Source organism: Lynx rufus, unplaced genomic scaffold (assembly GCF_022079265.1).
Source record: "Lynx rufus isolate CCGP_SWC_20201006 ecotype Redwood Valley unplaced genomic scaffold, mLynRuf1.p SCAF_1, whole genome shotgun sequence".
Classification (NCBI taxonomy): domain Eukaryota; kingdom Metazoa; phylum Chordata; class Mammalia; order Carnivora; family Felidae; genus Lynx; species Lynx rufus.
This window is the reverse complement of record NW_025814823.1, coordinates 106,319,593-106,463,771: the sequence shown is the minus strand read 5'-3', so window position 1 is coordinate 106,463,771 and position 144,179 is coordinate 106,319,593. Positions and strand designations below refer to the sequence as shown.

Genomic DNA, 144,179 nt, shown 5'->3' with positions numbered 1-144,179 from the left:
ACTACTACAGTGTGTAAACTGTGTACCTTTAGGAATGATTAAAGTTTGGAATTGTAGTGGCGCCTGGGTGGCTCAGTCAGTTGAGCATCTGACTCTTGATTTCGGCTCAGGTCATGATCCCACGGTCGTGGGATTGAGCTCCGCCTCAGGCTCTTTGCTGAGCAAGGAGCCTGCTTGAGATTTTATTCTCTCTCTCTGCCTCTCTCACCTGTTCTCTCAAAAAAAAAAAAAAAAAAAGTTTGGAATTGTAAATATGATGTGTTCAAAATTGTAGGAGTCTATTACAGTCACAAGATAGGCATGAATGATGTGCTTGGGAGAGAGTCCAAAGGGGTACAGGGTATCATTATTTCACTGAGAAGTGTTTCCAAGCAAATGTGATTACCACAGTAACAGTAAGGCCTTGCTCGAGGACTGACTCCCTGAAAACAGATTTCAGCGATGTGATTCCCCTGGGGTTACAAGGCTCCCTACACCACAGAGCTGTGGGCATTGGAATCTGAGACCAAATCTCAATTTCACTAAACTCAATTACGTGAAATGGGACAAATCATTAACATTTTCAAACAGCAGTTTCTTAATAAAGCAACCAAACAGCATTTCCCTCAGAGGGCTACGTCAAGGATCCAATGAGCTGCATGTAATCAATCAAAAAATGCATAGATTCCACTCTGAAACACAGAGTGTCATGAACACACATATTTACAGGTAACCTCCACGGGGGGGGGGGGGGGGGATATACGATGCTTCGGGCAGTAATCCAAAGTGTTAAATGTTAACTTTTTTGAACGTGACACACACACAACCCCACTGAACCAATGGAGTAGAGGCAAACCACACCCTCAAGATCCAGCTGTTTCCTCTCAGTGCCCTGACACTGGTCACCTCCCAGAGATCTGTCAGGCCTGCTTCTCCACTGTTTCTCATCATTATCATTTTCCTGCTCCTCCTACATGCTCCCACGGTAAAGGTTTCGTTATCAAACATCACCACCTTCAAACCAGCAAGCCCAAGGGGGTACAGCTTCTTTTCAGCAAGCCCAAGGGGATACAGCTTCTTTTCCCTCTTCTTTCCAAACCCTGCCTTCTCTCCCTTCCCACCACAAACCCTGGGGTCTCTTCTAGCTAAAAATGTCCATGCCCCCTGTTAAAAACAGTAACAGTAGCAACAAACCTCCAAGAAAGCGAAAGCTGGAGTCAAATCCCCTCCCAATTAACCATCTCAGGAAAGGTCAAAATAACCTTCCCAGGGAAGCCCTTATCTTCTGCCCACACAAAGCTGCCAGAGCCTTCCCTCGTATGTACGGAGGCAAAATGGCGTCACTGGCATCCTCCCTAAAATGTCCATTTCTTCCTCCCTTCTGTTTGGGCTCTGCTTTCCCTGGTGACAAGCTGGAAAATAAAGTGGTGGTTATATGGTATCAAATTTACAGGTATTCCCAGGGTTGAACGTTTCAATTAGTTAAAAATTGGGAAACACCTTTCGAAAAATTAAAAACTGTAAGTTATAAAAATGACCTAAATTCCCACCGTATAATCCTTTCATTTACATTTCTTCTTCTGTGTTTCAAAATTCCTCAGACTTCAAGCATTCTGACAAAGCAGAAGACACATAAACCATGCTTGAAACATGAGCAGTCTGCAGCTACCTGAGCTGTCAACGGACACTCGGTCATTTTGACAGTGTTTCAGAGAAGACACGCAAAGGTCCAACACTGGCAACGGCAGTCTCAAAGATCAGTCCCCACAGAATTGCTTAACCAACCAGGGTGCAGACAGTATGGCACAAGCGACCACTGTGTTTTACAAGGTCAGTAGCAGTAGCAGTCAGAACAAGCATGAAAGCAAAGTCACAACCCTATGTAAATTGAGAATAAATTCTAGAATATACAGTATGTGAGCCAGGGCCCTCGAGGCTCTAAGGTCTATGTTCAGGAAGAAAAAATAACAAGTTACATTATTTAAGCAGTGGACTACATTTGGCCAAATTTATGCTCTCTATCCCTGCTTCTGGGAGAAGGGGCCTGCCATGCCCAGTAGCAGCACCTCAATGATGGGCCATCTTGAGCCTTCCTAAGCGACAGGCATCGATAACAAAGAGCAATGAACACCAGCAAAACAAATGATATTACAAGCTCAAGTTTGTGGCCGGTTTCTATTCAGCGTGATGCTTTCATTAAGCACAAAAAGAAAAGATGAATGCTATAGGCAGCTAAAAGAAGGCCCTTCCCAGCTCTGCCAGCTCCACCATCACCTTGGAGTCTTGGACAATTTCCCATCTATTCTGCTCTTTTGCAAAGTGAGAGTTAGGGTATCAGGTAAGGAACAAGAACTGGGTCTTATCCATGTTTGCTTTCATTGTGCCAGGCACTTAACGCCGCCACTCAAATGTTGGTGTCATGAACTCTATGGTCTCATTTAGCTACAAAATGTCCATGTCTTTAGATTCCTAAAACCTAAAGGTTCCTAAAACCAGCTAGGTTCCAAAACCATGTAATAAAGCGTTCATGAAAAGAAATAGCTTCCCCTTCACTTCTCTAAGTATACTCAGACATAAATACACAAAAACAGGCTTCAGAATAGGTTTATGGATATATATGAGGTGTGTGTCCTTCCACGTTATTTTTAGGCTAAGGGAGGCACCCAGCGGAACAAGTCAAAGTATGATGAGTACTAAAATGAGATAATATAAAAGAAAAATATTTTTTACAACTTTGAAATATATTAAGTATTATATAACAGTGGCTTAGGAATTCTTGGACTATTTAGTGAAGTATAAATAACATTTTTAAAGATGGAACAGAGTACTGCTATTATTATAATTTTTATTTTAAACATCACCAAAAAAATTGTTATCTTCTGTACCAAGCAAAATACTTCAAAAGCCACAAGTGACCTAAATTATATAACGCCTTTTGAGAATGTATAGGATGTTTCTGGTATACACATGTTTAATTAAAAAGAGTTGGCATACCTGGGCATTGAATTTTTCAAAATAAAAAATCTTATCTTGGGCAGGGGGGTGGGGGGAAGACTTACAGATGTGGGGTGGGCAGTCCTTGATTCAGCTTAACATCTTATCAGGGAACTGCCCACCCTCCCTCCCAACCACTACAGGAAATGCATCACAAAGAAGTCTGCATCCTCAGGATAGCTCCATATCTCCTCAGTTAGTGTTTGGATTCTGGCCTTTATTAATGGATTTGTCAAAGGGGCATCCAACTTCTTGGGTATTTTGGCAGCAATTATCTAAATACACTGACAAAGAAGGTTGCAAAGAGGTGTCAGCCACGAAAACTCTTGAAGACATAAAAATGGGGGTGTAGTAAACACCTACAAACCACAATTCCCAGCATGGACACCAGGGCAAATTCTGGGGGATCAGAGATATCCCTTTAGGATCTCCAGGAAGAGACAATGGAATCTCACTGCCTTTGTCCTCTGAACCTAAGAAATCTATCCAAGTAAAAAGTACCTGCTTTGGAAGCTTCTGGCATGGGTGCTGGTGTGACAGGAAACAAGACCAATTCTGCAGCCGAATACAGCTGGAAAAAACGAATCTAGAGAATAATCTTAAGAATATGACATTTGAATATTAAAATGCCTTCTAAGCCTGAATCCCACATTTCAGTTTGGTCTTCGGAAGAAATAGCTTATCAGTTTCTCAACTAAAGAAAAAAAATGTGGACAGTGTAGTATTTAAAATATACCTTACGTTCTTTCTTTTCAAAAATATAAATCCTCCAGTTAATCTTCTGAGAGTAAAAAGGACAGGAGACAAACCCGCACGGTATTACGGCACAGCTTCAAAAAAAAAAAAAAATTTAAGCTATAAAATAATCCTCAGGTGCATCAACTTTCTCAAGCCAGAAAATCGTGGTCTAGGAAAAGTTGGGTAATTAACAAGGTATTACAGTCCTAGAGTCAAATAACTTTTTCAACGTAGGCGACGCATATATAATCAACAGATTCAAGTAGCCAGATACCAGGAAAAGGCTACGCAAATGGTTATTTCACTTAAGGTTAGGGGAAGCTTAAGCTCCAGAAACTGAAAGCTGGGGAGAGGGGGGGAAAGGTCTAACTCCTGAAGTTTGTGTTTCCGCAAGTGGTAAACACAACTCCGGGTAACCCTAAGGCCAATACTCCGCATCAACTCTTTACCCCATTCGGCATGAGCCCAAAATAAAATCACAGCTAGTACCGCGCAGCCCTTAGGTTACGCAGGCGGCTGGACTCGCTCCAGGCACACAAAGCTGATGCGGGAGATCGAGGACCACACACGTGGGGGCGTTCGCTCGCGCCGCGACCCGCTGGGAGGCCCCCGCCCCCGCCTCGGGGGCGGACAGCTGCTGACCGTCACCTTCCTACTGGCCCATTCTCTGGGCCGTCCCCGAGGACTGCGATCGCCCCACCGCCCTTCCAAGCCGGCGAGGCGCGCAGGGCCCGGCGCCAGGGCGGCGCAGGGCACCTGAGGAGCGCGGCGGGGGCGGAGACAGAGACGCACGGGGACCAGGAGCAGCGGCTGGGCGCGCGGCCCTCCGGCGGGACCCACCTGGATCTGCAGCGGCACGAGGCGCACCTTGCAGCGCTCGCTCACCGCGAAGCCCTTGGGCAGGTCCACGTACTGGCCCCACTCTTCCGCGAAGAGCTGCACTACGAATTTGCGGTGCATGTCGATCTGGTCGCCGTACAGGCTGAGGAACTTCTGGATGAGCAGCTCGTAGCCCGCGCCGTGCGGCACGGACGAGGGCCGCGCGAAGACCGAGAAGCAGAAGAGCACGGGGACCGTGCCCGACGGCGCCCCCGCGCCGCCGCTGTTGGGGAGCGCCGGGACAGCCAGCTCCGCCGCCGCCATGTTCCCCCGAGCGTCTGCCAGCTCCGAGGCCAGCGAGGCGCAGACAGGGCCGGCCGCCGGGGCCCCGCCTCCCCGCGCCGCCCGCTTGCTCTGGAAGGCGAAGGGGCGGGCCCTCGCGGCCGCGGCTCGCGCGCCCTCCTCCGCCCCTCAGGGGGCGGACCGCGACTGAGGGCTGGGCGGTGGGGCCTGGGTGAAGGCGCTAGCTAGCGCCTGCGCCCGCTGCCGGGACCGCCCCCTCCAACCCGGACTTGTCTCGGCTGCCCGGCTGCCCCGCTGCGGGTCTAGTGCACGGAGGAGGTTTGTGGCCCCCCCACTGCCCTCGCGCTCCGCCCACCTTCCAATGAGCGCAGTTCGCGGGGAGTTTACGTGGGACCCAGGGCTGCCCGGCTGAATCTGCTGGGACGCGTTACCTGTTGGCCTTGTGCAGAGGGTTGCAGTCATTCCTCCTCGAGAATGGCAGCAGTAATCGCAAAACCTGTAGGTCTGGCTGATAGCCTAAGAAGAACCGCAGAATGTAATGTTTCCAGAGGGCCACCCGAGGCTCAGAATTTCATATTTTTTCAGTCTCATGGAATACAGTATCTCTAGCAATGAATCTGAGATCTTGGCTTCCCTTTATCTCAACTCAATTTCAGGAAGAACTTGGATTGGGGATGGCACTTGGATGGGAGTAAAAATCGAGACTTTATATTCAAACTGAGCGTTTGTTTTTCAGTACAGTGGAGCACCTGCAAATAAAATAATCCTCTGCCTCATGAACACTGTCAAGCACTGTATACAATGAACTGGAATTAGAGAAGCATATACTATGAACTAAGTTTCCTTAACACCAGGTCCTGGGAAAATAGGATCAAGAGTCTAAACATTTTTTAGATAGTAGGGGTTTCCTCTTCTTAGAAGGTAATAACTTTTTTTTTTAATTTTTTAATGTTTATTTTTGAGAGAGCACGCACGCAGCAGGGGAGGGACAGAGAGAGAGGGAGACACAGAAACTGAAGCAGGCTTCAGCTCTGAGCTGTCAGCACAGCACAGAGCCCCACAACGGGATCAAACTCACAAACCATGAGATCATGACCTGAGTGGAAGTTGGGTGCTTAACTGACTGAGCCACCCAGGCGCCCCTGAAGGTAGTAACTTTTAAGTCAGGGTTTCTCAACTGGAACTGTTGATATTTGGAAGGCATACTACTTTTTCATGGGGGAGAGTTGGTGGGAAGGGGGGCTGTGGGGAAGCAGTATCTCCTGTATTTGTAGGATGTTTAGCAGCATCCCTGGCCTCTACCGAGTAGATGCCGGTACTCCTGGCTCCTTCCGGGTATTCATAATCAAAAGTGTTTCTAGATTTTGCCAAATATCCCCCAGGGGGCAGATTTGCTCCCAGTAGCTTTGCTACTGCTTTCAAATAATGCTAAGACCATCATTTGGCCTTTATTGCTTACTTATACAGAAACCACTAAAAATAATGTGTTTTCTGGTTTCTCTTCAAACTTTGGGAGATTCCATTAAAAACTCTTATTATCTGAACCTGTCAAACCCAAAATAATGTTTTGGCAGCTATTACTCCACTGAAAGGTCTTCCATATGCAGATGTGAAAATCTATCCTAATAAGAGTGACAGTTGCAAAGCTCCACTGATGCCCTAGGAAAAGATAAGGAAAAGATAATTTGCAATTAAAAGCTAAATGAGAAAGCCAGAGGCCTATTTGGTAGCATTGAAAGAGGCTCTTAATTCCTGCTGTAGGAAGGCAGGGAATGCTCAGGACGAAGAGTAGGAGTTAATATTAAACGTAGCAGAGCTCTAATTAAACAGTACATATTTTTAAACTCTTATTAAACTCTAATTAAACTCTTATTAAACAGTACATATTTTCTATGCCAAAGCCAGAGCCCTTGTTGGAAACTGGACCATGACACATGGTATCGGGTTGATGATGCCCAAAATCAGGAGTCCTCAGATTCCTTAATGACACATTCCTCCATTTATTTTTTATTTTTTATTTTTTTTTTGAAGACAGTGCAGAGGCTTTTTCTTAACAAGATGTGAACTCCCACCAGGATTTCCCTCCCATCTTTTCTCCTGGTACTTAGGCCCATAACATAGCCTTAAGTAACAGCAAAACTAGGCCACAGATATACTGGGCCTAATAAGGAAGGAAAGGGACCATATCCCAAAGCAGTAAGAGAATCCGAAGGAAGAGCTGAGAGATTCTGTGTAACACTGGATTACGAGGACATGTGATCAAAGATGTAGACAAAAATGTTATCAGTTAAGAAACACTCTACCAGCATATAAGTTTTAACACCATGGTAAAGCTTTGGAGAGATAGACTGAACACAGTGCATATACAGTAGCTCCTACATGAGCCATACATGTACCTTTTCAACCCAAAGCTATGTTAACTGTTTTTCCCTCTGTCATAATACAGAGACAAACTGGCAGAACATTACATTTGTCCACTATATTGTATCATCCTGTTAATTGGACAAGATGAACAAAAAGTAACTATTTGTGGAAGTCCTTGGTAAGACACAAGAACTCCAGAAGAGAGAGAACCTCTGAGAAGTTTTAGGGGCCCACAACAAGGAGATATGGGATGGTGACATGAAAATGTTTATATGGGAAGGAGCACCAAGTGTGACAATTTTCATGTTGCATGGTAATGCTCACTCAAGAGGATCCACTATAGAAGAGACACTATACCAGCAAGTGGATAGCCAGAATACAAAAAGGACTCTTTTTTTTAATGTTTTTATTTATTTTTGAGACAGAGAGAGACAGAGTATGAGCAGGGGAGGGACAGAGAAACAGGGAGACACAGAATCCGAAGCAGTCTCCAGGCTCTGAGCTGTCAACACAGAGCCCAACACAGGGCTTGAACTAACAAACCCTGAGATCATGACCTGAGCTGAAGTCAGACACTTAACCTAGTAACCACCCAGCAGCCCCAAAAAGGACTCTTTCTAATGAGTGATGAAAAGATGACCCAGTTGGGGTGCCTGGGTGGCTCAGTTGGTTAAGCCTCAACCCTTAATTTTGTCTCAGGTCATAATCTCATGGTTTATGAGATTGAGCCACTGGTCAGGCTCTGCACTGACAGTGTGGAGTCTGCTTAGGATTTTCTCTCTCCCTCTCTGCCTCTCTCTCTGTCAAAATAAATAAATAAACATTAAGAAAAAAAGACAACCCAATTAAAGTGGGAGGAAAGACTTGAACAAGCACTTGATAGAAATAGATGAACAATTGGGGTTCCTTGGGTGACTGAATCAGTTAAGCATCTGACTTCAGCTCAGGTCATGATCTTATGGTTCGTGGGTTCAAGCCCCACATTGGTCTTTGTGCTGACAGCTCAGAGCCTGGAGCCTGCTTCAAATTCTTTGTCTCCCTCTCTCTCTGTTCCTCCCTCATTCATTCTCTCTCTCTCTCTCTCTCTCTGTTTCTCTCTCTGTCTCAAAAATAAATAAACATTAAAAAAAAGAAAGAAATAGATGAACAAATATCCAACAAGGACATGAGAAAGTGCTTAATGTCACTAGTTGTCAGGAAAATCCAAATTTAATCAACATAAAAATAGTACCTAACATACACTAAAATAGATAAAATTAAAAAGACAATAAGGACAATACAGAACTAGAATTTTTATACATTGCAGTAGGTATGTAAAATGGCAAAACCCATTTTGGAAAAATTGATATTGTAGCTATTTACATAGTTAAACATACATCTATTCTTCATCCACAAAATCTCAATCCAAAGTATTTATGCAAGAGACATGAAAACCTATGTCCACAAACACTTATACACAAATATTTATGGAAGCTCCACTTATGATACCCAGAAACCAGAAATAACCCAAATTCCAGTGAGGTTTGATAAACTGTTGGTGATACATTCCCACAGTAGAATACCACAAGAAATAAAAAAGAATGAATATCTGATACACAGAACAACATAAGTCAATCTGAAAAAACAACCACAAAAGCAAACACAGACTGTGTCTGAAGCCAGACACAAAAGAGTATATATTGTGTGTGATTCCATTCAAATGAAGTTCCAAAAACAATAAAACTAATCTCTGGTTTCCAGAGATTAGAAATCAGAACAATGGTAGCCTATGGAGAGATTGCAAGGATTGGAAGGGGGTCACAAGATTTTCTGTGTTGGTGGAAATATTCTATTTTTTGCTTGTATAATTAGGATCTGCATGCCCATTTTACCATATGTAAACTTTTACCTTATAATAATTTAAAATAAAAAGTACAACCCAATGTCTTATTTCTCTGATCCTAATTTCTGCCATTCACTCTCATTCCAGCCCCTGACCCATTGTCATTCCACATCCTTTGTGCTTGCCATTCTTTCTGCCTGAGAACTCTTCTTCTCCCAGGTAGCCACATTCTATCTGGGTTTTAAATGAATCTCTATTCATTCCTGCTGCCTCACTGAATTTAGGTCTATGTTTAAATATGTACCTCAAATCAAGGAGGTCCGCCCTTTCTTTCTGACATAAGATAGATCACTTACTGTGATTACAGTAAATAAGTAAGTAAGCACCCATTTCCTGCTTCACTTCTCTTATTCTTAGCACTTATCCCCAGTTGTATGTATTGTGAGAGCAGAAACTTGTTTCTATTGTTCCGTGCTGTATGGCAAGCCCTAGAACACCACCTGTCACACAGTAGGCTCTCCACAAGTATGATGAAGGGTTGTTACAATGAATGTATCTTTAAGCTCACTGTACTGAGAAATCAGAGGGATGCTCAATCAAAGATATTAGTATTTGGGTGAATGCTTTGTCTACATTGTAAATTAATCCTGGTACAGCTATTAGTAGAGGATCACCGGATTTCTTAGAAGGCTCCAAACAAGATTATCTGACCCCACTGGTATTTTCTGAAAACCTTGTGATAAGGAAAGCAAAGAATGTCAAGTATCAGACAGCTTTTACACCCTTCTCCACGGAAGATTCTGACAATTTTCTGCAACGGAAAGGACAAGTGTCAAGATGTCATTTCATATATAGAGGCAATGTGGTACAATCAAATGACATGAAGAGCTACCAGGTAAATTTAAAAACCAGAGGAGAAACCTTAAGATCATCCACTAGAGATATCTAGCAGAAAATTATGGCCAGGATTTATTATTTCATTGTAACATCATCAAAGATCTTAAGTTGATTGCTGGCACATCCAGCTATGACTATCTCTCATAATGTTATTCAAACTCATATTAATATAAAATTGAATTGCTTGCATTTTCTATCTAGTCAATCAATGAGTATTATATACTTAGGATTCTGTAGTGAACAAGAAAGATAACATTCTACAGAGCTCCTTGCTGTTATGGAGCTGACAGTCTACTGGGTAAACACATAAACAAACAAATGAACTAAATAACCCTAGTTAGCAAAAACAAAGAAACTGCATTAAATGCAATAAAACCTGGTCCTTATCCCTTATATTCTCCTAGAACTGCCCTTGTCAAAATCACCAAGATACTTTCTGTCCCTTGGCAGTGGTAGGATGCAGGGTATTTTTTTTTAATTTTTTTTAATGTTTTATTTATTTTTGAGACAGAGAGAAACAGAGCATGATTAGGAGAGGGGCAGAGAGAGAAGGAGACACAGAATCTGAAGCAGGCTCCAGGCTCTAAGCTGTCAGCACAGAGCCCGACGCGGGGCTCGAACTCACGAACTGCGAGATCGTGACCTGAGCCGAAGTCGGATGCTCAACCGACTGAGCCACCCAGGTGCCCCGGACGCAGGGTATTTTAAATAAATAGTCTGTGATCTGCTTTTTTAGAAGGCAACATTTAAGCTGTTTTCTGAGTGGTAGGAAAAAGTTTTCCAGAGGGAAGAACAAGTACAAGGGCTCTTAACGTGTGACAAGCCTGCTATGTTTGAGGAATGGTGTGGTTGGAACACAGTCAACCTTATGAGATAAGGTATATGATGAATGGCTATAACCACATAAGGAATATGGATGTTTAAAAAAAATTTTATGTCTATTTATTTATTTTGACAGACAGCAAACACGAGCTGGGGAGGGGCAGAGAGAGAGAAGCAGAGAGAGAATCTGAAGGAGGGTCCATGTACTGTCGGCGTGGAGCCCAACGTGGGGCTCGATGTCACAAATCACAAGATCATAACCTGAGCTGAAATCAAGAGTCTTCAGCTTACCTGACTCAGCCACTCAGGCACCCCAAGAATTTGGTTTCATTTGAGTAAAATGTTTTAATCAGGGAAATGACATGAAATGATTTATGATTAAAACAAACAAAACAAAATACCTCATCTTAGTAGTATGTGGGAACTTGAATGTGAGTGTCAAAAGTAGAAGCAAGGAGCCCCGTTTGGTTGGCAACTACAGTCATCCAGGCAAGAGGTGAGGGCTGTGACCAAGGCAGTTCCAGTGGAACATAGGGGATAAGACCTGGTTTTACTGAGTTCAAAGAGAAAATTGGTAATGAGAAACGAGTGGACCAATTCATTAGATTGAGAGTTTCACGAGTTTAGAAGAATTTCTTCAAAGACAGGAAATGCCAGGAACATTAGATTAGCATTATACAGTGGTGAGAATTAACCAGGAGAAAAGGGAACATTAATAATACAGTAGAAGAGAGGATAACTAAAGGAGCACAGTCCTTGAAAAGGAAAGAATCCAGAGCACAGAAAGGGGTTGGGGGGGCGGTGTTCATGCTTCTTATAGGAACAGAGGTCCTTGTTCTATTGAGAATGAAAGGCAGAGAAATTGGGTAAACATCCAGGTAAAGTAATAACTTTGGAATAAGAAAATAAGTGAGTCTATTTTCTTTTTCATTATATATAATTTTACTTACTATTTATTCATCAATATCTATTATCCTTATTTCTTGGTATAATTTAGATATATATTATTACATTAAAGGCAGTCATAATTTTGGCCTGGTATTCCTAACTCTGTCTTTTCTTAGTCTCTTTTCAAAGAACATACTTTGGGAGTCACATATCTATTTTAAAACATTCATTGCCCCATGAACATCTTTGAAGGATAGAAAGGTGTTTATAATTCATTGTCTTTTGTATTTCAGAACCACCATGTATCTCATAAGGAAGCCTCTGTCTCATGTGGAATCTGGTTCATTTCTCAACAAAGGGACTCCTGGACTGGAAAGGAAAAAGCCAAATTGTAAACTTGTTCTGCTCAAACTGTTCTTGTCAAGATCATCAATGATCTCTTTCTTGCCAGTCTTGTGACTATGTCTATGGCTGAGGACCATGTCTGCATTCTGAACTTACTACACTTTTCAAGCATATGCGACACAGCTCTCATCACTCTGCTTTTTGAAATCTTTTTAGGTTGTAACTGCCATTACTTTACATTCTCCTGCTTTTCCTTTTTACTCACTGCTTTCAGCAGGCTTTTTTGGTTTTTTTAACTTGTGGTTCTCTCATTATCTGACTTCTAAATGTCAGCACACAGTAGACATCAGTCTTGAGTCCTTTTCTTCTCTCTGCACACTTTCCTTAATTGATATGATCTGGTCCCTAATTGCCATCTCTATGTTACAACAATCAAAGTTTTATCTACGGTGTTGACTCCTCCCTGAAGTTCACACTCCTATGTCACACTGCCTCCTTGACCCCTCCACCTTGTGTCTCCAGCTCTTCTCACACTGTGATCAAAACGGAACTCTTCATTCCCATCCTCTATACATCTTTCTTCAAAGGCCTCCCTCATCTTAGAAAGTGCAGTCATGTCCCAGTGATCAAGCTAGAAACCTGTGAGTCCTTCTGGACTTATCCCCTCCAGCACCAACTTTTGCCAGCAAAGCCCACTGCCTCTACCAACCAATTTTGCACAAGCTGCCACCACCCTAGTGGAAGCACATCAGCTCTCTCCTGGATGGTTGCCAGGGGTTTCTCTGGTTAAGCTCTTGCCCCTTAGGCCATGCTTCACGCTGCAAAGTGAACTGTTAACAAAGTAAATGAGAACATCTCACTTCTCTGCTCACAACCCCTCATTAGCTTCCAACTAGATTTAAAATGAAAGGAAATCCATTTCCTTTGCCTGGTTTGCTAGGCCTTACAGAGTCCGATGTATCCCATACATCTCCTTCTCTGCTCTCAGCTCCTGTCTTCCTTTCCTTAAACTCCATGGCTCCAGCCACATGAAACTTTCTAGAATTTTGTGGCTTCAAAGCCTTGCACTTATTCTGCCTGTATGATTGTTTCACAAGATTTTCCCATGCTGGGCTCCTTCTCATCCTTCAAATCAGCCTACAGTAGATTACCTCAATCCTATCCTTTCACTCTTATCATGTTATTGTCTTTATTTTTTCCTCAACATTTGCTATTCCATATTCTTTTACATAAGTTTATTTATTGAAGTGTAGACACTGTATGAAAGCACAAACCCCACCCCTTTCTTACATCAAAGCATTCCTAGAGGCGCCTGGGTGGCTCAGTTAGTTAAGCGTCTGACTCTTGACTTCGGCTCAGACTTCGGCTCAGTTCATCATTTCATGGTTATGAGTTAGAGCCCCGCATTCGGCTCTCTGGACTGACAGCACTGAACTTGCTTGGGGTTCTCTGTCTTCCCCGCTCTCTGCCCCTCCCCAGCTTGTTCTCTCTCTCTCTCAAAAAAAAAAAATAAGTTGGGGCGCCTGGGTGGCGCAGTCGGTTAAGCGTCCGACTTCAGCCAGGTCACGATCTCGCGGTCCGTGAGTTCGAGCCCCGCGTCGGGCTCTGGGCTGATGGCTCAGAGCCTGGAGCCTGTTTCCGACTCTGTGACTCCCTCTCTCTCTGCCCCTCCCCCGTTCATGCTCTGTCTCTCTCTGTCCCAAAAATAAATAAAAGTTGAAAAAAAAATTAAAAAAAAAAAGTAAACATTTAAAAAAAAGAGAAGTATTCCCAGGAGCACAGTGCCTGTTGAATAATACAAACTCAACGAATACATGAACAAATCAATGAATAACTAAATGTAATTGATTTACCTTTTTCCGTATTCTTTTTATTCTCTGGTTGAGTAATTTGAAGTTATATCCTACCCTCTCCCTGAAGATGTTCCAGTGAATTTATGATTTATGTCTTTGTGTGCTCCAAAGTCCTTAAACCTAAATTATTGACAGCCCGCATTTATCTGTCAAGATTCTATCAATTACAAATACAGTTGTTTTCTCTTATCTGTGGTTTCATTTTCTGCCGTTTCAGTTACCAGCAATCAAGCACCTTCCAGAAGCAAATGACTCTTCTTCTCATGTATCCTCAGAAGGTTAATAGCTAATTATTCACCTTACTTCAACTTATCAGGTAGGCACTTTATCATCTCACATCATAAGAAGAAGTCTGACTGCAGTACAATATGATATTTTGAGAGAGAAGGAGAGAGACCACATTTACATAACTTCTCTCATATTGTTACAATTGTTCTATTTGATTATTAGTTATTGCTAATCTCTGTGTCACACCTGTGCCTAATTTAGAAGTTAAACTTCCTCATAGGTATGTACACATAGGAGTAAAACATAGTATATATTGGGTCGGTAATGCCCATGGTTTCAAGCACCAATGGGGGTCTTGGAATGCATTTGTCACAGATAAAGAGGGACTACTGTCCTTTTATTTTCAAGAAACAGAATGTCTGAAAACTGTTACATGTCGAATGTAACTAGAAGTCCCAAAGAAGGTGGTGGCGGCAGCTCAGTGAGGTCATCATTTAAAGCAGATCTCTCTCTAATTCTCTTACTCTTCCTTTCATGGTCTCATGACTGGGGCTACGTACAGTTCCAAGCATCGCACAACTATATTCAATGGCTCAAAGCAAGGGCACCACAAGGGCACTCTCCTTCCCTTGCAATTATTAAAGAAAAAAAATATTTTCCAGAACCCCTGAGCAAACTTCTCCTGACATATCATTGGTCAGAAGCGGGTCACATGCCCACCCTTGGACTTGAAGTAGGTATTGTGCTCTTAAGGAAGAAGGAGGGAATAGCTTCTAGTGGATGAAAAGAACAAGGGGTGTGAACTATTATGAGATTAGCCAAATTCGGCCTTTCATCTCTGGCCTTGCTTCATGAAGGCAGCAGGTTGCAATTGGCTCAGTTTACACTTCATTACACAGCTCATAATCTTGGGATGCTTTTCAACACAAGCATTGCCGTGGAAGCAGACAAGGAGCTTCAGGCTTTTTCCACTTGGGTGATGCATGTCTGGCTTTTCTACATGGCCTCTGTGGCCACTTTATATTGTCGATTCTATCACCTCCATTAAAATTTAAAATCTGGCTGGGCGCCTGGGTGGCTTAGTCGGTTAAGCATCTGACTGTTGAATTTGGCTCAGGTCATGATCTCACGGGTTTGTGGGTTCAAGGCCGGCGTCAGGCTCCATGCTGACAGTGCAGGACCTGCTTAGGGTTCTCCCTCTCTCCCTCTGGGCTTTCTGCTGTCAGGGCAGAGCCCCCGCTTTGGATCCTTTGTCCCCCCCACCCCTTTCACTCCCCCTCTCTCTTTACTGCTCACCTGCTCGCACCCTCTCTCTCTCTCAAAAATAAATAAATGTTAAAAAAATTTTTTAATCTGGCTATGATGAAGTTAAGTGATTTCTCATAACCTCCTTTCTGGAGCTAAAACTTGGCAAAAATAGGATTTCTATAATTATTATTGCTTTAATGCCAGAATCTACTTTCACTGGCAGGATTTTTCCCCACTTTAAGTTTATTGAAAAGTTGGACTATTCTATTGCTTTTCTTTTCAGGAATAACCTCTCCAGTCCTAATATGCTACCCCCAGACGTTGTGCCACCAGACTTTCATGCTTTAGAGAGTAAGGCAAAGAATATTTGGGGCTAACCCGAAAAACATGGTGGGATCTTTGGCGTACAATTTTTTGTACTTTTCCTCAGACGCACCTAAATCAATTGTCTATGTAAACTTTCATTGTTCCTGAGTGAATCTGTGCCTTGGTCTTATCTTTTCTGGTTGCCAGTTATTGAATATGTACTGCTCACAAGGTCTAAGACTAAGCATTTTACATGTGGTTCTTTAATTCGCACAATAATCCAATGAGAAAATGCGTCTTCACTGTCCACCCTCCTCCCCGCTTCTCAGTTTACAAAGGAGACTAAGGGCCAGAGAGGTGGAGCTGCTGCTTGGGATCTGTAACTTGTAACTACAGAGTAGGGACCCAGTAGGAGGTCAGTTTATCGGACTCCAAAGGTTCTCAGTCACTTTAGTGGACCACCTGCTCTTGTATGAGTTTCTTATTCTTTGGGAGGCAAAGTTTTAGCTCTAGATACTGCTCAGGGCCACTGTTTAAGGCCTTAACAACTGTGTCACATCCCCTTCAACGTGATTTTACTGCATGGACCATGAGTAAGACATTATCTTAAGTAAGCAGAAGGAGAAGGCTGTGGAATGTGGCCATTGCTTCCCTCTAAGGCTCTCGAGTCCTTTTCCCTTGTTGCTTCTGATTAAAATGTTTTCTGGTGGAAGGTGGGATGCCACATAGCAGGTTCTTTTTACTTGCCTCTTCAGAATAAGCTTCTGTCTGGAAATCCCTTCAGTAGTCAAGTAAACACAAACACACTACTTGAAAATCTATAGTTACTAGTCTTTGAGCTGTCTAATCCTCAGTACTTCAGCATGTGCAGTTCTGGCTATTTTCTCGGAATGCTAATAGCAAACGTTTTATAACGCTTAGCATGTTAGAAGCACAAGTCTCAGTATTTGTAGTAGTTTCCTGTGGCTGCTGTAACAAATGACCACAAACGAGGTTACTTAAAACAACACGAGTTTAGGGGCGCCTGGGTGGCTCGCTTGGTTAATTGTCCAACTCTTGGTTTCGGCTCAGGTCATGATCTCACAGTTCATGAGTTTGCGCGCAGCCTGCTTGGGATTCTGTCTTTCTCTCTCTACCCCGCCCCTGCTCCCTCTCTCTGTCTCTCTCTCAAAAATAAATAAACTCAAAAAAATAAAAGATAAAAACAAAAACACAATGTATTTTCTCACAATTCAAGAGGCCAGAAATCTGAGGTCAGTGTCAGTATCACTGGGCTGAAATTAAGATGTCAACAGGCCCATGCTGCCTCTGGAGACAATAGAGAAGAGTGTGTTCCTTGCTTCTTCCAGCTTTTGGTGGCTGTTGGCATTCCTTGGCTTATGGTCACATCACTTCAATCCCTGCCTGCATCAACTTAGCAACTTCTTGTGGTCAGATTTCCCTCTGCCTTCTTCTTATATGGACACATGTAATTTCATTTAGGGTACCTCTAGATAATCTCCCCATCTCTACATCTTCCTTGACTTAATGACATTTGCAAAGACCGTCTTTAGCATAGAAGGAAACACAGACGGGTTCCAGGAATTAGGACCAGATAACTTTGGGAGCCATGATTCAGTCTACTACAAATTTTATACATGTAACTCACCTAATCAACATAGACATTGAGGGAAGTATTATGATTATCCCCATTTCCTGGTGAAAGTGAAGCACAGAGAGGTCATTCAGCTTACCCAAGATCAAACAGCCATTAAGGGGCAGTGTGTGGACTTGAACACAGGTTTGTGACCTGAAAAAACTAGCTGCCATCGTAATTCCATGAAAAGAATAATTCCTATAGAAGAACCCCCCTGGGCTGAGTGTGCCAAGATTGAAGTCAAATGTACAGAGGTTTCTCCTTTAAAGGCAGTACTCCTGGGTTATGGAATTTCCTCACTTTCTCCTCTTTGGCAGGATTCCTTGCTCCACTGTGTACCTTATCATCTTATACATACACAATCACTCTAAGTGCAGGGCTTTTAGAGTAATGTGAGAAAAGTATGCTGTATAAACTGTAGGCAGGGGAGGTATCTACTAAATGAATGGACTTTTAACCAATCCATCAAAGGAACACCACGTTTGAGTTGGCAGTAAGCGAAAAGCAAGCTTGATACTCCTCTTATTTTTTGAATTTTTAAGACAGATCCTTCTAGAACAGCTTGCTAGACTCCTATATCCCCTAAATCCCAGCTTAGTTAAAGATCTTCTATAACCCCTGTATTTCAGGAAAGGCTTTTCTAGACTGAAAATCCTTTGGCATCAAACTTATGTAATTCCAGCAGACAATTCTGTAACCTGTGGACTACAGAGCATTGAAGGCTCTGTCCTTGGAAATCTCAGACCTATCCATCTCTGCCTCTGGCTCAGGTCAGGCTGTTTTAATCAAGCAGCCCACTTCCGTATATGTTCTGGAGTCTCATCCAGAAAGCTCTGTATTTACATCCTTTCCCAAGTCTCTATTCTTTGGAGTATCCTTTCAACCAGTTAACTTTTTATTTTTCTTTTCCATACAGAGTTTCACCAAAACACAATTTTTCATATCACTAGACTCTTAAGTTCAGGTCACTTGGCCTGAAGTTTAATTCCTTTCATGTGAATCTCATTCTCCTCTGACCAAACTAGCACAACAGCTCACATGCCCTTCAGTTTATGGCCTTAAGCTATCCTGTCAGTGCTGGGACACCACAGGTATGACTATTCTACAAAATACTGGAAAGATGTATTCAACGCATAACACCATATCAAATAATGAAAATGTTTTTAAAAAATATTGTATGTTGGGAGGTGAAGTAAGATAGTCCCTTATACATTTCTGGTGAGCAGGTAAATTAACATAATCGTTTTAAAATGCAACTTGCCATCATCTATCAAGAACCTTGAAAATATTATCTTTGATCTATGAATTCTACTGTGTAAGTCAGTATAGGTTGAAGTGCTATATGTGAGAGATTCAAGCATGTAAACTGGTTTAAAGACAATAGACGCTTATTTTTCACTCACGTGATAGCTCCAGTTGAGTGACTTTCTTCAATACAGTGATTCGGAGATCAAGGTCCTTCCTTCCAAGGCATCACCATACCCTAGTTCTTCATCATCTGCATCTGGCATACCTAAGAGAAGGGAGAACATGGTATTCACTTCAAGTTTTAATGCAGAAGTGACAGCTATCACTTCCCCTCACATCCCCTGGTGAAAACCCACAAGACAACCCACTGCAGGAGAGACAACAACACAGTCTAGCCTGCATGCTCAGAAACAAAAGGAATTAATATTCTGTTGCTTAGCTAACAGTCTTGGCCACATCAAGCTTTCCTAAGAAGCAAGCCTGAGTATCATACCAGAAGCATAGTGTAGTGGGAAGATTGCCCTAATACTGAGCATATACAAGCATCATGGACAGATAGGTGAGCTTAAGTTTGAATGCTGGCTCTGGCCTTCATAAACTGGGGCCCTCATGTAATTTAAAACTTGTTTATTTTACACTTTGGAGTATTCATTTTCATGGGGATTTGGTAAAGATTAAATGGGATACTGTATTCAAAGCACTTACAAAAGTACTTGTTACGCCATAATCATTTAACAAATGGTGACTATTATAACTGCTATTCTAAAGTTATATATGAACATATCTGACAGAGATTCTTGTTGAACGAAAATAATCTAACTGTATCAGTAAGTTAATCAGGGCACATACATTGAAGCAGGAGATATGTGTAAGGAATATGAATTTAATTAGGTTAAACTACTCAGCTATATTAAAATCCAAAATGCAATAAAATTTTAACCCATGTTACCTATCATTTTTCATGTTTTGTTTTGACTTTTTATTTTTTTTGAATTTTTAGTGACTTTTACTGTTTTTTTTCTTGCTTTTGCTGCTTCTTATGTTAAAACTTATTTAAAGTAATAAAATACCATAGATGTATTTGAAATCCCTTTAAATTTCTCCTGATACCCCTGTCTCCCTCTAAGAGAAAATTTTTTCTTGAGTTGATGTATGTCCTTCTTGATCAAATTTAACTCTGACCATGCATATATGTTCACATAAAAATATATGATAATTTGGAATGTTTAATATTACATAAATGTAATATTAAATTTGATTTATAAATTTATAATATATAAACAATTAATTATATTTGATTTATTTTTTCATACAATATTATGTGTCCAATATATTTCCACATTTAGTCTATAGATCTAGTTCACTTAAAATTCTAGTCTTTCATTGGATGTGCATAATACAATCCATTCATTCATTCACCGTAGATAAATAAAGATTTCCAATTTTGTGCTATTCCTAAAAATATTGCAATGAACATTCTTATATATGCTTCCTGTGAATGTGTCACAGATTTCAACTTATAATTTAGTTTTTTGCTATTTGCGATAATCTTTTACTTATTCATTTGTATGGATCTCTCTCTCTCTCTCTATATATATATACATATATATATATATATTCTCAAAACTACACACATTTTACTGTATAAGTACCCCGAATGCCATTGCCTAATTGTGTGTCTTGATATATTGCTTGACAAACTTAAAACTCAAACTAAGATTTGGTAACTCTGGTGGGAAGTTGTATTTATTTTCAAGTTGTTTTTATTGTGAATAATATATGTGCTTCACTAAAGAGATTTCTGGGGACAAATGTATATTCCACACAGATCAAAGATAGACAAGCCGTTGAACCTCTTGCAGTTCACCTTCCCTGTAGCTAAAGACAACAGAATCTAAAAATGTTGCCAACTGTCAAGGATTTTCATACTGCTCATCCAGGCTGAGATATCTGCTAATTTAGATAATGGCTACAGCCCATCAGCTAATAGTATTTACAACAAAAACATATGGCCAGTACTTGGAAGGCCAGTTATTAGCTAATGTGAGTCATTTCCAGATGAATTAGAGATAATTTATATTGTCAGTATGAATTCTTTTTGAGTAGTATGGCATTTACCAGGGTTGACCATAAGAATAGACATTGATGGCTACTTACGTGTTAACCCTTGAAGGACTCTGAAAAAGACTACCCGCCCATCACAGATTAGGGATACAGACTGAAAAAAAAGCACTAAAGCTTGAGGGAGGAGGCAGCAGTGGGGGAGGGGAGGGGACGGCGGGGCAGTGGAGACATAAGAAAAAGAAACAATCAGAAAAGAGTAGGAGGATAGAGACTGAGCAAGTTAAAGTCTGTGTTAGTCAGAATCAGTGCTATGTCATGCTGCAGTAACAAATTGTTCCTAATAACAATGGCTTAACCCATTAATTTTTTTTTCTGCTTACATACATACTCCTCAAGAAGTAGAAGTTTCTATAATCATCAGAATTTCCTCCACAAAATTGATATACAGCAAAATTGATCTTCTGATCATACCTGAGTGTCTATAGCAGATCCCATGGCTACCTATAACTTCCACAGGAGCTCATATACCTTCCATGGTAGCCTGGAAGTAAATGAACTGGAAACATTTGGTAAACAGCATAGTGACTACCAAAGATCACCATTTTGGTTATCAACTGTTGGTTCAGTTGGTTCACTCTCTATTCCCAAAAAGAGAATACATCTACCCCTACTCCTAGAAAGACAACCCCGAATCCCACCCAACAGAGCATGATATTACCAAACCCCAAGTTCAGCTGCTTGTCACTTGAAAGACCAATACTCAAGAGACAGTTTTGATTGGAAAGGAATTTGAGGTTTATTCAAGAAGCCAGCCACCTGAGGAGAAGGTAGACTCTCGTCCAAGAGCCAACTCTGAGGTTTCTGTCTGGTCCAGGGGTTTTGAAAAGGGCTTAGGGTAGTTAATCAGGAAAGGGAGTGCAGTGGTCTGCAACATTTCTTGATTGCATGCCAACTCGATGGTGCCAGCTAACAACGTTATCTCAGTGCCCCCGGGGGTTGTACAAGCAGGTTCTGTTCTTGTTCCATCATGTGCAGGAATATTCTGTTCATTCTGCAAAGGAGGGCAAGGTCTATAGACACACAAAGGGAAGTTAGTAAAATCATCTCTGTGACCTGAAAAAAGAAAAACATTTTGTTAAAAAAAAATGCTAGGTTAATCAAAAAGCTGAGGTGGCTTCAAGCAGACTTGCTGGCCTCTGTGGCCTGGGAAAGTTTTGGTCCTACACTCCTCAAGGCAAGTGGCCTGCTTGCTGTGGATCAAGGGACTTGTGTCAGAAAGTAAAGAGTGTGTTAGCTTGAAGCAAGTTAACTCTTAGATTAGTTACAGTGCTATTACAATGGCATTATGCTCATTATTTTAGAATTTCGCATTATATTCTTTCATATCTACCTCAAGTTTGGATGCAGCTACTGTTGAAATGGAGAACTATCAACTAAAAAGACAAGTTAACACCTTCCAACACACACACACACACACACACACACACACTCACACACCCCATACATTAGTGTAACAGAAACAGGTAATCATGCTAAGGCTGGAAGCATTACAAGTCCAGTACAAAAAGTAGAGAACTGCTGAATACCACTAGTTTAGTGTGGTTTCTGTGAATCTTACCAATGAGCAGGATTAGGAGGCTGTCTGGCATCTTTCATCCAAAGCAAGGTTTACGGCGGTACCTGGAAAAGACAGAGACAACGAGCTTCCACTAGTCAGTACTTTGCCAAATTAATGTAATGAAATAAAATTTTCCGTTGCATGTCCAAAGATGGGTAGGCACCAGGATAGGACACAGTTTACTTTTATCCCAGGCTTGTTTGTCAGCTTCTAGATGCGCGAAATTAAACTCCCTGGTGGGCTGACTAAATTTAAACCCCAGGACTCCTCTGGCAAATGCATTTCGCTTTTATTTCCACCTCACTTTCTTCCCGCCCATGCAGTCTGCAGCCCCTGAGCTCATTTAGACTGGAGTCTAATATCCGTGCTTCTGGCATCTGGTTTGTTTGGTCCCAACTGAGTCTTTCCCTTCAGAAGATAGATCTATAAAAAGAAAACGGATATTTTTAATAAGCGTGGAAAACTTTCTGGTTACAAATGTTTTCATGATGAGACCACTGGCTGAAAAATAAAATTTGAAATGAGACAGTTTGGGGGTATTTTTTAATGTGTAGATAACACTTCAAGAAGGATAACACCCTGGGGTAATAACCTGGGAGGAAGTACAGAATGCTAAACACCAAAGGGAATAAGCAATTGAAAAAAAAAAAAAAAAAGCCTGGGGAACTCTTAAACAGAAGTCAGGCAAGGAAGCTGACCCTTCCTGTCAAACAATGAACTGAATGCTAGAAGCATGGGTATCATCTGGGAGGTGGTGAAAAGGGCATAATCTCAGGTCCTGAACCTTACAGTGTCAGAGTCTGCATCTTCACTATATCATTTGTTGATTCAAATGCGCGCTAATGTTGGCACTCAGCAAGATTTTAATTGTTAAAAGTTGTTGTAAAATAGTAAGGTATCATTGCTCCTGTATTCTTGCATTCAGAAATCAGAACCTAACACAGTTACCAAACCTAGCACAACCTAACTAGCTGGTTATCAGTAACTGTTTATTATTAAAATTAAATCACCACTTTTGTACTGAAGCCATTTCTTTTGCTGTATAGACTATCACTGCTGAGATAAAGTTTATGGCAAAGCAATAAATGTAAAATTTGAAAAAACAGCTTGAAAGGGAGGAATGCCTTATCATTTATGTATTTACATATTCCTGTGCCTACACACATGCAAAAGTCATGTATGGAAATGTATAAAATGTGATATGAATTAAAAATGTAATGTTTGTCATGTGTCTTTATATAATAAAGGATACCTAGATACAGAGAACTTAAATGTATCCAGTGTCATGAAACTTTTTTTTAATCTTTTTTTAAATGTTTATTTATTTACTTTTTTTTTTACTTTTTTTTTAACGTTTATTTATTTATTTTTGAGACAGACAGAGACAGAGCATGAATGGGGGAGGGCAGAGAGAGAGGGAGACACAGAATCAGAAGCAGGCTCCAGGCTCTGAGCTGTCAGCCCAGAGCCCAACGCAGGGCTCGAACTCACCGACCGCGAAATCGTGACCTGAGCTGAAGTCAGACGCTCAACCGACTGAGCCACCCAGGCGCCCCTATTTATTTACTTTTAAGAGAGAGAGCACACGTGGGGGGAAGGACAGAGAGAGAGAGAGAGAGACAGACAGACAGACAGACAGAATCTGAAGCAGGCTCCAGGCTCTGAACTGTCAGCGCAGAGCCCAATGCAAGTCTCGAACTCACAAACTGCAAAATCATGACCTGAGTTGAAGGATGACGCTTAACTGACTAAGCCACACAGGTGTCCCCAATGTCATCCAACTTTTAAGTGGCAGAATATGGAATAGAATCTAGTTCTCCTGACCATAATATTACATTGTATCTAATAACTTTGATGCTTAAACCATTTATTAACTACAGTAGTATCTCATGATGAGTTTCAAACAAGAATCAAATTATAGCTTGAATGTTATAGACATTATGTTCATGTTTTTCTAGAATTTTAAATAAATGAAATGCTCATCTTAGAGGTAAAAATACTTCTCGTTATTTATAATCAGATTTTTTTAAAATTTTTTTTTCAACGTTTTTTATTTATTTTTGGGACAGAGCGAGACAGAGCATGAACGGGGGAGGGGCAGAGAGAGAGGGAGACACAGAATCGGAAACAGGCTCCAGGCCCTGGGCCATCAGCCCAGAGCCCGACGCGGGGCTCGAACCCACGGACCGTGAGATCGTGACCTGGCTGAAGTCGGACGCTTAACCGACTGCGCCACCCAGGCGCCCCTATAATCAGATTTTTAAAAAATTTTTTAAATCTTTTTATTTATTTTTGAGAGACAGCGTGTTAGCAGAGGAGGGGCAGAGAGAGAGGGAGACACAGAATCCAAAGCAGGCTCCAGGCTCCGAGCTGTCAGCACAGAGACTGACATGGGGCTCGAACCCACGAACCACGAGATCATGACCCTAGCCGAAGTCAGATGCTCAATTGACTGAGCCACCCAGGCACCCCTATAATCAGATTTTTATGTTTATGCTATTGTATTATTATGGACTTTTCTACTTTCTAAATAAGATAGGGTAAATTTAATTTAAACCTTAAGGTTTTAACTCAGAAATTTTAATTTCACTAAAGGGTATCACAAAATTTTAAATATGAAAGTGTTTCCAACACTTGATTCATTTTAATCTGTTCAATTTTTATAATGTAAACCATAAAATATATGAATAATAAAGACTAATGGGTATTTTCTGTGTGTCATGCACTTAGACCAATAAAACTTCCTTGTCTTCAAAATACTGATATATATTAGTTTCAATTTTTATTATATATAAACAATACCTTATTAATATCTATACTTTATTTATTTTTTTTAATTTTTTTTAACCTTTATTTATTTTTGAGACAGAGAGAGACAGAGCATGAACAGGGGAGGGGCAGAGAGAGAGGGAGACACAGAATCGGAAACAGGCTCCAGGCTCTGAGCCGTCAGCCCAGAGCCCGACACGGGGCTCGAACTCACGGACCGTGAGATGATGACCTGAGCTGAAGTCGGATGCTTAACCGACTGAGCCACCCAGGCTCCCCTATATCTATACTTTAAAAATAAGGAATGTAATGGGGCGCCTGGGTGGCGCAGTCGGCTAAGCGTCCGACTTCAGCCAGGTCACGATCTCGCGGTCTGGGAGTTCGAGCCCCGTGTCGGGCTCTGGGCTGATGGCTCAGAGCCTGGAGCCTGTTTCTGATTCTGTGTCTCCCTCTCTCTCTGCCCCTCCCCTGTTCATGCTCTGTCTCTCTCTGTCCCAAAAATAAATAAACGTTGAAAAAAAATTAAAAAAAAAAGGAATGTAGAAATCAAAACACTTGTGTTACAATAAAATAATCCAAAATTGCATGTACACCATGATTGTAATATAAAAATATTCATACGTATAAAGAATGAAATGCAAAAGTAAGTTTATTTGCTAATACAGACTTATAGATTTGTGCTCCTCTAGACATTTACATAATATTGTATATTATTTTCAATAAAATTTGAGTGCTCTGTGTGTGTTTTCAAATGAGAAAACAAGTGTTTCCTCCTACTGTGCTTAAATTTTTATCTTCTTAGTGATCAACTTAGGGAAACAGAACTTAATTTCAATTGAATTAGAGACATTAGTCTTATTCATATGTTTTGGTTCTGTTTAAATTTTTACAGATCACAAGTTCATATTCTCTTATCTTCTAAAAATGTCATAGTTTTCTTACTTTCACATTTAAATTTACGATTAATTTGTAATTGATTTTTGTTTGCGGCAGGATGTTGAAACAAGTTTCATTACTTTTCCACGTGGATATCCAATTTTCACAACATGGTATTTTGAAATCAGTGTCATTACCCCACCGATCTCCAGTACTATTTTTCCACAAGTCAAGTGTTCATATGCACAAGGCCATGTTTCGGGCTTCCCTGTTCTGTTCCTTTTTTAATTTTTCTACCTTTGTGATACCATGATAATACCTTAATTATTTTAGCTGTATAGTAAATCTTTCATTACACATTTTATTTACTTCATAGAAGAATATTCAAATTAACAACATCTTTTTTATCGTTGTAATATGTATTTGAGAGAGAGAGAGAGTGTGCGTGTGTGTGTGTGTGTGTGTGTGTGTGTGTCTGTGCACGAGTCAGGGTGAAGGACAGAGAGAGAGAGAAAATCCCAACCACAACCCTGAGATCATGACCTGAGTCGAAATTAAGAGTAGTTTGCTCGGGGTGCCTGGACAGCTCACTTAATCTTCTCACTTAGGCTCAGGTCATGATCTTGCGGTTTGGGAATTCGAGTCCCGCATCGTGCTCTGTGCTGACAGCTTAGAACCTGGAGCCTGCTTCAGATTCTGTCTCCCTTTCTCTCTGCCCCTCCCCTGCTCATTCTCTCTCTCTCTCTCTCTCAAAAATAAACATTAAAAAAAAAAAGAGTGGGTTGCTCAACTGACTGAGCCCATAGAAAGTCTAACATGTATGTAACTAAAGTCTCAGGAGAGAAAAAGAGAGACAAAGAATGAGACAGAAGGAATATGTGAAGTGATAACAATTAAGAATTTCCTGAAACTGATTAAAGACTTCAATTCATAGATTCAAGAACACTAAATTCTGATCAAAATAAAAATTTACAGGCAAATAAGTGGGAAAATGGTTAAAGAGGACACAAAAATAGAAAAAGGAACAAGAAAGAAATCACATAAAAAGCATGTAGAGGGGCGCCTGGGTGGCGCAGTCGGTTAAGCGTCCGACTTCAGCCAGGTCATGATCTCGCGGTCCGGGAGTTCGAGCCCCGCGTCAGGCTCTGGGCTGATGGCTCAGAGCCTGGAGCCTGTTTCCGATTCTGTGTCTCCCTCTCTCTCTGCCCCTCCCCGGTTCATGCTCTGTCTCTCTCTGTCCCAAAAATAAATAAACGTTGAAAAAAAAAATAAAAAATAAAAAGCATGTAGATACATTATAGGTTTTAGCTCAAACACTATGGATGTTAGTTACAAATTCAAATACCCGTTCTATTGCATGTAACTGTAGTAAGTGCTAGGATTGGGCTATTTCAGAACCTCTCAGATGCCTTAAAGCTATTGTGCAGTCTCTGCAGACTCTGCAGACTGTGCAGACTCTGCAGGAGTCGATCGATTCCCAGTGTATCCTAACTCCTACAACATAATCTTTTGAGCCATAATGTAAAGCATTGTAGGTTTAGAAGGGTCCCCACCATAGGTGGGTTCTGGAGTGCCTTTGTCCCAGATTCCCAAAATTCTTTCGTTAGTGTGGCTGAGCTTCCCCGACACCACTTACTGGTCAACCAAAGAACCCTGGGCCAAAGCATCCCCAAAGGGACTCAGCATTTCTCTGCTTTTCTTTCAAGACTCAGTTATTTGCATTTCTGTTTTCTCATCCAGTGACGTACTACTTTTTAGGATCCAAATCACTTTAAGGACATTTTTTTGCAACCTAGTTTCTGCAGGTTTTCTCGTTCTCATTGGGAAGTTACCTAGTTTGGCATTACCAGTGAAGATAATTCCTCCCTTATTATTATTTTTTTCCACAGGCATAGGGGCTACCATTTCACCTTTCTAATCTAGTTCAAATGGCCTCTTCATTTCTTAAATTTATGAAAAATAAGCGTTTTAATATCAAATAGCATAGAATCTCATTAAAGGTCAGAGAATCTCTGAGTTCAGTCATTAATACTATATTTAATACTTATAAGTCAAGGATTTAACAGGTTTATTGTGTGCATTGCCCTAGTATTCAATTCCATCAAGATTCAAATGGGCCGAAGCTTTATGTACACACATTTAACATCAACTTTATTTAGCTTAGCTAATTCTAAAGAAAAACATAGTAATAATAGATATAATATTAGAGATATGGGGCAAATGGTCTCTAAATATTTATAATCTGGAAGACACTAAAGAGATAGGGAAACCAGGAACTAAAAGCAAGGATAGAAATAAAGATGAATATGTGCAGAAGACAAATTCCATTTTTTCTGTTTTTCTAGGCTCTACTACAGCTCTCTGGAGCTGCTCGTTCACCTAGTATGCAAATAATGTGGAATTGGGGGTTCGTGTGAGTATTTCTCCCATCTCATTTTCCTAGCTTTATGCTTGCTTATTCTTGATAATGAAAACAATGCCAGATGGTATGGCCAGTTAACAGGCTCTAAGAGACAGCTACCAGAACTTAAATGGGAGTTAGTCTCAAATAACTCAATTCAGTTGCTTTCCTTACTGTGAACTGGAAATGTGCAATCAGTTGGCCAGGGATAGACTGACTTACTTTATGTTAATACTTCAAGCTTTGTTTAATGCAGTTCTGTTCAGAAACTGCTTGTGGAGTAGAAAAGATTTCTTGGTAAAGACAAAGTCTGTGATGACTGTTGAATAGTGACTATGAATTACCAAGGTTGAAAAGGGTATGGGGGAAGGGTGGCTAACACGGGGATATATTTAAGAGATGTATTTTAAAATCTTATCATGGGAGAAGCAAAGGAGTAATTTCTGCCTCTAATCAGACAAAAGTTTCTGACCTGATGAATTGGGTGAAAGGATAATGGTGCAGTTTACTGTGATTAGAAATACAATCGATTGAAGTCCTAAGATGCATCAAATTTAAGAAATTGGCTTACAAAGAGGTGCAAGGGGCTATGAGAGGAAATGGAAGAGAATCCAGAGAAAGTAATATCCTAGAAGTCAGGAGATTTGAGAGTTTTGCAAAGAAATAAGCACCCAAAGATATCAAATGAAGCCCGGGAGTCTAAATAGAAAATAGTGAGAAGCCATTGGATTTAACAATATGTTGACTACTAAGGAATTTTAGAAAGCAATTTTGACATCATTATGGCATCAAAAATGAGATTTCAGTGAGTGAACATGCAAAGGAAGGTAAGGAAGTGGAAATAACAAGGCCTAGTAGATGTTCAAAAACCTAAGCCACAGTGACATGGAATGGTAGCTATAAAGGAATCAAGGTTGAGGGAAGGTATCCCCCTGCCCCGGCCCCAGAAGGAGTAAACTGAGAGATCAGAAAGACCCAGGGGACTGGTAGGATAAATAGAGGGGAAAAAGTACACAACTAATAGAGAAAATACCAAATGAGAAAGAGTGGTTTTCGTTTTTTAATTTTTAGCTGTTCATTTATTTATTTTTGAGAGAAAGAAAGAGAGAACAAGCAGGGAGGGGCAGACAGAGTGAGACAAAGAATCTGAGGCAGGTTCCAGGCTTTCAGCGCAGAGCCTGATGCACGACTTAAACACGTGAACTGTGAGATCACGACCCAAGCAAAAGTCAGAAGCTTAACCGACTGAGCTACTCAGGCACCCCTGACAAAGGAGGGTCTTGACGGAAAGTAATGGTAAGTGGTTGGTCATAAAACAGAAGGACATTTTGAACATCTGAGGGTAGGCAAAAATTGTTTAATGAAGATATAGATGTGAATGTGTTTAGAGAGGCTTAGCTGTGTAGATGATGCATGATCATACCTTAAACGATGAAAGATACATTGATTAAGCTTTACTCTGAAAACTTAGTTGAAGTTGGTGTTTAATACAGGGATATAATTAAGAGAAATAAGACAATTTGTAATAGTCATCCACATAATAGAGACTCTAAGTAAGATGAATGATACTGTGAACCAATCCAACAAGAATATTCTAATTAAAAAATCTTGCATTCAAGACTGAGCTTGAATGACAATTATGGGATGGAAGGGAGTTGCTGATGTCGTGTAATGGCTATGTTCTCATCAGGAAGGCTGCCCTTAGACTTCAAGGACGTCAATTCCATCAACCAGAGAAAAGGCCAGCAGTCATGATGGGGTAAATACCTGAGATGGCAGAAGTCAAAGAGGAGGACATGCCTAAAAATATGTAGAAAATAAGAGCTGAGGAAAGAGTTTTTGAAGCATTCACCACAATTCACTGCACCTGGTAATCTTCTATTTATATTGGCCCCTGGGATTTCGATAGAGCTCATACATCCCTGTTTGTCTGGTTTACATCTGTTGTCACAGCATCCTTTCCTATTTAACATTTGTCATGTGGTGAGCCTAGATTTAGGCACACCTGGTTGAACATTAGAACTAAGAAAGGTCATGCAGAAGTTAAGTGAATATGTCAAGTTAAGAGGGGTAAGAAAATTTTAAATTAGATCGCCATGTCCACCGGTGTTTGCCTGAAGCCACTCCCAGCCAAAGCATTTTGCTTTAAAGTAATTTGACCTTGATATGCTTGATTTTATAAGCTTCCCTGTTCAAACTGCAGGAGATTAGCTAAGGCTGAACTACTGACCTGATGATAAAGATCTAATCACAAGAAAAATGCCCCAGAGGCTCATAAACTGAATCCACTGAATCCAATGCTTTTAAAATTAAGAGCCAGCTACCTAAAAAGAAGTAGTTATTTGTAGCCACAAGTAAAGGACTGTATTAGCATTTTTTTTTTTGAGGAGACAAAAGGGGGAAAATCAAATTAATATCTCCTTTTCCTATTAATTTGCTTTGCCTTTCTTCTTTTTCCTCCCCATTCTGGAAAAGCAGCTTATAATTTGAATATTGTTTCTTGAATACAAAATCAATACAAAAGCCTCTATAGACAGATAAGGGATTTTATACTTCAGTGCAGGATTTTCCAACGTTGGCATTAAAGATGCTTAGGAGGCTTGTTAAAACACAGGTTGCTGGGTCCTGCCCCCAGAGTTTGTTTCAGTAAGTCTGCCACTGAGCTGGAGAGTGGAGTAAAACTCAGGGATTTCTTTTTTTTTTTTTTTTTAATTTTTTTTTTCAACGTTTATTTATTTTTTGGGACAGAGAGAGACAGAGCATGAACGGGGGAGGGGCAGAGAGAGAGGGAGACACAGAATCAGAAACAGGCTCCAGGCTCTGAGCCATCAGCCCAGAGCCCGACGCGGGGCTCGAACTCACGGACCACGAGATCGTGACCTGGCTGATGTCAGACGCTTAACCGACTGCGCCACCCAGGCGCCCCAAACTCAGGGATTTCTAATGATGCTGCTGATGCTGTCCCAACCCACACCTGAAAGCCTCTGCCTTACTACAGGTAGCAACTCAAAATACTCTCTTCCTTGTGTGGTACTCGAGAAACCCTGACTCATTCTTGCCTCATCACACTGCTGCCCAGATGTGGTGAAAATTCAGGCCTGCACTGAAATCCCACATCACTCATGATTAGTCACATGCTTCAGGAGACTCTGACCCTCAGCGGCTTATGTGAGAATTAAGTGAGAACATATAAAGTTAAATGGCTACCAAAGTTAAAGGCCTGATGAGAAATCCAAAAGTCCACTGGTTACCGACACAAAGCCTACGGGAGCCAGAGGGATTAGCTTAAATGAGCTCATTCCCCCATTTGTTAAGTGTGCTCAACATGGACGCCTGATCAGGGCAGAAATCATCCATCCACAGTCACTAATCAGTTTCTTTCATATTTTAATATGATTGCAATCTTAGTGATAATGGGAAATTTTACAGATTTCTTTTCAGATTACTTTTTTTTTAAGTAGGTTCTACACTTTTTTTTTTTAATACAGCAATTTTACAGATTACTTTTTTTTTATTGGAGCCCAACGCAGGGCTTGAACTCATGAACCTTAACCAACTGAACCACCCAGGTGCCCCTCATTTTACAGATTACTTCATAAAAGGAGACAAACAGTAAGCCGTTGTTCTAATGTAGTGCTTCTTAAAGTTTTTTAGGTTCTGAACTTTGAGAAACTGAGGAAAGCTATGGACATTTTCCCCAAGTAAATACACACGGTTTGTTGGGGGAACAGTTCAAGACCTCCTGAGAGATCTGTATTCTCCAAATTCAGAACCTCTTGTTCTAAGCGCTTCAGGTTGATCCCCTGCTAGTAAATGAGCTTTCCACAAACCTAGGATCTGAAAGTCTCCCTTCTGGGAGGATTTCAGAATCAGGAAGGGCTAGGTTCCCCGCCTTAACCTGACAGAGTCTGTGTCTTTAACTTAATCTTCTTTTGTCCTAGAATTGTATTCATTTTAGCTGTTGTGAAAAATTACCACAAACTTCGCAGCTTTAGAACAAACTTATTACCTTAAAGCTCTGGAGGTCCGAAGTCCTAAAATCAGAGTGTCAGCGAGGCTCTAACAGAGAATCTGTTTTCTTGCTTTTGTTTTCTTGCCTTTGTGAGCTACAAGAGGCCTACTTGCATTTATTGGCTGGTGGTACCTGCCTCTGTCTTCAAAGCCAAGGGCCTAGCTTTCTTAAATCTCTTTTTCACCTTCGTATCTCTGGCCTTCATTCCAAGGTCTCTCTGGCTTTCCTCTTTCCCTTTGTGAGGCTTCTGTGATTACACTGGACCCACCTGAAAAATCTAGGATCCTCTTCACATGTCAGTATCTTTAACTTAACGATTTCTGTAAAGGCCCTTTTGTATGTAAGGAAACACATTCCCAGGTTCTGGGAATGAAAACAAGGATCATGGGGTATGTGTGTGGGAGACATTATTCTGTCCACTAAAGCATTCATTTTATTATCATCCCTCTAACATACACTAGCTCTTGGTTGATTATCATTATTTACACTATCAGTCAAATACAATTAATAACTGCGGATTTCAGTTAAACATTTTAAACTTACTAGTAGTAAGGAAGGACACCGAGAGCTGCTCCACGAAGTGTAAAAAACTTCTAAACTTAGATATTTATACACATAAATTAATAACGTTTTTAGTTCTCAAATCTAAAACTTGCACATTGTGGACACATGGTCAAAAGAGCCTATATTTTCAGAGCAACTGAAAAAAATAAATAGAAAAAAAACAAACTAGTTTATCTTAAAAGCACATGATGTAATCCATCGAAAATTCTTGCACTCAAATATAGAAAAACACTATGAAATGCAGGAAGAAAGACATGATTTCACAGAAAGATTGTCAAAAATAAAATGTCATTTTTTTAATTGACTCCATGTTCAATACGATTTTTAAGATAACATGATTTTAAGCTGAATTATTAGTATAATATTTAGAAAAGGAGATAACATTCATTCAAAAAAGATTATTTTCATTTTTTAAAAAATTTTTAATGTTTATTTTTTAAGAGAGAGAGAGAGAGAGAGACAGACTGCAAGTGGGGGAGGGGCAGAGAGCAAGGGAGACACAGAATCCGAAGCAGGTTCCAGGCTCAGAGCTGTCAACACAGAGCTGGACATGGGGCTCAAAGTCACAAACCATGTGATCATGACCTGAGCTGAAGTCAGACGCTTAACTGAGCCACCCAGGCACCCCTAAAAGGATTGTTTTTAAAGCATCTATCCACCAGACACTATGCTAGATAATGAGGATACTCTCTACTTTGTACTGTTACTATGTCCTCATTTTTAAAAATTTTAGATTCATAAAACCTGAGTAAAAAAAATCACAATTACAGGAAAAGGCCTAAGCTTTAAACTCAATAAAATCTTGGTACAATGAATTTTTTTTTCTGAATTATTGTATCTGACCATGCAGTTTTATTAGCAAAAATGCATTTAAAACTTTTTTTCTATTATTGGTTGCACCACGCAAGGTTTTAAACCATCTGCTTTTCAAAATGCTCAATTTAACATCACCATCTGCTGAAGGGGATTAAGAGCACAGTTACCTTGATGAGCCCTGAGTAACGTACAGAATTAGTGAATCACTATATCATACACCTGGAACTAAGTTAACACTGTTTTAACTGTAGTGGACTTTTAAAAAATTTTTAAAAGGAAGAAAATTCTGACACATGCCACAACACAGATGAACCTTGAAGACATTTTGCTAAGTGAAACAAACCCTCTGCAACATTTGAAAACTTCTTTTTTTTCATTTTGCCCATATGTCTCATGAACATCTCTCATTACACACTACAGTATAACCAATTACAGAATTTACCTGCTATCATTACTTTTAGCTAAACTTTTTTTTTTAAAAAAAATTTTTTTTTTCAACATTTATTTATTTTTGGGACAGAGAGAGACAGAGCATGAACGGGGGAGGGGCAGAGAGAGAGGGAGACACAGAATCGGAAACAGGCTCCAGGCTCTGAGCCATCAGCCCAGAGCCCGACGCGGGGCTCGAACTCACGGACCGCGAGATCGTGACCTGGCTGAAGTCGGACGCTTAACCGACTGCGCCACCCAGGCGCCCCTTTTTTTTTTTTTTTTAATTTTTTTTTCAACATTTATTTATTTTTGGGACAGAGAGAGACAGAGCATGAACGGGGGAGGGGCAGAGAGAGAGGGAGACACAGAATCGGAAACAGGCACTTTTAGCTAAACTTTTAATAGGTTGAGATTTTAAGCTGCAAGAGTAGTAAAGATGGCATTATAAAAATCTTTTAAACCAATAATTATTTACACGATATTCTAAATTGTCTCAACCTTTTCCACAGACTCATTATTGGATTTGGGATGGACACATATTTTTAAAATCCTGAGTTGATGCATACATAGGCAGATGCATAAGAGTTGTATGACAAGAAGTAATTAATTCCTCTTCTTCAATGAAGAAAACATGGGAAAAAATAGAAAAACATGAGCGGTGACTGGTGAGTTTATCAGGCTGCAGACTCAGGTGCACAGGAAGGGAACCCAGGCCTTGGTCGCTTTGATCACTTGACGCTGGCATGAGCTGACCTGTCCATCATCCCACTTCCCCCATCTGGTCTGCAGATCAGGCCAGAGGCAGGCACATCAGTGGCAGCTGAGCTTCCTCTCCAACTATGAAGCTTTTTGTTCCAACTCTTTCATTATGACAATGACCCTCTAAAAGCCTTGGAACAATACTTGGCTGGGCTCCTGAACCATGCTGGCACAATTAGAATTCTCTCAGACTATCTCAGACCGCTTTTGCTTAGACATGCCACAGACAGTTCCTACCACACCACGCCATATTGGATAAAGGGGTCCTTGACGTCTTGCTGCCTCCCAGGGCTTTACTTGAACTGGGGTTCAGACTAGCCCCCTCCAACCACTGCTCTAATTAGGGTTTCTACTGTTCTGTTCTTTCCTGGTATTTGGCCTCAAACATCAGCTGTTGTGATTCCCTGGGAACCACAACAATATTGAACCCTTTGGTATCCCCTACCACCCCCCCCCCCCAACTTCTAGTCTGGTAAACTGGAATATTATCTCCAGAGACGGGAAACAGTAGCCCTGACTGACTTTGCAGCTAACCCTTGTGAAACTCAAAAGTTATGTATTGACTGCTTTGTTCTGTGTTCTGCTGTGTTCTTCTTTGTTCTGTGTTCAGGCCAAATCTGAGGTAATGGCTGCCTGTTGCCCTAGCTGGGTAGGACGATGGTGAGGAGACAAGGGGAAGGGAGGAAAAGCTGGTTCCTGGGATAACTAGGAGGTGGATACATATTCAGAGTCTTAGTCTCAAACTTAAAAACACAAGAAAAAGGACAAATGTGTGAGTGAATATTTGGAGGGGAAGCACTTAATTTATGTGGAATTCTTGAAATTACAGGAGTTGTGAATGAAAATAGCTCCACCTGAAAGGGCATAGGATTGAGGCTAGCATAGGAACTTACCTATTCAGGTGAGAGGGAGAAAAGTGTTGGTTAGTAAACCAGCTTTTCAAGGTTTGTGTAGTTTGATTTGTTGTAATTTTTTCTGATAAAAGTTAAATTTTAGATTTTTAAAATGCTATGAGGAATGACAATGGGCTGGCCAGAAAGGAATTCACTCCCATTTTTTACAAGTTCTCTTCTGGTCACATGGTGGTTGCAAAATTTTTACCTCAGGAGGGGTGCCTGGCTGGGTCAGTCAGTGGAGCATGTGACTCTTGATCTTGGGGTTATAGTTTCAGACCCGAGTTGGGTGTAGAGATTACAAAAAAAAAATCTGGGGCTCCTAGGTGGCTCAGTCAGCTAAGCGTCCGACTTCGGCTGAGGTCATAATCTTGCACTTTGTGGGTTCAAGCCCCACATCAGGCTCTGTGCCACAGCTCAGATCCTGGAGCCTGCTTCGGATTCTGTGTCTCCCTCTCTCTCTGCCCCTACCCCGCTTGTGCTCTGTCTCTCAAAAATGAATAAATGTAAAAAAAAATTTTTTTTTAATAAAAAATAAATCTTAATTTTTTTTATTTCTGAAAAAAATGAAAAAAAAAATAGGGAGAATTTGTCCTTATCATCTTCTCTCCTTCTTGTTGAAGACTTTCAATCCTAAACCTCAGACACTGCCAAATATTATGAAAAGTTGTCTTTCTGTTTTTCTTAAATTTATATATATTTCTTTATTTAAAAAAAATTTTTTTTTCAACGTTTATTTATTTTTGGGACAGAGAGAGACAGAGCATGAAGGGGCGAGGGGCAGAGAGAGAGGGAGACACAGAATCGGAAACAGGCTCCAGGCTCTGAGCCATCAGCCCAGAGCCCGACGCGGGGCTCGAACTCACGGACCGCGAGATCGTGACCTGGCTGAAGTCGGAAGCTTAACCAACTGCGCCACCCAGGCGCCCCTATATATATTTCATTGTTACTGAAGTAATGCTTGTGTTTTGCTAGACAATTGTATTTTTCAACGCACAATATAAATTTTATTCTATACAACAACAAGGAAAGAATCCAGGCACCAGCCCCAAAGGGCCTTATAATCTCCTGTCTAAGAAAATAATCCACTTAGTTCCATGGAGAATAAGATGCCATGATTCCATAAGGGGAATGATATGAAATTGATAACCTGAGCATAGGTCCCCCAGGGACACAGAATGACCCCAACCTATCCTGGGCACTCAGGAAGTATGCTGTCAGCTACTGACACCAGGAGAGCAGCAACCCATACAGAGATATCCTTACTCATGCAATCTATTTTGGCATTTGAAGGCTTATTTAATCCATCTCTTAAAGAATCGTTTACAGAAGGTAATGCATGACAGTGTTTATTCTTATAAATTATTTCTTCACGATAACAGCCACATCCAATTTCATTGTCCTTTTCCCCTTCCGGTTATGGCTTAGTACTACTGCTAATAACGTCAGACTTTGTGCTTGACTTACATTTGAACCTGATTTAGCAGCTTTCCTCGAAGTCCCTGATGTGTTTCCTAGTAGATACTGAGCACATCAGGATACTTTCAATGACAGGTAATAGGAACCCCAGTCAAACTAAAGGGACTTCATTGCTTCCCATAACTAAAGGTCTAGATGAAGAACAAATTACTTGAGAGGTCCAATTTGGGATTTTGCTCCATTTCTCTGCAGTGCTCAACTCTACGCTTCTGTATGTGGTGTTTTTTTTTTTTTTTTTTTTAATTTTATTTTTGAGAGAAAGAGAGAGTGCAAGCACGGGTAGGGGCAGAGAGAGAGAGAGGGAGACCCAGCCTGGGAACAGGGTCCACCCAGGCTCTGAGCTGTGAGCACAGAGCCCAAGGCCCGGCTAGAACTCAGGAGCCATGAGGTCATGACGTAGCCAAAGTCCGACACTTAACCAAGTGAGCCACCCAGGCATCCTGTCAATTGCCACATTAATTGTAACACTGCTGCCTTCAACAGTTAGGGCAAATGGCTTCCTCATTCCCCTCTGGCTAGAGAGTGTGGCTTTCCATTGTTCTCTGTTAAAAGTAAGAAAGGACTTTCACGGAAACCCCCAGGAAACTTACCAAGGTGCCTCATTAATGAGAATGTGAAACTCATTTCTATTCTTAACAAGCCCACTTAACAAGGGAATATCAACAGCAACTTGTTCTACCCCATAAACTGAGGTCAATTACACAAACCTTATAATTGATAGAAGGAGAAAATCATCATCATCACCATCATCATCACTATTTCAGATAGGTTAAGGAAAGTAAACATACTGGCCTTCATTTATGGACTTCTTTTTCCTATTAGAGACTCCCACCCCTGCATCTTGCCAGTAATACTTTGGTGATCTATTCCCTCAGCATTGAGCTTCACATAGTCTTTTCTGAATTTGTATGCCTAACTCCTTCATTTCCATGCTCCTCCTACAAGCCTTCTCAATCAAGCACACTACCTCTTCCTTGGTTCTGCTAAATAAAGGTGAATGAATATCCTGTATGGTATTCATTCCTGTTTTAACTTGCTGATTGATTGACACTTAGATAGCTTTGTGATGAACAATATGAGGGAATATTATTTGTTACTTATGATCATTGTTGTCATGTCTGGATTATTAAAGTTTGGGAATCCACCTCTTCAGGAATGTAACCCTCTACTAAAATCTTGTTTCCATGGGAAAATGACTGCATTTTTATTATTTCCATTGCCATTAAATCCATTTATTATTTGAATTAGTATATGGCTCTAAACTTAGATACTGGTTTTTCCAAATTAATGTGTTCATTCATTCAGTAAGAATGATATTGCATGATCTAAATCCTGTACATATGAAATAGCCATCTGTTTTTGCAAAATGAAAATTACACACAGTTGTGTATATTCAGTAGGTAGACGCAACAAGCATTTTTTTTTATTACTGAGTGTACCCAGAACCTTCACATTTGTTGTCCATTTCATCTTCACAACATTTTTGTAAGATTTATACTTAGAGTTATGGATTTATAACTCCTATTTTACAGGTGAGGCAAATAAAGGTTAGAGAAGTGACTTCCCAAAGGTAACCCAACTAGGTAAGCACTGAGGCTATGAGAGAAGAGAACACAGTAAACCTGACTATAATTACACTTTACTCCTGAGTTTATTTTTTATTTTTTTAATGTTTACTTATTTATTTTGTTTGAGGGAGAGAGAGCTTGAGTAGGAGAGAGGCAGAGGGAGAAGGAGACAGAGAATCCCAAACAGGCTCTGTGCTACCAGCCGGAGGCTTGAACCCACAAACCGTGAGCAAAACCAAGAGTCGAACGCTTAACCAACTGAGTCACCAAGGTGCCCACTACTCCTGAGTTTAAATAGAAAGTCATAATGCTGGACACTGGACAGCGCAATGTCAAGGTGGCAATGCATTTCCAAGAGCCACATATTAAAAGAATATTTTGGTATGCATTAAACTTCTACATCTGCAGTGTGGGCCAGTAGATATACACCACTGTTTGGGAAATTTTTTAAGAAATAAAAATCACTACAGATTAATAATAAGAAAGATCATCATTTGCTATTCCATAGAGTTTTTAGAACTTGTTAATCTGATATCTCTCTTACACAAAGACAATAATTTTCTTAAAATTGCCCAATATTTTACATTCCGAACCTAGACACAAGCCTATACGTCTCTGGGTCTTTACTGACCTTAACAGTTTTGAGGAGTGCTAGTCAGGTATTTTGGAAAGTGTTCTCATTTGGCATTTTTTGGATGCTTTTTCTCACGATAAGACTGGGGTTATCTGTGGGTTACTGCCCACAGTCTTTTTTTAGTCCAGTGTGAATGACTAAAGGCTAAGAAAAACATATGAGAAAACTGTATTATTGCTTTGTTCTTTTTATATATGAAACTTCTCCCATTTCCCAGAAAAAAATTAATTCCTTTTACTACAAAACCCCATTTGATCTAAATGGCTTTTCATGTTTTCATAGCAGATGCATTGTGATAGCTTCAGATAATGTTTTCTTCTTGGGTTTAAATAGAGTATGAAGGTAATTAAATAGCAAAATCAGATATTTTGATGTGGATCAAAAACAATTGGCTATTTATAGACTTCCTTTTTATTTTTATGTATTTTTATTTTTTACATTTTTTTTTAAATTTTTTTATTTTTGGGACAGAGAGAGACAGAGCATGAACGGGGGAGGGGCAGAGAGAGAGGGAGACACAGAATCGGAAACAGGCTCCAGGCTCTGAGCCATCAGCCCAGAGCCCGACACGGGGCTCGAACTCACGGACCGCGAGATCGTGACCTGGCTGAAGTCGGACGCTTAACCGACTGCGCCACCCAGGCGCCCCTACAATTGTTCTTAACAATACATGTGGCCAGCTTCCTTCCCCAAGTTTCTAGATGTTTTGTCTTACTTCCCAACTCTTTAAAAACGTAAATCCTTAGTGTCTTTTGTTTGAAAGGCATTTTGAATGTCATGCAGTCTTATTTTCTTTCTTTTATGTCATGAATTATTTTATGCGCTGATGGAAATTTTTTATAATCAAGAGAAAAGCAGAGAAACTCACTATCTCAATTTGTTACAATTACACAGAGGGCCCATCTTGGTCTTTATATGTATTTTCAATGTGGCTGGAGTTTCTTTTGCCTTTGAAGCAGTTTTCAACTGCTTAATTGTGAGGCTTCGTTTCCCCCATCCTGCTGTTGTTTCTTTGATAATCTGATCCCAGGTATTTTCCACTTTCCAGTAATTTCTGACAATGTTTTATCTACAGAAGACAGACTCTCTTGTCCGCCCCCCCCCATCTTTTAGTGGATTATTGTCTTCATAATATTCTGTCTTTTACTGTAATGGATTTGACAGGAAAGGTGTGGGTAAGGGAGTGAGATGTGTATGCTAAATTCACCATCATGATCTAATCTCCAAAGATTTTAAAGAGGAATTAGTAGAAAAGTGTTCAGATTTATTGCAGTAAAGAGCACCCATAAATTAAAAATATGTACATAAAGGCAAAGCAATTTTTTTTTTTTAAAAAATTTTTTTTTTCAACGTTTATTTATTTTTGGGACAGAGAGAGACAGAGCATGAACGGGGGAAGGGAGGGGCAGAGAGAGAGGGAGACACAGAATCGGAAACAGGCTCCAGGCTCTGAGCCATCAGCCCAGAGCCCGACGCGGGGCTCGAACTCACGGACCGTGAGATCGTGACCTGGCTGAAGTCGGACGCTTAACCGACTGCGCCACCCAGGCGCCCCAAGGCAAAGCAATTTTTTAATGGGAAAGGTAAAGAACACCAATCACCAGTATAAAAATTAAATGCTAATTTATTCATTCACTTAATATTTTTTAACAAACAACATTTATCCATTCTCAGATAGTGGGAGAATACACTTATTTAATTCATTCTACTTACCATTTAAAAACTTTTTTTCTCGGGGCGCCTGGGTGGCGCAGTCGGTTAAGCGTCCGACTTCAGCCAGGTCACGATCTCGCGGTGCGTGAGTTCGAGCCCCGTGTCAGGCTCTGGGCTGATGGCTCAGAGCCTGGAGCCTGTTTCCGATTCTGTGTCTCCCTCTCTCTCTGCCCCTCCCCCGTTCATGCTCTGTCTCTCTCTGTCCCAAAAATAAATAAACGTTGAAAAAAAAAAATTAAAAAAAAAAACTTTTTTTCTCTTTTAAAATTTTTTATTTTTGCAAAATTGATTATATTTTCTTTTTTGTTTTCCTTATCCTCAAGTTTGGCCTCTTATTTCTATGTTACTTATGGTTAACCTTTACATTTAAAACATATTTCAACCTTATAACCTTTGTTTTTCCAACAATGACAAAAAGGAACTACAAGATCTGCAAATTCTCTTCCAATCAAAATAAGCGTTTTAGCATGGGAGGCAACCTGAGGCAAAGCCAACTTTCCTTCTGGTTGCACAGGGAGCCGGGTTTATGGGCAAAGGAGCTTCCTGCCGAACTCTGCTCCACTTCTCAGTCCAGCTCCACACTCCCCCCTGTGGGAGAAAGCTCACTTTGCTGAGAGCTGTTCATGTGGTTCTAGCTTGAAGCAAACCTTGGAGCTTGGCACTTCCAGACTGAAAGAAGTGCAAGGGTGCTTATTACCCTGTCCTTGAGATAGTGTTCTCAGTTAACAACTCACAAGTCTGCTCACGCTCAAAGCCTTTTCCTGCCTCCGATCTTGGGGTTCATACCTGCATTCTTGTTCTAGTCCATTCTTTCTCTGTATCATTAGTGGTTTCTAGAGCTCTGTTGGATTTTATAATGAATTTGATCCCATTTATGCATCTTTCAAAAGTTCCTAAATGTTTCGAGCTTACCAGTTTTCTTGTTTTGCTCTCTCACACTTCTATGTTTCTTCTATCATCTGAATGTGAATTCAAGAGAAGGGCGATAGAAGTGCATATATTTTGGCCAGTCAGCTTCCTCTACTGGAAGTTTATAATTAAAAACATCAGAAAAAAAAAAAAAACACCTCAAAACACATACTAATGAAGATGATTTTATTGAGTTTTAGGACAGGGCAGATAAAAATCAAATAATGGAGTAAAAATAAACCCATTTTTCAAAACTAGAAACTAAATATTTAAAAGTACCTTTTTACTAAGTGTCTAAATTGTTACCCACTTATGTATCATTTAGAATCTTTACAACTAAAGCAAATATTAGTTATGCACTAAACCCCAAAATAGGTAAAACAAATAATCAACTAGAGTTTGTTTTGAATTAAAACAAATTAAAGTTCCTACTAAAAGAAAAGCTGCTGCGTATTAAAGAAAATACAGCATATGTTGATTAATGTCCATTCCCTTCCTCCTTTAACGTTAAAGAATCACACTCTCCTCTCTTCTCACCTGTCCTAAGAAAACATATGAAAATCCAATACGTAAAAAATCTTAAAGTTTGACCTCCCCTAACATGATCTGATCATAAAGTTCTTTGCTCAAGGGAACATAAGACTTTTTCAAGTTATCCATGAAATAAAGTGGGTCAGAAATTTTCAGTGGACTAAACCCTTCTTCCACCAAGTGAAACTTCTGTAGTTTGAATGTCCCTGTTGTTTCCATCTTCTCCTGTAAAATAATTGCCAGAATTAGTGGAATCATTTAATACTGTCTAAAATATATAAACAAAATATTCAGTAATGAGACTATAACGTTTAATTATAACACTTTCATAACCATTGACCATCTCTCTATTTACTACTACTAATTCAACATTAGAAATTTTAAAATGCCCTCTAAAACACTGAAATCTTTAGCTCAATTTACCGCTGAGCTTTATTCAACCTGTAAGAATTACGAAAATTGTCGGGTCACCTGGGTGGATCAGTCGGTTGAGTGTCCGAATTGGGCTCAGGTCATGATTCGTGGCTCGTGAGTTCAAGCCCCACAGTGGCTCACTGCTGGCAGTCTGTCAGCAAAGCCCACTTCAGATCCTCTGTCCCCCTTTCTCTGCCCCCCTCACTTGCAGTCTCCCCAAAATAAATAAATATAAAAAAAAAGAATTATGAAAATCGTCAAAAACTAATTACACTTGATTATAAACCCTCTAAAACACACAGGCTTATCACTTTAATTCACTGTCAGTACATTATGTACAGAGAAAGCTATTAGACACCAAGAAGATAGAAGTTATAAAAGAGAACATTCTATTTCATAAAGCAGAATTCGATAAAAACCAGAAGGGGTAAAGGATGATCTAATACTTGGGTTGCCAAACTCTGCACTAAGGTGCTTTGCGGTATCCCTGGTGAACTTCCAGAGTGTCCAAGGGATATTTTAAATTTTCTAGGTAAACCCTGTGACATCTCAGTCACCACTTGCAAACTACTAGCTCAAGGTAGTTCACAGTTCCTATAGTAGTTTGTGATATATTCTTTCCAATGATGTCATGTCTTTATGAAACAGGGTTTTCAGTGGTCGGCATGATAAAAGGGAAGTACAGCCGAAAATCAATGTGGGACAAAGAATTAGGCTGGTTCTGTTCAGTCTGATCTAATCCCAGGGTTTGAGGAGTTGTATAATGCCCAATTTACATCTCTTTGGTACATCTGGTTATTAAAAAAACAAAGCATTTTTTCTTTCATGTTGTATGCATTACTTTTTCAAACAGCAACTAATGTGTTAGATTTATGAATTTGTTTTGACCCAAATACTGAATAAATCAAAGTTTAGGTATTTGCTTGACTGCAGAATACCAGGAAATATTTACTGAGACACTATAGATGCCATGAATCTAGAAAATTTCAGAAGCTCTGCTTTAAGGGATTTAAAGGAGATAAAATGGGGGCAGCTGGTTCGCTCAGTCAGTTAAGTATCTGACTTTGGCTCAGGTCACAATCTCACAGTTCGTGAGTTCGGGTCCTGAGTTGGGCTCTGTGCTGACAGCTCAGAGCCTGAAGCCCGCTTCAGATTCTGTGTCTCCCTCTCTGTCTGCCCCTCCCCCAATCCAGCTCTGTCTCTCTCTCTCTCTCTCTCAAAAATAAATAAACATTAAAAAAACACAACAAAAAAAGGAGATAAAATGTAACCCTTTGTGGTTGTTTCAGGCATGGAGAAGGAGCTTGTTTTAAATCAGATGACCATGTAGAGGTCCTTATAAAGGTTCTATGAGTAATATGGCCATTTTTATTCATCCTTCTGAACTAATTCAAGAGTCAAGTTCTCTGTGAATCTCCTTCCCTGACCTCATCCTCACTGTCCCCACCCTTTCCCAATACTGTCACCACAGATTTAGATCTGTGTAGAAACACATACTCTTTTTCTCATTTTTAGAAAATTAGAAGCTCACTGTACTTACACTATTGATGTTCAACCTTAAAAGAAAAAAGGTTTTATAATGTGCCAGGTATATTTCCCCAGATTAGGTAATTTTTCATTAGGTAATGAAAATGGTTTAATAAGATCTCATCTAATTATAATATTTTAATTAACATTACTCTCATTCTAACTTATAAAGAATATCACAAATTTTTATTGCTATAAACAATACTTTGAAGAACATCTTTATATATAACATTTGTTCATCTTTGATTATTTTCTAAGGACATATTTCAGGAAATGAAATTACTGAGTCAAAACATGTAAATTCTAAGAGTCTGATTATATATTTACCAAATTGTTTTCTAGATAGATTATAACACCTTGTGTTTCTACAAGCAGAATGAAAGGACCATTTAATTTCATTGTACCCATACTGAACAATACCATATAAAAATTTTTTTTGTAAATTTATTGGCCAAAAAAGTCATTTTTTAATTTGTGCTAAACGGACTTTGATAAGATTTTATTTTGATAATATAGTTGCTTTATTCATTTTGTCAGAGGTGACCTATGCTTTTTGCTCTGCTTCTATCACATCATTTGTAAGAATTCATTTGTTAAATAAATATTTCGACTGCCAACTATCATGCATTGTAATAAATACTGTAATAAATACAAATACTGTAATAAATATAATAGTCACGGCTCTAGTTCTTTGAGGTGTTTAGTGACACTAGAATATTTTCTAAGTTTGTCCAAGACTGATTTAGACTTCTAGAGTAGTTCAAAGCTAAAATATTTCTTCTGCTTCACGAAAGTAAATTGTAAGGTGCCCTAGGGGGAAAATGTTTAAGATATTATTTAATCTATCAACTGTGTACTCCATTATAGTACACTATTTCTAGGGTGGTATGGGGAGGGCCAAGAGTAAGTAGGATATGCTTATAAAAGGGAAAGAATTCTTGTGGTATCAGGAATGCTCATATCTTGACGGCAGTCAATGATGAATGAAGCAACATGGGTGATAAAAGTGTATAGGCCTTAAAACACACACACACACATACACACACACACACACACACACACACACACACATGCACGTGTGAATATAAGTAAAGCAGGAAATTTAATAAGATGGATAGATTGTATCACTGTCTATGTCCAGGTTATAATAGTTTTGAAAAAATGTCACCACTGGAGGAAATCAAGTAATGAGTACACACAGGATCTTTCTGTATTATTTCTCACAGCAGCATGTAAGAATGTTATACATTGTAGATCATTCTACAATGATCTCACTAAAAATTCCAGTTGAGAATGTGTTCCTTCTGCTTTACATCCACTTACCTTTAGTATTTCAGAGCATTTTAATGAAAATAATCTGAGGCAGTGTATACAAACAGAAAAATAGAAAATTATGTAAATATGTATTTATGACAGTTAAGATGATGTGTCCCACTGGCCAAGTAATGACAGGCCACAAAGATGCTCAACAAATGCTTTAAAGATGAATATGAGGCCATCAATTGCTCCCCTAGGAATGTAAGAGTGATACGACAAATGTATCCAGAAAAGCTCTATGTGATTGGATGTTAAGAAGTGATAAGTATGAGCTTTGGGTTCACAATACTAAATACATGAATGGCTGAATAAATGGGCAAGCAAACTGATAAAGTAGCTAAGTAAATTTTCTTTTTACTGTTTTTTATTCTAATAACCTAAGAAGAGAATGTCCAGCTCTCAAAACAAATACATTCAGAAATCCCTAAAGGTATAAAGTCCCAGAGGGAGGGTAGACAGAAGGAGATAAAAATTAAAAGCAGAATTGCTTAAAGCCATTTGCTTTTAGGCTCTGCACACATCCTGCAGACACCTTGAGGTCAGCTTGGTGGAACATAATTTTAGGGACAGAGCACCAAACGTCTTCACAAGGCTTGGGTGAGACGTAGTTTTGGCTTGAAACCATCTCTGAGGTCTTGAGTGAAGAGGCACAAAACGATCCCATAATGAGGACAAAGACAAAGACATCCTAGCATTTCATCACACTCCCTTCTATAATTAGGCTTCGAACATGGCATAAATTAGCATCCTAATGATTTTCAGTGTTCTTGAGATTTTCTAATAGAAATAAAGTGCTCACAATATCTAAAAGATAAAATATTATTTTGTAAGTAGACCATTTCCTGGATTCCTGCTCTTGTAGTCCAGTTGAGTCTTTACCCAAGTACAATTACCTGAATTCTTAAAGGTCAAGCAGTAAGATTACCTGAATTCTTAAAAATCTTGGGCAGGCATAAGCTGGTAGAAAAGATACAACTTGTTCATAAACTTTCTCCAAGTCTAACGACTTATTTGGTTTTAAAGTAATAGAAGCCATTCCTGCTTTTCCTTCATAATCTGAAAAAAAAGTTGGAAATAGCATTAATTTTACAGGTACTAGGTGATTTTTAAAACGGTCCTGTTAATTATATACTAATTGTTGCAAATAGAGACATTAATCGTGTCACAGCAATAACAATGCAACAGTAGCATAAATGAGTGGGTCCTTCCTGGAGCATATGATTTGCTCCCCAGAAATAAGTTATAAACAGGGAACGGTAGACTCTATTCTTAATCATCCACACCACAAAAATGAAATAGATGGGGTTGAAAACACCATAAATAACCCCTAGTTTACATCCTACAACCATTAATGTAAAATATTAAGAGGAGACATTTATTTACTGGTGAATATATTCCAGAAATATATCCATGTTAAGGGTCAATGCAAAAAATAAAAATAAAAGACAACATTGTTTTCAAATTTAAAAACTAGACTGCCATTTCCATAACTAATTACACAGATCACTTACTGCTGATCATGCCACCTATGGATTTTTCCAGGGAATCAGAATCTCCTATAGCTTTCCTCCAGCACCCAATGTCTGTTAGAGTAAATATCCCCTCCTCTGCCCTCCATTTAATACTCCCACCTCATGTGTCCTGGGCACCTACAAACATTAGTTGGAAAACATGGTTGTTTATCAAAACAGCACAGAAGAGCAAAGGGGCATAGCTATCCTCTAATTCCAACTTGGTAACTTTTCTTTGCCATTTTCGCCATCATGAGAAATCCTCTTCTGCATACTTTCAAAGATAAATGAGGCCAAACAGACTTTAAAATTATTTTTGAAGAAGACTCAACTTAGCTACAAGTCAGTGTCATAAAACATTTAAACTAGAACATGTCCACGTTTAGTAGCATGTATAAACTCTAGTCATAAAGAGAACAATAATAAACTATGGAAGAGCTGTAACTATTTTCGAGCAGTGAGTCACTGACCAGAGTTTCCAAGCTTTACCTAAAAATACACACATACATTAAAATTAAGTTGGTACCTGATGGGACCATGAAATTTGTTAGCCTAGTCTAGAGTCACTTGCCAAGACAAGACTAAGCTACTTATTTTAATTGATAAAAAAAATGAAATGTGGCATTAGTAAGATCATTGCAGAAGTGAAGAAATGTGGCACATTCTATTCGGAGAACTCTTCCCAAACCTGAATTATATTCATACCTGGCACCACCACCCCATACACGTTTGTTTCCTGTATGAAATCCAACATTCCAATAACATCAGCAACCTCTGTGGTTGCAACATTTTCTCCTTTCCACCTAAATGAAAGAAAGAAGTTCTGATTAATATACCTATATTTGAAGAAGTAGGTACCCAGTTTTAGTTTTAGTGCCTTGTACGTGGCTCCGTGCCAGTACCTAGTAACTGAACACAATGGCAGATTTCAGAACGAACGGAAGGCATTTGTAAGGCATTTGTAAGGGAGCACACTGTTGACAAGTCAACAAAACCGGAATCAGTGTTTTAGTGAAAATTACTTTATCTGTGTTTCATTGGTAGAAACTGGTTACTGTAAAGTGTTTTTTGGTAATATGTCATAAAAGGAAAAGAATGATAAATCCCTCTTTATTTATGAGATGTATTAACAGTTCAGTACAAAACATTCCCTGTCTCCAATGACAGAGATAGAAAAAAATGAAAGGAAAGCTATAGTGGCCTCTCCACGTACCGACCCCCTTCAACTTCTAGGGATTAACCCCTTTGGTTCCCTGAATGCCGATGAATATTCTATTTCAGTTAAAATAATTTTACATATGGTGAGCACATAACGTGGTACCAGAAGGTGAGGAAGTAAGAAGTATGACTCATTTATTCATTCAAACATGTTTCTGAATGTCTCCTGTATGTTCTTCACTGTTCTATAGTCATAGACCATGACTAATAATTTCATAAGCCCAAAATAATCTTAAGGAATTAAGAAAGAAATGTAAAAAAGATAAATTTGGCCCTTTCACTGTTTTTATCATTAGGTCAAGAATTAGACCATATTTGACCAGATTGGTTTCTGTTTCAACCCTGCCATTTAAACACCCAGAGTGGATGAAGCCAAATATAATAAAAATAAGTTCAGAGGAGATACACACACACACACACACACACACACACATATACATATAATATTTTATATATATTATATAAACATATGTTTTTATATATCTTATATATTTATATATTTATATTTATATATTTTATTTATATTTATTTATTTTAAATATATATTATATAAATATATAAATTTATTTATTTATAAATATAAATATATATTTATTTATTTATATATTAAATATTTATATATTATATATTTTTATATATTATATATATTATATTTTATACATATATGAATGTCTAAATATGTCTAAAATGTCTAACGTTTATTTATTTTTGAGAGAAACAGAGATAGAACGTGAATGGGTTAGGGGCAGAAAGAGAGGAAGACACAGAATCTGCAGCAGGCTCCAGGCTCCGAGCTGTCAGCACAGAGCCGGACGTGACAGCTCGACAAGCTGTGACATCATGAAGTGAGCCGAAGTTGGACGCTCAACCCACTGAGCCACCCAGGCGCCCCTGTCTATTTTATATTCTAACGAAAGGAGCTCACTGATTTTGACCACACTGATTCATTAAAGTAATGATAAAAATTGACATCAAGATTTAACTTACGTTTCAATCTAACAACAGATGGTCCATGAATTTTTAAATGAGGAGACATTATTGAGATAAAAAGCGCTCTGTCTGCCCTGAAGGTAAAGACCAGGGCGTCTAGAATGTTTCCATAGAGCCTTGCTTAGAGCACGGTTCACAGTCACAGAACCAGCAGTACAACCGATGTTATTTCATACCTGAAAGTGTCTCCAATACGGTCCCAAAAATAAAGGAAATTCTCCTGATCTTGGACCATTAAATCTCCTGTGTTAAAGTAAACATCTCCCTTCTTAAAAACATCACAAAGCAGTTTCTTTTCTGTGTGCTTCTTATTCCCAGCATAACCAAAAAAGGGATTATTCTCAGTCACTCGAGAAATGAGAAGTCCAGGTTCTCCTGGGAGAGAAAAGCATTTTTCAGTGATTGGATTAAAACGATTATTACACATATCATGCACGTATTTAAATGGTATCTGACCAACACAACCAGGGTTGCCGATCTTCCTCTGAACTTATTTTTATTATGTTTGACCTCAGGCACTCTGGGTGTCTGCATCCAGCATATCCTTTCACAGACTGCCACAGACACAAATTACTTTGGAAAAACTAACAAAAAAGGAAAGCGAATGTCAACAAAACCATATTAAATTTATTTTACATCCTGCATGGATGACCAAAGGCTACTTTTCTTTTATGTTAACTAGATTTTAACACTAAGAATAATGACAACCCTATAAATAACCACAATAATAATGTTAATAAGATTATGACTGTAGCGGTGTTTACTGAGCATTTACTATGTAGCAAGCCCCATGAGCCCCTTGCAAATGCTAGCTTGTTTATTCCTCACAGAAATCCTTTGAAATTGATCATTAAAATTCCTATTTCACAGGGAAGAAATGGCCCAGAAGGGTGAAGTAAATTACCAAAGACCAACAGATGAACAGGAATGGACCCAGAACTCAAATGTAAGTCTAGGATTCTGCAGCAAGGTTTCTGTTCACTACTATCTCTGGTCTAGAAGTTATTAGAAGTTTAAGAAAATGTTTTATTCTGATTGGATGTTGTCTGGAAATCCTCAATGGGCAAGAGACAAGGCATAAAAGTTATTAGTATTACTTAGAAACATTATCTGAAAAAAATTTTCGATCAGATTTACTCAAATTGATCAGGATTTTGCCCAGCAAGCTGCGCGGTAAAAAACTACTTCTATGAGAATGATAGAAGACAAAGGGAAGCAGCAATCACTGCCTGAAAAAAAATTTTTTCAAATGTCTATTTAGTTTTTCAGAGAAAGAGCAGGGAAGGGGCAGAGAGAGGGAGACAGGATCCAAAGCGGGCTCTGTGCCGAGAGCAGAGAGCCCGATGCAGGGCTCAAACTCACGAACCGTGAGATCATGAGTTGAGATGTGAGATCATGACCTGAGCCGAAGTCAGACGCTTAACAGACTGAGCCACCTAGCTAGGCACCCCTGTCCCAGAACATTCTAAGGCCATTGTTGACTTCCTGTGAAGAGAGGCAACATCCACATGATTGATTAGACGGGGTTAATTCCAGCACATTGTAGAGTGATTTATATCATTTTAACATTCTCTGTTCAACTCTCATTGCTTCCACTCATTCTGGACATCCTGGCTTCCAAAGATATACACCAGTGGCAAAGCCATGCCTGCTCTACTACAGAAAAGTCTCCTGGTTGTCACTGTCATCACTGACACCTCCATCATCATCATCGTCATCATCATCATCATGGCCACTGCTACACTTTCTGAGCATTTTCTGGGTACCAGTCGTTATTCTGAGCACTTTATTTTATGTATCCCATTTGAGTCTCATCACAAACCTATAACACAAGCCCTCATATTATCTCCATTTTAGAGGTGAAGAAACCGAGAAAGAGAAAGTAATTTGCCCAGTGTCACATATTTGCCAAATGTTGGAGATGGTTTTTTTTAACCAGGTTCATCTGACTTCTAAGCCTGTCTTCCATCACATATTCCTTCAGTCTACATATCCTCTATTTCAGAAATTTCCAAGCTTCTCTTATTTCCCTTAGAATTTATGTTCTTCTTTTTTTCTTCAAGACACAGGCTTATAGTTTCTTCCCTGACAACTAATTATTACAAATGCTTAAAAAGATCATAGTGTTTCTTCTATCTGTTCTAGGCAAATGTATGCAAGGCAAAATACCATTAATAGAAAAAAAATACTGAGTAATTCATAATGAGAATTGCAAAACACTAAAGCAGATGTTTGGGGACAATCTGCTTTTTAAAAAACCCTGAGTTTACATAAGCAGTTCTGGGATTCAAGTTCCAATGTCAGATACGATTGTAATTGTAATAAGTAAAATACACCAGGAGTGCTTGGCTGGCTTGCTTGGTAGAGCGTGTGACTCATAATCTTGAGGTTGTGAGTTTGAGTCCCATGTTGGGTATAGAGATTACTTAAACAAATAAAATTGTAAAATAAATAAATAAAATAAAACAAAACACACTAGTTAAGTGTGTGTATAGTTTAGAAATGGCTTTTTTTCTTGGACACAGCTTATAGAGTTGAATTAGGGAAAGATATTTTATAGATGCCCTTAGGCTTGAAATTCAGAGGAGAAGGAAATTTGTGTTTTAATAGATAATGCTTATATTTTTCCCAAGCTTTCAGCTACCAGAACAAACCAACCGACCAGGCTTGCAACCTTTATCTCCACATTTGAAGTAACAATTTAAATGAAATCATCTCTGAAATGTAGTCCAAGCATATTCTGAGGCGGCAAAAAGTAATTTTGGCCTGATTTATTCAGACTGAATGTCTAAACAATTCCAAATGCACATATCTACATTTAAATTCCTAGACTGATTATATGCAGCAGCAAGTTAATTGGGGCACTTGCTTTTATTAACATGTCTAACCAAAAATCATCATAAAGTCCTCCTTGGGGGAGGAGGGAAGCAAGAGGGAGAAGAGAAGTGGGGAGGTAGCAAGCCACATGCCAGGCTCTCAGTAGGGTTCTACATCTATCATCTCATGTAATTGTGAACAATAACCTCATAAATAAATATTGTCACCTCTACTCTACATATGAAGAAAATAATCTCAGCCTGAGTGGCCTGCCCAGAGTTGGACAGTTTCTAAGCGTGAGAGCCCACATTTAAATCGAAGTCTGCCTGACTTTCCATTATACCTAGAATGATAACTAGGGCATTGTTTTTCATATTATATCTTAGTCATATGGGACATTAGTGCCACTATTACAGCTAGACATGGTGGACTGAGAAAAATATAAGCCCAGGAGTGCCTGCATGGCTCAGTTGGTTAAGCATCCAACTCTTGATCTCACAGTAGTAAGACTGAGCCCTTCGTCAGGCTCCACTCTCTCTCCTTCTCTCTCTGCCACTCCTCTGCTTGCTCTCTTTCTCTCAAAATAAACATTTTTAAAAAAAGGAAATATGAGCACAATAGTAATGTGTTCTAAATTTCAATATCTTACTGAGTGACTCATCTGGGATCCCTAACATCTAATAATTAAACTCTTCTCCCTGCACTGAAATTCCAAACAAGTCTCATCACATATTAGTAAAAGCCATTCATTCTAAATTCAGTAGTAATTAAACAGAAATTCAGAAACATTGCCTGAGGGGACGTGGTCAAACACAAGAATCTTACCTTTTTTCACAGGAATACACCAGCCCTGTTCATTTCTAATGGGTTCATCTTTCTGAACATCATACTTTATCAAGTCAAAATTGAATAAAAGCTGCCAAAACAAAATTAAACACACAATAAAGACAAAAACAACAACAAAATATTCATTTGTGCAGTGACATCTACCAGTTATGGACTTTTTGTTCTGTCAGTTGAAATAAAGAATGAGAATGTAGATTTATTACTATAAGTCAACTTTACTGAAAAAAAATTAACTATGTATTTGAAACTCAAAACTGAAGGCAATAGTAAATAGCACTTGTATACTGGTATTTACTTCAATTTCATTTTATGTTGCACATTATCTTAGGAAAATTTAATTTTATTCTTTATTCCTCAATTACATATTCTACTAACTCCAGGTAAGAGGAACACTTCTTGCCTTCTCCTTTAGAAATCATTCAGAAACAGCCTTTGAAATAAAAGTTTTAATAGAACTAAAATGTCAACTATGTGAATGCAAGGATTTTGTTGTCTACTTTAAATTTACAATCCCTTGAAAAAGGAGGGATCAGATGCCTAAAAAATACTTATTTGACACGGACTTTGAACTTTTTCCCTAGGCCTTTCACCTTAATGTCCCTAAACTAACTCAGTACCTCTGTGCACTCATGTGCTATGAGATGGTAAATTGGTAGAACACACTCACCAGATTGGGAAGCAAGCTAATTGGACATCTCTCCTTGTCCCCAAATATTTCCAGCTACCCTGCTCTTGTAATGTCCATGTTACCATGCCACGCGGATTCACAATCCACTAACGTGTGAATTATATATATATTTATATATATAAGGAATATATATATATAGATTTATATATATTTATATATATAAGGAAACTGAGGTTTTCCTGATCCATTAAACAATCTTATTAAGAAGAACTAGAAAATGGTAAGCTAAGATGGAGATAATAAAAGGAGGTAAGAAAAAATAATAAGGAAGGACACAGAGAAGACAGAGACCAAGAGGAGGAGAAACAAAATGAACAAATATAGAACAAGTAAGTGGGAAAAGATTAATAAAATTAGTGAGGTAAATGTATTATTTACAAAAAAATTTTTTTAATGTTTATTTACTTTTCAGAGAGAGAGAATACACACACACAAGCAGGGGAGGGATAGAGAGAGACACACACAGAAGCCGAAGCAGGCTCCAGCTCTGAGCTGTCAGCACAGAGGCTGACACAGGGCTCAAACTCATAAACCATGAGATCATGACCAGAGCCGAAGTTGAACGCTTAACGGACTGAGGCACCCAGGCACCCCGAGATAAATGTATTATTTATCATTGAAGACTAGACACAAACATTTGTTTTTGTTTTTTAAGTTTATTTATTTATTTTGAGAGAGTGAGAAATAAAGCACACGAGCTGGGGAGAGGCAGAGAGAGAGGGAGAGAGAGAGAATCCCAAGCAGGCTCTGTGCTGCCAGCATAGAACCTGATGTAGGGCTCGAACTCATGACACCATGAGGTCATGATCTAAGCCAAAGTCAGGAGCCGGAAGCTTAACTGACTGAGCCACCCAGGCACCCCTATTTTTAATGTCAGTAAAGTCCACATGTAATTAGAATCACAATTCATTACTTGTGATGAATATAACTGACACCAACTCATGTTGATTGAGTGCCTACTGCATGTCAGACACTGCTACAAGCTGAAGAACAGCATTTAATTTAATGGGATAATTTAATTAATATTATCCCATTTTAAGATGTGGGTCAATGAGAGAGGAGGCAAAACAAAATATATTGTAATTCTAGACATAAAGATTCTTTATTAAAAGACAAGCTTGCATCTTGTTGGTCTTCGTCTGTAATTGGGATAACAGCTTTCTGGCCACTTGCCTAATGACTGGTAAAAGGAGAGATTCCAGAAGTTCCGGAACTGCATTTATCATTTTGATCAAACAGGAAGAGCGCCCTTGTTCATTACCAATCTCCTTTAACATGTTTTATAGTTTGAAAACTTTGCTCAGGAGCTGATGATATCAGCATTAGTGTTGTTTCTTTCAGATTAATTGATCAACCACATTCATGGATGCGATTCATTCTACACCAAACCACTGTGCCTGTTGTCACATATAGGGGACTTGCAGGTCACAAATTGGGTAATTTTATCATACGAATGAAATTTAAATATATCGCAGCATCTTGAGATGGTCTGGGTCTGAGTATTAAGTTTCAGCTAGAGGGATTTCTATTTTTTTCTTGCCTTTGAGATTCCACACGATTACAAAAATGGCTGTGTTATAATAACACAAATAAAAGTAAATAAATCCCCACCTTTTAAAAAAATTTTTAAGCTTATTTTATTTATTCACTCAGAGAGAGAGAGAGAGAGAGAGAGAGAGAGAGAGAAAGAACAGCGGGGGAGGAGCAGAAAGAGAGGGAGAGAGAATCCCAAGCAGGCTCTGCACTGTCAGCGCAAAGCCCAATGTGGGGCTGGAACTCACGAACTGCAAGATCATGACCCGAGCTGAAGGCAGGCGCTTAACTGACTGAGCCACCCAGGCACCCCACATCCCCACTTTAATATCCCCTGATTGTATATGCGCACACACAGGTATAGGTATGCGTGTCAAGAGCAGAGCTGCACGGGATCGCATTCATAACAGACTAGGTAAACGGATCCCCAGCACTGTGAAGCACACACCTGGGGGCTGTACACAGTGCCTCAGAGTTCCCATACATGTCCGCATGCTTTTGTCTATTCACATCTGTACATTTAGAAGCTGGAAAGGAAATACAAAACTCATTGCCTCTGTTAATCGGTTATGTTTATCTTGTTTGTTTTCTGCCTTCCCCAATAGAATATAACCTGCACATCAACAGGAAACTATGTCCACTGTGTTCAATGGGTTCACAGGGTGAGGCATACTGACAAATTTTAATAGACTGTATAAAGGAGTTCATTTGATGAGCATCATTACAAATGTGTTTAAATTGATAGAGAGAAAGGTAGGAAACTGATTAATAAAATATACTCTCTGACAAATGAAACCATACCATTTTAGGAAGTGAAACCAATTTAAATTTCCTTGAGTTTAACCAATGAAAATGGAGCTCAAGTTAAATTACAGTGTTCCTTTAGTGTAAAAGATATCAGTCCCTGTGAAGTAAAGAATTTAACCTTAACTGCAGAAGTTAACCGGAGGTCTGGCTTTCACTCTCAGCTTCTGGCAGATAATCTCTATGCCCCTCCAATGCCATGGCCAACAGTATGTTTGTTAGCCTCAGGCTGTTCGGCATGTGGATAGTGACAATACGAGTTAGATTTAGTGTCTGAACCACACTGATAATGCGATGTAGGGGCGGGGCCTTGGGTCCCCTAGCTTGACCTCTTGAAGGATTGGAGATGGAGGTTAGCCCCAGAAGCAGCCAGCTACATTTAAATGTGGACGTCAAGGCTGGTGAGTTTCCCTAGCTGGCAATACTCCATGTACATTGTCACCTGTCAATTCCAGGAGAGGAATGCCATCCTGTCTCCACAGGAAAGGAGTAGAAGCCTTTGCATTTGGTGCCCTGCTGATTCTGCCCCATTGCTTCTTCCTCCGTCTGATTTTAATCTGTATCCTTTAGATCCTTTAGATGTAATAAATGGTAATTATTATGCATAACAGCTTTCTGTGAGTTTTGTGAGTACTTAGTGAATTATTGAACCCAAAGGGGGCTTTAGGGACTTCATAACTACAAGTGCTGTCAGAGGTAAGGGAGGGCTTGTATGGATTATTGCCTAACTTCATAGTTAGCTAAATTTCCTAGTCCATAAAAAACACCTACTTTTAGGGCACCTGGGCGGCTCAGTTGGTTAACCAACTGACTCTTGGTTTTGGCTCAGGTCACGATTTCATAGTTCGTGGGATCAAGCCTCGCATTGGGCTCTGGGCTCTCAGCACGGAGCCTGATTGGGAGTCTCTCTCTTTGCCCCTTCCCCACTCTTCCTCTCTCTCTCTCTCTCTCTCTCTCTCTCTCTCTCTCTCTCAAAATAAATAAACTTAAAAAAATGCCTACTTTCGGGTCGCCTGGGTGGCGCAGTCGGTTAAGCGTCCGACTTCAGCCAGGTCACGATCTCGCGGTCCGTGAGTTCGAGCCCCGCGTCAGGCTCTGGGCTGATGGCTCAGAGCCTGGAGCCTGTTTCCGATTCTGTGTCTCCCTCTCTCTCTGCCCCTCCCCCGTTCATGCTCTGTCTCTCTCTGTCCCAAAAATAAATAAACGTTGAAAAAAAAATGCCTACTTTTAAGATAATAAAAAAGTTTAAAGACATGTGAAGGAGCCTTTTATTTACACTGTATTTATGGACTTACTATGTAAGATGAAAGAATTAGCACTTGTGTTTCGGCCTCTGCTCCCACCCAATTCCCATCATTGTTAGTGCTATAATTATTTTTATATTTTCAGGATTTATACTTCCATTCCATCTATAAACATAATTTGGAGCTGTTCAATCTTCTATATTTAAATGGATTCAATCAATCCTGTTAACTGAAGGTGATTCCTTCATTTCTAAGTTCTGTTTTATCTTCAGGATGACTGGACATTTTCACTAAGTGAGTTTGATAAAGTACCGCGTTCCTGTAAATACATGGGTGTTATAGTCTCTGATTTCTTAACTTTTTGAGAACACCTCTTTAGACTCAAAGAACAATGGGGTCAGAAGTAAAATTCTTTGGTGAATACATTACTTTGTTTTTTTGTTTCTTTCTGGCATTGAGTGTTTTGTCCTCATTTTGAGAGAAGCCTGAGCTGTTTCACATCTTCAACCTACAGTTTGTACAACCTTTGTTTTCTCTGCCTCAGCATCTCCTTAGAGATCTTTAATTCGTGTTCAGTAATTTCAACAGCATATATTTTTCTGATGATCATCCTGCATTAAGTTATTTGTTCCTGGAACACAATGTGCTCTTTTGCTAAAGATTCAAGTCTTTAAGGAAGTTTTCCTCTATTAGGTTTCAAATAAGAGTCTTCTCTTTACTTTTCTTTTTCTGCAGGGACACCAATTAGCACATGTCAGATAACTGTCTATGTTTCCAAAATCTTTCTAATTTATTTTGTATTCCTATTTGCTTATTCTTTTTATTGTGTTTGTGTGATGTCTTAATCCCATCTATCTTGCTCCCTAACAATGTTACAGCCTATAAAGTGGTGTTCATTTGTGCAATACTTTCATCTTCCCTTTTATTTTTCTTTGAGCTGACTCTATCTACTTTCCAACTCCTTTTGTTGATTGACATTTCCCTGGAACTTTCCTCTCTTTTGAGCTCTTATTTTTATTTATGTTTTAATTTTTTTAATGTTTATTTATTTTTGAAGGAGACAGCATGAGCAGGGGAGGGGCAGAGAGAGAGAGAGAGGGGAGGGGCAGAGAGAGAGAGGGGGGAGGGGGGACACAGCATCCAAAGCAGTCTCCAGACCCTGAGTCTCCAGACCGTCAGCACAGAGCCCAACGCAGGGCTCAAACTCACGAGACCTGAGACCATGACCCGAGCCGAAGTCGGACGCCCAACAGACTGAGCCACCCAGGCGTCCCTGAGCTCTTATTTTTAAAGAGAGTATCATTGCAATTTTTGAAATTACGGGAAATTAAGGGAAACATTCCCTGGTCATTTCGGAGGGCTTATTATTTTCTGTGCATCCATATTATTTTTTCAGCTACCTTTTATTAAGATTTATCTTTTCTCTTTTTTTCAAGTTTTATTTTCTGTAGGGATTTTGTGTTTGTTCCTTCCCAATTATGTTATCCCTGGGTGTAGGGATAAGGAAAAGCCAGTCTGTTGCTGTTATCAAATGCAGGTTCGTCCATCAAAGGCACTGTCACAAAATATAGTGTTTGCTCTGAGGGCACAAATGGCACACAGAGCCCTTCAGCTGTGTGCGTTTAAATGGTAAATGTGACACACAAGAAGGACACTTGGGTCACAGGAGCTCTGTGTTGATGCCTCTTCTTTTTCCTTCTCTGTTAATATCCCATCTTTGGAGGCTGATTTGTTTCTGAGACAGTAAGTGGAGAGGAGGCCTCCATGAAGTTTAAATTTGTGAGAGACAGACTTATCAAATCTCCCCACACGATCATGAAGCAATTATTGGTCCAAATTTTTCAGCTTCCCTGCTCTGTAACAAACTCATATGCAAATGCAGTGAGAAAAGATAAGGTAGAATTCATATGATATGAGGTACCATGTTTTTCATTTCCAAACTGAAAACATAACCGAGCCTAGATTTGAAATCAGAAGTTTTCCAAATCAGTTGGAGACAATCATGCCTTCTTGCTTTATTGACAGTATTACAGTCTGGCAGGGAATTTAAGACATTATAAAATTATAATGAAGTCAAGCCAGTAATGTAAAATACAAATCTTCTTCATTGTGCTCTTGTTGGATGATTACTTTGCAATGACTCAGCTTCACTAAAGAGCTTTAACATGAATACCAAATTTTTAATGGAACCATTGCAATGAGTTGAGAAAATTAACCGGAAGGAGTTGTAAACCTCGGTAGTTGTCAGCACTTATTTTCCCAAAATTACTTTTCAGAATGTACATGCATGTCTGTGATGTCAATAAGACCCTCAAAATCCCAAAGAGCACATCATAAAAATAGTTTGTATCTTCTCAAGGTTACAAACATCAGAGCAATTTCTATCAGTTTTGAATCTATTTCTCTGCTTTTTAAAAATTATATGCTTCTCTCTTTTGATGCTCCTCACTGTTTATTTTATATTTCTTTAATTTATGTTCTTGACTACTTCCTTCTTTTTATTTTCTTTAGGTTTATTTCAGTTGCTTTTTATGTATTTAAAAAACACTTTTTAAGTGTTTATTTATTTTTGAGAGAGAGAAAGACTGTGAGCAGGGGAGAGGCAGAGAGAGAGGGACACACAGAATCCGAAGCAGGCTCTGAGCTGTCAGCACAGAACTTACAAGCCATGAGATCATGACCTGAGCTGAAGTCAGATGCTTAACTGAGCCGCCCAGGTGCCCCCTCAGTTGCATTTTAATTAACCCCCAGAAATGGATATTTAGCTCACAAATTTTCAACCATTCTTATGTGAGTCCAAAAATTGTGAAATATAATGCTTTCATCTTGATTCAGCTCAAATTACTTTTTAACTTCAATTATTTTTTTTTTTTTGACTCACTGGAAACTTAGTGATGTTTTATTTCCAAATATATGGGAGATGAACTAGCTGTCATTTTTTTTTTAAATTTTTTTTTTCAACGTTTTTTATTTATTTTTGGGACAGAGAGAGACAGAGCATGAACGGGGGAGGGGCAGAGAGAGAGGGAGACACAGAATCGGAAACAGGCTCCAGGCTCCGAGCCATCAGCCCAGAGCCTGACGCGGGGCTCGAACTCACGGACCGTGAGATCGTGACCTGGCTGAAGTCGGACGCTTAACCGACTGCGCCACCCAGGCGCCCCGAACTAGCTGTCATTTAAAACATTTATTTCCACTTGAATTAAAATGCTGTTGGAAACATCATCTATATTCAACCCTCTGAGATTTGCTGGAATTCCCTAAGTGGCCAGTAATCTTTGTGAATGTTTCATAAGGGCTTGAAAAGAATGGATGTTCTGCAGTTTTTTTCAAATTATTTGTATTTATTATTATTACTATTATTATTATTATTATTATTATTATTATTTGGTAGGCTCCACAACCTGTATGGAGCCCCATGTAGAGCCCCACGTGGGGCGTGAACTTATGACCCTGAGATCAAGGCTTAAGCTGAGACCAAGAGCTGGACACTCAATGGACTGGGCCACCCAGGTGCCCCTATTCTGCAGTTTTTAGAGGCAGTGTCCTATATATATTCATTAGCTCAAGTAGTTTCTTTATTGCATTATTCTGTATCATTGCAGATTTTCTTTGGCTTCTTCTATCAAACATTGAAACAGCTATAATATAATATCCTACTATGATTCCAGCCTTATTTTAGTTCCTCTTGAGGTTACATACATTTTGCTTTATAAATTTAGAGACTATTTTCTTTGCTTTCACTTTTATTCCTTAAAAAATATCGATGACTATAAACTCTATTTTGACAATTACTTTCACCAAACCAGCTGAATACATCTGTTCAATCTTTTGTCTTCCACAGTTGTTACTGAGAAATCAGCAGGAAGTTTTTTACTCCTAGATAAGTGATTTGGGGCAGCTTTTACGATTTTTAGCAGTATCTTGATTCATTAGAAGCCTGTACATAACTTTTGAGTGATATAAAAATGAAGGGTAAGCAGAAACCCTGCATTGAAAATACTCAGGCAAAATGAAAAGAGTCAAATTAACATGTATTAGAAACTTTGCTTGCTGTTTATACATTACATCATTAAATTTGAAAACAGAACAAAAGACTTAGGTATCATTATCCCTACATTATAGAGGAAAACATGTGAGATGGTTAAGATTTTCATAATCTATGTTCACCTAGAGGCCATGACTTTATAGAAGTTCTCAACTTCAAAAAAAAGGAAAAAGAAAGGTGATAATATTTACCATAATTCACAAACAAAAAGTCTAGAAGAGAGGTAAGCAGATCTCAATATATTTCTTTTGTAAAGAAAATACCCTACTTACTTTGTGAAGGAAATTTGTTCTCCCAACGGATCCAATTTTCCCATTATGATTCATTAAACAAATGTTTCCTTCAGTAGCTCCATAAAACTCACACATCTTAATATTTCCAAATCTGTCTAAAAATTCCCTCCATACATCACTCCGTAGGCCGTTTCCAACTGCCAAACGCACTTGATGATCCTTTTCTCCTTCTCTCTGTTAGAGGAAAAGATTTGACTTGTAATTGATTCATTCTAGTTCTCAGCTCTTTCTCTCATTATTATGACTTAAATGGAAATATCCAGAAGTTGGGTGCACATATGCAATAATGGAAGGGAAGTTAAAAACAAATCATGCTTAACTCTGTTGCAGAACCACATCCAATAGCTAAGGAAACTAACACTGGCCTAGAGTAATATAGCTTTTATTATCTGGTAAAAGCTCTTCCCACATTCCAGATTATGAAAGCCTTATTTTAGTAGAGATTAGGTAAGGAAGAAAGCTTATTTCAGGAAACAAGCAATAGTTTAAAAGAATTATAAAATGTACCTGAGCTTATCCTCTCAGCTCTACTACTTACTATCTGTATAACTTGGAACAAAAGGTTGAATACCACTATAATACTATAATTCTCATTTTATTCACTTGCTGAGAACTGAGAACATCTATCTCACCTATGTACTGCAGTAGTCATGTAAACCCACCACATAGCAGGTGGGAAACAATAAACTGAGGTCATCTAATCACTATAATATATGACGGTGCAAATATTATGGCAACTACTTGTAAATATTATTTTTGAATGCATAATATTCTTATATTTTACTTCTAATTTGTATTTTAGAATTGAAAGGGAAAACAGAACTATATTTTCCTCTACATTCAATACAATACAATACATTAAGTAACATGAATTATACACTGACCAAAAATGAGAACCTCATACCTGTTAGAATGGCAATTTTTTAAAAAGATAAGAAATAACAGGTATTAGTGAGGATGTAGACAAAAGGAAACATTTGTGTACTGTGGGTGGGAATGTGCATTGATACAGCCACTATGGAAAATGGAATGGAGATTTCTCCAAAAATTAAAAATAAAACTCCCATAGGATCCCATACAATTTCACATCTGTGTATTTATCTGAAGGAAATAAAAATGCTAACTGAAAAAGATATGCACCCCCATGTTCACTGCAGCATTACTTACAGTACCCAAGACACAAAAACAACCTAAGGGCCTACTGACAGATGTTATCAGTCAATAAATAGTGGTACACACACACACAGGACTACTATTCAGCCAAGAAAAGGGAAATATTGCCATTTGCAACAACATAGATGGACTCAAGAGTGTTATGCTTAGTGGAATAAGAAGGAGAAAGACAAAGACCATGTGATCTCACTTATATGAGAAACCTAAAAATAAAAGCAAAACCCAAAAAATCCCCAAACCCAAAGCTCACAGATATAGAGAACAGAAATGGGGAATGGGGAAGGGTGAAATGGGTGAGGGGGATCAAAAGGTACAAATTTCCAAATATGAAATAGTCATGGGGGTGTAATGTTCAGCATGGTGAATGGAGTTAATAATGCTGGGCTGAATATTTCAAAGTTGCCAAGAGAGTAAATCTGTTTCCGTCACAAGAAAAACAAATGTGTAACTATCTGTGATGTTGGATATTAACCAGACTTATTTTGGTGATCATTTTGCAATATACACAAATACTAAATCATTATGTTGTACACCTAAAACTTACATAACGTTAAACGTCAATTATACCTTACCAAAAAATTAGAGTCAGACTATACTATCAATGTAGTTATGGTAAATCCATGATTCCCACTGAGCTACCTCCATCCTCATCAAAATACAAACTTAACAAAAAATAATAATACATCAACAACAGTAATAAAATAGAGAAATCAATGTCCCTGACACTTAGAATTAAAAATGATCGGTTGATCACATTCTTTATCTCAGTTCCTTCTCAGTCTTAAAGGAAAGATTTAACCGATCAATTCTCAAGAACAAAGAGAATGTGAGTGAAAGGTCATTTTGGAAACCGCAAAGTAAATAGGTAACAGCCGTGGGTGGGGAAGGCTGACATCAAAGTCCATAGGTGGGGCACAACAAATGCCCTAAGGTGTTATGGAAGCATTCTTCAAAAAGAATGAAGAAGGTAGAAGCCTGGGTGGAAAACAAGCAGCCACACCCACAGATAAAGTCTGGCACGGGTGATATACATCTGGGCACCTGCCCTTGCTACACATTAGGCAAATACTGGAGATTTCCCCTCTGGAGAAGTCCATCCAGACAGACACCAGTCTGGGTTGAGGAATCTACTGAAAATAGTAGTGTTAAATAAAAGGTGAGATCATTAAACTCAGAGCAAAACTAATCTATAGTGATAGAAATCAGAATATTGTAGGCATTTGGTGGGGCAATGACTGATTCTTAAGGACATTCAGGGGGAAGGTCTTCATGAAAAAAAATAAAATTGCTTAAAAATACTTGAAGTGTTAAATCATAATGAGAAATTTCAGCTTCAATGGAGAGTTTGAGATGAATTAGTATTGCAATACTAATTCATTTAGATCCTAACTCATTAGGCATTTAGAAACCTCAATGCCTTTTTAAAAAGGCTATTATTAGAAATAAGATGTTGCTGCATCCCAATGTTTATAGCAGCACTATCAACAATAGCCAAAGTATGGAAATAGTCCGAATGTCCATCGATGGATGAATGGATAAAGAAGTTATGGTATATATATATATATATATATATATATATATATATATGTACATGGAGTATGACTCAGCAATCAAAAAGAATGAAATCTTGCCATTTGCAACTACGTGGATGGAACTGGAGGGTTTTATGCTAAGTGAAATTAGTCAGTCAAAGAAAGACAAATATCATATGACTTCACTCATATGAGGACTTTAAGATACAAAACAGATGAACATAAGGGAAGGGAAGCAAAAATAGTATAAAAACAGGGAGGGGGACAAAACATAAGAGACTCTTAAAAATGGAAAACAAACAGAGGGTTGCTGGAAGGGTTGTGGGAGGGGGGATGGGCTAAATGGGTAAGGGGCACCAAGGAATCTACTCCTGAAATCACTGTTGCACTATATGCTAACTAACTTGGATGTATATTAAAAAAAAAAAAAAAAAAAAAGAAGAATCTGGTAATTCATCACTTACATACAATATCCAGTGCTCATCAATTTTACCTAATTTTAATGAATTGAGATTTAAATTTAAAAATCGATTCTTGGTTTGAGTCATTAGAAAAATTTTAACTGTATTTGGAACAACTTAGTCATTCGAATCTATTTGCTTTAACTGTAAATTCTGTGACCTCTACATACACACCAGATTCAGGCTTAGTTAAAAAAAAAAGGGGTTGTAAAATATCTCAATTTTTTAAAATATCTGTTATATGTTGCAATGACATTATCTTGGATATAGTGGATTAAATAAAACCTATTTTTAAAATTAAAAAAAAAAAAGGATATGTGTCATCATTGTACATGGCAGGGGTGAGGGGTGTGGAAATTAGGGAGTAAATCTTTTCTCCTGGGTTGTGAAGACTTCCTAGGGGAAAATGGGCAGGACAATTTATTCATATGTTAATTTTTAAAATTAATACATTTCAATTTTTATATTAGATATTTTCTGTTCATCCGTTGAATTTGCTTTATGACCTGACAGTAATTTATGATTAAGTCTAAAGAGTCTACTCCAGACCTGACATGCAGAAAACTCTCAATAAATATTGTTGACCAATTAAAAAAAAAAAAGAAATAAAATGTTGCAAAAGTCAAATTGTAATTATATTTTAAACACATTCTGTGCCTCAGCTATGAATAAAATTTACATATTATAATTTCTTTATAATAAAAAACCGATGATCAACATATTTTAAAATGATCACAATCATATTGGTAACAAAGAGGGAGAAGAAATGTATGTATATATGTGAGCAGGAAGTCAGGTAGATGACAATTAAAAATCAAGGGGTGCCTGGGTGGCTCAGTTGGTTAATTGTCTGACTCTTGATATTAGCCTGTGGGACTGAGCCCTGCATAGGGCTCTGTGCTGACCCTGGAGCCTGCTTGGCATTCTTTCACTCTCCCTCTCTCCCTGCCCCTCCCCATTCCCCACACCCCCCTTTCAAAATAAACTTTAAAAAAAAGGAAGGAAAAACCTGAAAAGTCAATAGTCATATACATATTTTATTGAGAAATACGTGACTATATAACCACCTAAAATATCTTAAAATAATTAAGAATGTTTACCTGTAGAGATCAGGTATTGATAGCAGGGGGTTACTATTTATCTTGAGAGCAGATTGATTTTTTAAAACTACAGAAGTCCTTATTTGATAAAATAGAAATTAAAGAAACTAAATAAGAGGCAAACAAGAGTGTGGGTACATCAAAAGTAAGACTCCAACTTGCTGATTTCCTTAGTCCCACATCAATAGGGTTTAAGGTAAACATTTTCCAGACAGAAAAAAAACTCACTCAGACAAGAACAGCTCCTTCTTAGACAGAGGATTCTTTTCTACCACTAAATATAACCCTGAGCAGTTCTGTACTGGCTCCCAGCTCCCATGGGCATGTTGGATATTGCCTACCTGGCATGGAACTAGTTCTTAGATTTTCCACTGCCATTTTTCTAGACAAAACAGTAGTGCTGCAAATCTTAAGAGTTATTCTGCTTGAACAGAGAACAATCTTTTATATGGTACAACTCTTGGAAGCTTTTCAGGTCAGAGATGAGTTTGAGCAAGTATCATTATTTCTAAAATGTGTTGGCACACTCCAGAAAACAATAAGTAGGTGGTTTACAAACCAAATTTCATAGACTTTAACCTGTGTGGGCCACAGCTATAGAAGTTTACTAAATAAGGACATTCATTCAAAATAATTCAATTGGTAGAAAAATCAAGTTATCAAAACTAGGATAAGGCTTTTGTCTGAAAAGATCAAATGCCCTTATCTAACTCTCAAGGTATCTTTATTCTATCTACTTCAAGCAGAGCCTGAGGTAATGACTATATTAACCTGGCATCCACTGGCATGATGAACTGGGAGGTTGGTAGGGGTCAGGAAATGGAAAAAGGGGGTCAACAGAAAGGGAAATGTGAGAAAGAAAACATAATAAGGATTGGCAAAGGGAGCTTTAAAAAAGTGACCCTGGAATGTATGGAAATTGGAAGGTGGGTCTAAGAGTTGCTAATTATATTTGGTTTTGTATGTGTACGTTTTATAATTGCTCAGAAACTAGCCAGTACATCATCTAAAACACAACCAAAATTTCTCAACTCCCGCCTACAATTAAAAAAAAAAAATCCCCTTCTCTGTCCATAAATTCCTTCAAACCTTCTTTTTTTATTAATTTTTTCTAATGTTTATTTAATTTTGAGAGAGAGAGAGAGAGAATGCAAGCAGGGGAGGGGCAGAGAGAGAGGGAGACACAGAATCTGAAGCAGACTCCAGGCTCTGAGCTGTCAGCACAGACACCGATGTGGGGCTTGAACCGACAAACAGTGAAATCATGACCTGAGCAGAAGTCAGGTTCTGAACTGACTGAGCCACCCAGGCACCCCCCTTCAAACCTTGTTAGAACAAATTCCTATTTCTTCTAATTCTCCCTGAGGCAGGAGGTTACTACCTAAATATCTCTAGATATCTGAGCTGCATAGGGAATGGAATGAGGAAAGCATGCATAAATATAAGCACAATTAGATGAATGAAGGAATACATAACACTTACATATATACATGTGCAAGAGAAAGACACAGACTGGCAGAGAGAACAAGTAATGAGAGAGACAAAGTGATGGAGAGAGAGAGAATACATAAGGGACAAACAGAGATCCATGGAAAGCAGGAAAGACACAGAGTAAAAATGAAAGAAAGTGAGAGAGACCTACACAGAAGAAAGCAAGAGTGACACACAGAGCAAAGGACAGAGGGCAGGGGGAGGAAAGGGTGGGGAGAGAGATAAAGACAGAGAGAAAGGATAGAGTATAAATAAAAGAAAGGGACAAAGAGTGAAATAGAGATACAGAGAAACAAAAACACAGTCGGGGCACAAAGACAACAGTGCTTGCACACAAAGGGATGCGATCTCTCTCTCTCTCTCTCTCTCTCTCTCGCACACACACACACACAAACACTCACACACACATAGGCAGAAAGGTAGAAAGAAAAAGATAAACTAGATACAGAGAAACATATTCAAAGAGAGAGAGAAAGATGCACTCACAGAGACACAAAAATAGAGACACATGGTTGCCCAGAGAGACACAGGTACTGAGACATGCAGAAAGGGATACAAGCAAATAGAGAAACAAACAAGGAAAAACAAGTAAGGTAGAGACAGACAGAGAAAGGGGGCAAATACAGAAATCCAGAGGATGATGTTGGACAAAAAACAAAAGACATGTTTGCAGCCAAATCAGCAGAAGCAGAAAGAACAAGAATATGTTTGAGTCCCTGTGTCCAGGTTATTGTATTACCTCATTTTAATCACCATGATAACCCTATAAAATAAGATGTATTATCCCCATTTTGCACACTGGGATAATGAAGTTCAGGTCCAAGGTCATAGACATGAAATAAACAAGAGACAGAATTTGAACTCATGAAAATGAAAGCCCTGTGTGGGCAGGGCTGTTGCCTTTTCTCTCCTCTGCTGTGCTCCATTGACTAGGCCAGTGCCTGGTACATAAGAGATGTTTAAAACATATCTGTGGAAGGAAGAAAGAAAGAGAGGGAAAGCAAGTCAAAAAAGAAAGGAAGACAGGGAGGGAAGGAAGGAAAAAACAGGACAGAAAAAAACAGCTCAAGCCCCCCAACCCCGTACCCCCCAAAGCCCATGTTCTATTTTTCCCAACCTTTCCCCAGGATTTAGTAATAGGAAGCAATCAAAACACGGGTTTCCAATTCAGTAGTTAGTGCCTAAATATTTATGGACTTGCACACATGTAGAGTAAGCCATTTTAGAACACACACAAAGTATTCATTTTATCTCCAGCCATTTAAAATCCCATTTGAATTTTTGTTGAGAGAGAGAGAGTGAGAAAGAGAGAGTGTGCGAGTTGGAGAGGGGCAGAGAGAGAAGGAGAGAGAGAATCCCAAGTAGACTCTGCTCTGTCAGTGCAAAGTCGGACGCGGGGCTCGATCCCACAACCCTGGGATCATGACCTGAGCCGACCTCAAGAGTCAGACACTCAACCCACTTGAAATTTAAAAGTGAATCTGCTGGATGAATCAGACCTTTTAGGACAGAGATCCCAAGGTCTTGGATTTCAGGAGAGCACTTTTTTCATTTGCCTTTCAGTACCATGTATCCATTCCAACTTGGACGTACAATGCCCAACAGATGTGACCATACAGGACTCACATCAAGTGGAACCAAGGCTCTTGTTTCTTCAAAGTGCTCTTGGGGAGCTGTTTTTCCAGCAGCGTCTATTGGTTGAGCTGCTACAGGGCAGTCAGTGGTTGAACTACAGCAACCTCCTACTGAGTCATTTATTTATTTATTCAACTGCTGAAGTGGGCAGGCCTCTAACAATACCCTCCTAGAAACAAAGTCTTCTTCTTCCAGAACATGTGCTTAATCCTCCTCAGAAAATCTAAAACACACCCAAGCAAAATAGCCTCTTTATGTGCCTATGAAAAATGAAACTCTGGAGGTTCTGCTTAAACACAGGTAATTTGGCATCAACTATGATTTCTCGGGAAACAAAGAGCATCTGTTGATAGATGGAGACACAGAAAAGAAATAGAAATTGACAGTGAAAACAAAGGGGCAAATCCTTTCCGCCTTCAGTCCCAGATAACTAGCTGCTTAGTGCGTAAAAAAAAGTATGGTCTAATTCCTAAAGGATCATCTAAAATTTATAACAACACATGTTAGGGATTATGATTCTTCCATCTTGATTCTCTTCAATGTCAGACCTTTTTCCCAAAGCCCACTGATAATTATGCATGCATAATTGCATGTGTCACATCAACGCACTCCATATAATAGGAATGAACTACATTCCAACAGTTTGCTTCCTTCACAGCCACTCCAATATTATACCTTGAAAAAATAAAGGCAGTGAGCCACATGGGTATTACAGAATGGGTACAAGAGTAACACTAAATGCAAACACGCTGTCAGAGAATCCTGGGGCAAAGAATCCAGGCAAAAAAAAAAAAAAAAAAAAAACCCTGCAGCCTCTCTTTTACTGAAGGGGGAAAGGAATGGTGGGGGACAGAGTGGAGGCCTCTGTCGAGAAGGGACCAGAGAGTACTTGAAAGGAGAGACCTCTACTGCTAACTGGGTACGGGCTCCAGCACCCCATAAGCCTTTGCCTCCCCAGCGTGGGTTTGGGCAGGCCATAGTTTCCGAGATGCCAGGCCACAGTTCCACAAACTATTTGAAGGCATAAATAGTAGCTTGAAAAGACCTCTGTGATTTCAAGTGTTAAAGCAGAAATTTCTGCAGCCACATTGTGGGCTTATTTCACACTTATCTTTTAGATATAATATTAAGAGGGACTGCCATTTACAATCTGCTTCTGAACAGGTGTTTTCTAACCTGACAGCACTCGGGGTGGGGAACTCAGAGCAGGGGGAGAGTCCTGCTTTAGACCGGAGACATTTCAAAGTTGCCTTGTTTGAGAAAGAGTGGTTCCAAGAGTCTCTGCAAGACTTGCCTTGAACCTGAATTTTATTTCATCTAAGTACAAAAAGGGCTGTGTAAACATAGAGGGCAGGGTAGTCTTCTCTGGAAACCCAGAAAAAGGGTCACCTGAGCCACAACTACTGTGATTTATTAATGAAATGTTCTGAAAAGTGCAGGGGCCCATTACCAAGATTATTTCTGCTCTGAGCTGGATGCAGCAATGGTCTGACTTGCTCCAGGCAATGATGCAAACCTTTGATTTATCCAAACTACCTCTGAGTTCTGTCCTCAGGAACTTGACTTTCTGATTTTTATAAAAAAATCTTTAACCTTTTATTTTATTTATTTATTTTGAAAGACAGAGCTGAGCAGGGGACAGGCAGAGAGAGACAAAGACACAGAATCCAAAGCAGGATCCAGGCTCGGAGATGTTAGCACAGAGCCAGACGCGGGGCTCAAACCCACGAACTGTGAGATCGTGACCTGAGCCAAAGTCAGATGCTTAACCAACTGAGCCACCCAGGTGCCCCTTGACTTTCTGATTTTAACTGAGCTTACCATGCAGGGCTGGGACTAGTGAAAGATCGTGCTGGTCATGAGTACATGAGTATCCCAGCAATGAAGCTTCTTACATTGGTTACTTTATTTAAAAAATAATAATAATTCAACAGGGGAACCTGGGTGACTTAGTGGGTTAAGTGTCGGACATCAGCTGAGGTCATGATCTCACAGTTCAGGAGTCTGAGCCCCGGATCAGGCTCTGTGCTGACAGCTCAGAGCCTGGAGCCTGCTTCAGATCCTGTGCCCCTCTCTTTCTCTGTCCCTCACCCATGCGCACTTTGTCTCTCTTTCTCAAAAGTAAATAAACATTAAAAACAATTTAAAAATAACTCAACAAATTTTTACTGAGCACCTACTATACGTCAGGTACCATTGTGAGTATGGAGGATATAATTATAGATGAAAAAGATAAAGTCCCTGCTTTCCTGGAACCTATATAATAGGAGAAGGGAGGGATTAAGAGAGAATAAAGAACAAGTACATATAAAATCTATAACAGGATAATAAGTTCCATGAAGAAAAATAAAGCAGTAAACAAAGACTATGGGATAAACATTGTAATGGAGTCTGACTCCATTCTTGGTGTATGACTACTGCTAGCCTTCAAGCCCCAACACTCCCTTCTTCCCCCGCCTCACATCTGGGCAAGCAGGAGAGAAAGCCCAGCTTTCCTTCCCTTGGCAGCAACAGGAAGTTCAAAGCACACAAGCAGCCCCATCTGCACAAGACCACTCACCCTAGTGCCTCCTCCTCATCACGATAAAAGCCAAGCCCATCCCTTTCTCCTGCTTTCTGAAGCCATTTTTAAAACATGTTTATTTATGGTGAGACAGACAGAGAGGGTGAGTGGGGGAGGGGCAGAGAGAAAGGATCCAAAGTAGGCTCTGCACTGTCAGCACAGAGCCCCACGTGGGGCTCGAGATCATGACTTGAGCGGAAATCAACAGTTGGATGCTTAACTGACTGAGCCACCCAGGTATCCCTGAAGGCATTTTTGGATATGCTTGGGACCCTGCCCTGCTCTCCCCAGAAAGCCCCATTATGTAAGTAATAAACCTGTTCACATTCTCTTGGTGTGTGTATGGTATCATAATGTGGCCACCACACTACACATCAGTAGGACTGTGGTCAGAGAAGCTCTCTCTGGTGAGGGGGATTGGGATGGGCTAGGCAGTGAGTCTTGCAAATATTGAAGGAACATTCAAGGGGAGGGAACTGAGAGCCCCCTTTCATTGAAGGAAAAGCAAGCAGGGCAGCAAATGTGGTGGAGTGAACATGGAGAGAGTGCAGTGTGGCAGCGAATCGGGGGATGAGGGGACATCCCAGTAGCGGAAGCAGACCACATAGAGCTGTGTGGTCTGTGATAAGGGAACTGAGATTTTCTTCCAAGTGAACCATCAAAGGGATTTCCATAGTGGAGTAACACAACCTAACCTATATTTTAACAGAACCATTCCAACTGCTATGCAAGAACAGAATTTAAGGGGACAAGAGTGAAGTGAAGAAGAAGCCAGTGGTAAAATATCAGAAGGAACCAGAGCTGGCTCGGATGAGAGCAGCAGGGAGGTGTTAAACTGAGGTTTGGTTCTGGATGTATTTGAACGTCAAATCTGTAGGGTTTGCTCAAGGATTAGATGGGGTGTGAGGGAAAGAGAACTCCAAGGGAGATCCCAGGGTGTGTGTGGCTGAGGACTTGGAAGAATGGAGTTGTCATTAACTCGGAGAGTCAGGTTGGGGCAAGGAGAGCATGCCAGAGGAAGTGGTGAAAAGTTGGGCTTTGGCCAATTTTGAGATCAGGTGTCAGGAAGATTAAGGAAGATCCAGCAATGGAGACCATGTAAAGCTCTCAACTGGCATTCTTGAGCTTGGTCGATATGAGTCTAATCTAAACACATACACTGATAAAGGGCAATCTGAACCTATCACGCTGGAGACTAGCTCTTCAATTTAGGCATATTCCCTAAGGTAACAAAAACTATCTCCGGAAGCCTCTTCCAGGGCGTCCCTGGCCATTGTGATCAATCTGTTTCCATTTGAATTCCTGCACTTAACTCATTAACCCTTACATCAACTCTGGACATAACTGCTATTACACTCATTTTATAGATGAAAAAACTGGGGTGTTGGCTATTCAGAAAAGCAAGATAATTTGCTCAAGATCACAGAGCTTTTGAGACATGGAAGTTAGGCTTGAATTCCAAACTCCCTGATGCCAAAGGGCAAACAAATTAAATTACTTGCCTGATGTCACATGGTGAATTAATGGAAAGGTTGGAATTAGCCCCCTGACATGTTTACTCTAAATTTATTGTTATTTTTTTCCATTGGGAATAAAATGATCATTTGGAAAATTCTAGTCATTTATCACTTGCTGAAGATTCTTGTACTTGATCATTGCAGGGTAAAGATTGGCCATTTCTCACTTTGATTTTGTATGTTCATAGCAAGGAAGTCAGGAACATACTATTAAAGGAAGAAGCAACGTGAAAAATTGCAAATAAATGATAAAATAATCTTAGATATAACTTTAATACTTTAAATCGATTTGGACTGTAGGAAAACCTCACTCACATACCATATATACAGGAAAAATAGTATATAATCCAAGAGGAAACAGGCATCATATTTTCAGGATTTCTAATTTTATATTTTTGTTTTCAGTGTTTTTAGTTGTGAAAACACAATATTATAAAATTACTAATATGTTAATATTTTAAAGTTGTAGTTTAAAATTATGCTGTATTGAAACTGGCTTTTATAATTAAAGTGTGATTTTTATTGGTCATAGACCAATTATTTTCAACACTCACAAAAATTACTCTCATTTTACAATGACATATGCAGAAAACATTACCACATTCTGTTTAAAAATAAAATCCTTCCATTTGTATTGGGCTTCCCAGTTTAGATTTTTTCACATATATCTCATAACTGGATTATGTGAGGGACAAGTGAGGACAAGTAAGTACTGTCACCTATTTTAGATAAAGATGGCAAGTATGGCTCAAAGAGAAGTGACCAGCAGAAAGTCATACGACAAGAATTTGAAACTGAGGGGCACTGGGGTGGCTCAGTCTGTTAAGTGTCTGACTTTAGCTCAGGTCATGATCTCATAGTTCATGAGTTTCAGCCCCACTTTGGCCTCTGTGCAGTCAGCTCAGAGCCCAGATCCTGCTTCAGATTCTGTGTCTCCCTCTCTCTCTCTGCTCCTCCCCCATTCACGCTCTGTCCCTCTCTCTTTCTCTCAAAAATAAATAAACATTAAAAAATTTTTTTTAAAGTGGGCACCTGCATGGCTCTACAGTAGGTTAAGAGTCCGACTTCAGCTCAGGTCATGATCTCATGGTTCATGGGTTCAAGCCCCATGGCAGGCTCTGTGCTGACAGCTCAGAGCCTGGAGCCTGCTTCAGATTCTGTGTCTCCCTCTCTCTTTCTCTCTGTGCCCCTCCCCTGTTCATGCCCATGTGCGTGCTCTCTCTCTCTCAAAAATAAACAAACATTAAAAAAAATTTTTTTAAAAGAGTTTGAAATTGAACCTGTGTCTTTTGATTCCATAGTTAATGAACTATCTGATGACTTTATGCATAAAGTAAATTTCTTGGGAAATTTAATAAATAAGGGATATGTGTACTCTTAACGGAAATCATAGCATGAATGGTAAAAGCAGATAGACAGAAAAAAATGTGTATTTTATATGTATCACTACTAATGAAATATGAATCATTAAATTTTAAATTAGCAATTAAAAGCTTTTAATAATTTACACAGTCTAAAACATTCTCAAAATATTCATTAATTCCCTGCTAATTCTACTAGCATTTAGGGTGCTTGTAGTTATTTCTTATCCTAGTCCTTCTGAGGACTATATTTGTATATTTGTAGTTTCTAAGCAGAAAAGAAGGTTTTGGGAACCTGCCAACTTTTCTAAATGCTTTCATAGCTAGTATGAGAATATTAAACACACCTTTGATTTACTTAAGGAAAAGTGAGTTTTAAAAGAGAGATGATTTACTCAACCATATAATAATATGTTTCAAATATCTGGGAGAAACAAATAACAAAAAATGTATAAATATCTTAAAATGCCTAGGTCTTGGAGATAAAATCAATTGTTTTGAGTGTTCCAGAGAAGAAAATGGTGATGAAACTAAGGACATCTTAATAACAATTATAGTTCACATTAATTTAAAAATGTCATTCTTTAGAGGTTATTAAGTGTGATGAGAAATGTTTCCAGACCTTCACGCTTTGATAAACTACATCTTTTACAAGAGGTGGAATAAGGAAAACATGATGATAAAACATTTGAGGTTATGTAGAAACTAAGAACATGAAAACACGATGAAAGAACAAATGTTCTTAATATACCCATTAAGGTGCATTTATTCACCTACATCAACTCAGCATCATTTAGTATCTTCTAGTGGAATCGTATCCTTTGACACTGCTATATCTTCTTCATTCCCACCTCCTACCTAAACACGACAAGGAAAAAGCTTGTCTTGTCTGGTCTTAAAGCTTGGAAGAAATCATGGGCGTTCTTCAGGGAAAAGAGGGTGGGTAGTTTTTCAAATTGAAGTCTTAAAAAAATCTAACAGTGCCAATACTTGATCACTGTTACTCAACATTTTCGTTTTGTTACACTCAAAAAAGCCCAGCAATCGCTTAAAGGTTCCCCACAGGATTGTCCAAACACTGCTAGTGAAAAAACTCAGTAAAATTTATATGGCTTTTGATGAGCAATAATTAATAAATATTTATCAGTTATCCAGGTCCTGCAAAATATCTCTCTTTTCATAATGGGAATCAAGTGTAACCCATTTTGTCAAAGTTTTAATGCGCTTTAACCCAAGTATCTAGAATCCTAAAGATGCTTTCTAGCTGCCAGTGAATTTCTTGGCTTTTAAGAAAACAGAAGGAAGAGGGGCGCCTGGGTGGCTCAGTCGGTTGAGCGTCTGACTTCGGCTCAGGTCATGATCTCACAGTCTGTGAGTTCAAGCCCTGCGTCGGGTTCTATGCTGACAGCTCAGAGCCTGGAGCCTGCTTCGGATTCTGTGTCTCCCTCTCTCTCTGCCCCTCCCCCGCTCATACTCTGTCTCTCTCTCTCTGTCAAAAATAAATATCACTAAAAAAAAAAAAGAAAAGAAAACAGAAGGAAGAAAAGGGATGTAACTTATGATGTATACATTAGAATACATATACCAAAATACATATACTAGAAAGTATAGGTAGGCTATGCCTTTAGAATGTGAAAACATAGGTGTTTTACATGGAGACAAACTACATTGCCCAAATGATAAACCATAACAATAACTTGGAAAAAAAAGCATTTCATATGTGCACCATAACATAGGTCTTTGTTTTGCTAATTATATCCTGCCCCCTGTATGCTTTGGGCTCCAGATTCCCACATCCAACTGTATATTCCACTTCTTTACCTTGATGCCTCATGAACAGACCAAAATTAGCAGATACAAAAGGAATTTCATTTTAATTTCTCAAATCTTGATTTTCCTCATCTCTGCAAATGGCTCCCAATTTACCTATTTCCACCAGAAACCTGAAACTCATCATTGATTTTTTACTTCACTCCCTACCCCTGAATTAACAAATCTTATTATCATTCCCTCAAATAGGTCCCAAATCAGTATAGTTTTTTCAGTTAGCCTTCATGTTTTTCCAAATGCTCTGATGGGAATGACATGCAAATTTCTCCTTCACGTAGACTGAGCCCTTCAAGATCTGGTCTGTCAGTGGCCTGGCCAAAACTTCCTTCTCTTTAAATACTCAGACTGTGTCCTTTATTTTATTTTGCTTTGTTGTGACTGCAACCCCCCAGCTTTTCCATGGCTGGATCCCACTTGCCATCCCAATTCCTCAGCTCATAGGTCACCATTTCAGGGAAGCCTTCCCAGACCCCTCAACCTAATTAGCAAAGTCTCACCCTCACTACCCATCATCCTCCACCGCCTCACCCTCTTTTTCTTCATCACACTTGTCATTGTCTGTAATGAATTTCCTTCATGTGTTGGCTGGTTTATTTTCTCTCTCCCCAAGCTAGAGTGTGAGATCCATGAGAAAAGGAGTCCTGTTTGTCTTGGGTGCCCCCGTATATGGAAACCTGCAATATTATCTGAATGAATGAGTGAGTGACAGATATGATCCTATCCCTAGAGAAGGCTGCCTGCTGTCTTAGGCAGAATTTATTTAAATAAGATGAAATGCAGCAGGAATTCCCCCAAACGATCAGTGATATGCAGCACTCCCCCGTGTTCCTCACCAAGCAATATTAAATGCAGCATTACTGGTACGAAACCAAAGAAGTAGGTCCAGTCAGAAGTTGTATGATGGCACTTTGGTAACGCAGAAAATGTGGAGGATGGATGTGAGGAAGAGCTGCTTTCCTACTCTCCAAGGAAAAGAATAATTACTCCATCCCTCTGAGTAAGAAGGGCCAGAACCTTGGCTGTTTTAAAAGGGCAGTGCTGCTGCCAGAAGTTTGAGGCATATCCAATGTGTACGCCACAGGAACTTTTGTAATTGGACTTTTGAAATGGAGAAAAAAGACAGGGTTTAGGGGGTGGATAAATGCTTCCATCCAGGGAAAGCCAAGTCCAGGGTGTTTTTATGCAACTAAATAAAACCACATACAGCTTTGGGCAAAGCTGTATTTATTTTCCTCTCCCCTCCTCCATTTGCCTTCAGGTAATTGCTTTAAGATTATTTCACACATACTAACTTTTCCCCCAAAGAACTTTAGTTAAGAATTAAAATATATAGGAATTCTGCTTTTAAACACTCGACTCAGGTGGTGAATTCTACCTACAGGTAAATCTCCTTTGGAATATATCACTTACCCTTGGATGGACAACAAATCCGGGTGTATTTGTAGAATAGGTGATTTTGCTTTCTTTTCTTTAAGGATTTATTTTAAACAAGTGTCTAGGAGGCTTCAAACCACGGTTTATGAGACATACACTTTTAACTCCCTGAGGGTATGGACCCTATCATCTGTTCACTGTCTGGCTGTACCAGAACTCAATGCTATGCTCACAGAAGACATGGCCCCTTCTCTGCAGAAGCAATTCACTGAAAAGAATAAATACTGGACAGGGGGGAAAAAAAAAAAAGACCTCCTTAAAAGTGTAAGATGTCATAACAGAATGACTTTCTTCTTTTCCTGATCTTTAATGCCAAGAACTGTTTGTTCTCCTTCTGTGTGAAATCAGCAAAAGTGATTAGGTAATACAATGCATCTCTGCTTAAGAAAATTATTAAGTTTCTGTCTCTCTCTCTCAAAAATAAAATAAACATTAAAAAAGTTATTAAGTTTTCCTTTGGGCAAAGCTATTTTTATTTCTTTCTCTTCTCCACTTCCTTCAGGTGAATGCTTAGAGAATATTTCACAAACACTATCTTTTCTTCTAAGGACTTGAGTTAAGAATTAAAATATTTAACTAGCTAAAAGAAATCGAGTGCTCTACTTTCAATTCTCGGTTCTCTCAAATTCTCTGCAGCTATAGCATTTTCTCAAAATTAGTGCATTAGAAATTCAGAGAGGTGAAAATGATATTTCATTTTATAAAAAAAATCAAAGGAAAACACTCTGAAAAAAGATTTTTAGTGAACATGACAAACTATTAATACCTTTATTATAGGAAATGATAGCTCAAACAGGTAAGAGAAAATATTATGTGCTAAAGACATAAATGAGTAAAAGGCTCAGAAGAGACATTTTCAGGTGAAAAAAGACAGAAAATTATTCCACCTTGCCAGTAATCTTAACAGAAAATTTAAAAACATGTTTGTTTCTAGTCTTTAATTATAAATAAAATTATAGTTTTCCCATTAAAAAAACAAGACATTCTTTGTGCGAACGAAATATTATTAAGAAGCCCAACCAAATTGAGTTTCATCCATCATATCTGAAAGGGTGGATCTTGAAGATTGGTCTATTTTCCCTGTTCACCTCCTTCAGGGACTTCTGAGGAACCTTGAAGGAGGTGCTGGTTCCCCATGAAGCATAATTAGAAAACCATATTTTTAATATCACACAGTACTGATAAGAGACCGTACAATATGCATCCTCCCACAATGGTCGATGAGACTCTAAATCACGTTAACCATTTCAAACAGCAATTTGGAAATATGCCATAAAAATCACCAAAATATCCACGTCCTTTGTCAGCCTTCACTTCTGAGCCCCTATACTGGTGATCTTGCATAAAGATACTAATGGCAGCATTATTTAATACAGTAAAATGTTAGAAAAAATTGCATGTGTTCAACCATTCAGTACATACTTAAAGAGAAAAAAGTCTTGCAAAAAGCTAATGTTGTTACTGAAGGATAAGGAGGAAAAGGAATGGATAGGGGCACAGTTTAGAAAGTTCATGAAGAAGTACCTAATCTATCTTTTACTGAAGGTGGCTCCTATTTTACTGGAGGGCATTAATTCCCTAAATTATCTTAGTCCAGATACCACATTACCAAAGAACACCATGAAAACTAGAAGAGAAAATATGTCAGGCTGTGGCATTATACTTAATTGTTCTACCAGGTCTTTTCAGAAGACCACAACACCGACATTGGCAAAGCCTCCCGAAGAGAACAAAGGTCAAAAAAGTCTAGAACATGTCTCTGAGACTCTCTGTCTTAGCGATAGATCGAGGGAATTTGTAGCTAACTGAAGCACTCCTGACCAAGGAAAGAACAAGGATGGCTTCTGGCCACAACAGGGGTGGGGGGGGGTGTGGGTCGGGAACTAGACGGGAGGTCTCTACATGGTAAACTATGAGCTTAAAGTGAATGAGAGCATTTTATAAATAAGGTTATCCAGTTTCACATTCTTTTTGTGTTTTTCTGCCCTGTGTAATCCCATATCTTCAACAAAGTCTTATTTAAATGCTTCCAGCCTAGTCTCAGCTGTGCTGTGGGTAAAGGAAGGATTACATGTCCATATTTTAGCCAGCCAGAGAAGACATCTGGCCCACCATCCATGCCTTAAGCTGGCATGATGATGGCAAAAGTGATGAGAAATGAACAAAGAAGTTTAGCAAGGGTCAAGGGCAGGTCATCAATTCTGCTGCCCGTCCTACACAGGGGGCATTGTCTATCACCATTATTCATGGGGCTGGTGGAGATTTGATTACAGAAGCTGACTTCTTTATAGCCTCAAGAATGTTTAGAAAACCAGACAGTTAAAAAATAAGCACCTTGAAATATAAATGAGATCAGGAAAAGGAAAATAACCTCTGAGGCAAAAAAGCAAACAAACTAATAAAGACAAACTTCAGGCTCTTGCAACTCTCTCTGCTTGTCTATTTTCAGAAAGGGGCAATTTGTCAATTGTCTGTGGAAATGATTGGTTTAGGTGGGCAGACAAACATACATCAAAGCAAAATTTCTTTTTAAGTTGAAATCAAAACCAAACAGAAAGATATACTAATATAATCACATATTCAAAAGAAAAGAAATAGAAAACAAGTCTAATCCATGTCATTACTTTTGTTTTGTTTTTTCAAAGAACAGCATTTTAAAAGATTCTCTAATTCAACCTTGTAATAACTGCTTTCTGTGTGCATCATCTAATGTCATAATCAGATGTGTGCTGTGTTTACAGAAATTTTCATCAGTCTAAACACCAAGTGGACTGGATTGTGGGTCTGTCCTATCCTGCCACCATAGAGAGCACATTAGTACAATCCTGCCTAGCTCTCCTTTTATTTTTTCTGACTTGTTTTACACTCATTTCATCTTGGGGTATTGCAAACATCTGTCAGTCAGTCAAACTATGCTCTGGAAGAAGTAGAATATACACGAACAAAAATTAATTTTCTCCCCATGCTTTTTCTTTCTGAAATTACTTTTCCTTTCTGGTAATGATTATTCTTACCTTAGGTTGTTTGCAAAGATAGTGACAGAGTTCTCCAATATACTGAAACACAGTCACATTGTACTTTCTACAGTCATTCCAAAAGTGACTTGCTGAGAATTTCTTCTTTAATACACAAGTAGCTCCTATGAGAAAAGGCAAACAAAACAAAACACAACAAAACACAACAACAACAACAACAAAAGGCACTAAGGGAAATATTTGAGGGCAGAATGAACAGAAAACTAAAATGATGTTGCCCTGTCTGGTGCACTTGTATTCAATTTCAAGACTTTTATAATCTATCAGTGGCCATTTATATCAAGCTCATTTGAAAACATTAATCTTACAGTCCAATAAACTTTTTAAAAATTCATGTTACAATTCTGTATTTTGACTACAAATATATTCTTTTTGGGATGAAAGAAGCAATCAAAATGCTTAGGGAGTTGCAAGCGTTAGAGGATGACTACCAATAAGGGTTAGTCTTCTCCACAGGGATCAACAATATTCATTTACTTTTGACCTTGAATATGTACATCTTATTTACTTTTAAAACCTTAAAGGAGCCTTAGTATTTCCAAGGTTGAGAGTTAGTAAGGTAGAATTGGTAACACGGTACCAAAAACAAGTTCACTGATGGCTGCAGAATTTAACTGTAACGACCTGATTTTCACAACAATGTAAACCATATGACTTTTTTCCAAGGAAAATGCTAATGTCTTGACCCTCATCTTTATTTATTTTGGACACTGATCATAGTCTAAATATGCTCCTCCATAAAGTTACTTTATTGTAGTTCAAACATATACACTGTGACATATAAACACACACATAACTATAGTTAAGTACTATTTCAGGGCCAGACACATAATCTGAGCATGTTTATGAATGAAATCTACTGAGTCACAAATTCTACCAACTGAGTTACTGGATGCCCGGGTACCTTGTCTTCAAAGACAGGCTCAACAATTCCTTCTATACACTTACCTTTGCACTGTGCATTTGCCACTCTTCCCTTCAAGGGGTAGGGTCTATTTCCCCACCTCTCAAATCTTGAATCTGGACTGGCTTTGATCATCAAAATACAGGTGAAATTATCTAAGTGATTTCTGAGGGTAAGCCTTTAAAGCCATGCAGCTTCCACATTCACCCTTGTGGAAGGCTCCTAGTACCATCTAAGGAGGCCAGGGTAGATCATCCAAGGATGAGTGACCGCATGGAGACGGAAGCCCACTCAACAGTCAGCTCCAACCACAAGGCCAAATTTCCAAGGCACTGGTCTTTCCAGTTTCAGGAATATAACACTATGCCATGAAATTATGTCCTTTTAATAAACGTACTGTTTTAATTATATAATAAGCACACAATCACTCTGAATTCTACTGATAGAGTTTCAAACTTTAACACAAGTTACAATTAATAGGCATTTTGAAAACTTACCAGACATAAAATAAAAACTTACCTAACTCAATACATCCACCAATTCCCAGAAGAGCTCCTGAACTATGATACAGGGGAAGGGTTATATAAATGATGTCATTAGCAGTACAACCAAAAGCCCACAAGCCAGCAGAGCCCTTTAAAGTCTGCATCTGAGTGATCACAGCTGCTTTTGGTAGCCCTGGAAGACAAGAAAAGAAATATATGTAACAGAAAGTTTATGCTGGTATCAACTACAGTGGCAACTGAGACAAAATACATCAAAATATTACATGTGCTTTATAGGGACCATGCAAATGTGAACTGCCACTGTACTTAGTTCCTAGAATCTTGGATCTACCCAGAAGAATCAAAACTCAAATTATATAGAGTTTGGGATGCCATAAACTTCAAAGAGCCACAGCTGCTACAACAATGACAAAAATGTCCCAAATCCGAAAATGTACACCCAAAATGAGGCAAATCACAACATAAATCTAAATTATACTTAAAATAGAAATTTTCTAGTGAGCAATTCTAATTCCAAGATTCTGTCTCAAGAACCAGTAGTTTTATCATGTTTCATATGTCCTGAATTAAGATCATTATAGAATATCAGATTCAGTAATACATAATGTTGAAACAGTTCTAAACATTCATGAGCCAAACATCGATCACTTTCTTTTTCCCTTCCAGTCTTCTTCTATGTACAATGGGTTTCTTAAAAACATTTGTAGTTGTGATTAATATATAAAACGTTTTGCTTACTTTTTTTTATTTTCCATATCGTTATAGTCTTTTGGATTACAATGCCAGCATAATAAATTCATCCAGTTAGTATATAATGTAATATGAAATTGGCTTATTTGAGATTGACTATCAGCAATTTCATGTTTCAACATACAGTTCCTTAGCATGGGACACAACTTGTTTTCACAATGATAAGTACCCTCTCTTAAATTCATTTGTTAGATTAAATGCTACTTTAGTCCTATTTTGTGTCACTTCAAAGAGTTCTATTATTTTTGGAATGTCTTCACTCAGAGGGTCCCAGCCCAAATCTACCTCACCAATAAAGTTACTTCACTTCACAAAACGCAACGGTGACAAGGAGTATCATTTGTTGTTCCAGAGATGCAAGTGGAAACCAACGTCAGAAAAGCCACAGGAATAAGCAAATAACAGGATTTAAAGTGAAGAGCAGCAGATAGTAGAGCCAGAAGTACAGCCTTTTTCTCTACCCCACATACTGATACAGTCCTACTCACTATCTGTCAAAGGCAGGTCACTAATGTCAGTGGCTCTACAAACTTACTGCTGCACCTAGGTGGACTTGATTTCCCACTTCTAGAAATGGAGTCCTAAATTTCACAATGTGTTTCCCAAACGGAAGTACTTCCTTATTATTTTCAGCTTGCCTTGAAGTCTTATACTAAAATATACCCCTACAGTGATGTCAGCTGCGAGGCTGTGTGAGTCAGTCCTTGTTTCTCTTCCCTCTGATATACAACTAAGGGGACATGGATAACTATCTCCCTCCAAAAGTGCCGCGGCATAGCTCACGAAGGCACCCAGAGATCCATCCACTGGTGGATACGATCATGGCTGAACTGGACCCCAGAGGCAATGACAGAGAGAGGGAAGTGGCACTGGAGCCGTGGAGGCAGAGAATGAGGTAGCTGGCCAAAGAGCAGGCCAGCATGACCCTTGTGGCGGAGGAGATCCAAGGTGAAGGTGAATGAGTGGTGAATTGGCCTCGCCACATGTGCTGCCGCTGGAAGGACCAGTTGCTCTCTCTCAGGAGTGACCACAGTGACTGAGGGGAGGGAAAGGAAAGTCAAAGAGGCAGACAAAGAGAAGTGAAGCAAAGGGACTCCTACTGGTTGCCCCAGGACTCAAGAGGACCACCCATAGATCTCTATGACACCCTTCCTCCCAACGCTTGATGATTCCCCCTACAAGGGCAGAGGCACACCCAAAGCCCCAAGCGCTAAGTAGACCCCCAGGCCCCCACCACTCTGCCTTTTTTAAGTGCTGCCAGCTCCAGAAAGAGAAACCAAGAACTGGTGCTATAGCGCCACCTTCTGGAAAACAAAAGGAAGGCTCCTAACTACCTTTGTTTTCAACTGTTTGTATCAAAGAAAACAAAACCTTGCCTGGGAGACCTGGCTGACTCAGTAGATGGAGACCCTTGATCTCTGGTATGTGGCTTGGAGCCCCACATTGGTGTAAAGCATTACTTAAAATATTTACCAAAAAACCCACCTTGCCTATGTAAGAAAAGTGTTTGCCACTTTAAATACGGTGCCAGAGGCACTTTTCATCAAACATCGAGAAAAATCAGGGTAATACAGTATAACAAAAAGAAAATGACAATATTTCATGAACAGAACCTCAAAATATGGAATAATGGAATCTAACTGGTATGGAATTTAAAATATCTATCATGAAGAAGTTCAATGACCTACAAGAAAACTCAGAAAGACGATATGATGATCTCAGGGATAAAATTAATGAATAGGAGTACTTTACCAGTTCTGGAGCTGAAGAATTCAATATATGAGATGAAAGATGCATTAGAATTCACTGGAAATAGACCAGATCATATGGAAGAGAATATTAACTAGGTGGAAGATAAAAGTATAGAGATGATTCAGGTGTAAGAGTAGATAAAAAGTAAGATTTTTAAAAAGTGAAGAAAACCTATGAGAACTATCTGATTCCATTAGAAAAGCCAACACAAGAATAATGGGTACCCCAGAAGGAGATGAGAGGGAGAAGGGGGCAGAATGAATATTTAAAGAAATAATAGCTGAGAACTTACCATACCTGGGGAAGGAACTGGGTATATACAAGTCCATGAAGCTAATAGAATACCTTAGTATTTCAATGCAAAAGATCTTTTCCAAGACACATTATATTAACCTGTCAAAAGCCAATGATAATGAAAGAATGATAAAGGTAGCCAGGGGGAAAAAAAGACAACAGTCTACAACGGTACCCCCATTAGGCTATCATCAGATTTCTCAGCAAAAATTCTACAGGCCAGGAAAGAATGGAATGTAATATTCAAATATTGGAAGATATTGGAAGATAAAAACTGCCAGCCAACAATAATCCATCTGGCAAAGTTCTTTCAGAAATGAAGCAGAAATAAAGGCTTTCCCAAACAAAACTGAGGGAGTTCACCACCACACGAAATATTGAAAGGAGCTCTCTGAGCTGAAACAAAAAGACAAAAATACACAAAACTCTGATTAAGTCGCTAAGTAGTCAGAACTAGAATACTGTAACTCTTTTTTATAATATTATAATAAACTCCTAATTATAACATAAAGGATAAAGGAAAATAGCATTAAAATTAGCTCCTGGGGCGCCTGGGTGGCTCGGTCGGTTAAGCATCCGACTTCAGCTCAGGTCATAATCTCGCAGTTGGTGGGTTCGAGTCCTGCATCCGGCTCTGTGCTGATGCCTCAGAGCCTGGAGCCTGATTTCGATTCTGTGTCTCCCTCTCTCTCTACCCGTACTGTGCTCACTCTTTCTCTCTCTCAAAAATAAACATTAAAAAAATAATAATAACTAGCTACTACAACTTGGTAATAAAATCACAGCATAAAAAAGAGATAACTTATGACATCAAAAATATAAAAGGGTAAGAATAAAAAGACAGAAACTTTATAGGTGAATGAAGATAAATCGCTATCAGCAGAATAAGAACTATTTTATCTAAGATATTTTATGTAAATGCTTGGTAACCACAAAGCAAAAATCTAGAGCAGAGACATTAAGCATAAAAAGGGGGGACTGAGCAAACCAGCATGGAAAACCACCAACTTCCAAAGAAAGACATAAAGGGAAGGGAAATGAAACAATGGGAACACAAAATACCCAGAAGTCAAAAGATAAAATGACTGTAGTAAATCTTTGCATATCAATAATCACCCTGAATGTAAACAGATTGTACTCATAAGTCAAAAGGCACAGTGTGGCTGCATAGGTTAAAACAAACAAGACTCAACTATATGCTGCCTATAGGAGACTATTTCAGCTCTAAAGACACACATAGGTTCATAATCAAAGGATGAAAGATGATATTCCAAGCAAATGGAAATGAAAGGGTGGCAGGCATAGCAATATTTATATAACAAAACAGACTTCAAGCTAAATGAGTAATAAGAGAGAAAAGGTCATTATACAGTAAGGGGTCAATACAGCAAGAAGATACGATGATTGTCATTATATGTTCTCCACACCTGAGCATCAAAATGTATTAAGCAACTAATAACAGATCTTAAGGGAGAAATAGACAATATAATAATTGTAGGGGACTTCACATTTGATCTTAACCAAAAGACCAAGAAGCAATTGTAGGGGACTTCAATACCCCACTATCAACAATAGGTAGATCATTCAGTAAGAAAATCAACAGGGAAACACTGGAATTGAACCACATTTTAGAACAAATGGGCCTAATAGATATAAACAGAACATTCCATCCAGCAGCAGCAAAATACATATTCTTCTCAAATGCAATGCAAAAGTCTCCAGGGTAGATCACAAAACAGATCTTAGCAAATTTAAGAAGAATGAAATCATACCAATTATCTTCTCTGACCAGAATGGTATGAAACTGGAAATCTGCAACAAGGGAAAATGAAATCTACAAATGGTGGAGGCTAAACAACACACTTCTAAACATCCATTGAGTCAAAGAAGAAATCAAAAGGGAAATAAAAAATGTATCTCAAAACCAAAGAAAAGAAAACACAACATAACAAATATTGTGGGATGCAGCAATAGCAGTTCTTAGAAGAAAGTTTATAGCTATAAATACCTACATTAAGTAATTAGAAAGGTCTCAAGTAACCTAACTTTATACCTCAAGGAGCTAGTAAAAGGAAAAATTAAGCCCAAAGTTAGCAGAAGGAAGGAAATAATGAGGATCAGAGAAATACAAACCAAAATAAACAATAAAAAAAAATCAACAAAACTAAAAGCTAGTTCTTTAAAAAGTTCAACAAAATTGGTAGACTAGAGAAGAGAGAAGAATCAAATAAATAAAATTAGAAACAAAAGAGAAGACATTACAACTGACACTACAGAAATAAAAAGGATCATGAGAGACTAATATGAACAATTATATGCCAACAAATTACATAACATAGAAGCGATGGATACATTGCTAGAAGCACACAACGTACCAAGACTCAATCAGGAAGAAATAGGAAATCGTAACAGATCAATAATGAGTAAAAAGACTGAGTATAAAAAAACCAAAAACTCCCCAAAGTGAAATCTCCAGGACCAGCTCCTTCACTGGAGACTTCTACCAAACATTTGAAGAAAATACTGACAAGGAAGCAACACTTCCAAATGCACTGTACAAGATCAGCATTACTTTGATACCAAAACCAGATAAAAATACAAGAAAAAAAAATAGTAACCAATATCCCTGATTAAAACAGATGCAACAATTCTCAATATTAGCAAATCAAATTCTAGAACACATTAAAAGCATGATACACCATGACCAAGTGGGATTTATCCCTGGGATCCAAGGATGATTCAACATAGGCAAATCAATAAATATAACACATCACATCAATCAGATGAAACCTAAAAAATCACATGATCATTTCAAGAGACCTAGAAGAAAAGCATTTGATAATAAACATCCTCTTTTAATAAAAACCTTTAACGGACTGTGTATTGAAGGAATATACCTCAACATAATAAAGGCCATATATGACAGTCTGACAGTTCAACAGAGAGAAACTGAAAACACTCCTAATAAGATCAAGGACAAGGCAAAGGATGCCTACTATTATAATTCCTATTTAATATATTACTGGAAATCCTAGCAAGAGCAATTAGGCAAGGTAAAGAAACAAATGTTCTCCAAATAGGAAAGAAAGAAGTAAAACTGTGATTATTTGCTGATGATATTATCCTATATAGAGAGAAAATCCCAAAGAATTAGGCAAAAGACTATTGGAATTGATCAACAGTTTCAGTGAAAGGTCAGGACACAAAATCAACATATAGAAATTAATTGTGTTCCTTTACACTAATGATGACTCATCTGAAAAAGAAAGAAAACCATCCCATTGACAATAGCATCAAAAAAAATAAAATACATAGGAATAAATATACTCAAGAAAATAAAAGATCTGTACAATGAAAACTATAAAACTTTGCTAAAAGAAATTAAAGAAGACACAAATAGAAAGACATCCCATGTTCATGGATCGGAAGAATTAATATTATAAGAATTGCCAAACTACTTAAAGCCATCTACAGATTCAAAGCAATCACCATCAAAGTACCAAAGGCATTCTTCACAGAAATATAGGAAACAATCTGAAAATTTGTGTGGAACCACAAAAGACCCCAAAGAGCCAATGTAATACTGAGAAAAAAAGAACAAAGACAGAGGTATCATGCTTCTGAATTTCAAACTATACTACAAAGCCACAGTAATAAACACAGTAGGCACTGGCACAAAAATAGGTATGTCTACTAATGGAACAGAATGGAGAGCCCAGAATTAAACCCTGGCATATATGGTCAACTAATATTTGACCAGGAAGCCAAGAATACCTAGTGGGTAAAAGGTAGTCTCCTCAACAAATGATGCTGGGAATACTAGAAAAACATACGTAGAACAATGAGGGGCACCGAGGTGGCTCAGTCAGTTAAGTGTCAGCCTCTTGATTTCAGTTCAGTTCATGATCTTGCAGTTCATGAGATCGAGCCCCACATCAGGCTTAGAATGTTCTCTCTCCCCTCTCTCTGTCCATCCACATGCTTGCTCTCTCTCTCTCTCTCAAAATAAATAAACTTAAAAAGGTGTTAACAACATATAGAACAATGAAATTGGACCTCTATCTCACACCATAAAAAAAATGAACTCACCATGTATCAAAGACTTAAACATAAGACCTAATACAATAAAACTCCTAAAAGAAAATATATGGAAGAAGCTTGTTGATATTGCTCTTGGCATTAATTTTTTTAACATGATACCAAAAGCATAAACAATAAAAGAAAATTCAACAAATGGGATTACATCAAACTCAAAAGCTTCTTTACAGCAAAAAAAAAAAAAAAACCAAAAAACCAAAAAAACAAAAAACAAAACAAAACAAAACAAAACAAAAAAAACCACAGCCAAATAAAAAGACACCTATAGAATGGTAGAAAATTTCTGCAAACCATATATCAGATAAGGAGTTAATATTCAAAATATGTAAAGAAGTAAATCAACTCAGTAACAGAAAAAAAATACAATTAAAAACTGGGAAGAAAAACTAATAGACAGTTCTCCAAAATGTACATCAAAATGGCCAGATACCTGAAAAGATATGCAACATCACTAATCACCAGGGAAATGCAAATCAAAACCACAGTGAGATATCACCTCACACGTGTTAGAATGGCTACAGCCAAGAAGACAAGAGACAACAGATTCTGGCAAAGATGCAGTCAAAAGGGAATATTTATACATTGCTTGTGGAGTGTAAGTTGGACTCAACACTATGGAAAACAATATGGAGCTTCTTCAAAAAATTAAAGAACAGATTTACCACACAGTCCAATTCTACTTCTGGATATATACCCAAAGGAAATCAAAATGTGATTTCAATCAGATAATCTGCTCTTCCATGTTTATCACAGCATTATTCATAATAGTCAAGATAGGGAAACAACCCAAATGCCCATCAATGGATAAAAAAAGATGTGGTCCATATACACAGTGGGATATTACTCAGTCATTAAAAAGAAAGCTATTCTCCCATTTGAGACAACATGGATAGACTGGGAGCACATTATGCTACGTGAGATAAGTCAGAAAGAGAAAGACAAGTGCTGTATGATGTCACTTATATATGGGATCTAAAAATGTTAAGCCTGCAAAAACCAGAGAGTAAAATGTTGCCAAAGGATGGGTGTGTGTGTGGGGGGGGGGGATAAAAGTGATGGTGTTTAAAGGTACAAACTTTTAAGGAATAGTCAATAAGCTGTAGAAATCTAAGGTATAGTACAAGGAATATAACAGTAAAATTGTACTATAATTATGTGATATGCTAAATATCACTATATAGAGATATTATATAAATGTTTCAAAGTAACACATTATATACTTTAAATTTACAATGCTACACATAGAATTTATTCAATAAAAATAAGTTATAAAATAAAATACACTCCCATGTCTGATGTTCGAATTTTATAGCCAAAATCTCCTACTGCCCACTACATGCTTCTCTAGGTATTCTCTGGCCCCATGTAATGCCCTATGGCTGGTACTTTCTCCTGGACCTCCTACTACTGATCATTTTTACCTGTTTTGGCTCAACCTCTTTGAAATGATACTTGATCTTCCAACTGAGATTTGACTCATGGTGCTATTTCTATCTCCCAACATATATCTCACTGAGACAACGAGCACTACCTATTGCATACAAACTAAACTCCAGTTTGCTCTGGTAGGCCTTCTCTGATTTCATCGTATATTCAGTGCTTTGTATAGTAACCAAAATTATTTACACGTTGCACAGTCAACTGGGGTACCATCTTACTAACAGTAGGACATCATTCTTTCCTCTGATTCAACACATTCACTGATAAAAAGCCAACATTCTCATGGGGTTTCTGGTCACAGCAGCACATAGAGCTATGAACCAGAGGCTTCAATGACTCCTAGACATTTTACCCAGGTGAACCTCAAGTCCACGCTGTTGCCTCACCTGCTTTGACATTTTCTGACAAGCTTTGTGCTCCATGTCTACTAAAATGGAAGATAATTGATCTCATATGCAAAGCTGGCATTGTCTTGGATTTTATCCTAACTAAAATTTACTAATTTTTTTTTTAAAAGAAATCTCTCTGGCTCTTCCTGATAGCTTGGCATCTCACACCATAGAAGTTTGTTGTCCTCCTCATGCATGGGGAATCTCTCCAAATTTTCTTGTTAAACCCATTGGGTGAGACTAGCTCCATCTTTGGCTTTTGATAATTCAATGCCTTTCTCTTCTTCATCCAGAGGATCAAGCATTTATGTGTTTTCTGCTTCCAAGAAGTTCCCACCCATGGTCCTTCAGTCACTATATTCCCTACTTCCCACACTGTTCCTGATTTCATGGCAACCCAGGTTTAAAAGTAGCTTTTTACTTGGGGTTGTGACCAAAAATAAGGATGCTTTATCTAGATGTTTCCTGTGAGCTTAGGTACCTCCTTCAAAGCACACTAGTAAACTAATTAGCCATGTTTCCCTTCCTAATCTGGTTAGCTTTAAGTGATAATGACCTTGTTAATGTATTATAAGCCATCCAAAGTATTCAGTTAGATTTTTTGATAAGAGACCAATTATGAACTTGTCCAGGAAATGAAAGTGATCAAAACTTGATGGAGGTTAAAGTTGGAAAGAAGGAAAAAAGATATAGGAGAATAAAGTTTGTTACAACAGCATTTTAAAGTCCTGCCTTTAAAGAGTTAGAAAGCACATTAACATATTAAAGCCCTTGTGGAGCCAATGGTGCAGAAACGTTGATATTTTTGTTATGGTGTTTCTCAAACTTATGTGGTCATAAAGTCCCTTTTTGATTTTTATTTCATTTTTTTTAAGTTGTGAAGGGATATGCTGTACAACAGACGTGGAGAAAAGATACCTAATATGGTCTCCAAAGTCCTCTGCTCTCCTAACCTTCTATGAATCCCTAGCATTGGAACTCCTCACAGGTCCAGGAGGAGGTCCAGGCATAAAGGTGGGAGGGAAGCTGTGTCCAGTGAGTTGAGGATTAGGAGGATAAAGAAGGGAGAGATGATCCAATTCAGAGGTAGGAATAAATAATTTAAGGAATTCTGGGATAGTTTTAGAAAAATGAAAAAATCCATTAGGTCAAGGAAAAGGAGAGACAAAGGACAGAGAGATTGAGATGGTGCTAGCCACTGGCTTCCAGGCATAGTGTGGCAGGCAGTGAGCTCGTTTTCTTCTTCCCCCCCCTTCTTAGGAACAGTCAAACCAATGGCTCCTCTGTCCAGGCTTAAACAGCTTTCCTAGAGATTCCTGAAGCTACCTAACCAAGCCCAGTGAACAATAAGAGAACTAGATGTTGGGGGCGCCTGGGTGGCGCAGTCGGTTAAGCGTCCGACTTCAGCCAGGTCACGATCTCGCGGTCCGTGAGTTCGAGCCCCGCGTCGGCTCCGGGCTGATGGCTCAGAGCCTGGAGCCTGTTTCCGATTCTGTGTCTCCCTCTCTCTCTGCCCCTCCCCCGTTCATGCTCTGTCTCTCTCTGTCCCAAAAATAAATAAACGTTGAAAAAAAAATTAAAAAAAAAAAGAGAACTAGATGTTGGCAGATAGAACACATACACTCAAGGCAAAAAGAATGGAATTACAGATGAAAACAACCAAATTTTGGAAAAGCAGAAGGACAGCTGTGTACACAGCAGACCCAAAAAGCTGACACAGGAGACAAACCTTGAGGAAAGCTGATCTGCCCCCACAGAATCCCAGAAAGGCTCAGAAATTTGATTAGCAGGCACCCTATTGAAATGGAAGATAAATATGGAACTATAAACAAGGAGCTTTATAGAAGTTCTATTTAAGAAACCATGATGTCAATGTTATAGAAAAGGGAATCTATATAATTCTCAACCTTTGTTCATTAAAATATCACATTATCACTTATGTCAAAGAAACATGAATGCCATCAAAACTGAACTCAATCTTTTTCTCACTTGGAGACAGACTGTGTCTGCTCAGATCCAGGAATATATTATTTTGGTGACCTTGGGCAAACAGAACTTGGCAGTGGTAAGAATGGATAGGAAATGTTTAATACCAGCTGACAGGCTTCCTTATAACCCGCCAAAAGGGCTTGTGAGAAGATTCTCTCTCCATCACTTTTTCAAAGCCCACTTTTTTTTTTAATATGAAATTTATTGTCAAATTGGTTTCCATACAACACCCAGTGCTCATCCCAAAAGGTGCCCTCCTCAATACCCATCACCCACCCTCCCCTCCCTCCCACCCCCCATCAACCCTCAGTTTGTTCTCAGTTTTTAACAGTCTCTTATGCTTTGACTCTCTCCCACTCTAACCTCTTTTTTTTTTTTTTTCCTTCCCCTCCCCCATGGGTTTCTGTTAAGTTTCTCAGGATCCACATAAGAGTGAAACCATATGGTATCTGTCTTTCTCTGTATGGCTTATTTCACTTAGCATAACACTCTCCAGTTCCATCCACGTTGCTACAAAAGGCCATATTTCATTTTTTCTCACTGTCACGTAGTATTCCATTGTGTATATAAGCCACAATTTCTTTATCCATTCATCAGTTGATGGACATTTAGGCTCTTTCCATAATTTGGCTATTGTTGAGAGTGCTGCTATAAACACTGGGGTACAAGTGCCCCTAGGCATCAGCACTCCTGTATCCCTTGGGTAAATTCCTAGCAGTGCTATTGCTGGGTCATAGGGTAGGTCTATTTTTAATTTTCTGAGGAACCTCCACACTGCTTTCCAGAGCGGCTGCACCAATTTGCATTCCCACCAACAGTGCAAGAGGGTTCCCATTTCTCCACATCCTCTCCAGCATCTATAGTCTCCTGATTTGTTCATTTTGGCCACTCTGACTGGCGTGAGGTGATATCTGAGTGTGGTTTTGATTTGTATTTCCCTGATAAGGAGTGACGTTGAACATCTTTTCATGTGCCTGTTGTCAAAGCCCACTTTCTATATCACTTCCTAACTTGCATCAACACCTTCTTCATTATCAACATCCTAAGACTTTATTGTGTGAGAATCAAGTGACTTTTATGACATCAAATGGCATACTAATATAAATGATCATATTTATTACCGTTACAGTCACTTAATTCAGCACAAGATTTTGAGTTGCAAAAGCAACATTTTGTGTTAGAGAGAGATGCCTTTTATAAAAAATATTAATTAAATCTTCAAGGAGGCTCCATATGGTTTTGTCAGACTCTTCGATAGCATTATATTATTAAATCGTGATATCTGTGACCAGTTCTGTACATTGCTCTGCTCTGTTCTTTATAAGAGGACCCCACATTGCTTAGACTTTAAGTGAAAAGGGGATGACATTTGTAGAACACTCCCTGTGTAAGATCATTCACAAACCAATTTTAGAAGAATGTCAATAAATGCTTCTTGATATTTGTTTTACAATTCAAAAAATAATACAAAATTATAGCCCCAGACTGCTTCCACTATTCTGGTAGAAATTATGAGATTTACCCTCCGGAAAAGAGAAGCCCCCGGAAACCACGGGAAGAAGAAATACTGAGCAAATAAGGGGAATAAAAAAAGAAAGTCTGCCTTTGCCTTCAGCTCCCTTTCACATTTGACTCGTTTCACCCTTTGAGAATCCTGTCTGAGGAATCTGAATCATCCGCAAGTAACAAACTGAAAGACACTGACAGTCATGAATTCCCTGACAAAATGTCCTTTACGATGAAACCAAACAGTCCATAAATTCCACTCAGGCACACAGAGCCTCTAGTCAGGATTTGTTTTGGGGGGTTTTATGTGTGTTTCTTTGTATGCATTTTCAATATGAAGTGAATATTTAAGGAAATCCTCTAGGATAAAGGACAGAGACCAAAACAAACCAAAAGATAAAAGGATGTTGGCAAAAATAGAGACTAGGTAGAGAGGAGAAATTTTCAAAAAAATTATTGCTAATATTCTGAGAGATACGGGATAATAAATAATAACACAAAAATAACATGGTGGAAAAAAGAGGCATTTTCAGAGAATAGAGGTTTGGAAGATAAATCTCTCAAAAAGTAGATGAAAAGTAAGAGAAGGAAAATGGGATAAAAAAGATTAGAAAATTAATTACTCAGTCCAGGAGGACCAATCTTTAAGAAGTTACAGTTTCAGGGGCGCCTGGGTGGCGCAGTCGGTTAAGCGTCCGACTTCAGCCAGGTCACGATCTCGCGGTCCGTGAGTTCGAGCCCCGCGTCGGGCTCTGGGCTGATGGCTCAGAGCCTGGAGCCTGTTTCCGATTCTGTGTCTCCCTCTCTCTCTGCCCCTCCCTTCCCCCGTTCATGCTCTGTCTCTCTCTGTCCCAAAAATAAATAAACGTTGAAAAAAAAAAAAAAAAAAGAAGTTACAGTTTCAAAGACAAAAGAATAAACAAACAAATATAATAGAAGGAGTACATGGGCAGAAAGAATAGCAATAAAAAAGGAAACAGAAGGGGACAGAGAACTTTTTTCTCTTTAATTTCCAAGTACCTAGACTTGTAAGACATGAGTTTCCAGACAGAAAAGGCCTATAAATTTCCCAGCAAAATGGATAAGTAAGACCAGGCCCAGTATAAGTCATCACCTCATTCGGGACCACTGAAGATTCACAGGAGATAATAAAAATCCCCCCCAAAGAGAAAAACAACACCAGCTTGGATGTAAAGGCAAAGAAATCAGAAAAGAAATGATGTCTCACTATGTGTCCTGGAAGTCAGAACATGGAGCCATGTCCTCAAACCCTGGCATAGAAATTTTCTTCTAACCTAGAATACTACATGGCTAAGTAGAAGGGTAGAAAATAAGACATTGCTGGATGTGAGGACTTAACCATTCATCTCCTAAATACTCCTTAGCAGATAGCTACTGGAAGCGGGGCAGTGAACTGAGGAAACTAATTTAGGATCTAGGAATTGGGGAATCAGAAAAAAAGAACTGAAGGGAATTCCCAGGACAATGGTGACAAATAAACCCAGGATGGTCAGAGAGCAAGGGATTGAGACTGAAATCATAGGGAGGCTCCAGGCAAAAGGTGGCCAAGAACACATGCTTGACAACATACAGACTACGTTTTCAATATCAAAGGTGAGCTCTCTTTTTGACAAAGGGGTGAATATGAGTGATAGGTGTATAGATAACTAAGTAAGCAAGCAAACAGAAACAATAATGTTTAAGTCCAGGTTGGGGGGAAATCTTACACAAAAGGAGATAATAGTGTTTACTAAGTTATGATACTGATACCAATCCAGTCAAAATTAATGATGACACATTTGCAGGATGTTGGGGAAAGAAAGTGTCTGCACCAGAGAGAAAGAAATAAATGGTGAGAAAGAGTGGCTGGTGATGGAAGGCAAATCCTCATTTCCATCATGGGAAATCAGTAGATACTTTTCAGTAAGAATCTACTAAACATCCAGTAAGATACCTGTTTTGTTTAGAGAAATGGAGGTGATTCCTAAAAAGAAAGATCTAAAAATACTGAATGCATTTGGTTTGGGGAAGGAGAAATTGAGGCGGCAGGGGTTGGGGGGGGGGGTGGGCATGCAGGGTACTTTTCTCTAAAATTTCTTAAGCTATTAGAATTTTTCATCTCTGTGCTATAACTTTAACACAAATAAGTATCAAATAAAATAAAAATTAGTAGTACTTTTGCTTTCAGCCTGTTGTACAAATGCATTAAACAATCTGGTTTCAATCTTGAAAAACAAAAATTGTTACTAGTGGCTTTGGCAGGTTCTCTTTGGGCTGGGGGAGTGGTGAAGATTGTTTGGAAGACCAGTCACTTTCTGTTTTTAGCAAGAAAACAGCCATACAGATAGATTGGTTAAGTACCTTCTGTTGGAAGTTTTTAAAACATATCATTTCTGAAATTTTATTGTCTCTTGTAAAGTCCAAAGTCAGACTAAATGTATGCAGACAATTTGATACGCATTAGCATTTTCCAGTTCATTTATCAAAGCTGTTCTAAATGAAGTTAAAAGCACAGCCTACTTTCCAGTGTAAGAGATCGTTAGCCTCCAAAGAGTAAATTTAAAAAAGAGAGAGAGAGACAGGCACACACATACACAGAAGAGGAAAGAAAAAGAAAAATGTAAGAAAACTATTTATGCAATAATAGTTTGCTTATATTACTGCCTGTGCCCAGGAAATGAGGAACAGAGTATTTTTAATGTACTTAATTCAAACACCCAATCATCTTCACACTAACTGCAAAAGTGTATTTAGCCTACCATAAAGACCATTCAACTTTTCCTAAGAATCAACTGAGTTTAATATTTTGTTGAATTCTTAGGCAGTTTATTCTTTTTATTTTGGTGTGTTGTTATTTTTACCAAAAAAAAAAAAAAAAAAAAGGTGTGAATGTTTAGTTACTTGATCCTATTTTCTATCTTCTCCAAAACATGCAGAGCTTCCAAGACTTCCTATTTGTCACGTGTTCCGATGACCCTAAGGAAAAACTGGGAGAGCCTGCTATAGGTGCTTAAATTACAGCTATAGCTGGATTGTGTTTAGGATTTAACATGGTACACGAAAATAGAGAAGACCTTTAAAATAGACTAACGGATTTTTGAATCCAGTAAGATAATTAGAAACTACTTCAGCTAATTTCTTCATTTTATGCATCAGGAATCTTAAGGAACAGAGAAGCTACCAGGTATCTTGCCAAAGAGGCTGGCCAAATTTCACACTCCGAGCAACTGGGTTGGGTCAAACTGTTAAGACATTCCAGAGTCCTTCGTCGAATCAAGTTTGAAGAAAATCTTTCTAAATGAGACAGTGGCCAAGTGAACAGGGTAATCTGCCACGTTGTGGTTAGAGCAATTAACTTTTTCATCCAGGTTTGAGGGTTCTAAGATCTAAGAGCCTCAGGACTTCTTGGATGCATGCTTTTTCAGATGTTTGCTGAGTACCCATGGTGACTACGGTTGCTTTGCAAATATGTTGCTTTCTTTTTAATTCTCAAGATGAAAGGGATCATACCTGTTGTTCCAGAGGTAAAGATATAAACGTGAGCAGACCTAAGGCTTGAGGCAACATGGTGGCTGCGTGCCACAGGTTTGTCAGATGCCGTCCTCATTTTTTCTTTGAGTGAAATCACGCCTCGTGGAACAGAATCACTCATTGCCCAAACACTGATACCTTCTGGGATTCTCGGCAGGATTTCTTCTATAGTTCCAAGCAAATCTAAAAACCAAAGGTTTAGGAATAGATAAATAAACCATAAATCTCAAATGATTAACCTGTGTTTTCTTTTCTCTGTTGAAACAGGGATAGAATGTAAATAGAACACGGACTTCCTTTTCATTAGGATAACTATATGATTCTGATTCAACCGGACCAAGTGAAAGGGAAATCTGGTTATCATCTGACTTAATAAATTCAAATAGGCTGATTCAAATTGAACTTCACAGACACCATTATTCAGATTATGGTTTTTTCCAATATTTAAGTGGAACTCTTTTTATATCCTGCTTTAAATCTACACTCAGGATGCTAAACATTTTCCATGAAATACATCTTAGTGGCTCATTATACCCAAAAAAACCATCTGTCACTGTTTAATTCTACTATTCTGCAATACATTCAGGAGACTCCCCTGACTCTTCTGGTATCATAAGATCATTATGGTTTAGAGACACTTTTGGAGTCAAAAGTTAAGGAAATTAGAGATGTCCTTTTCTCTGGATCAGGATAATGGAAAGTCAGCTTGGGGTCGCCTGGGTGGCTTAGTCAGTTCAGCATCCGACTTCGGCTCAGGTCGTGACCTCATGGTTCACGAGTTCAAGCGCTGCATCATGGTCACTGCTGTCAGCCTGTCAGTGCCGAGCCTACTCTGGATCCTTTGTCCCCCTTTCTCTCTGCCCCTCTCTTGTTTGCACTCTCCCTCTCAAAAAAATAAATAAAACTTTTTTTTTCCTAAAGTGAAAGTCTTTGAAAGCAAAAGGAGGAAATGAATGTCTTCCAGAAAAGGTAGTAAGATCCTCAGTTCCCAGCAAGGTGCAACAATGGCAAGTAGGAGCAGGTTGATGACAGCAGCACCCTCCATCAGCAGCAATGGAATCCAAGGCTCAGCTAGAACCAAGGTCAGGCGAAAAGGGAGGCAGGGGAGTAGAAAGAAAATCCTGAAACACTGGCGTCTTCAAGCCTGAAGATCTTGAGAGTCTCATAAGACAAAGAATCTGGGTTGCAATAAAGGTTTCAGAAAGGAGAAAGGGACACCTCTCTCAAGAAGCATCTACTGTACAGATCACAACAAAGCACCTGGAGAGGAGAGCCTATGTTACATTAACTTGGGAGACTGAACTAAATCTTCTTAATTTGGTCATTAATGTAGAAGAAAATGTAATCTGCTCATGGGGAGAGGTGGGTAGAGAAAAAGCAAGACAGAAGGTGGGCATGAGTCCCTGAGGAGGAAATACTTATTAAGGTACCCAGCACACTGTAGGATATAAAACAAGGGTGGAGGAGGCATCTTGTTCCTGGAGAGTCTTTGCATAAGCCAGTGAGGAGGCCTTCTTTTTTTTCCAGGGAAGAGACACAGTTATTTATGTATTTTAAACTCTTTTAAAATTTGACACTTCCCTACTTTAATATGGATCTCTAACAGTGAAGTTTGACTTTTACATTCCACAAAGGTGCTCCGATTTTAGTTTGGTTTTCCTATAAAGTGTCCTAATTGTCGAAGATATAAGTGATTTCTGAGGGCTACATTATTTATCTTAAAATCTACATTATTGTATTGGAGATATAAAACACTAATACCCCACTAGCCTGTAGAGTTAATACAAGAAATGCCAAAGATTACCAACAACCACAAGAAGCTAGGAAGAGTCAAGGGAAGATTTTTTGCTTAGATCCGTTAGAGGGAACATGGCCCTGCAGACACTTTTATTTTGGACTTCTAGCGCCAGAGATGTGAGGGAATAAATTCCTATTGTTTTAAGCAACCTTGTTTGTGATCTATTACTTCAGCAGCCCCAGGAAATTAATACACCAAGGTCACAAGCTGGTGAACAGAACTGTTATTCTTTTTTTTTAATTAATTAATTAATTAATTTTTAAATTTACATCCAAGTTAGTTAGCATATGGTGCAATGATGATTTCAGGAGTACATTCCTTAATGCCCCTTACCCATTTAGCCCAACCCCCTCCACAACGCCTCCAGCAACCTTCTGTTTGTTCTCCATATTTAAGTCTCTTATGTTTTGTCCTCCTCCCTGTTTTTATATTATTTTTACTTCCCTTCCTTTATGTTCATCTGTTTCGTACCTTAAATTCCTCATATGAGTGAAGTCATATGATATTTTCTTTCTCTGAGTGACTAATTTCCCTTGTGCGTGTGTGTGTATGTGTGTGTGTGTGTGTGTGTGTGTGTGTGTGTGTGTGTGTATACCACAAATTCTTTATCCATTCATCCGTCCATGGACATTTGGACTCTTTTTATACTTTAGCTATTGTCGATAGCGCCACTATAAACTTTGCAGTGCATGTGCCCCTTTGAAACAGCATGCCCGTATCCCTTGGATAAATACCTAGTAGTGCAATTGCTGGGTCATAAGGTAGTTCTATTTTTAATTTTTTGAGGAACCTCCATGCTGTTTTCCAGAGAGGCTGCACCAGTTTGCATTCCCACCAACAGTGCAAAAGAGATCCTCTTTCTCATCATCCTCGTCAATATCTGTGTTTGCCTGAGTTGTTAATGTGAGCCATTCTGACAGGTGTGAGGTGGTATCTCATTGTGGTTTTGATTTGTATTTCCCTGATGATGAGTGATGTGGAGCATTTTTTCAAATGTCTGTTAGCCATCTGGATGTCTTCTTTGGAGAAGTGTCTATTCATGTCTTTTTGCTCATTTCTTCACTGAATTATTTGCTTTTTGGGTGTTGAGTTTGCTAAGTTCTTTATAGATTTTGGATACTAACCCTTTACCTAATACATCATTTGCAAATCTCTTCTCCCATTCAGTTGGTGGCCTTTTAGTTTTTCTGATTGTTTCCTTTGCTGTGCAGCATCGTTTTATCTTGATGAGGTCCCAACAGTTCATTTTTGCTTTTGTTTCCCTTGCCTCTGGAGATGTCTTGAGTAAGAAGTTGCTGCAGCCAGGCTCAAAGAGGTTTTTGCCTGCTTTCTCCTCTGTGATTTTGATGGCTTTCTGTCCTTCATTTAGGGCTTTCTGTCTTACATTTAGGTCCATCCATTTTGATTTACTTTTGTGTATGGTGTAAGAAAGGTTCATTTTTCTGCATATGTCCAGTTTTCCCAGCACCATTTGCTGAAGACACTGTCTTTATTCCATTGAATATTCTTTCCTGCTTTGTCAGAGATTAGTTGGCCATATGTTTGTGGGTCCATTTCTGGGTTTCTTATTCTGTTCCATTGATCGGAGCGCCTGTTTTTGTGCCAGTACCATACTGTCTTGGTGATTACAGCTTTGTAACATATCTTCAAGTCCGGAATTGTGATGTCCCCAGCATCGGTTTTCTTTTTCAAGATTGCTTTGGCTATTCAGAGTCTTTTTCAGTTTCATACCAATTTTAGGGTTGTTTGTTCTAGCTCTGTGAAGAATGCTGGTATTATTTTGATGGGGATTGCACTGAATATGTAGATTGCTTTGGGTAGTATCGACATTTTAACAAAGTTTGTTCTTCCAATCCAGGAGCATGGAATGTTTTTCCATTTCTTTGGGTCTTCAATTTCTTTCATAAGCTTTCTATAGGTTTCAGTGTATAGATTTTTGAACTCTTTGGTTGTGTTTATTCCTAGGTATTTTATGTTTTTTGGTGCAATTGTAAATGGGATCGATTCCTTGATTTCTCTTTCTTTTGATTCATTATTGGTGTATAAGAGTGCAACCGATTTCTGTGCATTCACTTTATACCCTGTGACTTTGCTGAATTCATGGATCAGTTCTAGCAGTTTTTGGTGGAATCTTTTGGGTGTTTCATATAGAGTATCATGTCATCTGTGATGAGTGAAAGTTTGACCTCCTCCTGGCTGATTTGGATGCCTTTTATTCCTTTGTGTTGTCTGATTGCTGAGGCTAACACTTCCAATACCATGTTGAGTAACAGTGGTGAGAGGGGACATCCCTGTAGTGTTCCTGACCTTAGGGAGAAAGCTCTCAGCTTTTTCCCAGTGAGGATGATATTATTGGTTGGTCTTTCATATACAGCTTTTATGATCTTGAGGTATGATCCTTCCATCCAGATTTTCTTGAGGGTTTTTATCAAGAAAGGATACTATATTTTGTCAAATGCTTTCTCTGCATCTACTGAGAGGATCATGTGGTTCTTATGCTTTCTTCTCTTGATGTGATGTATCACACTGATTGTTTTGTGGATATTGAACCAGTGCCCTGCATCCCAGATATAAATCCCACTTGGTCGGGGTGAATAATTGTTTTAATGTATTGTTGGATCCAGTTGGCTAGTATCTTGTTGAGGATTTTTGCATCCATGTTCATCAGGGAAATTGGTCTGTAATTCTCCTTTTTAGTGGGGTCTGGTTTTGGAATCAAGGTAATGCTGGCTTCATAGAATGAGTTTGGAAGTTTTCCTTACATTTCTATTTGGAACAGCTTCAATAGAATAGGTGTTAACTCTTCTTTATATGTTTTGTAGAATTCCCCTGGAAAGCCATCCAGCCCTGGACTCTTGTTTTTGGGGAGATTTTTGACTACTAATTAGATTTCTTTGCTGATTATGGGTCTGTTCAAATTTTCTATTTCTTCCTGTTCCAATTTTGGTGGTTTATATGTTTCCAGGAATTTTCCCATTTCTTCCAGATTGCCCTATTGTTTGTATTTCTGCCATGTTGGTTGTGACCTCTCCTCTTTCATTCTTGTTTTTATTGATTTGGGTCCTTTCCTTTTTCTTTTGGATCAAACTGGCTAGGGGTTTAACAATTTTATTAATTCTTTCAAAGAATCAACTCCTGCTTTCATTGATCTGTTCTACTGGTTTTTTGGTTTCGATAACATTGATTTCTGCTCTACTCTTTAGTATTTTCTGTCTTCTGCTGGTTTGGGATTTTATTTGCTCGTCTTTTTCCAGCTCTTTAAGGTGTAATGTTAGGTTGTGTATCTGAGACCTTTCTTCTTTCTTTAGGAAGGCCTGGATTGCTGTATACTTCCCTCTTGTGACTGCCTTTGCTGCATCCCAGAGGTTTGGGCTGTGGTGTTATCATTTTCATTGGCTTCCATGTACTTTTTCATTTCCTCTTTAACTTCTTGGTTAGCCCATTCATTCTTTAGTTGCATGTTCTTTAGTCCCCAAGTATTTGTTACCTTTCCAAATTTTTTTCTTGTGGTTGATTTCGAGTTTCATAACATTGTGGTCTGAAAATATGCACAGTATGATCTCAATCCTTTTGTATTTGTTGAGGGCTGATATGTGTCCCAGTATTTGATCTATTTTGGAGAACATACCATGCACACTGGAGAAGACTGTATATTCTGCTGCTTTAGGATGGCATGTTCTGAATATATCTGTTAAGTCCATCTGGTCCAGTGTGTCATTCAAAGCCATTGTTTCCTTGTTGATTTTCTGTTTAGATGATCTGTCCTTTGTTGCTAGTGGGGTGTTGAATTCCTGTACTATTATGGTATTATTATCAATGAGTTTCTTTATGATTGTGATTAACTGATTTATATATTTGGGTGCTATCATGTTTGGAGCATAAATGTTCACAATTGTTAGATCTTCTTGGTGGATAGACCCCTTAATTATGATAGAATGCCCTTCTTCATCTCTTGTTACAGTCTTTATTTTAAAATCTAGATTGTCTAAGTTTGGCTACTCTGGCTTTCTTTTGGCGACAATTAGCATGATAGATGGTTCTCCACCCCCTTACTTTCAATATGAAGGTGTCTTTAGGTCTAAAATGGGTCTCTTGTAAAAAGCATAAAGATGGATCTTGTTTTCTTATCTGTTACCCTATGTCTTTTGATTGGAGCGTTTAGTCCATTGACCATTAGAGTGGGTACTGAAGATATGAATTTATTGCCATTATGTTGCCTTTAGAATTGGAGTTACTGGTGGTGTTCTCTGGTCCTTTCTAGCCTTTGTTGCTTTTGGTCTTGTTTTGTTCTTCTTTCTTTTTTCTTTTCTCCGCTCAGAGAGTCCCCCTTAAAATTTCTTGGAGGGCTGGTTTTGTAGTCATGAACTCCTTTAATTTTTGTTTGGGAAGCTTTTTATCTCTCCTTATATTTTGAATGGCAGCCTTGCTGTATAAAGAATTCTTGGCTGCATATTTTTCTGATTCAGTTCATTGAATATATCCTGCCAGTCCTTTCTGGCCTGCAAAGTTTCTGTGGATTGGTCCGCTTCAAAGTCTTATGGACTTTTTTTTCCCTTGCTGCTTTCAAGATTCTTTCCTTGTCTGAGTGTTTTGTGAATTTGACTATAATATGCCTGTTGATGGTCAGTTTTTGTTGAATCTAATGGGTGTTCTCTGTGCTTCCTGGATTTTGATGTCTGTGTCTTCCCTCAGGTTAGGAAAGTTTTCTGCTATGATTTGCTCACATAAATGTTCTACCCCTTTTTCTCTCTCTTCATCTTCTGGGACCCCTATGATTCTGATGTTATTCCCTTTTAATGAGTGACTCAGTTCTTCAATTCTCGTATCATGCTCTTTTGCCTTAGTCTCCGTCTTTTTTTCTGCTTCATTATTCTCAATAAGTTTGTCCTCTATATCACTGATTTGATGCTCTGCTTTCTCCATCCTTGCCACTTGTGGCATCCATTAGAGATTGCTGCTCAGTTACAGAATTTTTTATTTCATCCTGACTAGCTTTTACTTCTTTTATCTCCGCAGAAAGGGATTCTAATCTATTTTCAACCCCAGCGAGTATTCTTATTATCATGATTCTAAATTCTGGTTCAGACATCTTGCTTGTATCTGTGTTAAGTCCCTGGCTTTCATTTCTTCCTGTTCTTTCTTTTTGGGTTTAATTCCTTCATTTCATCATTTTGAAGGAAGAAAATAAATTAATAAAGTAAAAAAAAATTAAAAAATTAAAAACAACATGGGAGTGCAAGCTGGTGCAGTCACTGTGGAAAACAGTATGGAGCTTACTCAAAAAACTAAAAATAGAACTACCCTATGACCCAGAAATTGCACTACTAGGTATTTATCCAAGGGATACAGGTGTGCTGTTTCGAAGGGACACATGCACTCCAATGTTTATAGCAGCATTATCAACAATAGCCAAAGTATGGAAAGAGCCCAAATGTCCATCGATGGATGAATGGATAAAGAAGTTATAGTATATATATATATATATATATATACACACACACACACACACACACACACACACACACACACACATATACATACAATGGAGTATTTCTTGGCAATCAAAAAGAATGAAATCTTGCCATTTACAACTATGTGGATGGAGGAACTGGAGGGTATTATGCTAAGTGAAATTTGTCAGTCAGAGAAAGACAAATATCATATGACTTCACTCATATGAGGACTTTAAGAGACAAAAGAGATGAACGTAAGGGAAGGGAAGTAAAAATAATATAAAAACAGGGAGGAGGACAAAACATAAGAAACTCATAAATATGGAGAACAAACAGAGGGTTACAGGATGGAGTGTAGGAGGGGGAGTGGGCTAAATGGGTAAGGGGCATTAAGGAATCTACTCCTGAAATCAGTGTTGCACTATATGCTAACTAATTTGGATGTAAATTTAAAAAGATAAATAAATTAAAAATTAAAAAAAATTGAAAAAATAAATAAATGCCTATAAAAAAATTTAAAACAACATAAAAAAATCAAATAAGGGTTGCTAGATCCTAGGTGTGTTTTGGTCTGGTTGTTGAAAGAAGGTTGACAGATTAGAGAAAAAAGGAAAAGATAAGAAAAGAAAAAAAAGGAACATGTTTTTAAATTAGAAAAAATAAATACAATAAAGTAGAATAAAATGAAATGATGAAAGTCTAAAGAGAATTTTTAAAAATTTACAAAAAAGTAAAAAATACAGTAGAAAAAATTAAAGAAAATCTTTTTAATAAAAATGGAAAATAAAAATAAAAATTTTCCCTTTCTGCATTCAAGAATAAGAAAAGAAAAAAAATTGGATAGATGGATCAGGGAACAGAATGAAATACGATTGAAATTACATCTGGTCTCCCCTAGAAGTCAAACTACGAAGCACCTTATAGTCTGTAAACTAAGCAGGCAGAGAGACTTGTGGTGTTCCTCAAGAGCATGGTTAGCCCATTTGGGAGGGGCTTAGTGTCATGGTTCCATTCTCCACTAGATGGCATTGCTTAGCTTATCGGGGTGGATTGTTGTGGTGCTTGTAGGCATGTATGCACATGCGCAGGTGAAAATGGCATACCCAGCTACCCAGTCTCTAGTTTTAGAACTCTGTGCTCTCTCCTACTGGCAATCTACACCCCTCCTTGTCTCTGGCTTCTGTCCACTCCCCACTTCTCCACTTTCTGTGACCAAGCCATCAGGCTGACAGGTGGTACTTCCTTTCTGAGTTTTATCTCAGATGGGGCTGTGTTTCCCACACCCCTCACTTCTGAGGGACTGTGGCTTTGACCCACTCAGACCCTCTGGGGAGGGTCTCACTGAGCAATGGCTGGGTGCTGGCCCGCCCCCAGGAACATCAGCAGGACCATGCTGCTGCCAATGACCAGAGACTGCTGCTCGGTGCCAGGCTGCCCCAAAAAAGTTTGTGCGATCGTGTAGCAGCAGCATGTCAAGGATTATGGTTAAATCACAACACACATCTGGCACCAGTCTTCACCCTTAATGTCCTTGTTTCAACACCAGTGAATGTTGTGTTCTCTGGGTTCTCCTTTGCCTGTGGAGAGGCCACACAGCCTCTACCAAATATCCTCGCAGCAAAGGAACCGCCACTCCCCATGTGACCTGAGGGCCTCTTGGACCTTGCTGTCTGCTCCTGGGGATTTGCCTTTTCCACCAGAGCACTGCCAGGCATTGATCTGCGGAGTTTTCAGACTCTGCACATCCCTGTTTATAGAGTCTTAATGGAGTTTAAACCCTCTCCTTTCTCCTTTTTCCCTTTTTTGTTCAGTCCCTTGTGGCTGTTGGCACTCTTCCACTTTCTCTCCAGCTACTTTGGGAGGGGGGGTGCTCTTCCCATATTCTCCCTGCCATCTTCGTCCTCTCTCTGCAAACAAAAACAGCTCCCTGCCCTCTGTGGTTTCTCTCTCCCCCAGTTCACCTCTCTGCACTGTGTACCTACTGAGTTCTGTGGTTCAGGTGGTGCAGATTATTGTGTTAATCCTCAAATCAGTTTTCTAGGTGTGCAGGATGGTTTAGTGTTGATCTGGCTGTATTTCATGGATGAGACACAAAAAAAACCTTCCATGCTGTTCCACCATCTTGGCCCCTCCTCCAGAATTGTTATTCTAACCTGTGTTTGATGATCTCTAAAGTGTATACACTACCTCATAAAAAAATCACTTATAAAAAAAAATAATATTAGGGGCACTGTGTGGCTCAGTAGGTTGAACGTCCAACACTTGACTACAGCTCAGATCATGATCTCACAGTTTATGAGATTGGGCCCCACTTTGGGCTTTGCACTGAGCGTGGAACCTGCTTGGGATTCACACTCTCTTGCTCTCTCTGCCCCTCTCACCCCCAAATAAGTAAACATTAAAAAAACATATTAAATATTAAATATACCCTGGTCAGAATGTTCAAGTACATATAGATTTGAACATTTCCAATCAAACAATTATATTTTTTTCTAAATTTTTAACAAAATTTTAAAAATAATTACAAGATATATTTGAAGCTGAACTCAGTGTGCTGCATTAAACACCTTTTTTGAAATGTAAATCAGAATCTGATTACCTCAAAAAGCCATCTGTCAGCCACTACTTAATTCTACTATAATTCAATACATTTGGGAAAAAACTCATGATTTAGTTCCTCAAAATCTATCATTCAGATTGATCATAAAGAAACAGCAAGAGACATATGTCAAATGGGACCAGGTTGTTCACAAGTAAAACCTGCAATAATACTAGGGAAACACAGAAAATCATAAGGAGTTCATATGTAGGACGTAGGGAGGAAAACTGGGACTTGAGCTTTTCTTAATTAATTTCTATTCCTATAGCAAATCCAAAGAAAATAAACTGTAAGAGTCCAGAGTTCACTGAGCATATACAGCATGCTGCAGGTTGCTTTGGTAAGAAGAAGTGAAAAATCACAAGGAACGCTGGCTGGGGGGGAAGAACAAGCCACAAATAAATGAAAAAAAATAGGACAAACAAGTCATCTAGACTTTCTATTTTCTTTTATTTTAATGACTCTTTCTCACATTTTGAACATATAAGTACAAGTCTCTTAAGTGACTCATTTCATTATCTTAATTTCAAATCGCTCACAGGGAATTGTAAATTAACAGCATAAACTTTTATATGTTCATAATGGTAGGTATGTCTAAATAGGAAAAATAAGTACAAAGAAAGAGGATGATGAATTCTGGCCTGAAATCTTTGGTGGAACTGTAGAGGCTAAAGAAATACTCAGGGGCATCTGACTGGCTCAGCTGGCTAAATGATCGACTCTTGATTTCAGCTCAGGTCATGATCTCATGGTTCATGGGTTCCAGCCCAGACTCAGGCTTCATGCTGCCAGTGCAGAGCCTGCTTAGGGTTCTCTCTTTTCTTCTTTCTCTGCCCCTCCCCTGCTCACTCTCTCTCTCTCTCTCAAAATAAATAAGTAGACTTTAAATACATATATATGTATTTTAATATAGATTAATATTTACTAATATTAATATATACTTATTTAATATATATTTTAAAAATATATGTATATAAATACATATTATAAAATATATATATAATAAAAAACACTCAATGTTGTCAAAGAGTCATGATTTTTACAAGAAAAAGGAAGTGAGTAGATTCCTAAGAATTAGAGGAAATACAATTTCATTTCCTTCATATGTTAACATTAAACTGACTTAGCTGAAACATTTAGAATTCCACAGAACTTTCATCACACAAATTATTTCTTCAGTATTAGTAGGAAATGTGGGTGAGGATAGTGAAAACTGAAATAAAAATTTAAAAAGTCTTGCAGAAGATAAAATATTATTTTATTTATCACGGCCAATTTATGTTAACAAAATGAAAAGTTTCAGTGTAATTTTGAAAGTAAATTCTAAACATTAAGTCCTGACAGAAAAGAACATTTGTTCAAATGCCTCAAGGAAATTTGCCTGTGTTTTTCATGCAGATTTACTCTTTAGTGAAGTGTGCTACCACTGAAACCCAGAGAACTGTAAACATCTCAAGGTAATGATGTGGACCCTAATCCATACTCGAGCGGACTGTGCCTGGCACACACACGGGAGTTGCTGGACAGAGATGTGCTTACGGAACTGAGCTCTGCCCATGGGATGCACTGTGGATGCAGGTTTTGACGGAAAACTACCATAAGAAAGTGAGACAGCTGAATATTCTGTGACCTTTAATTAAGTCAACATTATAGGACAAGGCTGTAATGGAGAAGACTTTCAAAGCAATAGGTTCTTTTAAGAAACACTTATTATTGGAGCACATGAGTGGCTCGGTTGGTTAAGCATCTGACTCTTGACTCTTTCAGCTCAGGTCATGATCTCATCATTCATGAGTTCAAATCCTGGTTGTGATTTCACAGTTCAAGCCCCTGTCATGATCTCACGGCTCCTGAGTTTAAGCCCCATGTCAGGACCTGAGCTGACAGCTTGGAGCCTGCTTGGGATTTTCTCTCTCTCCCTGTCTCTCTGCCTTTCCCCTGCTTGGGATTTTCTCTCTCTCCCTGTCTCTCTGCCTTTCCCCTGCTTGTATGCATGCATTCTCTCTCTCTCTCTCTCTCTCTCAAGAGAAAAAAATAAACTTAAAAAAACACACATTATGTCTCAAGCATGCAAGGCATTTCATTAGGTGGTGTTGCAAGCATAAAAACAGGTAAGTTGTGATCTCTGCTTATGATCATGTAGCACTTTTTGTACCAATGAAGTTGTTTCTCCGTCAAGTCTCTTATTCCTATTTCTGATAGTACAAATGCAATTAGTAAAACTTAATATATCACTCTACTATGCCATTAACATGAATTAGGTTATTAAAAGGCTTGCAAAGGAAGAGCTTGTGGCTCTTAATATACTTGAATTCTTAGGTAAGAAGAAAACTTACATGAAATTCAACTACAAACGTTTAGATTGAGCTTTTCACACTCCAAAGCAATAATCACACAGAATCCAAAGTGGAATTATAGACCTCACTTCATGCTTTAACTACCATCCTACTACTTAGGGCAGCTTTTCAGCAGCTTAGAACAGGTTTTTCATAGAAAACATGGGCAGACTCTGGTTTCCAAGAAAGTTGACATTTAGTTGATATCCTAATGAATATTAGTTTATTGGTTATCATAATAACCCTAGGAAGGGCACAGAAGCACAAGACTTTCAATTGTGATAACATATTCTTCCCTGAAACGATTTTATTAGCTGCCCTGAATATATGCACATGAGTTTGTAAGGGGGTTTATGTGTTTTCACTCTTGGCTATCCCCACCCATTTTGAGGAAGAGACATCATATTCCTTATGGGTAAAATTGTGCAAAAAAAGAAAAAGTAGAACACTTCATCTGACTTTGTTTCTAGCACATCTCCTATTGCCAATGAAAAATTATTACTCAAGTGGGACCACAACGCCACAATATATTTGGCTTACTATTTTTCAATGACAAAGTAGTATAAACCAGTAAATGCATAGAAAAGCTCTCTAGACACAGACTAAACAGTAAGTAGAGGATAAAGTTGTAAAAGGCAATTACAAGGTGGTATTTCTACAAGTTTCAGACCCCATCAGAGTTCTTTTCCACATTCCTCTTTGGTTATAAATGAAGTGTCCTCTTTTTCTCGGCCACAGAAGAGCTAACCCATTTGGCTGCTAATTTGTGCCTGACACTCTTCCAGCCCCAGCTGCTGATGACGGGGAAGTGGACATGTTTGCAATGCTACTGGGGAGGACACAATAGATGCTTAAAACCAGTTCACATGGGCCGTGTGCCATGTGCCTGGAACTCCCTCCTGTCAGCCCTCTCCCCAACAATGACAGAGACTCCTACTTCGTATACATGTCTCTGCTCCTCTGCAATTAAAAATAATTATAGCAACCATTTAATGGATAGATACTACGGTCCAGGGACTCTGTTGCGTTCTTTACATTTAATTCACACAAGACCCAGTGATACTCATTGATCATCTGCTATGTGTCAGCAGTCAGTTAATGGCAGAGCTAGGATCCAAGCCCAAGTTTCCCTGGCTCCAAGATGTATACTTCCCCATTTTACCCTGCCACTTCTCTAAGCAGTCACGATGTCCTTTTAAGTAGTTTTTGCTCCTGCCAGTATTCAAACATCATCCCCTTACAGTAAACACGTGTTCAGCAGACAGTGTAAATAAGAACCCCATTGAGTGTCCCCATGATTAGAAAAGAAAGAAAACTACAAATGTATCAGTACTTAGAACACTGTCTTTTTTAGTTAATGAATCATGAAGCCACTGAACCTTCCTATTGAAGTGAGCAATTTTCTTTAGGAATGGAGGTAATCTTTGATGGAGCTGAGTCTAAAATGGAAAAGAACAATGCAAAACAGCCAGTCATTCTACTAAACATTAGCAAAAATATTAAAATGCCCCCCAAATTAAAACCAATATATGTGAAGATAATTATGGCACATGGATTAAATGATAAAAGTGTACATGAGCCACGTATCTTATCTGAATATGCATTCCTTTCTATACAACTTAAAAGGACTTTGTTTTTCTCCTAACTCTTCCTCTTGGTCTTTAAAAAGCAGTTATCTTTATGGCTGATAGTCATTGGGAGAATTACAAAGGCTTGATGACTGGAACAGTCTGAATGAGATGGTTCATGAAAACTAATGAGGCAAACCTGCATGTTACTTTAAGTTTATAGTACTGTTTCTTGGGAACAGGAACACAAAACCCTTCCAAACATGTTGAAACACAAAATACTATTGAATCTAAAGTAAGAGTTCAGGGTAATATTAATATGTATTTTTTAGCTATCCACTGATAATAATTTGTGTATATTCAGAAGGAAGAGAGTACAAAACACACACATGCAAGTAAATCTGAAAACCTGGGGATGCCTAGTGCATCTAAAAGACTTCGTACTTTTGGGAAGTCATGATCCTAACACTTAGCAACATTAATATAAAATAAAACAACAAAGAAATTCCACGGATATATCTACTGTCAAAATCAGTTACCAGATGAACAGCAGAGGGACAGTTTATTAGCAAAACTATGCAAGTAAATAAAAAGGTATTGAGTGTATATATGTACTTTGGAGTTTTTCATTAGTTCATTCATTCATTCATTCATCCATCTAGACAATAAATATTTGTTGAGCATCTCCTTTGTGCTAAGTTCAGGGAATTTAGTGGTGAACCAAACCAACTTCCTCGGCTCAAAGAGCTTACATCCCCATTCGGTCTAGTCCCCAGAGAGACACAAATAGCAACTAGAACTTTACCACTCTATTGGGCGGCTGTGAATAGCCAGAGCATATGGGAGGCAGGACGGTTTAGTGGAAAAGGTACTGAAAGAAAGTAAGTGGATAGATGAAAGGTGAGAGAGAAGGAAAGGAAAGGGGGAAGGGTGGGGTGGGGGGGGATGGAGAACAGAAAAGAAAGGAAAAGATGGAGATGGGGGAATGAACAGGAGCACGAGGACAAGGACAAAAGTGTACCCAGCAGGCTTTTGCATCAGAAAATGCAGGCTCTAGTCATATGCTTCTTCTACATATGTGAGCTTCAGCGAAGAGCTTGCCCTCTCTAACCTATGCTTTCCTGATCTTTAGAACAAGGCTACTATGGCTGTGGTGAGAATCACATAAAATAATACATAAAAAACAATTTGTAATTTATTAAGTACTTTAGAAAAGGGAGAGATTATTTATTAGTAGTAGTAGTAGTAGTAAATAGGTCAAAGAATATAATTACACAGACTTTTTAAAGTGATATACAAGCATCCCAACATTTTCCTATTTATTCTAAGCAAAGAGAAAAGCATATAGACATAGACAATCATCTTGGCAACAGCCACTATTACTAATATCAAAGTTGAGATATTGTGAGGAAAGGACTAGGTTTAATCTAAGCCTATTTTTCAGTAAGCACTGACATTTTCCAGGGAAATCTGAAATGCCATTTGACACTTTTTCAAAACTACAGAGTACACACAGGAAACTTCCTAGTAAGTAGTTTTGAAACTTTATACTGTGAGAGAATGAAATACAAGTTTTAAAACCATTTAAATTGTTTCTAGTTATCTGTGTATGAACTACCTGGTGTTTTAATATTGGCAACTTTTATTTTACTATTTTTATATAACTGGAATGCGTATTTTTTCCTAGTAGTATCACCAGGGGACTGAAAGCCTCAGAAACAATTAGGCTCTACAGTCCAGCACTGTCTTATATAGGAGACCAGGTTGGGAACGTCTGCTCTTAAACCTGAGTTGTGTCAACCTGGACACCCTCAATCAATTTCTTCCCTTCGATTTCCAATATATAACTCTGTACCTGCCTCTCGGAGTCACTGGGAATATCTTTTACATAGTCAGCCTTGAGTAAAAGGCAACTGTTAACATTTTTGTTAACGCCACTAACAATTTGCCTGGTAGATTAGTTGCTATCTTCTCCTTTTGACTTGTTCATGGAGACAGAATTATAAGACATTATCTGGCCTACCTGTAAAACCTGTTTGAAATCGATTCTAGGTAACTTCTGGAAAATAAAGTGTTGTTAAAACTTACCAAAGTAAGGTGTTTGGGGTCCTATGCCAAACCGCGTACTAGCCTTTCTTATAGCTAACACCAGATTAGACGGTAGCAGCAAAATCCAAACAAGTTTCCTTATTAAAGGCCTCAGATGACTTAATAATGATAATAGTAACAATTATTTCAATTCACTAAGGCTTCAGTTGGTACATACCAGGCATTCAGCTAGCCACTTTACATAAGGTCTATCATTTAATTTCAGAATTACACTGTCAAATAGATGGTATTGTCACCATTTGCAAGTAAGTAAAACGAGAGGGAGCGCAGCAGATCATCTTATCCTTAATGTCTGGCTTATCTCCATCTCAACCATCTGATTGTTCTTTCCACCTCAATACAGTTTCCCTGGGGATATAATGGTTTAATGGTACATCTCCATCAGAAACATTCCATGAGATTCTAAGAGCTCTAACATTTTAGGCTCTAAAAACCATATGTATATGTTTAGCTCAAGATGCCAAGAATACAGAATTTCTTGTATTTCAGGCTAAGAGCTTCAAATATAGAAAGGTGCTTGTGATATAAGCCACATCTTAACAACAACAAAAATCTAGTAATTAAATGAAACGGAATTGTCCCATAGCCGAAAAACTTACGTACTTTATATATTTTAAAGATATGCTGAAAAGAACTGTTAAAAAGATTTAAGGTTGATTTCTCCACCTATCTACTCCTAAGCAAATTGACTGCTGTCGGCTTAAAACTCCAGCATCTCAAATAGGCTTTTATATACCAAAACTTACTGTTGGTGTTAAAAACAAGGAAACAATGCAATTAAGTTACTGGCAAGGAAAGCAAAACTCTGGCACAAGTAACACTGCAAAATTAATTGGTCCTAATTAGGCAGTCACTCAGCAAAGAGCAAAGTTGGAATGTCTATGTTGAAAGGTAACAAGCCCTATACATTTTGAGAGGAATCCCTCAGGAGACTGGCTGTAGGATGTTTCTCAGGTTGGCTTTAAAAATATGGCTACAGAAACCTTTTCAGGGACACTCTGGCCCTCTTCGTTTGCTCTTGTCAAAGGAATTTATGGCTTTATCAAATTTCAGCACAATTTAATTTTGATTTGTTCTAGAAACTGTGACCTGAATTGGATTTAGTGATCTAATCGGATTGAGCAATAATAGGGGCAAAGGAATAAAATGTTAAAATATATCCAAAGAAGAACTATGATATTTTTTTTTCTGCTTCATTCACATTCATTCACACTTGCCCCATTCACGATGATATCAAAATTCTGTTTGACTTATTTATCCTGCTTATGGTCACAGTTCAGAGAAAGTTCATCACGCTAGTTAAACTTGAACAAATGAACAACAAATGAACAAAAAATACACAGGAGAGACTATGCAGCTTCTCCACTCCTTTAGATTAAACAAGACAAAATCAATGCTTGAGAGTAAACCTTTTGCTACTTTATCAGGTCCTAAGTTGAGCTGGAAGGACAATGGGAGGAAGGAGAAATCAAAGTCTTGAGTAACCTTTGTACTATATATCGCCGAACCCATTATTGTGTGATGTGCAATAATGATACAAGAAAGGTTACTAGTGAAGTTCTACACCTTCAAGATCACTTACATATCAATGTAGATAAATTTTCCAGACTGCTCTGTGAATCTAAAAACTCTGCACGAGTTGTCAGTATGCATCTATTCATCTAAAATACTTAAATACTTTAGCTAAGGTCCTTGCCATGGAGCCTCTTCATCCTCTACCTTCCTGGCTTCATGCAAGAAGAATATACATAAACCCATTACATTATACCAAGTAAGTATCACTTGTCATACTTCAATTCCACTTGGTGGTGCAACTCAACTTCCCAGGTTCTTTGTTAATGAGGTATTCAACCAAAAACGTTTCTTTGCAGTTCTGTGTCAGTATGTGTATCCAAAGCCTAACCCAAGGGAGGAGGGAGAGAAGACTAGAACATACTGGAAGCGAAGAAAAACAAATGCAGAGATGGGGGTGAGGGAAGGGAGAGCAAGAAGCCTAGACTCCGCCAAGAGCCAGCCCACTGGCTGGGAGATGGGAGCCTAACCTTGCTATACAAGTCCCAGCTTGCAGGGATGGCAAAATAAGAGCAGACATGAAGATAAGAATTCATGCAACTCAGATTAATTTGCTCTTCAAATGTAGTCAACCTTCATATTGTTACTGTTAGAGGCAGGTAGGTATTCCACAATGAAATGAAAGTAACTTTCCTACTCATCAAATAATTTTGTCAGATCTGACAAAACTAGACCTTACTGAATTCTATCTCTCTGTGTTCTTGCATTCATGGAAGACACCAATAACTGTAAAACTGCCCCTCTTTCAAAATAGTAAGAAGCAGAGATTTCAGAAAAGTTTTCTGAACCTTTCCTGTTGGTTACTAATCTACAAAAGGGTAAGTGATTGAAATAGAACAGGGGATATTAAACCAGCAGTCACAGAAGTGTAAAACTCTTTTGTAGCCATACTATGCACACTTCATCACACACCCGAAGTATTAGTTGTGAAGTGTTGTAACCAACAGGGGCCAGGGAGCGATGACAGGCAGGGTTGCCTTTTGCCCATGGAGACCTCACCCGGACGGGCTTTTTACCTGCACCCACCACGAGGGCCCTGGGCTCACAGCTGCGGATGCAATGCAGAAGGGAGTTGGAGACAATGTTGGAATTGAGGAAGGCCACCACGCAGCCCAGCTTGGCCAGGCCGAACCACACATGGACGAAGTCAGGCTCGTTGCTCATCAGCAGAGCCACGGTGTCCCCCCTTTTCAGCGTGGAATGGTTCAGGAACACGTGAGCCACTCTGCTACTCCTTTTGTCCACATCCTGGTAAGTGTAGATGTCTCCCTCATAGATGATGAAAGGTTTCTGGGGCTGCTTCTTGGCAAGACTCAGGAATTTATCCAGGACAGTGAACAGCTCCCCTTTCAGCACGTACATCTCCAGCCGAATTCCATAGCGTACCACCTTCAGCAGGTACCAGAAGTCATCCCAGAAATAAGGGAACACCAGTTTCTGCAAGAAATGCAGGAAGCCTATTCCAGCCGCTAGTCCTGTTAACCATGGCAGGAGCATGGGGGCCACCGGAACAGAGAGCAGCTTGTGATCCCAGCCCTTCTTTTCAAATGCAGCTTTCCGCAGAGACCACGGCTACTCAGAGCTGAGGGCTGGCACCTGCAGCTTGAGTCAGCCTTTCTGGGAGGAAGAGGGTGATCTTGAGAAACAGAACCAGAAGTGTGCACGGAAGAAATCGCCCTGAGGGATGCCGGGGATAAGGCTTAAGTCATCACCTATCAGGGGCCTCGCAATCTAGGAGTCCAATTCGCAAGCCCCGACGGCTGTCAGCGCCCTGCGGGGTTCTCTGGCCCTCTCAGCCTTCTCGCTGCAGGCTGGCTCAACCCCGACGGCTTTGCGGCCCTGAGCCAACCCCACCACCCTCAGGAGAACTATGTCCAGGAGCAGACGTTCTTCTGCTGGGTGTGGGCTTTCGGGCGGCTGCAACTTGGACGCTGAATTCGAGCCTGGAGAAGCTGGAGTTGGCGAGGGCTGACAAGCGCAGCCGCTGCGGGTCTTAACCCGCCAGAAACCGCGCAGGGTCTCAGGGCCACGCCTCTGCCGGGGATGCCCCCAAGTCAGGTGGGATCCAGGCCCGAGCCCCGCCCCTGCTCCGCCCCGCGCCCCCGCCCCGCGCCCAGGAGCTCCCCCCTCCCCTCCAGGGGTACGGACACACTGGGTCCCCGCGAACTGCTCCGGGTGGCCACCATCTCCCCTCCTGGTGCTCTTGGGCTCGTGTATCTCTGCTCGGAACCGCGGCCGTGTCGTCCGCCTGCAGCCCGTCTCCAGGCTCCCGGCCAACCCCTGCTCGGGGCGCCGCCGCTGGGACGGCTCGGGCTCCGTCGCCGCCTCCTCTCTGGGCGCGCGTCCCGCCGCCCCGGCGAGTGTGCCGCTCGACCCGGGCCCGGGCCTCTGGCCGGGAAAGGACGGTCCCCGAGTGCAGGGAAAGCCGGGGATCCTGGAAGTCGTGGCTAGAGTCAAGGGTAACCAGGCTGCTGGAATTGGGTCGAGAGAGTTCATTCACTAAACAGTAGGACCTAAAATCGCTAGAGAGGCGATTGGAAGAATTAAAAAAAAAAAAAAAAAAAAGTCCCGACAGAAAGCGAAAACGACCAAAAAAAAAAAAAATTTATGAATTGGTCAGATCAAGGAATATTTGAACTCTTTCTTCAGAAAACACAAAATTGGGTTGTTGTTCTACAAAAAGTACTTTTGAAAACTTAAAGTTTGGTATTGACATGTATGTTGAAATTCTGTGCTTAGAGTGCCTAGTCATTGCTCTTTACAAAATGTTCCAAAATTACTGATTGATGTGGAAACTTAAGTCCATATCTACATCCATATTTCTTTTTAGGTGAAAAATACTATTCTCTGTCCTAAACAATAACTGTTTTTTAAATCCCCCATTTAGATGGGGAACTTGAACTAAGAATTCCCAAAATGGGAGAGGAGATGGTGAAGAAACAAGTAATTGCAAAGAATTATAAAATTTTCTGCAATGATGAAATTTTAACTGAAGGTAAAAAACTGAGGGGCATTTAGTTACACTTTTTTTTTCTTGCAGACACCATCATCCCAGGCCCCCGCTTTTAAGGAGTGTGAATAAATTGTTAATTGTACATAATGAAACCATTAAGCATCGCCTCACATTTCCCTCTTTCTTCTCTTATGTTCTGCAGCTGGCTTCTAGCTAACCTCATATTTCCTAATAAAGAAAAACCTGGTAACTCCAAGGCCGACTCTGGTTTATCAATCTGAAAATGATTACTTTGAAATCACAGCGAAGAGCCCAGGAGAAAGAGAGGCTCTTTGATCTTTTTTGCGCAGATGAAGAAAATGCTTTCTCAGTTTATTCAGAAGGGATGGTCTTTTCAATTCAAAAACATCTTTTCAGTTAAAAAAAAAAAGTGTTAGTATCAAGCAGTTTACAACTTGAAAAGTCAGTTTATGACTTGAAAAGCACCTTTGAAATTGGATCCTTTTCTCTCCTAGCTGTAATCTGATTCAGTCACCTGGAAAAACAACTTTCAAAGCAGATCCAGGAAGACTATGGAGACAGCAGACCATGCAGACCATGAGCAGTGGGTTTCAGCTTTTGGATTTCCACAAGTAAAATCTGTCCTCCTCTAGTGGGAACAGAACAACTAAGGAGACACAGGTTTGCCATCCTTTAATTTGTGAAATTAAAAACATTAAGCACACGTTAAAACAATTACCTGCTACTGTCACCATTGTTTTATAAAGGGAAGGATTTATTTCAACATTAAAAGCCAAGAAAGGAATACTATTATATTAAAGGACAGTCTTTTAAAATAAATAAAATTAACTTCATGAAAAGCTCATTGGGTTACACTTATTTTTCTCATCATTTTTTTGAATGTTCACTTATTTTGAGAGAGAGTGAGAGAATGGGGGAGGGACAGAGAGAGAGGGAGACAGAGAATCTCTAGCTGTCTCCTCAGGGTCAGCACAGAGTGCGACCCAGAGATCATGACCTGAGCTGAAATCAAGAGTTGGATGCTTAACCCATTGAGCCACCCAGGTGCCCCTTTGTTTTGTTTTGTTTTTAAAGTAGGCTCCACACCCAGCCTGGGGCTTGACCTCAAGACCTGAGATCAAGACCTGAGCTGAGATCAAGAGTCAGACACTTACTTAATCAACTGAACTACCCAGGTGCCCCTCACATCATGTTTAACATCACCCCAAGGTATGGAGATAGATTTTTATCAACTACAGATATAAGTGAGTCATGAAAATATTTGGCACCATGAATATGAGACACTTTGATTTATTAGGAGAGCTACAAGCTACGTTGCCAAAATTTATATGGGCCAAGAACAATTCCTCACCTGAAATCTCACCATAAAAGAGTCAATGAAAATATTGGGACAGCTAACCAGTATTGTATGTACTCTTAAATCAGCCCATGTGTCTGTTCCTGTTTTTTTTTTTTCCATAAATTTGGTATTCACTTTCAGAAAGAACCAAAGACAGCTCAGTAAAATATATATAATTATTTATTACAGTTGCTAATTATTGCAAAATGGGGGTAAGACACTAAGAATAACTGCAAGTGAGTAAATTTATTGTTAAATTAAAATAAAAACAAACACATGGGAAGAGTCTAGACGTTTCTGTTACTATTACTTTTGATTAGGGACAATGCAGTATTTCTCAGGTTCCCTTTTATGGAATATAGAAATTTAATTGCTTTTAATGTTATCTGAAAATAAATATTGTGACTAAATGCAAGTCAATGCAAATAAATCCCCTTCCTTTATTTTCAGTGTATATATGATCTCCTCTCCCCCATTCCCATTTCTGGTTTGACTTTCCCCTCTAACCTACTCCCAGTCCCCTCTGTTGCAGATTGTTTAGGCAGCAGATAGAAGGAAAACTGAACAAAAAGCATCATATAGTAGACACAGAGTCATCTTATGCCCATAGGATTTTACCACTTTAACTTAAGAATTCTGACTTTGTGTAGACAAATTACTTGTGTCTGTAAGTATTCTGACAAAATTCTACAGCAGTCATATTTTGGATTATAGGAGGTTTGGGGAAGGCAGAGGTTTAGAAAGTCAAAAATCCGCAAAAGGTGTTTGCAATGGGCCAGGAAGCTGAGTTCCTTGACTATAGCAGAGCTTGAGGAGGTGGGTGGGAGTGGGGTGGAATGTGTGAGGGAGACGGATTGGTAAAACGAGGTAGGGAAGGGTGAATGTAAGACTTCCACTTAACACTTCCATACAGGAAGGGGGTCTCGCTCAGGTTTTAATCACTGTCTTCGTCTCTCATCATAGCTTGATTTTAATGGGAAGCCTCACTCTTCCTACCGTCAGTTGCTTTGTTTGTGTTAATGAGCCATCATTCCCCACAAGATTATTCCCCACAAGAACTCATGAAGCCAATTCAACATTAAAGAAGAGAAGTGGGTTAGAAGGTTGGGTGGTATTAACATTACCATATGTCTTAGACACATCAAACACTTCTTGAAATATAAAATTTTTACAGCACCAAATAAGTGATCCTATAATAACAGTCTGGGCAGCAATTCTCAAGCAAATTAAATGTTTAACTATCATTTTTGCCACAGACTACAAACCATGCCTAGAAACTTCTGCCAATCACCATCCTGCCAAGAAGATATTTTACACATGTATTTTATTCATGCACTTTAGAAACAGTTTTCTTATATCTAAGTACGTCTGTTTACGGCAACTTTCCCTTCCTCAGTGTTGGTGAAATATACCATTTGGGAAGGACATTTATGCAAAGTTTTGTATGTTTATTCTGAATCTTCAGGGTAGCTTCATTTCTATTTAATAAGCCACCTACATGGAGGCAGGTCATTTGGTCATTAGCGACATAAATCAAAGAAATTCTTTGGCAACTTTTATTAGGAATTAACAATGTTCCAAATATCACAGTGAGTTCTTCCATGGGCCCCACTTTTGCAAACCCCATAGGGTTTAAGATTTAGTCTCAAAGCTCTGGGAGGGGACAGTGGGAATTCTGAGATTCAGCATGAATATTTCATTTCTTGGCACATCCTGGAAATTTACAACACTTAAAATTAAATATTTTTCCAATGGCTTAATTATAATAATTATTTCTCCCTGGGTAGACAGGTGTTCCAGTGCTGGTGGGCGGGTGCTCCAGACCTGGCACTACTCTGCCAACTTCAACTCATGCCTTCTATTTAGGGGGGTCAAGGCAGCTGCTCCAGCTCTTGCCTGCTCCCAGTCTCCAAGAGGGGGAAGGGATAGGGACTGAAGGAGTCACCTCATTTAGTGTCTTGTTGTTTTATTTTATTTTTTAGCTTTTTATCAAATACAATTTGCAAACACGCATAAAAGTAGAAATAATATAATAATAATACCCCCTACCATGTAGTCATCACCTAGAGTTCGTGATGGTTAACATTCTGGCCAGTTTGTTTAAACTATTTTTTTCTGAAGCATTTTAATTGCAGACAACATAGTATTTGTATCCTAAATATCTAGGGACATCTCTGAAAGAAGGACATTTCCCTACCTCATCACCATATCATGATCACATGTGATAAGATTAACAATAATTCTTTAATACCATCTCATACTTAGTCCATATTTAATTGCTTCCAAAATGTCTTTGGGAATTGGTTGGTCTAAAACCAGAATCAATTCAAGCTCTGAAGTCTAAATTCTCTTTTAATCTAGAAGAGTCCTTATCACAACCTCTTTATCTTTTCCCCAGAAGTTTCCTTTCTAAAGACAATAGACCAGTGGTTGTGGAGAGTGTCCCACCTTCTGCTTTGATCTGATTGTTCCCCCATGTCCCCTTTAAAATGTTCCTCTGTCCCCCATATTTCAAGTAAACTGAGAATTAGACCTGTAGACTTAGACTCTGGTCAAGCACTTTTGGCAAGAATACTTCATAGGAGAATCTATGTATTTTATGCTGTATTACATCAAGATAAACATGATATCTAGTTGTTGTGAATCAGACTGCTCATCACTGTTGATGATGAAATGTACCTTACTGTATATACTGATGTCCACCTTGCTTTTTCCACCTAATGTACTCTGGTGACCCCAATCTATCATTATGCAGACATTCTCCTCACTTCCTTTTATGGTTGTATATACTCCATCATGTGATGATATCATAACTTATTCAACTTGCTCTCCACTGATGGGCTTGTTTTTAATCTTTTGCCATTATGAATAATGTTATAAGTAATGAATCTATGCACATGGTATATATTTTTCCCAATGTAATTTTGGGATAGCTTCCTAGAAATGGGATTTATTGCTGAGTCCAAGAGAAAACATATGTATTATTTTTCTGGATACTGTCATTTTGCCCTCCACTGGTTCAGGTTTCACAGAGAAGGAAAAGCAGATCCAGAGAAGCTGCTTAGGCATAGACTCGCAGGGCATTCATCATCTGAAATAATTTGTAAAATTAACTTATGACTCTTCTGGAAACAGAATTTACTTCATTTTTATTTTTGTTTCTAAATATACTTAGATTTTGAGCTTGTCATTCCTAAACAAAGTAGCATTCAGAAATTTATGATAAAAGGAATAAGATATTAAAATCTTCACATGTTTCTGTGATAACCCTCACATGATTTTTTTAATCAATTGGATCAAAAATTGAAACTATTTGCTCTTTAAAAACTTTAAGTATTTTCCTTCTCATTCTTGATTACATGAATATTTGTGAAGATACCTTATCTATCAGATTCTGGAAGTTAACATTAGCATTTAGTTTATGAGGAAGAATCATTCTTTCCAACACGTTAATACTTTATTGGAGGGGCTCCAGATTGACTCAGACGGTTAAGTGTCCGACTTCAGCTCAGGTCATGACCTCACAGTTAGTGAGTTCGAGCCCCATGTCGAGCCTGGAGCCTGCTTTGGATTCTCTGTCTCCCTCTCTCTCTCTCTGCCCCTCCTACACTGGTGCTCTCTCTGACTCTCTCTCTCTCTCTCTCTCTCTCTCTCTCCCTCTCTCCCTCTTTCTCTCTCTCAAAAAGAAATAAACAAACATTAAAAAATTAAAAATTAAAAAGTTGAGAAAAATACTTCATTGGATGAACTAGATGATGCCCTCAAAGGTCCTGCCCCTTCACACCTCAGACCTAAAACAAGTTCAGGCAACTCAGCCTTAATATTATTCAAGCCTGAAACCACAGGTGACACCTTTTAATCATATATTCATACGATTCAAAATTCCTATTGCACAATAATTCATGTGAACACTATCTGTGCCCTACATCTCTATCTCATTATCACGATGCAGATAAAGAAGAGTTCTAAGAAAAAAAAATTTCTAAGAACTATTTTTTTAATAAAAATTCATGAGATCAAACCCAGTAAATATCACCTTTCCAGATGTTTTGAACATTAAAGTTGATATTTTGATACTAAAACAATATTCATCAATTGTATCTATATGGTCACTACCTATACTAAATTAGCCAACACTTAAATGAAATTATTTGTTACATCTTTCAGGGTTTTTTTTGTTGTTGTTAATTTATTATTATTTCCTGTTTATTTCACTAGTTTGCAAGTGCTTATTGCTACAAGAACATATTTCTGTTTACTTGGCTTAGCAGCAGGCAAGGAATCATCACATTCACACACTGAATTAGTCCAGTAGGGGTTTGGTAGGCTGGTGACACTTGGGTTGGAAGTTAAAATTTCCAACATATCTGTACTTACTGGATTTACACACAAAGTACTTTGAAATATCTTGTGTAATGAGGTTGAGATGTCAAAACATTAATCTCCTAAAAAGAAAGGCAGCAATGGAATTGAGTGAGTGTTTGCTCCAACAAACCTGTATCTTTGGACTTGGGTACTCCTTACTCCAATCCTATTTACTAGAAACTACAGAAGTTGAGGTACCACCTTGATGACTCAAACTAGAGAATTTAAACTGGCCATCTAACCAGTATAGCCCTTGATTTCCTTGACTGGGAAGAATTAAATTGGATCTAACAGTTTGCTGACAGCAAGCAAACAATCAAGAAAGAAAGAAAGAAAGAAAGAAAGAAAGAAGGAGGGAGGAAGGAAGGTAAGAAGAATGGAAGGAAGGAAGGATGGGAGGGAGGGAGGGAGGAAGGGAAAGAAGGAAGGAAGAAGGTAAGGAAGGGAAGAAGGATGGAAGGAAGGAAGGGAAGGAGGAAGGGAGGGAAAGAAGGAAGCAAGAAGGGAAGGAGGGGAAGGGCGAAGGAAAGGTTGAATCAGATATTTATATTGCAGTGACTGTTCATGGGTGGTACATGTATTGCAGTTTCATCTATAGCATGAGTATACTCATGTATACCCTGGACTGGCCCTCTGGAATGTGAAAAGCTATCCCAGAGAAGGACCATAATAGTTTACTTTTATTCCTCAGGCCTGCACCTTCCCTTCCCTTTCATTGCCTATGACTGCCTTCCCTATTCTCCACACACAATCTACAACCCACACTCTGAGTTTTTCATAGTAAGAAGAGAAATAACAAGGAAGCTAATTGAGAAAGGAAAGTGGAAAACCTACAAGGTGGGTCCTCCCCTTATGTACTGTCTCACCAGCAAGATGCACTGTCAGTCTCCCAATGAAGCTTTCACCTGTCAGAGTTCCCCATCCTTCTCTTCACTGGACTTCTAATGCAGATTTTGCAAGGAACTGCCAAGATAGTCATCTTTTGCATAAAGCAGAGTGAAAATCCCTAATGTTTAACTAAACCTTAGGGAAACTGATTGCAACTGATAGCAAATGAGAGAATCCAACTAAAGCCATGCACATTTAAACAGAAAAGGAGGGGCGCCTGGGTGGCGCAGTCGGTTAAGCGTCCGACTTCAGCCAGGTCACGATCTCGCGGTCCGTGAGTTCGAGCCCCGCGTCGGGCTCTGGGCTGATGGCTCAGAGCCTGGAGCCTGTTTCCGATTCTGTGTCTCCCTCTGTCTCTGCCCCTCCCCCGTTCATGCTCTGTCTCTCCCTGTCCCAAAAATAAATAAACGTTGAAAAAAAAAATTAAAAAAAAATTTTTTTTAAAATAAAAAGAAAAGGAAGGAGGGAGTTTGGGAAGATGGCGGCACAGGAGGACTCTGGGCTCACCCTGTCCTGCTGATCACTTAGTTTCCACCCACACGTGCCTAAATAACCCAGAAAACCTCCAGAAGACTAGCAGAATGGATTCTCTGGAGCCAAGCGCAGAGAGAGGCCCAAGGAAGAGGGTAGGAAGGATGGCGAGGCGGTGCACGCTCCACGGACTGGCGGGAGGGAGCCCGGGCGGAGGGGCGGCCCACCGGCAAAGCAAAGCCCCCGAGTCTGGCTTGCAAAAGCGGAGGGGCCAGATGGAGTGTGTTCTGACAGCAAGCGGGACTTGACATCTGGAAGGTTATAAGTTAACAGCTCTGCTCGTAGAGCAGGAGGGCTAGAGGACATCGGGAGGGAGAGTTGGAGAGTTTTTGAGCCCCGGACAACAGAGCCCAGCTTGGTGGGGAACAAAGGCGCTCGCCAGCATCATCTCCCTCGCCCATCCCCCAGCCAAAATCCCAAAGGGAACCAGTTCCTGTCAGGGAACTTGCTTGCACCATGCAAACACCCATCGCTGTGCTTCTGCGGATCCATCCCTCCAGCGGCGGGTCTGACTCCCTCCTGGTGCCTCAGGGCCCCTTCTGAAGCAGATCACCGGAGGAAAAGTGAGCTAAGCCTGCCCCTCCTGCCCCTGTGCACCTTGCCGATCCACCCCAGCTAATACACCAGATCCCCAGCACCACAAGCCTGGCAGGGTGCAAGTAGCCCAGACGGGCCACGCCACCCCACAGTGAATCCCGCCCCTAAGAGAGGGGAAGAGAAGGCACACACCAGTCTGACTGTGGCCCCAGCGGTGGGCTGGGGGCTGACGTCAGGTCTGACTGCAACTCCGCCCACCAACACAAGTTATTCAAGACAGCACAGGGGAAGTGCCCTGCAGTCCCGCACCACCCCAGGGACTATCCAAAATGATGAAACGGAAGAATTCCCCTCAGAAAAACGTCCAGGAAATAACAACAGCTAACGAACTGATCAAAAATGATTTAAACAATATAACAGAAAGTGAATTTAGAATAATAGTCATAAAAATAATCGCTGGGCTTGAAAACAGTATAGAGGACAGCAGAGAATCTCTTGCTACAGAGATCAAGGGACTAAGGAACAGCCAGGAGGAGCTAAAAATGCTATTAATGAGCTGCAAAATAAAATGGAGATGACCACAGCTCGGATTGAAAAGGCAGAGGAGAGAATAGGTGAACTAGAAGATAAAATTATGGAAAAAGAAGAAGCTGAGAAAAAGAGAGATAAAAAAATCCAGGAGTATGAGGGGAAAACGAGAGAATAAGTGATGCACTAAAGAGAAATAATCTACGCATAATTGGTACTCCAGAGGAGGAAGAGAGAGGGAAAGGTGCTGAAGGTGTACTTGAAGAAATAATAGCTGAGAACTTCCCTGATCTGGGGAAGGAAAAAGGAATTGAAATCCAAGAGGCACAGAGAACTCCCTGCAGATGTAACTTGAATTGATCTTCAGCAAGACATATCATAGTGAAACTGGCAAAATACGAGAATAAAAAGAGAATTCTGAAAGCAGCTAGGGATAAACGTGCTCTAACATATAAAGGGAGACCAATAAGACTCGTGACGCATCTCTCTACTGAAACTTGGCAGGCCAGAAAGGAATGGCAGGAAATCTTCAATGTGATGAACACAAAAAATATGCAGCCAAGAATCCTTTACCAGCAAGTCTGTCATCTAGAATAGAAGGAGAGATAAAGGTCTTCCCAAACAAACAAAAACTGAAGGATTTCATCAGCACTAAACCAGCCCTACAAGAGATCCTAAGGGGGATCCTGTGAGACAAAGTACCAGAGACATCGCTACAAGCATGAAACCTACGCACATCACAATGACTCTAAACCCATATCTTTCTATAATAACACTGAACGTAAATGGACTCAATGCGCCAACCAAAAGACATAGGGTATCAGAATGGATAAAAAAACAAGACCCATCTATTTGCTGTCTACAAGAGACTCATTTTAGACCTGAGGACACCTTCAGATTGAAAGTGAGGGGATGGAGAACTATTTATCATGCTACTGGAAGTCAAAAGAAAGCTGGAGTAGCCATACTTATATCAGACAAACTAGACTTTAAATTAAAGGCTGTAACAAGAGATGAAGAAGGGCATTACATAATAATTACATGGTCTATCCATCAGGAAGAGCTAACAATTATAAATGTCTATGCACCGAATATGGGAGCCCCCAAATATATAAAACAATTACTCACAAACATAAGCAACCTTATTGATAAGCATATGGTAATTGCAGAGGACTTTAACACTCCACTTACAGAAATGGATAGATCATCTAGACACATGGTCAATAAAGAAACAAGGGCCCTGAATGATACATTGGATCAGATGGACTTGACAGATACATTTAGAACTCTGCATCCCAAAACAACAGAATACACTTTCTTCTTGAGTGCACATGGAACATTCTCCAAGATAGATCACATACTGGGTCACAAAACAGCCCTCAACCAGAATTGAGATCATACCATGCATACTTTCAGACCACAATGCTATGAAGCTTGACATCAACCACAGGAAAAAGTCTGCAAAAACTCCAAAAGCGTGGAGGTTAAAGAACACCCTACTGAAGAAGGAATGGGTCAACCAGGCAATTAGAGAAGAAATTAAAAAATATATGTAAACAAACGAAAATGAAACTATAATAATCCAAACACTTTGGGATGCAGCTAAGGCAGTCCTGAGAGGAAAATACATTGCAATCCAGGCCTATCTCAAGAAACAAGAAAAATCCCAAATACAAAATCTAACAGCACACCTAAAGGAACTAGAAGCAGAACAGCAAAGGCACCCCAAACCCAGCAGAAGAAGAGAAATAATAACGATCAGAGCAGAAATAAACAACACAGAATCTAAAAAAACCGTAGAGCAGATCAATGAAACCAAGAGTTGGTTTTTTGAAAAAATAAACAAATTTGGTAAACCACTAGCCAAGCTTTTCAAGAAGAAAAGGGAGATGACCCAAATAGATAAAATCATGAATGAAAATGGAATTATTACAACCAATCCCTCAGAAATACAAGCAATTATCAGGGAATACTATGAAAAATTATATGCCAACAAACTGGACAACCTGGAAGAAATGGACAAATTCCTAAGCACCCACACACTTCCAAAACTCGAACAGGAAGAAATAGAAAACTTGAACAGATCCATATCAAGCGAAGAAATTGAATCAGTTATTGAAAATCTCCCAACAAAAAGGAGTCCAGGACCAGATGGCTTCCCAGGGGAATACTACCAGACATTTAAAGCAGAGATAATGCCTACCCTTCTCAAGCTATTCCAAAAAATAGAAAGGGAAGGAAAACTTCCAGACTCATTCTATGAAGCCAGCATTACTTTGATTCCTAAACCAGACAGAGACCCAGCAAAAAAAAGAGGACTACAGGCCAAATCCATGATGAATTTGGATGCAAAAATTCTCAATAAGATACTAGCAAATCGAATTCAATAGCATATAAAAAGAATTATTCACCATGATCAAGTGGGATTCATTCCTGGGATGCAGGGCTGGTTCAACATTCACAAATCAATCAACATGATACATCACATTAATAAAAGAAAAGATAAGAATCTTATGATCCTGTCAATTGATGCAGAAAAAGCATTTGACAAAATTCAGCATTATTTCTTAATAAAAACTCTTGAGAAAGTCGGGATAGAAGGAACATACTTAAAGATCATAAAAGCCATTTATGAAAAGCCCACAGCTAACATTATCCTTAATGGGGAAAATCTGAGAGCTTTTTCCCTGAGATCAGGAACATGACAGGGATGTCCACTCTCACCAGTGTTGTTTAACATAGTGCTGGAAGTTCTAGCATCAGCAATCAGACAACAAAAGGAAATCAAAGGCATCAAAATTGGCAAAGATGAAGTCAAACTTTCCTTTTTGCAGATGACATGATATTATACATGGAAAATCCGATAGACTCCACCAAAAGTCTGCTAGAACTGATACATGAATTCAGCAAAGTTGCAGGATACAAAATCAATGTACAAAAATCAGTTACATTCTTATACACTAATAATGAAGCAACAGAAAGACAAATAAAGAAACTTATCCCATTCACAATTGCACCAAGAAGCATAAAATACCTAGGAATAAACCTAACCAAAGATGTAAAAGACCTGTATGCTGAAAACTATAGAAAGCTTATGAAGGAAATTGAAGAAGATATAAAGAAATGGAAAAACATTCCGTGTTCATTGGTTGGAAGAATAAATATTGTCAAAATGTCAATACTACCCAAAGCTATCTACACATTCAATTCAATCCCAATCAAAATTGCACCAGCATTCTTCTCGAAGCTAGAACAAGCAATCCTAAAATTCATATGGAACCACAAAACGCCCTGAATAGCCAAAGTAATTTGAAGAAGAAGACCAAAGCAGGAGGCATCACAATCCCAGACTTTAGCCTCTACTACAAAGCTGTCATCATCAAGACAGCATGGTATTGGCACAAAAACAGACACATAGACCAATGGAATAGAATAGAAACCCCAGAACTAGACCCACAAAAGTATGGCCAACTAATCTTTGACAAAGCAGGAAAGAATATCCAATGGAAAAAAGACAGTCTTTTTAACAAATGGTGCTGGGAGAACTGGACAGCAACATGCAGAAGGTTGAAACTAGACCACTTTCTCACACCATTCACAAAAATAAACTCAAAATGGATAAAGGACCTGAATGTGAGACAGGAAACCATCAAAACCCCAGAGGAGAAAGCAGGAAAAGACCTCTCTGACTTCAGCCGTAGCAATTTCTTACTTGACACATCCCCAAAGGCAAGAGAATTAAAAGCAAAAATGAACTATTGGGACCTCATGAAGATAAAAAACTTCTGCACAGCAAAGGAAACAGTCAACAAAACTAAAAAGCAACCAACAGAATGGGGAAAGATACTTGCAAATGACATATCAGACAAAGGGCTAGTATCCAAAATCTATAAAGAGCTCACCAAACTCCACACCCAAAAAACAAATAACCCAGTGAAGAAATGGGCAGAAAACATGAATAGACACTTCTCTAAAGAAGACATCCAGATGGCCAACAGGCACATGAAAAGATGCTCAGAGTCGCTCCTCATCAGGGAAATACAAATCAAAACCACACTCAGATATCATCTCACACCAGTCAGAGTGGCCAAAATGAACAAATCAGGAGACTATAGATGCTGGAGAGGATGTGGAGAAATGGGAACCCTCTTGCACTGTTGGTGGGAATGCAAACTGGTGCAGCTGCTCTGGAAAACAGTGTGGAGGTTCCTCAAAAAATTAGAAATAGACCTACCCCATGACCCAGCAGTAGCACTGCTAGGAATTTACCCAAGGGATACAGGAGTACAGATGCATAGGGGCACTTGTACCCCAATGTCTATAGCAGCACTCTCAACAATAGCCAAATTATGGAAAGAGCCTAAATGTCCATCAACTGATGAATGGATAAAGAAATTGTGGTTTACATACACGATGGAGCACTATGTGGCAATGAGAAAGAATGAAATATGGCCCTTTGTAGCAACATGGATGGAACTGGAGAGTGTTATGCTAAGTGAAATAAGGCATACAGAGAAAGACAGATACCATATGTTTTCACTCTTAGGTGGATCCTGAGAAACTTAACAGAAACCCATGGGGGAGGGGAAGGAAAAAAAAAGAAAAAAAAGAGGTTAGAGTGGGAGAGAGCCAAAGCATAAGAGACTCTTAAAAACTGAGAACAAACTGAGGGCTGATGGGGGGTGGAAGGGAGGGGGGGGGTGGGTGATGGGTATTGAAGAGGGCATCTTTTGGGATGAGCACTGGGTGTTGTATGGAAACCAATTTGACCATAAATTTTATATATTGAAAAAATAAATAAACAAACAGAAAAGGAATTGCCAGAAAGTCTAGAGAACTGGACAAAGCCAAGGCAAGAGCCAAAGGAGTTTAGACACGATGAGTACAGCTAAAACCACACCTTGACCAAGCACCATGTGGAGGTAGGCACTGCTATCTTTCCAACTGTATGTGAGGTATAGTACCAGATACCCAGTTCCATGTGGCACCAGACAGGGTACACTGATGCACCAGCCAAAGGCTTTGTAAGCTGCCAGATGAATTCTTGCTCTAGACCAAGGGCCTGTAGGGTTGTACTCATCCCTCACTTCTAGGGCGTGGAGAAACAACAGTGTTTGGACAATGGAGACTTCGTAGTAGGAGATGGGTCCTGCCTCCCCAAGCATCACGAGGTGGAGAATTCCCCAAAAGTAGGAAAGAGCTTCAATAACTAAGCAGGAGGAAGTAAAGTAAAAGGCCCAGTAGAGGGACACTTTAGATGACTTGAATTCTGTGAATTTCCCTATTTGTTAGTTTCAAGCTAATGTTTATAGATTTATTATTAAAATGTTGGGGCACCTGGGTGGCTCAGTCGGTTAAACGTCCGACTCTTGATTTCGGCTCACGTCATGATTTCTCAGGTTCGTAGGTTCGAGCCCTGTGTTGGGCAGGCTCTGTGCTGACAGTAAAGAGCCTGCTTGGGATTCTCCCTCTCTCCGTCTCTCTCTCTTCCTCTCACGAGCGTGTGCGCATGCGCACGCGCGTGCACACACTCTCTCTCCCTCTCTCTTTCTCTCTCTCTCAAAAATAAATAAATAAAAACATTTAAAAAAGAAGTTATAAAATGTTTTTAAAACCTTCAAATAAGGGTTCTGCATACAGTGAGATGTGACCTCTAAAGCTGTCATTAAATCAATTTAGTGAGCTGATTTTTTTCAATATGCTAGAAGGAAATACAAATGATCAACGTGCCTATCACCCAGTGTGATGAGTTTTCTTCCCTAAAACAGTTTCAGTTATGCAAATATATAGGTACATGTTTATTTAATTACAATGTAAAATGCTGTGGGTCATAGTAAATAAAAGTTTGAAAACCATTGCTCCGAAGGACTGTACACTTGGGTTCAGGCATTTGGAGACTAGAGAATAACTTCAGTTTTTCACGATTGTGACCTGGGAGTGGAGACAGACCGGGGGTAGAAGGGACAGATCAGGGCAGCAGAACTGAAAACATGTGGGTCACTGTCAGCGCTCTGTAAGTAATGTAATTTGAAGATGATGCAGAACAAAGGACCTGAGAACTGTTGTTGCCCTCTTCCAACTGTCCTTTGCCCAAGCCCCAGATGGCTGCAACTCTTCATCCGGGTCTCAATAGTCATTCCCAGTGATTGGGGAGGCAGTGTTGGAAAGGGTTACAGCAGTGGGACGTGGTTTTTGTCATCTGAAGTAGGAATACATCATGAATTTCCCCTGGGAGAGCTTAGAGCACAATGCTAGTATCACGTTATGCTATAATGCTGCTCTAATGAGGCGCATTATGAGTCAGGTAGGCTACATGTATTTATTATTTCTCCAATAAATATCTGCAATTTCCAAAGAACTGACAGACTTCCTAATGATTTGGCAATTTCCTCCATACTTCCAAGTGGAAGTGGAGGTTGATGAAAAGTCATGTGCACAAAAGAGGAAGTATCTCTCCGTATAAACACACGGACAGGCAGTAGAGACGTGTCAGGACCGCTTTGTAATTTGTCATTTGCACAAATTGTTATCTAGTAACACCAGACACCTTTAATGCCGTTGTACTCTGACATTACTCATTTTTAGGTCTCCCCCAAACGGAGTTATCACTAACCTGAACACATTGAGAGATAGTCTGTTCTTCCTTTTTGTAGGGGGGATAATCTCATGATATGATCACGTTGATCTTCTCATGGTCCATGCTAGAACATCTTTTCTTGGCATTGGAGCACGCACTGAACTGCATGGTTCGTCTGCTGAGTAAACACTGTTCTATACCTCAGAACTGCATAGTGTGGTGCGGTTCACAGGACACGGAACTACAAAGAGAATCATCCCTGATATGCAAACACATTTTCTCTCACAGATCACTAGACTGTAAACTTCCAGAGAGTAAGGAATGTGATGTATTTAACTCTGAGTTCCCGGGTTGAGTATAGAGCTTGATATTCAACGGACACTCGACATATCATTCTGGAATGTGATAGCCACATTTCTCTCTGACATTTATTATTACAGGCTTTACTGATCAATCTTTACAAAAAACGTTAGGAAATAGGTTTTATCACCTTTTACACTATGCAAATGAGAAAGCTGGGGAAGGTTAAATAATTGCTCCTGTCATACAGCTCATGGGAGGTCAAGCTGGGATTTCAACCATGTAGTCTGACTCAACAGTCTGCAACCTTAATCACTGAGCAAAACTGCCTCTCTTGAAGTTGAAGTATTGTTGGAAGGCAAGAGGACCACATGAAATACTACCAGAGGCTTTAAGAAATTATCAAAATGAGAATAGAGGTAAAATTATACAATCTCCCAATAGAGTGTTACTTTCTTTGCTAAAACAACTTTCCTCTCTGCCTCCCTTTAATGAAACTGTCTACAGCTTATAGTGTTACGATCTTTAGAGACCAGAATATACCTTAACAGTAGGGGTTACATAAATATAAAGTTGCTTTTATTCTCATGTAAAACAAATCTGAAGGTAGGAAGTCCGTCTTATTTTTTAATGTTTATTTATTTTTGAGAGACGGTGAAGGGAGGTGCACAGAGAGAGAAGGGGACACTGGACCCAAAGTGCACTCTGCACTGACACCAGAGAACCCACGTGGGGTTCAAGCTCACAAACTGTGAGATCATGACCTGAGCTGAAGTTGGATGCCTAACTGACTGAGCCACCCAGGTGCCCTGGTAAGAAGTCCATCCCATGTTTTCATCAGAAACCCCAACTCCTGTTGTTCTCTTCTACCAGGTTAGCATAAGGTTGCTACATTCACGACACATCAAGACCTAAAACGGTCTGTGTAACTTCAGCCATTATATCTGAGTTGTGGGCCAGAAGACAAAAAGGCGGAACAATAAAAAGAAACTCCTTCCTGCAAGTCAGCTACTCTTTAAACATCCTTCACAGAAATCATACATCACACTTCTGTGGACATCTCACCAGCCAGTGCTTGGTCACATGACTGCACCTCACTTTAAGGGAGGCTGGGAAATGTGGTCTTTCCATGCATCAACAGGCTCAGCTAAAATTCAGGATACTGAACTAAGAAGGAAGGGGGATTGTGGATATGTAGGTAGACAACTAATAGTTTCTGCCACAGAGTCCCTAAATGACATGCCACCTATCTCATGAAATCTTTCCTTTAATTTCTTTTTATTTATTTTTGAGGGGGTGAGAGAGACAGAGAGAGAGAGAGAGATTGAGAATGAGCAGAGGAGGGGCAGAGAGAGAGGGTGGGGGGAGACACAGAATCTGAAGCAGGCCCCAGGCTCTGAGCTATCAGCACAGAGCCCGAAGTGGGCTCCAACTCACAAACCATGAGATCATGACCTGAGCTGAAGTCGGACACTGAACTGACTGAGCCACCCAGGCGCCCCAACTTTCCTTTAACTTGTAATCTGATGTGATGTGTCCTTACTTCAAATTCCATAGCATATCGTGTGTGCCTCCAATTACAGTTTTTATTATCTGATTTATACCGTGCTCTTGTTTTATCCTTACGATTTGATGGCCAGATCCTTGAAGTCAGACACTGCCTCGGTCCTTTATGCATTCCATGCAGCACCAAGAATACAGTCTTGAATCGAATGGAGGAGGTTCAGTGTGAATGCAAATGGCATCTTCTTTGTGCTGCAGGAAAACAAAAGAGTAGTCACACATGATGCTAATGTTAATACACAACAGGTAGGTGATTTCCAATAAAGCAATAAGACCGTACATTTTTCAGCAAATAGAATTATTTGAGGATCTACTTTAACCTAACTACGGAGCTGAATAATAGAGATAATTTTACTGCATTGTGCAGACATGTTGGAATAACACAAAACATGAACGCTGAGCTTATAATCATTGTCATTATTCTTTCATATTATCATCCAATCATCATTGCCTTCGGGGAGCTGCCTTCTACACAAACAAGGAGGTTCACTAGTATATAAATATATATGTGCCATATGAGCAAATCCCTGGTATTATCTGAAATAGAACAATGACACTTTAAAAAGAGAAAATAGGGGCGCCTGGGTGGCTCAGTCAGTTGAGCGTCTCGGTCTTGATTTAGGCTCAGGTCATAATATCTTAGTTCATGGGATCGAGCCCCGTGCTGGGCTCTGACCTGACAGTGCAGAGCTTGTTTCGGATTCTCTCTCTCCCACTCTTGCTCTCTGCCCCTCCCCCACTAACGTACTCACAATCTCTCTCTCTCAAATAAATAAATAATCATTAAAAATAAAATAAAATAAAATGATAAAATACCATAAAAATGAAGGAGAAGTTTTTCCTCAGAAAGTGATTTTAGAAAAGGTGAGAATAGTAGATCTCTCTTTTAAAAAAACTTTTTTTCTTTTTGAGACATAATTGACATAAAACATTACATCAGTTTTAGGTGTACTACATGATGATTCAATATATGAATATGTATCAGGATAATCACCTCAATAAGTCTAGTTAACATTCATCACCACATAGAGTTATAAAATTTTTTCTTGTGCTGAGGACTTTTAAGATTTATCCTCTTAGCAACTTTACGTATACAATATGGTATTATTACCTATGGTCATCATGTTGTACACAATGTACAATGTACATCACTTCATCAGAAATTATTCTTTTTTAAACTGGAAGTTTATGCCTTTTGACCAAATTCGCCCATTTCACCTATCCTCTACATCCCAATATGTTGTCTGTACTTGTGAGCTCAGTTTTTGTTTTTCTTTTAGATTCCACATATAAGACAGATCATACAGTATTTCTCTTTCTCTGACTTATTTCACTTAGCATAATACCCACATATGTGTGGGTTTATTTCTGTACTGTCTTTTCTGTTCCATTGACCGATGCATCTGGTTTTTCTTTTTTTAAGTGTATTTATTTATTTTGAGAGAGAGAAAGCACAAGCAAAGGAGGGGCAGAGAAACTGGGACAGGGAATCCCAAGCAGGCTCCAGGATGTCAGCTGCAGAGCCCAGCATGGGGCTCGATCTCACAAACTGTGAGATCATGAGCTGAGGCAAGATCAAGAGTCACATGCTTAACTGACTTAGCCACCCAGGGGCCCGTTTTTTTTTGGGGGGGCGGGGTTTTTCGGTTGTTTTTTTAAGCTTATTATTTATTTAAGCAATGTTTACATCCAATGTGGGGCTTGAACTCATGACCCCGAGATCAAGAGTCACATGCTGTTCTGATGGAGCCACCCACACCTACATAACTGTTTTTATGCAAATGCCATATTGGATAGCAGAGGAGTTAGAACTGTGGTATAACCTGTATGTACAACTTGTCAAGGACTTTGACAGTCAGTAACTATGTTGAGCGTGTATTCAACTAAGTTCAATATGTGTATCTTCTTTGAAGAACTATCTATTCGGATCTTTTCTCCTTTGGTTTTGTAGATACAAAAAGAATTATTTCAGCTTATTTATTGTTCCAGTTTTATTAGGGTATAATTGACAAAACCATATATATTTCAAGTGTACAACATGATGATTTGATACGTGTATACATTGTGAAATGATTACCACAGTGAAGTTCATTTTATAATGGTATTTTTTAAACTAGGCTTTTATTAACCTTATTTTATGTTTGTCGGATTTTGTTTTGGCTTTTTTCCGTTTACACTTTAAGCATTTGAGTCACGTTGCTGTATTTTATACAAGCTAACTCAACTGATTTTGAGTCAAAGATGAGTATAAATAAAGAAATAACTAATCCAGGTATGCACTGACCTAGTTGTTTGCATAGAGCAGAGAACATTTGGACTTTCCTCGTGATAATGATGTCAAAAACCGACCTCTGTGCTCCGGAGTCCAAATACGTAAGGTGAAGACAGTTTGGGCATAAAGAGGAACAAGAGCTTCATTGCTTTGTGGGGCAAAGGAGATGGCAGCAGACTAAGGCCTTCAAAGCTACAAGCCCCTGCCAACCAAGGGGCCGTGGGGTTTTATAGGGGGTGGAGAATCTAGCCGGTTTCAGCAGGAATTGTGTTTGTGCAGCCAGCCTCCTTACTCTTGTTTTCAGAGTGGTACTGGGCTCCTGAAACAAAAGCCTCAGAAGGGAGGAGGGGAGGTGTGTGGCACAGAGGGAAAAAGTTACTTAGGTTAAAAATCAAGGGGCGCCTGGGTGGCTCAGTTGGTTAAGCATCCAACTTCAGTTGTGTTAAGCATCCAACTTCGAGGCTTGTGAGTTTGAGCCCCGCGTCAGGCTCTGTGCTAACAGCTCAGAGCCTGGAACCTGCTTCTGATTCTGTCTCCCTCTCTCTCTGCTCCTCCCTGTTCACACACACACACTCTCAAAAATGAATAAACATTTAAAAAAAAAAAAGAGAGAGACTTGATTTTGGCTCAGGTCATGATTTCATGACCATGGAGCTGAGAGTGGAACCTACTTAATATTCTCAGCCCCACTCTCTATCTCTCTCCCCCTTCCCCCCCCCCAACTCAAGCTCTTCTCCCCATTTGAGCTCTCTTGCTCTTTAAAATAAATAAATAAAAATGTTTCCAAAAATTGAGCCTCCTGGAAGCATTAATGCAGCCATTTTGATTTTTGTTCAATTTCATGCTTTTAAGTGGTTTCTATCACATTGCAAATTTTCTTTCCCTACCCACATTTAAGTCACATTTACATCTTCATGAAGACAGAGCAATTGTAAATATAATCTGCTCCAATGTGTGTATCTCATATATGCTAAACTACCAACTGGCACATCTTAAAAACTTGTTTTTATTTTAATAGTTCACAGCAATAGGCTTAATATCTTTTATTGCTTATATCTGTTAGCCATTTGGTTATAGTAATTTTTAAAACTTTATGACTTCAGAAATAAAGGTAATGAAATAAAAATAAACATTTGTCTGTGAGAGCAATTGCATTATAGAACGACTGGTATTTTTTAATCCTTCTACACAGTGTATATTAAACATCAATTAAGGAAATAGAATTCTTAGCACAAAAGGAGAATATTTCTCTACCTCAAGTACATATTTCACTTCAGTTTGATAATTCTTGATTTTTAGGAACTGAACAAATAACTTGAGACATTCTGTGTTAAACAAGGATAATTGTTAAGCATGAAATGTTTGCCTGAAGTGGTGATTTCTTTTCAAATCCACATGGAATTCACTGACACTATGTAATTAAATACCACACCTCCCATCTCTCTCTCTGCTTCTCATTTTATTCTAATTTAGGAACAACTTGCATGATTAAGAAGTTTCTTCCAGTAAGTTCTGGGATGACTACTAAAAACACAGTGACCATGTTCCTATAGAATGGGGAAGTTCTGCCATTAATTGTGTAACAAACCAAGGGTGAACTTGACAGGCAGGGCTCCTGAACTGGGAACAGGACACGGGGCAATGAACTCTGCTTTTCACAGACATTGGTGGTCAACCAGGGAGAATTTGCCCTGATTTTGCAATATGTTCACAACGTTCTTCATTGTTACAACTAAGGTTTCAGGTGGCCAGGAGGGGTGGAGGTGGGGGGCGGGGGATAGTGGAGGGGCAGATACACCACTAGCATCTAGTGGGCAAAGGTCAGGCATGTTGCTAAACACGCTACAATGTGTAGGACACAAAGAATTTTGCGTCTCAAAATGTCAATAGGGTCCCTCCCACTTGAGAAACTGATGCAGAGAAGAATGGCTCTATCCGCATGTCCTGCCTCCTCAGCTTCTTATCAGTTGAACGCCAGACAGCACACTAGGGCTTTGACACTGCATCAGTCTCTCTTCCGACCCTATATGTATTACCTTAGCTCACTCTTACATTATCTATGCAAGGAAGTATGATGACCACAATACACTTTTCACATGTGATTCAAATTCATTACGAACTCAAAGAGGCATGACGTCTGAAATATTGCTCAACTAAAATCAAGCAGCTCTGGTCCTTGTTTTTATGGAACATCACCTAAATACTAATGGTAAATTTTTATCTTAAAATATAAGGGTAAGAAAAAATATACCATTCTTTTCTCCCTCCACTCGTACATTTTCAATTAGCAATAATCGCACCTCAGATAAACCTCTTTGGCTACGATACGGCCACTGTGCAAAGCTTCACTTGTACATTTTCAACTAACTTGAATTTCAAGTGATTCCTTCTCTTCAATCCATCAACATTAGAGAGAAGATTGTTATTAAGCACTTCCAGTTAATCTAAACATATTTCAGGAGACGTCATTCTTATGATTGTCTTCTTTTCCAAAAATATGCAAAATTAATATGAATAACAGAAAAAATAAACTTATCAAAAAGAGCCTAGGGGGCACCTGGGTGGCTCAGTCGGTTGAGTGTCCAACTCTTGGTTTCTGCTCAGGTCATGAACTGATGGTTTGTGAGTTTGAGTCCTGTATCGGGCTCTGTGCTGGCAGCGGGGAGCTTACTTGGGATCCTCTCTTACCGTCTCTCTCTGACCCTACCCTGCTCTCTTTCTCTCTCAAAATAAATAAATAAACTTTTTTTTTTAATGATGTACTTCTTTAAAAAAAAAGAGCGTAGGGAATTGAGTAATGCAGAATAAAACAGTTATCATGAAAACAATCAGACATCTTTACTTTTAATTATATTTTCAAGCCATCCTCACTATCACTAGGTCAAGAGCACCTTTCAATTTACTCCATCAAATAGTCTCAGTTTTGCTGTGGGGCAAACAGGAATTTAGCCTAAGGTTTAGGAGAAACCTCCTATTTATATTTAATCACTGGCGAGGCAATTATAGTTTTTAAATAAAAAAAATATGAACCTGTTCCCGGAAGCACAGATATTTCAAATTTATCTTATGAATGACATTTAGTGCTTTGTGATTGGTGTGTATATTTCTTCCAGGTGCTCATTTGTTCTGATTAGTGACTATTTTTGTATACTCCAAACACTTTTCGGGGCGCCTGGGTGGCGCAGTCGGTTAAGCGTCTGACTTCAGCCAGGTCACGATCTTGCGGTCCGTGAGTTCGAGCCCCGCGTCAGGCTCTGGGCTGATGGCTCAGAGCCTGGAGCCTGTTTCCGATTCTGTGTCTCCCTCTCTCTCTGCCCCTCCCCCGTTCATGCTCTGTCTCTCTCTGTCCCAAAAATAAATAAACGTTGAAAAAAAAATTTAATAATACATATGAGCAAATATACAAAAATCATCTATTTTTTAATAATTTTTAATGTTTATTTACTTTTGAGAGAGACAGAGAGAGAGAGAGAGAGAGAGCGAGCGTGAGTGGAGGAGGGGAAAATCATCTATTTTTTATCCTAATCTGTAGTTTGGATCATGTTCAGTGGGATTTCCCAGAAGAATTTTTTGTATGTGAAAACTATAAAGTGGACATTTTTGTTTAAAGAAACTCATATTTTCCTTTTTACCATGAACCACAATCTAGTTAACTATGGGGAAACAACTAACCATCACATGCAGGGGAAGAGGTCAAAAGCAAGAGAAGGATAAGCAAAATATAAGAATATTTCTAGTAGTTTGTTAAAAGGAAAGCTCAAGCGGAAAACCACCCTGGAGAAAGAAAGCCTTGAGAAGGAAAGGTTCCTCCTCCAGGAACATGGCAGGGATACTGCTACACAACCATCATCGTAAAATTGTAAATTATTCTGAATAAACACTTTTACGAAATGGATACACTGATTATCACAACTACCACCCACGTAGCTTGATACACACCCACTTGCTAATTGTGAAAGAGTAAATTTGGTCAATTATCCACCAGGGGCCAGGGAGTGTTGAAGAATGGTGCCTCTTATTCTGAGGTCATTTGACCTCACCTCTAAGATCTTCATTTCAAAATCTGTGAGTAACTTTTGAGACGTACAAAGTGACAGTGTTCTGAGACAATCCTCAAATTGTTCCTCGTTGTCACCAAGGGGCAGAGTTCTCTAGAGGAGCATAATGAATAAGAAACAAAGTATTTGGCTTCCAAAGATTGTTGTGCCATACAAAGGTCAAGTAAAAATTCATCTTGAGAAAGAAAGACTTGCATTTTCTGCACCAGAATCATTGTATATCCAATTTTAAGACCCTGTTAGCCAGTAAAGAAAGTCAGCACCGTACTGAGTCTCATATATAATGTAATGATTGAAAGTGTATTTTACAGTTTCTATAAAGTACTCAACACAAGCTGTGCTTCCAGGATTTGGCCTCACTAGTGTTCCTCCTCTCTCTCTCTCTCTCTCTCTCTCTCTCTGTCTGTCTCTCTATTCTTTAATTATATCCCACATAAAAATGTTACATATAACACGTTCAGAATAAAAAAGAGATCATCAAGTATGCTGGCATTGGGAAATGGAACAAGGCCCAAGACTTGGAAGGAATTTCTTGAACGGTTTGGTCCAACTAAAAGGCTGGAGGATTACAGACCCACGGAGTGAAATATATTTATCTTCATCTACACAAATGCTACAGGAGCTATGGGACGTCACAGTGTCTTTTCTGAGATAAATGTCAGCATGCTTTTGTGGAGAAAGCCTGCCTGGGCCCTTCCTGTGGAGAGCCACAAGGATGATTCAGGTTTCCTTCTGTGTTTGCCAAAATCACCATGATTTTCCCAAATGATATTTTTAATTCACTTACCTTAACATTCCTTCAACTGTCTTGATATTTAAAATGAAAAAGAATGAATTTTTTGGAGAGGATCACGGATGGTATGTCAAGGCCAAACGGGGTATAAAATGGCTTTCTTTCCAGTTCATCCTTTCTCTTGCTCTCAGAATGCTTGCAGCTCCATGCTAGATGACCTGTTGAAGCTACACTGCTTAGATTTCACATATTTTCTTTTTTAAAAAAATGTTTGGGGCGCCTGGGTGGCTCAGTGGTTGAGCGTCCAACTTCAGCTCAGGTCATGATCTCTCAGTGTGTGAGTTTGAGCCCCACGTCGGGCTCTCTGCCGACAGCTCGGAGCCCGGAGCCTGCTTCAGATTCTGTGTCTCCTTATCTCTCTTCCCCTCCCCCACTCGTGCTCTGTCTCTATCAAAAATAAATATAAAAAAAATTTTTTTTAAATGTTTAATGTTTATTCATTTTGAGAGAGATAGAGTGAGAGCAGGGGAGGGGCAGAGAGAGAGAGAGACACAGAATCTGAAACAGGCTCCAGGCTCTGAGCTGTCAGCACAGAGCCCGACGCGGGGCTCGAACCCACGAACCACGAGATCACGACCTGAGCGGAAGTTAGATGCTCAACGGACTGAGCCACTCAGGCACCCCCAGATTTCACATACTTTCTAAAGGAGATGTTTCCATTAGCGTGAGTGTATCCTCAGGGAAGCATGTGGCTGCACTGAAGCTGTGTAATGTAAAACCAACTGATTTTTTTTTTAATTTTTTTTTTCAACGTTTATTTATTTTTGGGACAGAGAGAGAGACAGAGCATGAACGGGGGAGGGGCAGAGAGAGAGGGAGACACAGAATGGGAAACAGGCTCCAGGCTCTGAGCCATCAGCCCAGAGCCGGACGCGGGGCTCGAACTCACGGACCGCGAGATCGTGACCTGGCTGAAGTCGGACGCTTAACCGACTGCGCCACCCAGGCGCCCCTAAAACCAACTGATTTTTTGTCTACCATGTGCAATTTAAACAAGAGGTATTTACTAACAATAAGCACTGACAATGATTCTTTTGAGAATAACGAGAGGAATGCATTTCCAAACTGTCTGTACACAGGTGCCTATGTCACAAATGAGTAAGAAGGCAAATATCATTTTTCTTTCCTTTGAACGCTCGGAAGAGGTTGCCTTTTTGTACCCCAAGTGATTCCAAACTACGCCTTCCTAGGCTGTGATAGAAATGAAAAAGCCGTTAAAAGCAAACTCCTAAATGGTGTATTTGTAAACGGGGATCAGAATTTGGGGGTCCTGCTTTTTGTGGCCCAAGAAGGGCTTCTGTACTCAGGAACCGAGTTGCGGGGTGCACTGGGGAAACATTTTCCGCAAAAGTACACAGGTGAGGCTCAGTCACTGAGGGAATGCTCTGAAATGAGCTTTAGAGGTAATGATGTCATGCTCCTTCTGAAAATTTTATTCAACAGAGGCTAAAAGCCTAAAATTAAAACGTTCTTTTTTCTAGACCAGAAATCTGAGATCCCAGTGACATGGCTGTATCTTGGTTGGGATCATTGTAAAATTAAGTCTTTTCGTACTTTCCTTTCTTTTCCTTTGTGTTACGTTGCCATCAGGCACTGCTCACACTGTAACCGCACCGTAATGAATACTTTTCTCATATTGAGTTCGTGCGATCTCTTCACAACTTGAATAAGATGTGTTTCAAAAGGAATGACTGGGAACAGCCAGCTCACTTAATGCGTTTTAAGATACAGTTTCCAAACTGGAATTCAAATATTTTAGGAACTCACTGGGCACTTTTTCAACGAAAGCTATCTTGTACGCTATTTCCTTCTCGGTTCCTAGGCACAATCTTTTCCATTAGTTGATAAACTACACCTTCTGTCTTCCTGCCCCTTGCTGATATTGTTATCTTTTTTTAACCCTTCGGCTTAAATCTTAGATATCTGGATTACAGCTTTACTAGGAATGTA

The 144,179-nt window shown here is 39.2% G+C and overlaps 2 protein-coding genes and 1 non-coding gene across 3 annotated transcripts in view; all 3 read right to left on the bottom strand.

Annotated features, from left to right (window-relative positions):
* ISOC1 (isochorismatase domain containing 1) overlaps positions 1 to 4,883 on the bottom strand; it is a 17,608-nt gene extending 12,725 nt beyond the window's left edge. Inside the window, exon 1 of the mRNA XM_047084185.1 lies at positions 4,552 to 4,883. Coding sequence (XP_046940141.1) covers positions 4,552 to 4,854 — 303 coding nt within the window. The 5' untranslated portion in view covers positions 4,855 to 4,883. The remainder of the gene's footprint in view (positions 1 to 4,551) is intronic.
* A 37,292-nt stretch (positions 4,884 to 42,175) lies between these two features.
* SLC27A6 (solute carrier family 27 member 6) lies at positions 42,176 to 117,622 on the bottom strand. Its single transcript, XM_047084176.1, has 10 exons — positions 116,521 to 117,622; positions 98,049 to 98,252; positions 82,334 to 82,492; positions 80,890 to 81,014; positions 61,758 to 61,952; positions 53,148 to 53,238; positions 49,682 to 49,880; positions 48,003 to 48,100; positions 46,712 to 46,842; positions 42,176 to 42,753 (listed from the first exon to the last, which is right to left on the bottom strand). Exons 1-10 carry the CDS (start codon positions 116,999 to 117,001, stop codon positions 42,577 to 42,579), a joined length of 1,860 nt encoding a protein of 619 aa, XP_046940132.1. The 5' UTR covers positions 117,002 to 117,622; the 3' UTR covers positions 42,176 to 42,576.
* A 21,966-nt stretch (positions 117,623 to 139,588) lies between these two features.
* Positions 139,589 to 139,723, bottom strand: LOC124522940 (U4 spliceosomal RNA). The gene has a single exon (XR_006964872.1). It is a non-coding gene; the product is annotated as a U4 spliceosomal RNA (small nuclear RNA).
* Between the last annotated feature and the right edge of the window lie 4,456 nt (positions 139,724 to 144,179).

Coding starts and splice junctions, on each gene's coding strand:
- SLC27A6 (XM_047084176.1), bottom strand. CDS start 117,001: ATGCTCCTGCCATGGTTAACAGGACTAGCGGCTGGAATAGGCTTCCTG. Junction 98,253..116,520: donor GGCCCTCGTGGTGGGTGCAG/GTAAAAAGCCCG, acceptor TTTGGTTTTTAG/ATTTGCTTGGAACTATAGAA. Junction 53,239..61,757: donor GAACAAATTTCCTTCACAAA/GTAAGTAGGGTA, acceptor TTGTTTTGGCAG/CTTTTATTCAATTTTGACTT.